The sequence below is a fragment of the Rutidosis leptorrhynchoides genome, chromosome 11 (genome assembly GCF_046630445.1).
Source record: "Rutidosis leptorrhynchoides isolate AG116_Rl617_1_P2 chromosome 11, CSIRO_AGI_Rlap_v1, whole genome shotgun sequence".
NCBI classification, from domain to species: Eukaryota; Viridiplantae; Streptophyta; class Magnoliopsida; order Asterales; family Asteraceae; genus Rutidosis; species Rutidosis leptorrhynchoides.
Genome location: NC_092343.1, coordinates 165984870 through 166129048, shown reverse-complemented (window position 1 = coordinate 166129048; position 144179 = coordinate 165984870). Strand labels below are relative to the sequence as shown.

General features: G+C 35.8%; 2 protein-coding genes across 2 annotated transcripts; one reads left to right on the top strand and one right to left on the bottom strand.

The window, feature by feature from the left end:
• The first annotated feature begins 95976 nt into the window (after positions 1-95976).
• Positions 95977-96954, top strand: LOC139877779 (protein DOG1-like 4). Its single transcript, XM_071865202.1, has one exon. The coding sequence runs from the start codon at positions 95991-95993 to the stop codon at positions 96768-96770; it is 780 nt and encodes a 259-aa protein (XP_071721303.1). The 5' UTR covers positions 95977-95990; the 3' UTR covers positions 96771-96954.
• A 484-nt stretch (positions 96955-97438) lies between these two features.
• On the bottom strand, positions 97439-100033 carry LOC139875225 (secreted RxLR effector protein 161-like). The gene is made up of 3 exons (XM_071862566.1): positions 99742-100033; positions 99450-99693; positions 97439-97589 (listed from the first exon to the last, which is right to left on the bottom strand). The coding sequence occupies exons 1-3, from the start codon at positions 100031-100033 to the stop codon at positions 97439-97441; spliced, it is 687 nt and encodes a 228-aa protein (XP_071718667.1).
• Between the last annotated feature and the right edge of the window lie 44146 nt (positions 100034-144179).

Here is a 144179-nt window from a genome sequence, read left to right as displayed (position 1 = left end):
ATTTAAGGAATCATTTAATTTTGTGAGCTATTTATTATTTCAATTAAAAACGTTTTGAGTAACCAAAGTATAAAAGACCTTGTTGTACTGAGTGTTTTACATGTAGGCAGTAAGTTAACAAAAATGACTTACTGGTTTGCCCTACATGTTGTAGAGCCAGCACACCAACAAAAATTGTCTTTTATTTAAAGTTCAAGCATACTCAGCTCAGAGATGAGATAGTTAAAACGTTTCTCATCTAAGGGTTTTGTGAATAGATCTGCTAACTGCTGGTCTGTTGAAATAAAATGTAGCTCCACATCTCCTTTTTGAACATGATCCCTTATGAAATGATATTGAACGTCAATGTGCTTTGTTCTTGAATGCATCACAGGATTGTTGGTGATAGCAATTGCACTTGTGTTGTCACAGTAGATTGGAGTCTTTGTAACATGAACACCATAGTCTTTCAGCTGGCTTTGCATCCACAGTACTTGAGCAGTACAACTACCAGCAGAAATGTATTATGCCTCAGTAGTAGATGTGGACACAGTATTTTGCTTTTTGCTCGTCCAGCTGACTAGCCTACCACCCAGTAACTGGCAACCACCAGTAGTACTTTTTCTGTCTATTTTACACCCTGCAAAATCAGCATCTGAATACCCAATTAGCTCAAAATCCTGGTCTTTGGGGTACCAAAGACCACGTTTAGCAGTAGCTTTCAGATACCTAAATATCCTTTTGACTGCTAGCAAGTGTGACTCTTTAGGATCAGCTTGATATCTGGCACAGAGACATGTGGCAAACATAATATCTGGTCTGCTGGCTGTGAGATAAAGTAGGGATCCAATCATACCTCTATATTCAGTGATATTGACTGGTTCACCATTGGGATCAACATCTATTTTAATAGATGCTGCCATTGGGGTCCCTCTATCTTTTAAACAGGTCAGACCAAATTTCTTTAACATATCCTTGATATATTTATCCTGACCTATAAAAATTCTATCATCAAGTTGTTTAATTTGCAATCCCAACAAGTATTGCAAATCTCTTTGTAAGCTCATTTCATATGTCTTTGACATAAGTTTTGAAAAATCTTGACAATGTTTCTCATTTTTAGATCCATAAATAATATCATCCACATATATCTGTACCAGCAAGAGATCACCATCTGTCTCTTTTGAGAACAGAGTGGTATCAATTGTTCAAACTTTAAAACCTATACCAGTGAGATACACATAAAGTGTCTCATACCATGCTCTTGGAGCCTGTTTAAGGCCATAAAGAGCTTTGTCTAGCTTGTAGACATGGTCTGGATATTTACTGCTTACAAAACCAAGAGGTTGTTTGACATAAACTTCTTCTTGCAGCTTTTCATTTAGAAATGCAGATTTAACATCCATCTGGAATACCGTAAAGTTCATCTTAGCAGCATATGCCAAGAATAATCTGATAGCTTCCATCATAGCCACTGGAGCATAAGTCTCTCCATAATCCAATCCTTCTTCCTGTTTGAACCCTTGAGCTACCAACCTAGCTTTGTTTCTGATCACAATCCCATCTTCATCCATCTTGTTCTTGAAAACCCACTTGGTACCAATGATTTTCTTAGTTTCATCATCAGGTTTAGGTACCAATGTCCAAACCTTATTCCTATCAAACTGGGAGATCTCTTTTTGCATAGCTCCTACCCAGCTTAGATCTTTGATTGCTTCATCAGGACATTTAGGTTCAATGGTAGACACAAAATTTACATGCATACAAAAATTGCTGGTTGCATGCCTTCTTGTTTTAACACCACTAGCCAGATTACCAATAACTTGCTTAATTGGATGCTCTTTTGTCCATCTAGTGTTATGAACATGTGAGCTTGTCGTGGAACACACAGCATCTTAATCATCAGCTGGTTCAAAGGTATAAGCAGCAGTTGGAGACAGCTGTTCAGTATTAATGTAACCAGTACCAGCTTGTGATCCTTCAGAACCAGTAGACCTATGCTCAAGTTGTAGGACTTCGGTAGAGCCAGTAGGTCTACTTGGTTTAGACACAGATGGAACAGAGTATTCCATCACATCATCAGAGAACCCAGCAACATGGATTGGTGAGGGATTTGCAGCTGATTCTTCTTCATCATCAAGAGCTTGTTGAGTAGGCTCTTCAAACAATAACTCTTCATCTTCTTGACTGGAAGATGAGACTGGGGCAGTTTCATCAAATGTTACATTAATTGATTCTTCAAAACAACCCCTTCTTTTATTGAAAATCCTATATGCCTTTGGCATGTTGGAATATCCCAAGAATATACCTTCATCAGCCTTAGCATCAAACTTGCCTAGCTGATCCCTATTGTTTAGAATGAAACAGGGAGTGCCAAATACATGAAGAAATGAGATTGAGGGTCTTCTTCCTTTGAGAACTTCATAAGCAGTTTTCTGATGTCTTTTTACTATTAAAGATCTATTCTGGGTAAAACATGCAGTGTTCACAGCTTCTGCCCAATATGAATTTTTTAGCCCAGACTCAGCTAACATAGATCTTGCTGCTTTAATGAGAGTTCTGTTTCTTCTTTTTGCAACACCATTTTGTTGAGGTGTTCTCACAGCAGAAAAGTTCTGTGAAATACCTTTATTAGCACAAAATTCTTCTGATGTAGCATTTCTGAATTCTGTACCATGATCACTTCTTAGCTATTTCACCAGTTGCCCATTTAAAAGCTCCATTCTTTTGATAAATTTGATAATTTCATCAGCAGCTTCACTCTTTTGCTTCAAAAAGAATACCCAGGTGTATCTGGAATATTCATCAACAATAACCAATGTATACTTCTTTCCACTACAGCTGGCCACATTAACAGGACCAAAAAGATCTATATGAAGTAAATGAAATGGTTTCTCAATAGATGAGATTTGCTCTGATTTGAATGAGGCATGGTGATGTTTTCCTTTTTTCACAACCAGGACACAATCTGTCCTTTACATAAGACATGGTGGGTAGCCCAGACACCAAACTTCTACTGGATAATTTGTGAATATCTTTGAAGTTGAGATGTGAGAGTCTCTTGTGCCATAACCACTTCAGGTTGTCTGCTGCCTTTGAATAGAAACAAGTATCAGTTGTTGTGACTGTTGTGTTCATGTCAATTTGATACATGTTTTCATGACGTTTTGCTGTCAGCAGTGGCTTCCCTGTCTTATCAAAAATAGTGCCAATTTTCCTTCTGAATTGGACTATCTTATTCTTACTTGTCAGTTGGCTTATGCTGAGTAAATTATGTTTGAGCCCAAAGACATATGCAACATTTGAGAACGTGACATTCCCATTAGTCAAAGTACCAAAACTCTTTGTGTAACCCAACGAATTATCTCCATACGAAACAACTGGACCATCTTTTACTTGATAGTCCATCAGCAGGGACTTACATCTGGTCATATGTCTCGAACAACCACTATCGAGATGCCAGATTTGCTTGTTTTGAATGCCCTGCACAGTAGCTAAGAGATTAGTTCTTTTTGAGAACCCATCCAAGGATGGGTTCTGGAAGGGTCATCTTTGATGATCTCTTCCTGTCTGCTGGTTTGCTTGAAGAAGCAGCAGCAGATGAGGTTGGGGTAAAAGGACACCGGTTGGCTAAGTGAAACTTGCTGCCACATTTGTAGCATTTTCTCACGTTTGGTATCAGTGACTGGTCATACACTGAGTAAAGGGGTGCAGTAAGATCGGGTCGATTTTTGGTTACTGCCTCAATTAGCTGGTCAAGTTTGACTGTCATAATCTCAGTGATAGACAGCTCATCATTCGAGTCCACTTTTGCTTTTCCCTTAAGGGCAGCTTTCTTCTTGGAACCAGTACCATAGTCATGACGTATTACTTTGCTTTTATCATTTGACGAGCCAGCGTGGGAAGTTACTGGCTTATCTACTGAAGCTGATGAGCTAGAACAAGTTTTTCTTGCTGCCTTGGACTTGCCAGTATTACATTTAACTGGCTTGTCTACAGCTACTGGTTGACCAGTAAGTTTGTCATCAGCTGGCTCAGCACAATTGGAACTCGAACACGAAGGGGAATCAGTTGGTTTAATTTTTCTAAGATTATTTTCAGTGATTTCCCTTTTGATACGTCTTTCTTTTGGAGTCATGTAGTAGATGCTTGAGTGGTCAGTAGTCTCATTAATTAAGGTACTGGCTTCTCTTGCTCTAACTTCATCCTCCAAAATCTCTTTCATGGCAGGTGGTGGGGACACAATAGGTTTAACAAACTTATTTGTCAAGACTTTTTTACCCTTAACTATCTTGGCAAAAGTATTTGGCAAGACAGCTTCAGGATCAGTTTCAATAATTGGGTCCATGAAAGTAACTTCTGCAATAGCAGCAGCAGCAGCATAGTCACCAGCAAAGAAAGCTTCAACTTGGGCAGGCACCTGCTCGTTAACACACTTTGCTGTGCGTTGAGCAGATGTACACCATGAAGCGATAACCTTTTTAAGATTATCCAGCTGGTTCTTGACTTATGCTGCCTCAGCGTGAAGCAAAGTTTTGTTTTTAAAGTTTGGAAATATCATCTTTTAAGATTTTAATTTCATCATTTTTGCATTTAAGTTTCTCATTTAAAGATTTGTTGTCAGTTTTCAAAATATCTTCACGTTTGCTGCCTCTACATAAGTCAACTCTTAGGTAGTCAAACATTTCGGCTTTTTCATCATCAGTATAAGTTAGAAAATTATCAACCTTATACATCAATTCAATTTTCCATTGAGGTGAGTCTCTTTTCTGATCAGCTTCCCTCATATCAGCCAAAAACTTACTACCACTATCATCCTCATCAGACTCCTTGACCTCCTTGGCCATTAAATACAGCTTCTTTTCTGGAGCATAACCAGCACCATCATCATCAGTATCACTGGTTTCATCCCAATCATGATGCTCAGCAACTAGAACCTTTTCTGGCTTTTTACCCTTCTTATCAGTCTTAGCACTTTCCTTCATCTGAGCTTTCATAGCTTTGTACTTGTTCTTGTACTTGTCATCTTTTGAGAAAGAGTTAGCATGTGAAGTTGAAGGTTTCCTGGACATGCATTCAGCAGCAAAATGTCCAACCTTCCCACAATTATAACACTCAGATTTAGGACCCTTGACTGACTTGCTGCTATACCTAGCACTCGGTTTCTTACTCCCTTTGTATGACTTGCTGGTTCTATTACAATTGAACCTTTTGAACAGCCTAGCCAGTAGATCCATTCCTTCAGCAAACCCTACTGCATCACTTTCACCATCACTGCTTCTTCAGACCCATTACCACTATCCACATCACTCTCAGCTGTCTCTTCTTCTGCCAACAACTTTTGAACCAGTAAAGCCTTTTGAGCTTTCTTTTTAGCAGCAGTAATAAGAGCAGTATCATCTGTCTTAGAAGATTTTGAAGTGGTGGGGGCAGACCTAAAGTTTTCTTTCAAGTTAAGTTCAAATTTAGCCTCTGCCTTCTCATGGTTCCAAAGTGAACTGTAGAGAGAAGACATGTTAAAGTTCTTTAGGGTCTGAGTGGTTCTTAACGGGTCAGTAACAGATTTCCATTTAGTAGGCAGTGAATCTATGAATTTGTTTACTTGTTCAAATTCAGTATAGGTGACATTCAAAGTAATCAGGTCAGCAATCAAGGAGTTAAACCTAATGAAGGTTTGCTTAAGGGTTTCATTCTTGTAGGCAAAGAAAATTTCATATTCTCTTTTTAAAGCAATCATTCTGTTCTGCCTTACTTCTCCCATACCCTCATAGGTAACATCTAGATAGTCCAACATAAGCTTGGCATTTTCTTTTCCCTTAATCAGTTTGAATAGTGGGTTAGGCAAAGTTATAGCTAACAAGGTTCTGATTTTAGGGTCAAGTCTAACACGACGTTTATCCTCAGCATCCCATCTAGAAGGGGTGAGAATAACCTCTCTGCCAGGAACAGCAGGAGTGTCAGCTGTAGCTGGAGCACTACCAATAGTCTCAGTAGGTACAAATGGACTATCTGTGGCAATACCAGGCATGAGTGGGTCAATAGACTCAAGGTGAAGCATGAATCTTGCCTTCCAAGTTTCATACTCATCTTCATCAAATTTGGGTGGTCTATTGGATGATCTATTTTCAAGGTAAGCTGTATTAGAATATGCAGCCATGAGAGAATTCAGATCTAAGATATTAATTATCAAGACTGATGCTCTGATACCAGTTGTTGGTCCCTTGATAACAACGGGAGTATTGTAGAGGGGGTGAATACAATTTCTTTTAAAATAACTTAACAGTTAAACACGATTAGTATTCAAGCATGCAAATAAATAGAGTCACAGGTAATTTTCAACAGTTATTCTATATTGATTGAATCACAAAGAATCACAACTATCCTTGGCGGAATGATAGTTGGTTGATACAGATTACCTAGATTATAGCTAAGAGGTAAACTAACAGCTATTACACGTTTTGACTCTATAAAAATAAATCCACACCACTAGTTGTTACAATAGTGGATACAACAATTTATAGTTGTCCTATTAACCGTGTAATGGTTCTATTGTCCACTGGTACATAGGATGTCTGTACTTGTGGGGACAACTACATCAGAGAGCATGCTCTCCTCTTTCCTCTTTGGTAGCTATTTGCAGGAACACCCCAATTCGGTTTGGCACCACTATTTGATAAAACAAATAGAATGTTGTGTTCCCTAGGTGTTGATAAAGTATAACTCATGTCTGCACATGCGTTAAACTTCTGCATTCCCACGTGGTCTTGTAAGGTCACTTGTCAGCCGCCGACGCGTGTCCTTTTCTGTTCAACTTTGTCTTTGACTTCTGTTGAATAGTACCATTGATATTCGACTCTTCATTATTATTAGGTGAGTCGATGGGATTTGTACTAGTGGTAGACATCTATCACACAATATCAAACATATTAAGAGGTTAATATATCACATAATAATTACATGTTAATAATATATAGTTTCCAACAAAAGTGTTAAGCAATCGTTTTTAAAGAAAACACGGTCGAAGTCCAGACTCACTAATGTATCCTAACAAACTCGATAAGACACACTAATGCAAATTTCTGGTTCTCTAAGACCAACGCTCAGATACCAACTGAAATGTCCCATTCATATTGATTATAAACGTTCCATATTAATTAATTTCGTTGCGAGGTTTTGACCTCTATATGAGACGTTTTTCAAAGACTGCATTCGTTTTTAAAAAAAACCATAACCTTTATTTTATCGACAAGATTAAAAGAACACCACCTAGATTATCAGAAATGATAATCTAAAAATATCACACTTACACACTACCAATACATATTGGTTTACAATATTAATATGTTACAACAAAGTAAATCTCGAATGCAGTTTTAAACAATATTATACAAGCATGCTGACACCAAATCTTGTCCATATATTAGCATGCAACAGCGGAAGCTCTTAATAATCACCTGAGAATAAACATGCTTTAAACGTCAACAAAAATGTTGGTGAGTTATAGGTTTAACCTATATATCAAATTGTAATAATAGACCACAAGATTTCATCTTTCAATAACATGCAATCTGCATAAAAAATCATTTGTATGGTTGAACACCTGGTAACCGACATTAATAAATGCATCTAGAATATGCCCATAAATAAATATCGAAGTACTAAAGCAGTTCAAATTCTCTGACTGGGGCTTGTCAATGGCCCATAGATCTATCTTTAGGATTCGCGTCAATTGGTGGCAATTATAATAAACACCAATTCTTAGGTTACCAAGTTCAACAAGGGCGATATCCTGTATAACGATTCAACATAGAATGTAGTTTCAATACTTGTGTCTATTTTGTAAATCATTTTCAAAACTGCATGTATTCTCATCCCAAAATATTAGATTTTTAAAAGTGGGACTATAACTCACTTTCACAGATTTTTACTTCGTCGGGAAGTAAGACTTGGCCATTGGTCGATTCACGAACCTATAACAAATATGTACATATATATCAAAGTATGTTCAAAATATATTTACAACATTTTTAATACATTTTAATGTTTTAAGTTTATTAAGTCAGCTGTCCTTGTTAGTAACCTACAACTAGTTGTCCACAGTTAGATGTACGGAAATAAAGCAATATATATATTATCTCGAATCAATCCACGACCTCGTGTATACAAGCCTCAGGTTAAATCACAACTCAAAGTATATATAATATTTTGGAATCAACCTCAACCCCGTATAGCTAACTCCAACATTACTGTATATAGAGTGTCTATGATTGTTCCGAAATATATATAGATGGGTCGATATGATATGACAAAATATTGTATTCGTGTCTATGGTATCTCAAGATTACATAATATATTAGAATACATGTATAATACAATATGAGTTAGCTAGGATATGATTAATATAGATTTGTTACCAATTTTCACGTAGCTACAACAAGATAAATTACCCAATCTTGTTTTACCCATAACTTCTTCGTTTTAAATCCGTTTTGAGTGATTCAAGTTGCTATGGTTTCATATTGAACTTAAGTTTATGAATCTAAATAGAAAAAGTATAAGTTTATAGTCAGAAATACAGATTACAAGTCATTTTTGTAAAGGTAGTCATTTCAGTCGAAAGAACGACGTCTAGATGACCATTTTGGAAAACATACTTCCACTTTGAGTTTAACTATGATTTTTGGATATAGTTTCATGTTCATAAGAAAAATCATTTTCCCATAAGTACAACTTTTAATTCAAAGTTTATCATAGTTTTTAATTAACTAACCCAAAACAGCATGCGGTGTTATTACGACGGCGTATATCCGGTTTTACGGTGTTTTTCGTGTTTTCAGGTTTTAAATTATTAAGTTAGTATATCATATAGATATAGAACATGTGTCTAGTTGATTTTAAAAGTCAAGTTAGAACGATTAACTTTTGTTTGCGAACAAGTTTAGAATTAACTAAACTATGTTCTAGTGATTTCAAGTTTAAACCTTCGAATAAGGTAGTTTTATATATTGAATCGAATGATGTTATGAACATCATTACTACCTCAGGTTTTGTGGATAAACTTACTGGAAATGATAAAAATAGATCTAGCTTCAAAGGATCCTTGGATGGCTTGAAAGTTCTTGAAGCAAAATCATGACACGAAAACAAGTTCAAGTAAGATTTCCACTCGAAATAAGATTGTTATAGTTATAGAAATTGAATCAAAGTTTGAATATGAGTATTACCTTATATTAGAAAGATATCTTACTGTAAATAAGAAAGATTTCTTGAGGTTGGATGATCACTCAAAGTGGATTTGCAAGATTGGAAGTAAGCTAGCAAACTTGGAAGTGTTGTTGGTGTGTTCTTGAGTAGTTGTTTTATAACTTAGTTTATGTATGGATTTATGAACTAGATTGAGCTAGATTTTGTTGAAGATGATGAAGAACACTTAGAACAAATGAAGAACATTTGAGAGAGAGTAATTTGATTCAATAAAATTGCAAAATGAAAGTGTTTGTGAGCTCCATCTTCGCGTGAATTAGGGGTGGCAATATAGTCTTCATTAGTTTGTAATCTTGTGAGATATTTCATGCTAGATGTTAAATGATGGTTCCCACATGGTTAGGTGACTCACATGGGCTGCTAAGAGCTGATCATTAGAGTGTATATACCAATAGTAAATACATTTAGTAGCTGTGTATTGTACGAGTACAAATACGAGTGCATACGAGTAGAATTGTTGATGAAAATGAATGAGGATGTAATTGTAAGCATTTTTGTTAAGTAGAAGTACTTTGATTAGTGTCTTGAATTCTTTCAAAAGTGTATGAATACATATTAAAACACTACATGTATATACATTTTAACTGAGTCGTTAAGTTATCGTTAGTCGTTACATGTAAGTGTTGTTTTGAAACCTTTAGGTTAATGATCTTGTTAAATGTTGTTAACCCATTGTTTATTATATTAAATGAGATGTTAAATATTACATTATCATGATATCATGATGTATTAATATATCTTAATATGATATATATACATTAAATGTCGTTATAACGATAATCGTTACATATATGCCTTGTTTCGAAAAACTTAAGTTAGTAGTCTTGTTTTTACATATGTAGTTTATTGTTAATATACTTAATGATATTTTTACTTATCATAATAACATGTTAACTATATATATATATATATATATATATATATATATATATATATATATATATATATATATATATATATATATATATATATATCCATATATATTATATCATATAGTTTTTACAAGTTTTAACGTTCGTGAATCACCGGTCAACTTGGGTGGTCAATTGTCTGTATGAAACCTATTTCAATTAATCAAGTCTTAACAAGTTTGATTGCTTAACATGTTGGAAACACTTAATCATGTAAATATCAATTTCATTTAATATATATAAACATGGAAAAGTTCGGGTCACTACAGTATCAATATCGGTAAAGTATGAAGTCGGTCAAAGTTGTTCAATTAGTCCTATGGCTCATTATGACTTGATTATATATAGCATGTGAGTCAAGTTGTCAAGTTTCATGCAAGAATCAAGTATAAGGAAAAGGCTATAACGATTAAACAAAGTATTGGTTAAGTTTGAATAAAAGTCAACTTTGGTCAAGTCAAAGTCAACGAAAAAGTCAACACGTTCGGGTCGGGTCTCAGACAATTTTTCTGAGCTAATTATTCATATATGAGCGTGTTAGGACAAGTTACATGTCAATCTAAGGTGCGTAGCATAGTTAGAATTAAAAGTGAAAACGCAAAGTTGAACAACCCCCAAACCATGCAAATGCCGCGTCGCGCCAAAGGTGGGCCGCGCCGCGGCAATACACGTGGGCTGATCCCTGGGCTGTTTCAAGTGTTCAAGTCTCGAACCAAACTTCATTTTAACACAAATAATGAACCGTAAACACTTAAAATGCATGCCATACATCATTGGAAAGGTATTTTAATGAGGAATACAACTAAACACATATCATCAAACAATTACATCATTTAAAATGACCAAATCCTCGTCAAATGATCATTAAAAGTTCATCATTAAAGTTTCAAGTTCGTAAAACGCATTTCATGATTCGGGAACTTACTACACACATATATTATGCCGTTTCGTAGGTAATTATGCATACAATACAACTAAACACTTACCAACAACGTCTCATAGCATTCAATGCATCAAAAGTTCTTATTAAATGCTATCAAACCCTAACCAAGAATCATGAATTCAACATTTATGTTAATGAAGTTTTTCCAAGTCAATCTACATACCAAAATGAAGCTAATGATGCTAGTAACACATTTAACACAATATCATTAACATCTAACAACATTAAATCTCCCAAAACTCAAGATTAAACACACCCATTTTCAAGTTCATGCTAGTTTATGCAAAATAATAAGATCAAGCAAATAAATCACATATTCATGTTAGACTCGAGCCATAGACACTAACTAACACACTTTTAAGTTTAAAGGTCTAATTTATGAAAATTAGAGACTTTGAAAAGCTTATCACAATCTATGAAATTGGTACCAAAACATAGAGGATGGAGAGAGGATTCCAAAAGTACAATTTGTTTTTATGTTAGCCTCCTAGATCGGATTTAGATGATGAATCTTTGATTTGGGTGTTTGAGAGCAAAAAGTGGAAGTATCAAGTTAGGGAGGTGAATGAGTGGAGGAGGATGGGGCTTGACTAGTTGACCTAGTCAACTAGTTTGGTCCCTTGGCAAGTTTAGTCCCTCGAGTTTTAAAGCTGGTGCGTGAATTAACCAAACGAATTACCTTAAATGCGCTAGAGTAAACAAGAGATGTTATAATTAATAATGGATTTTTAAATAAATAAACGGAAAGTAAACGGAAAAAGACGGGTTGTTACAACTACGTTACTCATAAATCTGGATTTCGTTGATCAAACTTTGGTAGCATCGAGCTCAGATTCAAAAACTTCATCCACTAGGTCGGATGCTCGGAATCATGCTCGTCGTTACTAGTGTTTCGTTACTAAGTTTTCCTACTAGTTCAAATACTTGTCATTATTAGTACGATTTAATTTCAATAACTTTGTATGACACTACCAGAATATCCGTCATTTTGCCACGAAGAGGTTTGTGGCGACACAAATGGCGCCGCAATAAGAACGCTAAACGACAAAAATGAAGCACTTTTTGACTTTTTTAGTCAATTTTGCATTTTGTGGCGACATGTCGCCACAACTGTCGCCGCAAACTATATTATTCATTTACTTTTTGTTTTACTTGATAAAAGAAACGGTCAAAGTTTGAAAATTTCCGATGTGGCAAGCTGTCGCCGCAAAATATTGCCACAATTGGTATTTATTATATACTTTCCAATTAAATTTTTCCATAAATTTTTCCCTCCAAACCAAAAAGTGTACGACTTTCCCGCTAAGTTTGTTTTGGTGACATGTCGCCACAAAATGTCGCCACAAATAGTTTTTATGATATACTTTCCAATTAAATTTTTCCATAATTTTTTCCCTCCAAACTACAAAAGTGTACGACTTTCCCGCTAAGTTTTTTTTGGCGATATGTCGCCACAAAATGTCGCCACAAATGGTTTTTTTTATTACTTTTCATTTTAATTTTCCCCTCTAACCATAAAAGTTGACTACGTTGCAAGAAAGTTTTATGCCAGACGTATTGTGCTGATCTAAGACACTTGAATGAGACGATGATGCAAGATGGTAGATGTGTTGGTGATTCAAGATAACGAAAGTGACGATGATGTAACACGGTGGAATGTAGTGGTGATGTAAGTCGGTGTAATGAGTCGGTGATGTAAGATGACTTAATGTGACGATGATGTAAGATGATGGAATCGGGTGGTGAAATAATTCGATGTTTTAAGACGATGATGTAATATGATGGAATGAGACAATGATGTAAAATGAATGTGTGACGGTGGAATGTGGTTGTTATATATGCCGATGGAATGTGGTAATTATATAAGGTGGTGTAATGTGGTTGTTATATATCACGATGGAATGTGGTAATTATGTATGACAACATAATGTGGTTGTATGACTGTAGAATGAGGTGCTTATGTATAACGATGGAATGTGGCATTTATGTATGACAATAGAATTATGTGGTTAAGTAAGACGAGGGAATATGGTGGTTATGAATGACGGTTGTATGATGTGGTAATCTAAAACTGTGGAATGTGGTGGTGATATAAGATGATGAAATGTGGTGGTGATGTACAACGGTGGAATGAGGTTGCGATGTAAGAAATGTAATGTGGTGGAGATGTAAGACGGTGAAATGTAGTGGTGATGTATGACGGTGGAATGTTGTCATGATGTATGAAGGTGGAATGTGGCGGTGATGTATGACGGTAGAATGTAGTGGCGATGTATGACGGTGGAGTTTAGTGGAGATATAAGGCGATGGAATGTGGTTGTTGTATATGACGATGAAATGTGGGGGAATGTATGACGATAAAATGTGGTGGTGTATGACGGTGGAATGAGGTGATGGTGAAATGAGTTGATTATGTATGAAGATGGAATGTGGTGTTTATAAGTGACAATATGATGAGGTGGTGATCAACTTAAAAACGAGGTAGTGATCAACCGCAAAGGGTTTTGACAAATATGCGATTTTCTTGTTGCGTTTAAACATTTCTCTAAGTGTTTGTAGTTTATAGTCGAGAATTTTTTTCGATTAGTTTTGGTAAAGTAAGAATGGCAACCCAAACCACCATCTTTGCCATAGATACTTTTAATGACTCAACAAAGTATCCTTTTCTGAAAGGAAACGCCACCACCATTTTGATAAAAGTGAGAGGTTTTTAAAGTTTAAAGAAGTAACTTTTAAACCGCCCAATTCATAAGGTAGTGTAATTTGGTTCCAATTAACCCAATCTATTTTTTTCTCGTCACGAGACCCTCCCCAAAAGAAAGTGCGTCACGTACCTTCGAGCTTTTTTATGACACTTAAAGGAGCTTTGAAAAGGGAAAAGTAGTATAGTGGGAGACTACTTAAAACCGATTTAATTAAAGTAAGCCTACCTCATATGAAATGGTTTTGGCCTTCCAATCATCAAGTCTTTTATTAAAATTTTCAAAAATAGGTGTCAATTACAAATTTTTTTAAAATTTGTACCAATCGATAGACCAAGATATGTGAATGGAAAAGTGCCTTATTTACATCCAAACCAAGAAGCTAGATTATATGACTCGATAAAGCTATATGCTTTTTAGTAGTTTTAAAATATTTGTTTACTAATATAACTACATTTAGAGGATTAAATTTTTATCATTATAGTAAAAGTAAACAAAATTTATAAATAAAAATGTTTTAGTTTTTTGAAATATTTTATAAATAAAAATGTTATCATTGGTAAACTAGTGGATTCTAAAAAATTTGCTACGAGTATTGTTTTTTTCACATTTACTAATTTAGGCGGGGTCTTTCCCTCCTTTATTTGGGCTAAATGTTTTAATTTTTCATTTTAAAACATTTCAATTTCAATAGACTGGTACACTACACAACTTCTTTCTCATTTGGGTGAAAAACTTTTTTTTTTTTTCAGAACCCTTCACGCACCAATATGTTCTTCAATATCAGGTTTCTTTTCCATCTCTTTTCAATCTCGTAGTTGATCGATATTGTATTATTCTCTATAATTGATTGTTGATTTGAGTAAATTATTGTTGATTTGGGTAAATTTTTAATTTGAATGAAGGCTAGGGTTTTATCCTTCTTAGATAAAGACTCGGGGTTTTTTTTTGTTCTGGAACCTGAGAGTTATCGTTTGATTATATTCAAAATCCTTTGCGGTTTTTAACTTAAAACGTGAATCTAACCAAGATTTCACCACACAATCTTGTATAAAGTAAACATCTAACCTCCAATTTCTTAAAACTTCCAATTTTTTTTAGAGATTATTGCTAAAAAATCGAATTTGAGCAAAACCATATGAAATTTTTTATTTTCATTTTTAGGTGTATGATTTAGGATATTATTTTTGTAGTTAGATGTTACCCATGATATACATATGATAAAGTTTCATTCGTTTGCAATTCTGTTGATTTATGAACTTAGAAATTATTATATTTGGTAATTATTGGATTAATGTGCACTACTTAAAACCAACTGCACAAGGCAAACAAGAACAGACTTATATATTTACTATATTAACCAACTGCCCATGCCAATCTATATATCTATATTATATGACGTTTAATTAACTGAAACCGAACTGATAAGTTTTATATATCTTTATTATTATTTTCTGTTTGTAAACAAACTTTAATGCTCGTTTTGGGATATTTTCGTATATCTGTAATTTTTTTACAGATGGCTGATGCAGCACGTTTTTACAGCGGTGGTAGCGGTGATTCTTCTGAGGGTGGTGGTGGTCTGCGTCTACCTTCTAACTGTCAGGACAAACGTATAAATAAATTATGTTATTTTAATTTAATTCAATTCATTTGTGTGTATTTACGATGTGTATGTAAATTTGTAGCACCGAGACAACCTCGGGGTAAAAACCGCAACTTACATTTGAGGGAGTTACTGGAGGCCCGAGATGGTGTGCCTTTGCCCATCGATTTTGAGTCGAGCTGTGGTGCCACTTTTATAGCCGTTGGTGAATATGGAAATCAATGGAGCTCCAAACTTGGCACTTTAGTTGAGGCGATTCCAACTTACTACGAATCTTGGGAAAAAGTTGACCCAATATATAAGACTACCCTGCTCCACGATTTGGAGGTTATATAAATTCATTATAATATATATATATATATATATATATATATATATATATATATATATATATATATATATATATATATATATATATATATATATATATATATATATATATATATATATATATATATATATATATATATAGTGTGTGTGTGTGTGTGTGTGTGTGTGTGTGTGTGTGCATATGTATATATCTGTGTATATATATACCAACAAATAATCTAAAGTTGTGGTATGATTTGCAGCAATATTTCGATTTGGAACATCATATTCAGGGACCACATGGTAAACAGATTTTGAAGGCGATTGATCTTATGTTCGCAAACAGCTACCGCCACAAAAAAAACAAGCTTAAAGCAAAATATTGGTATGCTAGGGGGGGGAGAAAGCAGCTGAACTTCGACAGTATTCCGGAGGGTTCAAATTTGGATTTAAACGAATGGAGAAAGTATTTTGAGTTTTATATGGACAAAAAGAATCTTGCACGTTCAAAGACCAACAAAAAGTGTCGTGAAAAACAAACTCTCAAGACACGTACGGGAAGAAAGTCGTTGGCCCAGAATCGTTACGAACATGTAAGTTGATAACGTTACTTATATATAGACGTACAAATGATTTGGATTACCATGTAAAGTTATTTGGCTACAAATTTGCTACTGTACATATTAATTTGATATACATATTATATTATTTATTTATCTACAGCGTAATAAAGAAACCAATGTGTATGAAAGTCCGATGGCAACGTATAGACGTGTAAACCATTTTAAGAATGGGGAATGGCGTCAAACGCAGTTCGGAGTATTTTATGTAAGTAATTATTTGTACTTAAACATTAAATATGTGTGTGTGTGTGTGTGTGTGTGTGTGTGTAGAGACCCTATGTGTGTATATATGTGTGTTTATATATAAATATGTCACAAAAATAGATATGTAATATCTATTGTTGTCTTGTAATTATGTAGGATGATATGATACGCCTTCAGAGAGAAAAGCCTCATTTGAGTGAAATAGCAACTATGGTGAAGGTTTTGGGTGCAAGACGTGGTTGGAGGAAAGGTATTGGGGTGACATTACCCTCATCGTCTACATCCACGACACCCTCAACCCAAACGGGCAAAAGATATTACACTTTGGATGAGGTTGAGGCTTTACGGGCCGCGGATGCGGAGAAGATAACGAAGAGGGTAGAAAAGAAATTTCGAAAGGAGATGAAGGACCAATTCAAGCACTACCATGACAATTACACCTCAAAACTCTATGACGCGTTAGGTAAAGGTAAAGAGCCATATGTGTATGTTGATTCCGATGTAACATCCCGCATTTTTCCGTTAAATTATTTTAACGCCCTTCTTTTTATTTTAAATAGTATCCTTCGTAACTAGATTCGTATCCCCCGTTAGCTAACATTCTTAATAATTTCGTTATTGGATTATAACGTCTCCCGTACTCGTAAAATTAAAAATAATTCGTTCGGTTAATTCCCGCACCCGACTACAAACTTGAGGGACTAAACTTGCCAAAATGCCAAAATGGTGACTAGGTCAAAGGAGTCAAACTCCATCCTCATCCATTCATTTTTCTATTTCCTTTTTCCTTTTTCTTTCATACTTCCACATTTTCTCTCAATCTTCAATCCAAAGATTCATCATCCAAATCAAATCGAGCAAGCATCAATCCAAATAAATTACATTTTTGGAATCCTTGCAACTTCCTCTTCGATTCCATACCGATTTCATTACATTTGAGTAACTTTCTAAAATCACTAGATTTTGTGTTCCTGATGTTTTTAACTTATAAAGTTGATTAATTAGTGTCTATGGCTCAAGTCTAACATGAATATATGATTTAAATGCTCGATCTCGTTGTTTTAGTGTAACTAGCATGAACATGAAAAGTGTGTGTTTGATTTTGAGTTTTGGATGATTTAATGTTGTTGTTATGATAAAGTGCAAGTATTAAATGTGTTCCTAGTATCACTAGCTTCAATTTGATGTGTAGGTTGCTTTAGAAAACTTCATGAACTTGATTATTGATTTTGGTGAATTTGGGTTAGGGTTTGATGAACTTGAAATGGACTTTTGATGCTTGAAATGACATGAGATGTTATTAGTAAGTGTTAGGTTGTATTGTATGCTTGATTACCTTCGAAATAGCATATCATTCATGTAAATTGGTTGCCGAATCATTGATTTGCATTTATGAACTTGAATGCATTAAATGATGAGCTTTGAATGTGATTTTGGTTGTTGTAAAGGTAAATGTGATTGATGAAATGTGTTTAGATGTTTTCCTCGTCAAAATACCTTTCCGGTGATATAAGATACTTGTCTTGATTGTTTGCGGGTCATAAATTAGGATTGTTTGAGTTTTGGTTCGTGCACTTGTGTGTTTTCAGCAAAATGTTTTCTGCCCAAATGTTTGGACGCCGTCTAGCCTTTTAGACGCCGTCCAGGCTTTCAAACTTGGACGTCGTCCAGGCCTTTTGGACGCCGTCCAATTTGCATGTTCTGTGCTGTCTTGATTTGCCATTTTACGGAAAATGTTTGCTATGCTACGCACCTCCGATTCACATGTAACTTGTTCTAACATGCTCATATATGATTAAAAACCTCAGAAAAATAGTTCGTGACCCGACCCGAACGTGTTGACTTTTTCGTTGACTTTGACCCGACCAAAGTTGACTTTTAATCAAATTTAACCAAATGTTTGTGCAATCATTCTAACATGCTTTTATACTTGTATCTTGCATGAAACGTGACAACTTGACTTACATGTTTTAGTAATCGAGTCGTAACGAGCCATAGGACTAATTGAACACTTTGACCGACCGTGTTTACCGATATTGATACAAACCTATTTGTTTAGGTCAAGACTAGCATTCGTTCTTGCACACGTTTACTTGTTGAAGTACTTTTACATACGTGCACTCAAGGTGAGATCATAGTCCCACTTTTACTCTTTTGAACTTACATTTGGGATGAGAAAACATAAACGTTTCTTTTTACTAAGTGAACACAAGTACAGGAAAACAAACATTCTACATACGAGTTTAGAACAAAATCCTCAATTCGATTATCATTAGTTACACTTGCCGGGTGTAAGGGTGAACTTATGTTATGTGAATCCATATGGGTTTGACAAACCCTCATTCGGACAGTTCGCCACCGTCATATCGGATGAAATATATTTTCGAGAATCAGTGTATGTTCTAACACTATTGTGATGGGGTTCTATGGATGGAAAGTTAAGCATTAATAATTGGGTGCTCGTGACAACAATTTTTGGAATGGTTAACTATTATTGAAATGTTATAAATCTTGTGGTTCATTTGTATTTACTCACTTACTTACTTAAACCTATGATTTCACCAACGTTTTCGTTGACAGATTTCTATGTTTTTCTCAGGTCTTTGAACGATTTGTGATACATGCTTCCGCTCATTATTTTGATACTTGCATTGGATGTCGTGTATATGTGCATACATGGAGAGTCTTTTGACTTTATTTAAAACTGTGTCGCATAGGTTTCATTTGTACTTATAACTTTGTAACGTAACTTTTGGTTGAACCATTCTTGTAAACTTGGAAACAATCTTTACTTTTGAAATGAAGGCGACGCATTTTGGTCAAACGTTATTTTAAAGACTTATGACCACGTAACGGGACCTAAGTAGTCGGCGCCGTCAATGATGATTTTGTCGGGTCGCTACATCCGAGAACGACAAGGAAGTACATGACAATAGTGATGAAAATGATCTTGTTGAGGGAAATGATAATAATGATGAAGAGGACGATTTGGAAAATGATGACCATGGTGCATCGGGTTCATGTGCGTGACTTTATTATTTGGACTTTGGTTTGTAATTCATATGTTTAAGCAATATCATATTTTAAACTATTTTAATTTGTAACTTGGATGTTAAACGTTTGTAATTCGTTTGTTTTTAGAAAACGTTTAGTTTGTAGTTGATTTGATTGTTGATTTATATGTTAGAAAACATGTTATAACAGGTTTTGTATTCACGAAGCGAGCCTGACAATTTTGGGAGGGAAGCAAAAAAAAAAAAAAAAAACAATTTGGGAATAAATAAAAAAGAAATAAATTTTCTTTTGACACGATATTTGTCGCCACAAAATGTCGCTGCAAATAACGATGACATCATAATTAATATTAATTTATCTTTTTTGTTTGAATTATACGTGTCGCCACAAATTGGCGTCACAAACAGAATTTTGATTTTCATTTTCCTTTTCTTTAAAAAGATGGTCGGTCCCACTGACATCGTCGCAAAAGTCGTCACAAACTATCAAATTTGACGCACCTAATGCAGCGACATGTTTGCAACGCATTTGTCGCCGCAAATGATCTATTGTGGCGACATAGGGGTCTTATGTGGCGACATTCTGTCGCCATATTAGAGCTGATTAGTTGTAGTGTGATCTTCAATTAATGCTCGTTGTTCAAATGTGTTTTAATTCCGATAACTTTGTACTTTGTATAATCTTCAATTAATGCTCGTAATTAGAATGTGTTTTAATTTCAGTAACTTTTGTTAAAAATCGAAAATAACTGAAAATTTCCATTAATCAAATAGAAAATAGAACATTAATCTCACATAACTAGAAACATAAAATAACTCATTCAAATTAAATCAATTAACGCAATAAAGAAAAACAACAAAAATACGACTCAACTACTAATTAACATAAGTTTCATGTTTTAGCTCGATGTTTTTCAATTTGAATTCATCTTCAAGTTTATTCTTCGTCCTTAACAATCTAGATTTAATCAGCACGACCCTATCATACATGCGCGAACGATACCAGTCTATCCACTCGCAACGGGAGAACTATATATGAACAAAAAATGAAATCAACTTAAGCTATAATATTTAGTTACCGTGCACAATATTAAGCAGATAAATTCTAGTATACCGAAAAATTTGGACAACCATAGATCGAATAGTCGACCTCCATTCCGATCTGACCAAAACGTGCGGATAAAAGCAACTTCACCACACTCGCAGTATCTCATCATTTCGAATTCACTACAACAATGATAATGGTGAGGTTGGGGTTAGAAAAATGTTAATGATGATGTTTAAATAGGTAGAAAAAGTTAGGAAAAAAATACCTATTGACTCTTTCGGGACGACATGTCGTCTAAAAAAGTTACACGCGAATTTTTACTTTTCGGAGCTAAAAATAATTTTCACGGGGGAAAATAGAAAAGAAAATGTACAGTATTTTTTTCAGACAACTTTTTAGGACTACATGTCGTCCAAAAAAGTAGCGTGGGAAAGTTTTTGCTTTTTGGATGCAACTCTTTTCCTCCAAAAGAAAAATGCAAATATTTTTGGGATGATATAATGTCGTCCGTAAAATTCGTGTGGTCAAACTTTTCAGAAGCTGATCCCAAAAAGCAGATTGATGATTTTTTTTAAATATAATGTTAAATAAATTAAATCGAATCCAAAATAAAACTCTCGAGAGCAGAAAATCAGAATCGGAAATCTGGAATTGTGCATGAATATGAAACATTGTCACACCTAAAATTGTCAGGTTCACTGACGCAAATTGACAAAATGGAGGTAAACAAATACAGTGACACTTCTAGACGAAGATAGATATACAGTCATCAATAATTTAGTGCCGTTTTCAAGGGTGTTTGGGACCCTGCCCAATTTGTTACACTCTTTCTTGAAAAGATAAAATTTAAGTCCATCACTTTCTCACAAACATATATCATGTCATGCACCCTCTATCATATACAACCCCGCATCCTTACATTACACCGGATGATAAATTTAATTAATACAGTATATAAAATTATGTCGACAATTCTTGTGGTATGTTCAAAATTGTTTAACCCAGTAAAAAATTATCCTTCTGTCTCATTACAAGTGTCTACTTACTTTTTGCACACAGTTTTAGAAAATCTCAATAACTTTATTCTTCACTAGTCAGAAATCTTCTCTCTCCATAATAACCTCTTCTTATTGGTTGATACACAAAATGGATACTTAAAATGGGACATCACAAAATGAAAATGTGAACACTTGTGGTGAAACGGAGGTAGTATTTACTTAGGCAGTCCCTAAGTTGCCTAGAGTCTAGATTAATTATTAATTGATCTTATCTTTTTAGTAAAATTTCATCACATGTTGTGCACGTGAAGGTAATAATGTGTTTGTTCAAGATGCCACATATGAAACCGTTTGGTGGCATGCATGAGAGACGTTTGTTAATATTATAATATGCAATTGTAGTTGAAGGGTTTTGTAAGTCTAAATGAGGAGAATGATTTATAGATTTTAAGATTCAAAAAGTTGATGCGTCTTTGTAGTCCAAGAAGAAAGAAGAAAGGAGAAAGAAGAAAAGGAAGATTTTTTTTTTTTTTAAAGGGAAACTCATACACCTACCTAAATTTAACTCGAATATATACATCACGAATTGTCCTAAGCACGACTCGAACCCTCAACCTCAAAGTTGTAAGGGTGACATCGATATCGCCAAGCCATTGACTCTTTGATAGATGAAATGGCTGTTTTATGATCACGAGTATGTAACTAAATTTTTGACGATCCTTAGTGACACAAAAATTTTCACACAACTTTGATAAACTACAATGGACTCTCCAAGTATTTTTTTTTTTTTTTATTTTAGATTTTCTTTTAACAGAAGTATCAGCATCATCTATGGATGACATCGGGTCGGGTTTTGGTCAGGTTTAGGTAATCCCGGACCCGAACCCGATTAAGAAACCCCGCTCCAAACCCGGCCTGAAACCCGTCGGGTCCCCATTTACTTACATACTATCGGGTTTCGGGTTTCCCCACGGGTAAACGGGTATACCCGATTAGTCATTCTGCATCTATTTTTTCAATAAGTTACCAAATCAATATCGAAAAATAACTTAACTACTTCATGTTTAAAGTATTATAAAATATCACATACAAAAAGTTAATTGAAAAGTTCTAAAACATTTTTTCAATAAGTTACCAAATCAAAATATCGAAAAATAACTTAACTACTTTATGTTTAAAGTATTATAAAATATCACATACAAAAAGTTAATTGAAAAGTTCTAAAATACTCAAATACACAAAGTATATAAAATATCAAATCTCGAAAACTTGTTGTATATGATTATATTAAATAAAATTATGCTCGTTTTCAAAACAAATAAGAGAAATCTTTCATACATTAACAATATAATACTAATACTAAAATTTTAGATAAAAATTATTATTAAAATTTCTCGAGCCGTGTATACGAGTATGCGGGTCGGGTATACGGGTCGGGTAAACGGGTATGTATCTAAAACCATACCCGAACTCGATCCCGGAATTTTTTTGTAACCATCCCCATACCCGGCCCATGACCCGATGGACTCGGGTCAGACCCGTCCCAATTATAACGGATTTCGGGTTTCCCCATCGGGTACGAGTCATTTTGCCATCCCTAGCATCATCCATAGAGGACCTTAACCACATTTGCGATCATTTGTCACACACGCGTTGTGAAGAAACTCCTCGCATTCATCGCGCAAAGCATACCCGAAATTCTTTAGGTTTACTGTTTGGCTATCACAGAGTCAGTGGTGATTCAAGGATTATAACACAATGAGGTCTCCTAATTTTTTTTTCCAGTATCAATTATTTCAATGTTATTTTAGTGGTAATTTACTTTCAAAAACATATTCAATATATATATATATATATATATATATATATATATATATATATATATATATATATATATATATATATATATATATATATATATATATATATATATATATATATATATTGTGAAGATCTAGCGCTAAGTGGGTATAAGTGGGATAAGGGGATAAGTGATTTTGTGATTTTTATATCTAGAGTTCTACAGCTCCGATTTAAAAAAAAAAAAATTGCTGGTATCTATTTCCAGTGTGCAGATTCAGAAAATTTTTTTTTTTTCTTCAACTGGAGCATTAAGATGCATCTGATGCATGTTATCCGCTGTTTTGATGCTGTTTGATGCATGTTAACTGCCTTTCATGCAGCAGATGCATCTTAACAAAAACAAAGAAAAAATGACTTTTATTAAAAAAACAGTGTTTAGGGTTTAGAAATTAGGGTTTAGAAATTAGGATTTTAGAACGAGTTTTTAAACGAACAGTTTAGAGTTTTGGGTTGAGGGTTTACGGAGTAAACCCGAAAACCCTAAACCCTAAACTCTAAATCGGGCTAAATCCTAAAAAAACTCAAAAAAACCTCAAAAAATGTTAACATGCATTAGGTGCATTTTAAGCTCCTGTTGAAAAAAAAAATAAAAAAATTTATGAATCTACACAATGTCAGTAGATTACGATTTTTTTTTTTAAATTTGAGCTATAATGTAAAAGATATAAAAATCTCACTTTACTTATCCCCTTATCCCAAAAATACCACTTATCCCTTGATCTCCCCAATATATATATATATATATATATATATATATATATATATATATATATATATATATATATATATGGTCCAAGTAATTAAATTTAGTGGTGTTCTATATAATTTAAAAGAAAAAACTATAAATCTGAAAAATATATGGGGTCCTACATTTAAATTTAGTGGTGTCTTATACAATTTAAAGAATAGTTTTTACTAAAAAATTTAATCTAGTGGTGTCCCGTGACCAGTGTTGTAAATCTCTTTATTTCTCTTCGAGATATCTCCGAGACCTCGTTTTTAGAAGGCAACCGAGACGAGATGCACATCTCCCGAGATTTCCCTGTCAACATGGTTAAACTTGGTCAAAGCCACAATTTCTCGATTTTTCTTGCTCGTTTCTCGTAATTTCTCGGATTTTCTAACTCATTTCTCGAACTTTTTGTTTTATAAAATCTCATAAAAATTGTATATAAATACACATATATTTATCTATTAATATAAATTTATACCAAAAAACTAAAAAGTCAATGTAAGTCAACATCCGAGATCTCCCCGAGATTGTTTCGAGATGCCGAGATCTCCTCATGTGACGCCTCGTACAAAACCATCGTGTACGATTCGTCAACAACAGAATCTTTACACGGTCAAGTACTACATGTTGTTTGAAAACCAGTTTGCATTCATAAAAAGATAGCGTTTACAAAAGATAACGTGACACAAAGGTCGTTACAAAGTCATTATTTGAAAATAACATAAGTTACAAATGCAAGATAAAAGTTCCATGATTGAGACATCTCTAAATAATGCAGCGGAAATCTAACACAGAGGTCCATAACAGCAAGTCTAAAATACCAAGATAGCAAGTCTAACAGCGGAAGCAACATCGTCTAAGCACCTGAGAAATACACGCTTAAAAGTCAACACGAATGTTGGTGAGCTATAGTTTGTAATCAGTAAAGTAATGTAGACCACGAGTTATCATATTCAAAACAGTATGAAAAGTATATGTTTATCCGTGGGCACCCGGTAACTAACTTAACGTAATAGTAATACCCCCTAAAAGTACACTTGGCGAGTGCGTATGTCCTCGAAGTATCAAACACCCGTTAAATGCTAGCGCGACTAGCCCGAATGGGGATGTCAAACCCTATGGATCCATATCTAATATTCGCGTTCACCGGTTCAAAAACCAATGATTAAACGTTACCGTGCTAAGGGGAATGTTTATGCCGTTATATAACCCACACATATGTAAAGTTTAAGTACTCGTGTCAAGTAAGTTAAACGTAAAAAGCGCATGTATTCTCAGTCCCAAAAATAGTATAAGTAAAAAGGGAAGCTATAACTCACAGTGAATAAGTAGTAAAAGTCGATATGAAACGTATGCAGGTAGTAATCGGTCCGAAAGGTCGTCAACCTAAGTCAAAGGTCACTAGGTCAGTATGTTATCCCAATAAGTTTAAAAGTGAATAAATTAAGTTTAAGTGTCATCATCATCATCATTCATCATCATAAAAGCTAAGTAAGTTTGACAAGAATAGAGATCGAAACAATAGGTTGACTTCGGTCAGCTGCTATGACCTCTATACAAAACGAAAAGATGCGTAGTCAGTGGCTATGGCTCCGTATACGAGTCCTCTAACTGCTGACCAATTTTCAGAACCTAACTCGTCTTCCTTTGACCGTGGCGACGGTTTAAGTGCGAGTAGGTCAAAAATTTCAGCACAACGTTACAACGGCGTAGTGACTTTCGGAATCTGATCAGATCCCGAAAAACAGTAAACAAGTTCTCCGGTGGGGTTCTTGGTGCTTGATGCTCATCACGGTTCTCATCCTCGATGCTTGTAGCTTCAAGTGTACAACTCATTGATGGACTAGCATCACCTTGACCAAGATTCAACCATCAACACACAATATGTTAAGACCAAGTAAGAACACAACTCATTTATGAGTCTTAGATGGATGATGAACCAAGGTTACATCATATCCTTAGTCTTAACACAAATACAAGTTCTATTTACAACTAAAGCTACAAACTTTACTTCAATCAAACAAATATAAACATAATCTAAATCAAATAAAGTGATGGAACCCTAAGCTAGAGAGCTTGGATCCTTTTCACACAAGTTATAAGATTACAAAGCTAGAAAGCTTGAATCTTTACAAGATTAATGAGACCATAAGCTATAAAGCTAAGATCTTTAACAAAATAATGAAAGTAATGAGACCATAAGCTAAAAAGCTAAGATCTTTAACATAATAATGAGACCCTAAGCTAAAAAGCTTGGATCTTTAGTGTTCTTGAAGATCTTGAGGCGTAAAGCTTGGATCTTTAAGATACATGAAGATTACAAACACAAGTTTGAATCTTTATAACAAAATAAAAAGATTAAAGCTAAAAGATTTAGATCTACAAAGTAGGTGAAGATTCAAAGCTAGAAAGCTTGAATCTTCCATGTTCTTGAAGGATTCAAATTCATGTTTGAATCTACAAGATGTAATCAAGATCAAAAGCTAAAAAGCTTGATCTTCTAATGATGATGATGAACTCGTGATGATGAGAAGGAGAAGAAGAAAAGAAATTCAAAATACTTACAAGCTTTAGACTAGAGAGAAAATAAATGAACAAGTGTGTGTAAATTGTGAATGGAAATCAAGTGTGAATGGTGAGGAAATGGCTTAGTATTTATAGGAGGTGAGGTGAGGGTGGTGGTGGTTAGGCCGTGGGTTTCCAAGGGGGACACCTTTTTGCTTTTTGATTAATGGTTGTCTAAAGTTGGTGTTTATGTTAGGATCTCATGCAACATTAAAGATAATACTTGATAAAAATGCTAACATGTTCCCTCTAATAAATGGGCATTTGTCTTACTTATTAATGGGTCACTAGTTACTTATAATTGGGCTAATTAAATAGTCCACTAACTAGTGCAGGGTGGGCTAATGTCCAACAAGATAGAAAGTACAACAAGACTAACTAGTGTGCTCTAGTAAATTACTAAGCGTAATTAAGCATCCAAAAACCCACGTAATTGTTATTATAAAATAACAATTAGTATTTCATAGTCATATTATTCCGATTACGACAAAAGTTAAACGTGTACGCAGTACGCAGTTCGTTAAAAAAAGGTCAAGTGACACTAACGGTAATAAAGGTTTCCGAGGATTAAGTTAAGTATCCTACGTACTTAATGATACGCTTTAACATATAAATGAAAGTAGTCAACATGCAGGGAGTTCCCAGAGTATAATATAGCTCGGTACGCACAAATACGCAGTTTCATGAAAACACAAAGCATAAAAGCAAGTCGAAAAATTCGGGTCGTTACACCTCAAAAATGTCTAAAAGAGACCTCCCCGAGATCCGAGTTCTCTAACCTTGCCCGTGATCCCACGAGCACCTTACTAGACTCGCCTCTGCACAGAGTGAATGATACTAGAGGCACAACCTTGGAGAAAACTTCCGCAGGGTTCGAACTCACACCTATTATTTCAAGGATACGGGTCCATGACCAAATGAGGCTTTTTACCACTCAACCAAAAGTTCGGTGGTGTCTTTTTTTTTATGTTAGGCTTATTATCGTGAAAACATTTTAATTGAAAACATATACTAATACAACAACAACAAAATTCAATACCACATGAGTGGTGTAGAGGGAGGTGAGATGTGTAACGACCCGACCAAAACCGTTATTGACGGCGCCGTTAACTTAGGTCCCGTTGCGTGGTCGTAGTCCCTATATGAGACTCGTTTGACCAAAATTATGTCGCATTCATTTGAAAGGTACAAGACTTGCAAGTTTAGTTTACAAAACCGTTCGACAACAAGTCTAAGTTTACAAAAGTCATAAAGTATAAATGAAATAACTTGCGACATAATTAGTTTAAAAACACAGTTGCTATAAATAGCGTAAGTATGTAAACAAAAGTTTGAATCCAAAGGTGCTATCACTAGCGTATGTATGTATGTATCTTGACTCCAAGCAATTAATCAGAGTGTATGCATGTATGCTTGACCCCAAGCAAGTATGAGTGTACGCGGAAGCATGTATCAAATAGCCAAGTATGAACCTGAGAAACATATAGAAAACTGTCAACGAAAAACGTTGGTGAAATCATAGGTTTAGTAAGTATTAAACGTTGTTTTTGAACCACAAGATTTAGTATCAAGGCGTATACATCTCTAAAGATGTGTTTGTAAACCATAAGATTTAGTATAAAGTGAATATCAAGCGTATACATCCCAAAAGATGTTGTCTGTATCACGAGCACCCAATTACCAAAACTTAACTGAATCTTCCCTCTGAATTTTGAATATAGTGTTAGAACATACACTATGCACGTTGAAATTATATTTCATCCACTAACGGTAGCGAACCGTCTGAATGAGGGTTCGTTAAACCCGTATGGCCACACAACATAATCACTCGCTTACACTTACACCCTGCAAGTGGAACTAATGATAATTGGATTGAGGACTTTTGTTCTAACTCGTCTGTATCTTTGCTCTTGTATTCGCATTTGTATCCAAAGTATGAAAGTATAAACCGTATAAATGCATATAAAGTATATGTTTCTCAGCCCACGATTTAAAAGTATAAAAGTATTTGCAAAGGTGGGACTATGATCTCACCTCGAGTGCACGAGTATAAAGGTACTTCAACAAGTAAACGTGTGCATGAAAGTTGCTTAGCCTTGACCTAAACAAGTAAGTTGTATCAATTAACCGGTTACGATACAAGGTCGGGTGAAATGTGTTCAATTAGTCCTATGGCTCGTTACGACTCGAATAGTATAGCATGTGAATCACGTTGTCAAGTTTCATGCAAGAATCACGTATAAAAGCATGTTAGAACGTTTGCATAAAAGTTTGGTTAAGTTTGACTAAAAGTCAAACTTGGTCAAAGTCAACGAAAAAATCAACACGTTCGGGTTCGGTCCCGAACTATTTTTCTGAGGTTTTTATTCATATATAAGCATATTAGAACAAGTTTCATGTGAATCGGAGGTCGATAGCTAGTCAAACATTTCGCGTGAAATGCGCCAAAGTGAGCAGAATCTGGCCAGGCCAATCCGCGCGCCGCGCGGGGATGGGGCGCGCCGCGCCACCATCTGGCCAGAGAATTCTGGTCAGTTTTCAAAGTGTGCACGAACCAAAACACAAACAATCACATTTTATGATCCGCAAACAATTAGAACATGTATTTTATATCATCGGAAAGCTATTTCGACAAGGAATACAACTAACCACATATCATTAATCAAAAACATCATTTACAATAACCGAAAACTCGTCAATTGATCAAGAAAGGTTTATTTTCAAGTTTCAAGTTCGTAAAACGTATTTTATGATTCGGGAATCCAATTTACACATACGATATGCCGTTTTGAAGGTAATGAAGCATACATTACTACTATACACTAACAATTAACATTTCATGGCATTTGAGCATCCAAAAGTTCATGTCAAGAACTATCAAACCCTAGTCAAACATCACAAAATCATTAATCGGGTTTTTGAAGTTTCCCTAATCAACCTACACATCTAAATGTGGCTAATGATACTAGTAACACAATTAAAACATGCACTTTAACAATCTAACAACATTAACTCATCCAAAATCAAGGATTAAGCATCCACTTTTCATTTTCAAGCTAGTTACACCAAAACATCAAGATCGAGCATACAAATCATATAATCATGCTAGACACGAGCCATAGACACTAACTAACAACATTTCAAGTCAAAAACACGAATTTAAAGAAATCTAGAGTTTTAGAAATGTTACCCAAAATGGATGAAATTGGTACCAAATCGAAGAGGATGATGAGAGGATCACGAATATGTAATTTGTTTTGAAGTTTGCTTCCCGATCCGAATTTAGATGATGAATTATGTTTGTGTTCTTGAGAGAAAAAAAGAAAGAAAGAGAGAGAGATGGAGGGATTGAATGGATGAGAAATGGTGGGTTGACTAGTTGACCTAGTCAACTAGTTTGCCCACTTGACAACTTCGGTCCCTCAAGTTTCAAAGCGGGTGCGGGAATTAACCAAACGAATTATTTTAAAAACGCTCGAGTAACCGAGTGATGTTATAATTAAATAGCGGGAATATAATGAACGTTACTCACGGAAACTATTAATTTAAATACGAAAGATTATGTTTTAAAAAAAAAAAGACGGTGTTAAAATTAAATTTAACGGAAAAACGCGGGATGTTACATTATCCACACCTCAAAAGAAATTTCGTCCCGAAATTTAGTTGGAAGTAGTAGTTGTTGAATCTTCCCCGAGATCTTGCGTTGTAAATTCTACGGATAAGTGAAGGTACGTCCTTGGGCTTTTCAACGAACTTCGACGGTCGGGATTTTTACGTTGGATTGAAGTTTGGTTTCACGATTCATAATTTCAACCGGTTCTCCTAGGAAGTGGAGTGTACCATCGATAGCAAGCTCATCGAAGGGAATAGCAAGTTACGTCTTCAGGTTCTATGTAGGATGAACGGAGACTCGAAATGAGCCGGAAAATCTAAACGGCTAGCAACGGGTCTAAAACGCCCCAAGATTTCAAAAGGATTAAAATATCACGGATTTAGCTTCCTACGTTTTTCCGAAACGGATTGCACCTTTCCAAGGTGCGACTCTTAACGTGACGCGGTTTCCCACGTGGAATTTGAAACGTTTACGTCTAAATCGGCGTAGCTCATTTGGCGACAACGAGTCGTGTTGGGTCTTTCTTGGATATGGATAAGTTTTCTCGGTCGCTCATGCATAATCCCGGTCCCGGTGAATTGGTCATCGTTTACTTGGTTCGACAAAAGGAGAATGACGTTTCCGGTCATATAAGGTTTCGAAGGCGTGGCGTCAATACTCGAATGAAAATTTTGTAGTAAGAGAGTTTGATTAAAGGCAAAGACGTTTCTCAAGAAAATTTGAAGTTGGTAATACAAATTCGTATTATGGTTTTCAAGACTTAAATCGTATGTTTGTTCGGTCCGTCGGGTTTTGGATGGTACGCGGTACTCATGTCTAAACGCGGTCCCGAGACTTTTTGTGAGGCACTCCAAAATCTAGAAGTGAAACGAGGATCTCGATCCGAAACGGAGTACATTCCGTAAGGTATATTTGAACAAGTTTGTTAGGACAAGTTTCTCAAGAAAATTCGCGTCGCGAAAGATTTATCAGTTTCCAAAAACGTTCGTCGGGGCAAGTTCTCATCGGTTTCTGAAAAAAAAACGTTCGTCGGGACTATTCACCCTCGAGGTGAATACTAGTATAACGTGGAGAGTCTCTCCCTCCATTGAGAGTTTAGAGTAAAGATTTCCTGAACCGGAAGTACGAGTGTGATGAGAGAGAAGTTTCCGCCTCGGTGCGAGCATAACGAGTAAATCGTAATTAGTCAATAAGACTGTGCGAGGACGAGATAGTATACACGTGTAACATACGGTTGAAGTCGAGAGGAATCGGTAATTCATTCGGAAGCATAAGTACAGTTCGACAAAAGTCGAAGGGGTGTCCCCGGTATGGTTGTTATCAATATTCTCGGAGTTTTCGGATGTCCAAACATGAAAAGATGAAGTCATGTACATGGCACATGGTGGTGTTTAGGTTGATCGAGTCTAACCACCATCACGCGTCACTAGAACTTTGGTATGTCTTACCGTAATATAACCACGTTGATCGAGTGTCGTTATATTACGCTAACTCATACTTCCATTCCCACATCACTCTATAGATTCAAGTTCGTGTAATCGCGAAAATCTAAAATGAACAAAATGTAACGACGTCTCAAACGTGACTCGTATTAAATCGAAAGAATCAGTGCAACTCTAAAGATGCGTTTCCCCGAGGGAAGTGTATAAATGATTGTTCACGTCAAATCGGTTCGAGTCAAACAATAATGTAATTAGGTATGAAAAGAGCAACGAGTCATGATAATGAGTAGTACGCAATCGTAGTGATTAATAGTGATGACGATACTCATCTAGAGTGGTGGTGGTAACTTTACAACACTTGTGGATAGTAAGCTGAGACGGGGTGGATAACAACCAAGGAGTCAGAATTCCCGAACTAGAGTGACTAACGAAGTCGTGGTCATCCGTACGCGTATAAACCTTGAATTCGCGTGTATTACCAAAAAGTGGCGGAATACGAGTTCGTATGATGAAGGTTGGGTACCATTAAAAAAGTTTGCCTAAGAATGATTCAAGTATAATGCACAAGTAGTCAAGTAAGTGCTATCTATAGCAAATGTATGTCAGAATGCAAATGCTAACTATCCGGTTGTAGTCTAGACTCACTAATGCGTCCTAACGACTCTGTTAGACACACTAATGCAAGTCCTAGTTCCCTACAACCAACGCTCTGATACCACTTGTAACGACCCGACCAAAACCGTTATTGACGGCGCCGTTAACTTAGGTCCCGTTGCGTGGTCGTAGTCCCTATATGAGACTCGTTTGACCAAAATTATGTCGCATTCATTTGAAAGGTACAAGACTTGCAAGTTTAGTTTACAAAACCGTTCGACAACAAGTCTAAGTTTACAAAAGTCATAAAGTATAAATGAAATAACTTGCGACATAATTAGTTTAAAAACACAGTTGCTATAAATAGCGTAAGTATGTAAACAAAAGTTTGAATCCAAAGGTGCTATCACTAGCGTATGTATGTATGTATCTTGACTCCAAGCAATTAATCAGAGTGTATGCATGTATGCTTGACCCCAAGCAAGTATGAGTGTACGCGGAAGCATGTATCAAATAGCCAAGTATGAACCTGAGAAACATATAGAAAACTGTCAACGAAAAACGTTGGTGAAATCATAGGTTTAGTAAGTATTAAACGTTGTTTTTGAACCACAAGATTTAGTATCAAGGCGTATACATCTCTAAAGATGTGTTTGTAAACCATAAGATTTAGTATAAAGTGAATATCAAGCGTATACATCCCAAAAGATGTTGTCTGTATCACGAGCACCCAATTACCAAAACTTAACTGAATCTTCCCTCTGAATTTTGAATATAGTGTTAGAACATACACTATGCACGTTGAAATTATATTTCATCCACTAACGGTAGCGAACCGTCTGAATGAGGGTTCGTTAAACCCGTATGGCCACACAACATAATCACTCGCTTACACTTACACCCTGCAAGTGGAACTAATGATAATTGGATTGAGGACTTTTGTTCTAACTCGTCTGTATCTTTGCTCTTGTATTCGTATTTGTATCCAAAGTATGAAAGTATAAACCGTATAAATGCATATAAAGTATATGTTTCTCAGCCCACGATTTAAAAGTATAAAAGTATTTGCAAAGGTGGGACTATGATCTCACCTCGAGTGCACGAGTATAAAGGTACTTCAACAAGTAAACGTGTGCATGAAAGTTGCTTAGCCTTGACCTAAACAAGTAAGTTGTATCAATTAACCGGTTACGATACAAGGTCGGGTGAAATGTGTTCAATTAGTCCTATGGCTCGTTACGACTCGAATAGTATAGCATGTGAATCACGTTGTCAAGTTTCATGCAAGAATCACGTATAAAAGCATGTTAGAACGTTTGCATAAAAGTTTGGTTAAGTTTGACTAAAAGTCAAACTTGGTCAAAGTCAACGAAAAAATCAACACGTTCGGGTTCGGTCCCGAACTATTTTTCTGAGGTTTTTATTCATATATAAGCATATTAGAACAAGTTTCATGTGAATCGGAGGTCGATAGCTAGTCAAACATTTCGCGTGAAATGCGCCAAAGTGAGCAGAATCTGGCCAGGCCAATCCGCGCGCCGCGCGGGGATGGGGCGCGCCGCGCCACCATCTGGCCAGAGAATTCTGGTCAGTTTTCAAAGTGTGCACGAACCAAAACACAAACAATCACATTTTATGATCCGCAAACAATTAGAACATGTATTTTATATCATCGGAAAGCTATTTCGACAAGGAATACAACTAACCACATATCATTAATCAAAAACATCATTTACAATAACCGAAAACTCGTCAATTGATCAAGAAAGGTTTATTTTCAAGTTTCAAGTTCGTAAAACGTATTTTATGATTCGGGAATCCAATTTACACATACGATATGCCGTTTTGAAGGTAATGAAGCATACATTACTACTATACACTAACAATTAACATTTCATGGCATTTGAGCATCCAAAAGTTCATGTCAAGAACTATCAAACCCTAGTCAAACATCACAAAATCATTAATCGGGTTTTTGAAGTTTCCCTAATCAACCTACACATCCAAATGTGGCTAATGATACTAGTAACACAATTAAAACATGCACTTTAACAATCTAACAACATTAACTCATCTAAAATCAAGGATTAAGCATCCACTTTTCATTTTCAAGCTAGTTACACCAAAACATCAAGATCGAGCATACAAATCATATAATCATGCTAGACACGAGCCATAGACACTAACTAACAACATTTCAAGTCAAAAACACGAATTTAAAGAAATCTAGAGTTTTAGAAATGTTACCCAAAATGGATGAAATTGGTACCAAATCGAAGAGGATGATGAGAGGATCACGAATATGTAATTTGTTTTAAAGTTTGCTTCCCGATCCGAATTTAGATGATGAATTATGTTTGTGTTCTTGAGAGAAAAAAAGAAAGAAAGAGAGAGAGATGGAGGGATTGAATGGATGAGAAATGGTGGGTTGACTAGTTGACCTAGTCAACTAGTTTGCCCACTTGACAACTTCGGTCCCTCAAGTTTCAAAGCGGGTGCGGGAATTAACCAAACGAATTATTTTAAAAACGCTCGAGTAACCGAGTGATGTTATAATTAAATAGCGGGAATATAATGAACGTTACTCACGGAAACTATTAATTTAAATACGAAAGATTATGTTTTAAAAAAAAAAGACGGTGTTAAAATTAAATTTAACGGAAAAACGCGGGATGTTACAAGATGTAGGGAATCCTTCCCCTATTCAATTCCACGAAATAAAGTTTGTCATCAATCGTAAGCTCCTCAAGTGGTATGATGAGTTCTGGTTTCGCAAGACACATCTTCAGATTTGATACATGGAAGTTAGGATGAACGGAGCTCAATTGAGTCGGAAGATCCAAACGGTAAGCAACGGGTCTAACACGCTCCAAGACTTCAAAATGAACAATGTATCGCGGGTTCAACTTTCCACATTTTCCGAAACGGATTACACCTTTCCAAGGTGTGACTTTCAACATAATGCGGTCGCCGATTTGAAATTCGCGATCTCCACATTTAAGGTTGGCTTAGCACTTCTGACGATCACGGGCCGTCTTGAGCCTCCCTTGAATTTAAACAATCTTCTCCATTGTCTCATGGACTAACCCGGGTCTGGTGATTTGCTTCTCACCTACTTCGGCCCAACAAATAGGAGAATGGCACTTGCGACCATACAATGCTCGAAAGGTGCGGCATTAATACTCGAATGATAGTTGTTGTTGTAAGAAAATTCGGCTAGCGGCAAATGCTTTTCCCAAGCTTTTCCGAAATCAATAACGCAAGCACGCAACATGTCCTCCAAAGTCTGAATCGTTCGTTCGCTTTGTCCGTCAGTTTGCAGGTGATATGCGGTACTCATGTCGAGACGTGTTCCCAAGGCTTCTTGCAAAGAACGCCAAAATCTAGAAGCAAAACGGGTATCGCGATCTGAGATAATCGATAAGGGTACACCGTGGCGAGATACAACTTCCTTTATGTATAGCTGCGCCAGTCCTTCCATCGCATCGGTTTCCTTCATGGCTAGGAAGTGAGCAGATTTGGTAAGACGGTCAACGATAACCCAGGTGGTATCATAACCTCCTACCGTCTTCGGTATCTTCGTGATGAAATCCATTGTTATTCCTTCCCACTTCCATTGCAGGATTTCGGGTTGTTGGAGTAGTCCAGACTGCTTCTGATGTTCGGCTTTGATCTTGGAACAAGTCAAACACTTTCCAACATTAGCTGCAACATCCCTTTTGAGGTTCGGCCACTAATATTGAACCTTGAGGTCGTGGTACATCTTACCAGCTCCTGGATGAATTGAATGCCTTGACTTGTGGGCTTCGTCTAGAATAAGGCTCCGTAAATACCCATAACTAGGCACCCAGATTCTTCCGGCAAAGTATCGGAGTCCAGTCTCCTTAACCTCGAATCGAGAACGAGAATGTTCAAGTGCTCTTGAGAAATATTCTCCTCCTTGAGAGCTTCCTCTTGGGCTACACGGATCTGGTTATTGAGATTCGTCTGAATGGTGATGTTCAAGGCACGGACATGAAGAGGTACTATTCTCTCCTTTCGGCTCAAGGCATCAACTACAACATTTGCCCTTCCGGGATGATAACGTAGTTCACAATTATAGTCGTTCAATGTTTCGATCCATTGTTGCTGTCTCATATTCAGCTGCTTCTGGTCGAATATGTGTTGAAGGCTTTTGTGATCGGTGAAGATGGTACTCTTGGTTCCATAAAGGTAGTGTCTCCACAGTTTTAGTGTAAAGACAACGGCCCCAAGCTCAAGATCGTGCGTTGTGTAATTTTGCTCGTGAATCTTCAGTTGTCGAGAGGCGTAAGCAATAACCTTCGTTCTTTGCATCAATACGTAACTAAAACCATTTTTTGAGGCATCACAGTACACAACAAAATCATCACTGCCTTCGGGAAGAGATAGGATAGGTGCGGTGGTTAACTTCTGCTTCAAGGTTTGAAATGCCGACTCTTGCTCGGCTTCCCAAACGAACTTCTTCCCCTTATGAGTTAATGCAGTCAAAGGACGTGCAATCAGAGAGAAACCTTCAATGAATCTTCAGTAATAACCGGCAAGGCCTAAAAATTGACGGATATGAGTAGGAGTAGTGGGAGTTTCCCACTTGCTGATAGCTTTGATCTTTCCGGGATCAACTTTGATACCCTGGTTGCTCACAATATGACCGAGAAATTGGACTTCCTTCAACCAAAACTCGCACTTGGAGAATTTGGCATAAAGTTGCTCTTGTCTCAAAAGTTCCAACACTAGTCGAAGATGTTGTTCATGTTCTTCTTCACTTCTGGAATAGATGAGGATATCATCTATGAAGACGATAAAGAACTTGTCCAGGTATGATTTGCATACTCAATTCATGAGATCCATGAATACAGCAGGTGTGTTGGTTAAACTGAATGACATCACAAGAAACTCATAATGACCATAACGGGTTCTGAACGCAATCTTCATCACATCGCTCTCCTTCACCCTCAACTGGTGATATCCTAATCGTAAATCGATCTTAGAGTAAACGCTGGATCCTTGCAGCTGATCAAAAAGATCGTCAATCCTGGGAAGGGGATATCGATTCTTGATCGTCAACTTGTTCAGCTCACGATAAGTTATACACATGCGGAAAGATCCGTCCTTCTTCTTCACAAACAAAACAGGTGCGCCCCAAGGCGATGAACTCGGTTGGATAAATCCACGGTCTAGCAATTCCTGCAGTTGACTCTGCAACTCTTGCAGTTCCGAAGGTGCTAGTCGATAAGGTGCGCGGGCTACAGGTGCGGCTCCTGGTACTAGATCAATCCGGAATTCCACTGATCGCGGCGGCGGTAATCCAGGCAATTCTTTCGGAAATACGTCGGGAAATTCGTTCACAATCCGCACATCATCAACAATCTTCTCCTCGGTTTCTAACTTCTTCACATGTGCCAGAAGAGCAAAACGCCCTTTCCTCATGACTTTCTGTGCCTTCATGCAACTAATGAGGTTCAACTTTGGGTTACCTTTCTCTCCGTGTACGATCAATGGCACAACGTCTTCGCGAGGTATACGTATAATCTTCTCTCCACAAACAACTTCTGCTCTTACTTTGGACAACCGGTCCATACCAACTATCACATCGAAGCTTCCCAACTTGATGGGTATCAAATCAATCTCAAAGTCCACACCGGCTAGGTTTATTATGCCTCCGCGGCCAATTTGGTCAACTTTCTCAAGTTTCTCATTGGCTACTTTAACCAGAATACTATCGTCTAAAGGTACTAACGACCAGTCTATCTTAGAACAAAAACGTCTACATACATAACTCCTATCGGCACCCGTATCAAATAAGACAGAAGCAAGTAGATTATTGACAGTGAATATACTTGTGACCAAATCAGGATCCTCACGGGCATCTCGAGCGTTCATGTTGAAAACTCTCCCACGTACTGGTCCGGCATCCTTCTTCTTGTTCGGGCACTCATTCTTGAAGTGGCCCTATTGACCGCACTCAAAACACTTTCTTGGTCCAGTAGGGTTTGTCTTCACAGCTGGGGTGGTAATCTTGCAGTCCATGCCAATGTGCCCAGTCCTTTTACACTTCTCACAGACCACGTTGCCGTACCCTGTATGATGCTTGTAGCATCTCTTGCACTGCAGAAGACTACCCTTGTAGTTAGGGTTCGAGCTAGGGTTTGGGTTGGGGTTCCTCCAGTCGTTGTTTCCCTTGAAACCCTCATGCCTCTTTGCTGAGTTCTGATCAAAGACCTTCCCTTTGTTGCTTTCCCACTTACGCTTCTCATAACTAGCTCCTGATTCTGATTTCGCTTTCTCTGGTTCCTTGCGGATGATCTGGTTCATCAGGGTGTGCGCCATGCGCATAGCTTCCGGGACATCTGCTGGTTTCGAAGAAGTGACATTTCCCTGAATGGTCTTGGGAAGTCCCCACAAGTATCGTTCCATTCGCTTAAATTCAGGGGTAACCATCGTGAGGCACATCAAAGCTAACTCCAAATACCTTCGGTTATAGCCATCAAGGTCAGTTCCCACAACCTTCAGCTCACAAAACTCAGCTTCCATTTTCTGAATTTTGGTTCTGGGGCAGTACTCCTCGATCACAGCACTCTTAAACTCCTCCCATGGTGTAGCATAAGCCTCGTCAATTCCTTTAGCCTGAGCAAGCGTGTTCCACCAGGTTAAAGCGCCGTCTGACAGAGTACATGAGGCGTACTTAGTTTTGTTCACTTCCGAGCAGTTGCTCACACGGAACACAGCTTCCAACTTCTCAAACCATCTCGTCAGTCCAACTAGCCCTTCTGTACCACTGAAATTGTGGGGCTTGCAGCTTTGGAATTCCTTATATGTACACCCGTTCTGAACAGCTAGGTTGGCCGGTGGAGGTGGAGCAGGGTTGGCATTCGCCATAGCTGCGGCTATTCGAGCAGCAATCATTTCCTCGACCTGTACCGCTGTGGGCGTTTCCCTTGGAACTCTTCCGTTTGCCATTGTTCCTCTGAACAAAAGTTTTGACTTAAGTCAAAATTCCGCATTCAATAATATTATAGCATAAGGCACCCAGTATGGAATCAACACCACACACAATTAAGTAAAGCAACCAGATACAGATACCACCAAATCATCATACAGTAGCGTAAATAGAACACCGTACAAAATTTAAACAACATTAAGTTCTATTCATTAATAAGAAAGTTTCATACATCCGCATAAGGTTCGTACAACACATGAGTAAAACATGAAACTACTAACATAGTTACATAAGGAAATCTAATACAATAATCCTACGGTGATGGTGGGTAAATGATGTCCATCAGGTGGGACATCTAATTCTCAAGCTCAGTTACCCGAGCACGGAGGATATGCATTTCCCTCGTCAGTTCCTCGACGACGGGGGATGCTGGTGGGGCAGGTGGTGCAGATGGTGCGAATGGCAGGTGGTGCAGATGTAGATGGCATAGTTGTAGTGACCCGAACTTTTCCATGTTTATATATATTAATTGAGATTGATATTTACATGATTAAATGTTTCCAACATGTTAAGCAATCAAACTTGTTAAGACTTGATTAATTGAAATATGTTTCATTTAGACAATTGACCACCCAAGTTGATCGGTGATTCACGAACGTTAAAACTTGTAAAAACTATATGATGACATATATATGGATATATATATATAGTTAACATGATACTATGATAAGAAAACATATCATAAAGTATATTAACAATGAACTACATGTGTAAAAACAAGACTACTAACTTAATGATTTTTAAACGAGACATATATGTAACGATTATCATTGTAAAGACATTTAATGTATATATATCATATTAAGAGATATTCATACATGATAATATCATGATAATATAATAATTTAAAATCTCATTTGATATTATAAACATTGAGTTAACAACATTTAACAAGATCGTTAACCTAAAGGTTTCAAAACAACACTTACATGTAACGACTAACGATGACTTAACGACTCAGTTAAAATGTATATACATGTAGTGTTTTAATATGTATTTATACACTTTTGAAAGACTTCAATACACTTATCAAAATACTTCTACTTAACAAAAATGCTTACAATTACATCCTCGTTCAGTTTCATCAACAATTCTACTCGTATGCACCCGTATTCGTACTCGTACAATACACAGCTTTTAGATGTATGTACTATTGGTATATACACTCCAATGATCAGCTCTTAGCAGCCCATGTGAGTCACCTAACACATGTGGGAACCATCATTTGGCAACTAGCATGAAATATCTCATAAAATTACAAAAATATGAGTAATCATTCATGACTTATTTACATGAAAACAAATTACATATCCTTTATATCTAATCCATACACCAACGACCAAAAACACCTACAAACACTTTCATTCTTCAATTTTCTTCATCTAATTGATCTCTCTCAAGTTCTATCTTCAAGTTCTAAGTGTTCTTCATAAATTCCAAAAGTTCTAGTTTCATAAAATCAAGAATACTTTCAAGTTTGCTAGCTCACTTCCAATCTTGTAAGGTGATCATCCAACCTCAAGAAATCTTTGTTTCTTACAGTAGGTTATCATTCTAATACAAGGTAATAATCATATTCAAACTTTGGTTCAATTTCTATAACTATAACAATCTTATTTCAAGTGATGATCTTACTTGAACTTGTTTTCGTGTCATGATTCTGCTTCAAGAACTTCGAGCCATCCAAGGATCCATTGAAGCTAGATCCATTTTTCTCTTTTCCAGTAGGTTTATCCAAGGAAATTAAGGTAGTAATGATGTTCATAACATCATTCGATTCATACATATAAAGCTATCTTATTCGAAGGTTTAAACTTGTAATCACTAAAACATAGTTTAGTTAATTCTAAACTTGTTCGCAAACAAAAGTTAATCCTTCTAACTTGACTTTTAAAATCAACTAAACACATGTTCTATATCTATATGATATGCTAACTTAATGATTTAAAACCTGGAAACACGAAAAACACCGTAAAACCGGATTTACGCCGTCGTAGTAACACCGCGGGCTGTTTTGGGTTAGCTAATTAAAAACTATGATAAACTTTGATTTAAAAGTTGTTATTCTGAGAAAATGATTTTTATTATGAACATGAAACTATATCCAAAAATTATGATTAAACTCAAAGTGGAAGTATGTTTTCTAAAATGGTCATCTAGACGTCGTTCTTTCGACTGAAATGACTACCTTTACAAAAACGACTTGTAACTTATTTTTCCGACTATAAACCTATACTTTTCTGTTTAGATTCATAAAATAGAGTTCAATATGAAACCATAGCAATTTGATTCACTCAAAACGGATTTAAAATGAAGAAGTTATGGGTAAAACAAGATTAGATAATTTTTCTCATTTTAGCTACGTGAAAATTGGTAACAAATCTATTCCAACCATAACTTAATCAACTTGTATTGTATATTATGTAATCTTGAGATACCATAGACACGTATACAATGTTTCGACCTATCATGTCGACACATCTATATATATTTCGGAACAACCATAGACACTCTATATGTGAATGTTGGAGTTAGCTATACAGGGTTGAGGTTGATTCCAAAATATATATAGTTTGAGTTGTGATCAATACTGAGATACGTATACACTGGGTCGTGGATTGATTCAAGATAATATTTATCGATTTATTTCTGTACATCTAACTGTGGACAACTAGTTATAGGTTACTAACGAGGACAGCTGACTTAATAAACTTAAAACATCAAAATATATTAAAAGTGTTGTAAATATATTTTGAACATACTTTAATATATATGTATATATTGTTATAGGTTCGTGAATCAACAGTGGCCAAGTCTTACTTCCCGACGAAGTAAAAATCTGTGAAAGTGAGTTATAGTCCCACTTTTAAAATCTAATATTTTTGGGATGAGAATACATGCAGGTTTTATAAATGATTTACAAAATAGACACAAGTACGTGAAACTACATTCTATGGTTGAATTATCGAAATCAAATATGCCCCTTTTTATTAAGTCTGGTAATCTAAGAATTAGGGAACAGACACCCTAATTGACGCGAATCCTAAAGATAGATCTATTGGGCCTAACAAACCCCATCCAAAGTACCGGATGCTTTAGTACTTCGAAATTTATATCATATCCGAAGGGTGTCCCGGAATGATGGGGATATTCTTATATATGCATCTTGTTATTGTCGGTTACCAGGTGTTCACCATATGAATGATTTTTATCTCTATGTATGGGATGTGTATTGAAATATGAAATCTTGTGGTCTATTGTTACGATTTGATATATATAGGTTAAACCTATAACTCACCAACATTTTTGTTGACGTTTAAAGCATGTTTATTCTCAGGTGAATATTAAGAGCTTCCGCTGTTGCATACTAAAATAAGAACAAGATTTGGAGTCCATGTTTGTATGATATTGTGTAAAAACTGCATTCAAGAAACTGATTTCGATGTAACATATTTGTATTGTAAACCATTATGTAATGGTCGTGTGTAAACAGGATATTTTAGATTATCATTATTTGATAATCTACGTAAAGCTTTTTAAACCTTTATTTATGAAATAAAGGTTATGGTTTGTTTTAAAAATGAATGCAGTCTTTGAAAAACGTCTCATATAGAGGTCAAAACCTCGCAACGAAATCAATTAATATGGAACGTTTTTAATCAATAAGAACGGGACATTTCAGTTGGTATCCGAGCGTTGGTCTTAGAGAACCAGAATTTTTCATTAGTGTGTCTTATCGAGTTTGTTAGGATGCATTAGTGAGTCTGGACTTCGACCGTGTTTACTTGAAAAATGATTGCTTAACAAATTTTGTTGGAAACTATATATTTTTAACATGTGAATATTATGTGATATATTAATCTCTTAACGCGTTTGATATTATGTGATAGATGTCTACCTCTAGAACAAGTCCCATTGACTCACCTAATAATAATGAAGAGTCAAATGTAAATTGGAATGATTCGTGGACTGATTCACAAGTTCCCGAAGAGGAACCGGAAGAAGAGTCGGAACCGGAAGAAGAATCGGAACCGGAAGAAGAATCGGAACCGGATGAAGAAGTAGAACCGGTGGGGGAAATAATAAAATGGTTAAGTAAAAGAAAATCCTCAACCAACCGACCAAGGTTAATTATGGTCAATGGTGTTTCCGCCAAGGAAGCAAAATATTGGGAGGATTACAAATTCTCCGATGAATCGGATTCCGACGAGAATTTCGATGATGTTATAGAAATTACCCCAACTGAATTTAAAAAGGCAAAAGAAAATAATAAGGGAAAGGGCATAAAAATAGAGAAATCTAATTCCAACCCCGATGATCTTTATATGTATCGTCAACGCCCGAAGTCCTTAAGTTATAACAATGACCCGGGAACCTCTAAACCACCAGGTTTTTCTAAACCAATGTGGACAACGACGGCTCGTATTAGGGAAACATCATATATCCCTAGAAACTTGGCAAAACGAACCAAAACCGAAGAAGAAGAAACGAGCGAGTCGGAATAAGATAGTTGTATTCGTGTGGTGTAATATATGTAATATATTGTTCTTATGCTTTATGATATATGTAAAAATTGCTTGTATTAATAAGTATTTTTTTTATGAATCTAACTCTTGTCTATTTTACAGTTTAAAAACACAAAATGGATAGACAACCCAATATTTTAAGAGACCTACCCGGAGACATGATTGATGAAATCTTGTCTAGAGTCGGCCAGAATTCCTCGGCACAACTATTTAAGGCGAGATCAGTTTGTAAGACATTCGAAGAACGTTCCAAGAATGTCTTGGTTTATAAGAGACTTTCGTTTGAAAGATGGGGGATATCACATTGGGAAACCCATAAGTTACGATGTGTTTACTTTGACGCATATATTGCGGGGAACCCAAATGCTATTTTACGCAACGGGTTAAGAAATTATTTTGACTCAATATATCCGAATATTGGACTTCGTGATTTAGAAAAAGCGGCTAACATGCAACATAAAGAAGCATGTTATGCTTACGGATTAGTAATGTTCGCTTCTCACCAAAGTGAGAACAAGAACATCGGGCTACAACTATTAAACAAAACGTTTCCACAAGTGACGGAGTCGGTAATTGGGGTAAGAAATGAGGTTTTTAGATTATTACGGGACTGTTGGACATTACGTAACCCTCGTCCCTTTGATGACGTTACAACACGCTGTCTTATCAACGGCCATAACGGTTATGTTGCACAAGACCAAGGATGGGAAGTAGTCCTAGTAAAACCAGAATGCATGACTTGTTTCTGGACGTATGAATTACGTGTCTTTATTGCCTTTGCCGAACGACTTGTGTACTAGCTAGAATTGTCTTCACAACTATTTTGTATCAAAGTTATTGTGTGCTATATTTCATGCTTTATGTAAAATAAGCGGTATTGTAAGTTTGTAAAATATTGTATAAAAGTTTGAACGCGAAATATTATTACAATCAGTTTTTCATATAGAATTGTAGTAGTTGAATTGTATATTAGCTACTAAGTATGAACTTAACGGGTAGGTACTACCCGAATTTAAACTTATAAAACGCTAATATGAAGAAAAAGCTTTTATAAATGAGTTCATATTATGCTACGAAATACTATTAACTACTCTTAATATTCTGTATGATTAACTTGTTCCATTTAACTATTTTGAAGGAAATGGCACCGACTACTCGACACACCGTGAATATGAATGAAGAGGAATTCCGTACTTTTCTAGCTTCAAACATAGCCGCAGTACAGGCTGCGCTACATACCAACAATAACCTTGGATCTAGCAGTACAGGAAATCGTGTAGGATGCACCTACAAAGAATTCACTGCCTGCAAACCTTTGGAATTTGATGGAACCGAAGGACCGATCGGATTGAAACGGTGGACCGAGAAGGTTGAATCGGTGTTTGCCATAAGTAAGTGTACTGAAGAGGACAAAGTGAAGTACGCTACGCATACCTTCACAGGTTCTGCGTTAACATGGTGGAATACCTATCTAGAGCAAGTGGGACAAGATGATGCGTACGCACTACCGTGGTCAGCATTCAAGCACTTGATGAACGAGAAGTACCGTCCCAGAACCGAGGTCAATAAGCTCAAGACAGAACTTAGAGGGTTACGAACCCAAGGATTTGATATTACCACGTACGAAAGACGATTCACAGAATTGTGCCTATTGTGTCCGGGAGCATTCGAAGATGAGGAAGAGAAGATCGACGCGTTTGTGAAAGGATTACCGGAAAGAATCCAAGAAGATATAAGTTCACACGAGCCCGCCTCCATACAACAGGCATGTAGAATGGCTCACAAACTAGTGAACCAGATTGAAGAAAGAATTAAAGAACAGACTGCTGAAGAGGCCAATGTGAAGCAAGTCAAAAGAAAGTGGGAGGAAAACGGTGATAAGAATCACCAATACAACAACAACAGTAATTACAACAATAATCGCAACAATTATCCCAACAATCGCAACATCAATCGCAACTACAACAAACGGCCCAACAACAACAACAACAACAACAACAACAACAGCAACTACAACAATCATCCCAACAACAATAATAACCGCAACAACAACAACAATCAGAAGCAGCTATGCCAAAGGTGTGAAAAGAATCACTCGGGGTTCTGCACCAAATTTTGCAACAAGTGTAAAAGAAATGGTCATAGCGCGGCGAAGTGTGAGGTCTACGGACCAGGGGCTAATAGAACGAAAGGAACAAATGGTGTCGGAACGAGTAATGGCGGAGCAAGTAGTGTCGGAGCAAGTTATGCCAATGTAGTTTGTTATAAATGTGGAAAACCAGGCCACATTATTAGAAATTGCCCGAACCAGGAGAACACGAATGGACAAGGCCGTGGAAGAGTTTTCAATATTAATGCGATAGAGGCACAGGAAGACCCGGAGCTTGTTACGGGTACGTTTCTTATTGACAATAAATCTGCTTACGTTTTATTTGATTCGGGTGCGGATAGAAGCTATATGAGTAGAGATTTTTGTGCTAAATTAAGTTGTCCATTGACGCCTTTGGATAGTAAATTTTTACTCGAATTAGCAAATGGTAAATTAATTTCAGCAGATAATATATGTCGGAATCGAGAAATTAAACTGGTTAGCGAAACATTTAAGATTGATTTGATACCAGTAGAGTTAGGGAGTTTTGATGTGATAATCGGTATGGACTGGTTGAAAGAAGTGAAAGCGGAGATCGTTTGTTACAAAAATGCAATTCGCATTATACGAGAAAAAGGAAAACCCTTAATGGTGTACGGAGAAAAGGGCAACACGAAGCTACATCTTATTAGTAATTTGAAGGCACAAAAACTAATAAGAAAAGGTTGCTATGCTGTTCTAGCACACGTCGAGAAAGTACAAACTGAAGAAAAGAGCATCAATGATGTTCCCATTGCAAAAGAATTTCCCGATGTATTTCCGAAAGAATTACCGGGATTACCCCCACATCGATCCGTTGAATTTCAAATAGATCTTGTACCAGGAGCTGCACCAATAGCTCGTGCTCCTTACAGACTCGCACCCAGCGAGATGAAAGAACTGCAAAGCCAATTACAAGAACTTTTAGAGCGTGGTTTCATTCGACCAAGCACATCACCGTGGGGAGCTCCTGTTTTGTTTGTCAAGAAGAAAGATGGTGCATTCAGGTTGTGTATCGACTACCGAGAGTTGAACAAACTTACCATCAAGAACCGCTACCCACTACCGAGAATCGACGACTTATTTGATCAACTACAAGGCTCGTCTGTTTATTCAAAGATTGACTTACGTTCCGGGTATCATCAAATGCGGGTGAAAGAAGATGATATTCCAAAGACTGCTTTCAGAACACGTTACGGTCATTACGAGTTTATGGTCATGCCGTTTGGTTTAACTAATGCACCAGCTGTGTTCATGGACCTTATGAACCGAGTGTGTGGACCATACCTTGACAAGTTTGTCATTGTTTTCATTGATGACATACTTATTTACTCAAAGAATGACCAAGAACACGGTGAACATTTGAGAAAGGTGTTAGAAGTATTGAGGAAGGAAGAATTGTACGCTAAGTTTTCAAAGTGTGCATTTTGGTTGGAAGAAGTTCAATTCCTCGGTCACATAGTGAACAAAGAAGGTATTAAGGTGGATCCGGCAAAGATAGAAACTGTTGAAAAGTGGGAAACCCCGAAAACTCCGAAACACATACGCCAGTTTTTAGGACTAGCTGGTTACTACAGAAGGTTCATCCAAGACTTTTCCAGAATAGCAAAACCCTTGACTGCATTAACGCATAAAGGGAAGAAATTTGAATGGAATGATGAACAAGAGAAAGCGTTTCAGTTATTGAAGAAAAAGCTAACTACGGCACCTATATTGTCATTGCCTGAAGGGAATGATAATTTTGTGATTTATTGTGATGCATCAAAGCAAGGTCTCGGTTGTGTATTAATGCAACGAACGAAGGTGATTGCTTATGCTTCTAGACAATTGAAGATTCACGAACAAAATTATACGACGCATGATTTGGAATTAGGCGCGGTTGTTTTTGCATTAAAGACTTGGAGGCACTACTTATATGGGGTCAAAAGTATTATATATACCGACCACAAAAGTCTTCAACACATATTTAATCAGAAACAACTGAATATGAGGCAGCGTAGGTGGATTGAATTATTGAATGATTACGACTTTGAGATTCGTTACCACCCGGGGAAGGCAAATGTGGTAGCCGATGCCTTGAGCAGGAAGGACAGAGAACCCATTCGAGTAAAATCTATGAATATAATGATTCATAATAACATTACTACTCAAATAAAGGAGGCGCAACAAGGAGTTTTAAAAGAGGGAAATTTAAAGGATGAAATACCCAAAGGATCGGAGAAGCATCTTAATATTCGGGAAGACGGAACCCGGTATAGGGCTGAAAGGATTTGGGTACCAAAATTTGGAGATATGAGAGAAATGGTACTTAGAGAAGCTCATAAAACCAGATACTCAATACATCCTGGAACGGGGAAGATGTATAAGGATCTCAAGAAACATTTTTGGTGGCCGGGTATGAAAGCCAATGTTGCTAAATACGTAGGAGAATGTTTGACGTGTTCTAAGGTCAAAGCTGAGCATCAGAAACCATCAGGTCTACTTCAACAACCCGAAATCCCGGAATGGAAATGGGAAAACATTACCATGGATTTCATCACTAAATTGCCAAGGACTGCAAGTGGTTTTGATACTATTTGGGTAATAGTTGATCGTCTCACCAAATCAGCACACTTCCTACCAATAAGAGAAGATGACAAGATGGAGAAGTTAGCACGACTGTATTTGAAGGAAGTCGTCTCCAGACATGGAATACCAATCTCTATTATCTCTGATAGGGATGGCAGATTTATTTCAAGATTCTGGCAGACATTACAGCAAGCATTAGGAACTCGTCTAGACATGAGTACTGCCTATCATCCACAAACTGATGGGCAGAGCGAAAGGACGATACAAACGCTTGAAGACATGCTACGAGCATGTGTTATTGATTTCGGAAACAGTTGGGATCGACATCTACCGTTAGCAGAATTTTCCTACAACAACAGCTACCATTCAAGCATTGAGATGGCGCCGTTTGAAGCACTTTATGGTAGAAAGTGCAGGTCTCCGATTTGTTGGAGTGAAGTGGGGGATAGACAGATTACGGGTCCGGAGATTATACAAGAAACTACCGAGAAGATCATCCAAATTCAACAACGGTTGAAAACCGCCCAAAGTCGACAAAAGAGCTACGCTGACATTAAAAGAAAAGATATAGAATTTGAAATTGGAGAGATGGTCATGCTTAAAGTTGCACCTTGGAAAGGCGTTGTTCGATTTGGTAAACGAGGGAAATTAAATCCAAGGTATATTGGACCATTCAAGATTATTGATCGTGTCGGACCAGTAGCTTACCGACTAGAGTTACCTCAACAACTCGCGGCTGTACATAACACTTTCCACGTCTCGAATTTAAAGAAATGTTTTGCTAAAGAAGATCTCACTATTCCGTTAGATGAAATCCAAATCAACGAAAAACTTCAATTCATCGAAGAACCCGTCGAAATAATGGATCGTGAGGTTAAAAGACTTAAGCAAAACAAGATACCAATTGTTAAGGTTCGATGGAATGCTCATAGAGGACCCGAGTTCACCTGGGAGCGTGAAGATCAGATGAAGAAGAAATACCCGCATCTATTTCCAGAAGATTCGTCAACACCTTCAACAACTTAAAATTTCGGGACGAAATTTATTTAACGGGTAGGTACTGTAGTGACCCGAACTTTTCCATGTTTATATATATTAATTGAGATTGATATTTACATGATTAAATGTTTCCAACATGTTAAGCAATCAAACTTGTTAAGACTTGATTAATTGAAATATGTTTCATTTAGACAATTGACCACCCAAGTTGATCGGTGATTCACGAACGTTAAAACTTGTAAAAACTATATGATGACATATATATGGATATATATATATAGTTAACATGATACTATGATAAGAAAACATATCATAAAGTATATTAACAATGAACTACATGTGTAAAAACAAGACTACTAACTTAATGATTTTTAAACGAGACATATATGTAACGATTATCATTGTAAAGACATTTAATGTATATATATCATATTAAGAGATATTCATACATGATAATATCATGATAATATAATAATTTAAAATCTCATTTGATATTATAAACATTGAGTTAACAACATTTAACAAGATCGTTAACCTAAAGGTTTCAAAACAACACTTACATGTAACGACTAACGATGACTTAACGACTCAGTTAAAATGTATATACATGTAGTGTTTTAATATGTATTTATACACTTTTGAAAGACTTCAATACACTTATCAAAATACTTCTACTTAACAAAAATGCTTACAATTACATCCTCGTTCAGTTTCATCAACAATTCTACTCGTATGCACCCGTATTCGTACTCGTACAATACACAGCTTTTAGATGTATGTACTATTGGTATATACACTCCAATGATCAGCTCTTAGCAGCCCATGTGAGTCACCTAACACATGTGGGAACCATCATTTGGCAACTAGCATGAAATATCTCATAAAATTACAAAAATATGAGTAATCATTCATGACTTATTTACATGAAAACAAATTACATATCCTTTATATCTAATCCATACACCAACGACCAAAAACACCTACAAACACTTTCATTCTTCAATTTTCTTCATCTAATTGATCTCTCTCAAGTTCTATCTTCAAGTTCTAAGTGTTCTTCATAAATTCCAAAAGTTCTAGTTTCATAAAATCAAGAATACTTTCAAGTTTGCTAGCTCACTTCCAATCTTGTAAGGTGATCATCCAACCTCAAGAAATCTTTGTTTCTTACAGTAGGTTATCATTCTAATACAAGGTAATAATCATATTCAAACTTTGGTTCAATTTCTATAACTATAACAATCTTATTTCAAGTGATGATCTTACTTGAACTTGTTTTCGTGTCATGATTCTGCTTCAAGAACTTCGAGCCATCCAAGGATCCATTGAAGCTAGATCCATTTTTCTCTTTTCCAGTAGGTTTATCCAAGGAAATTAAGGTAGTAATGATGTTCATAACATCATTCGATTCATACATATAAAGCTATCTTATTCGAAGGTTTAAACTTGTAATCACTAAAACATAGTTTAGTTAATTCTAAACTTGTTCGCAAACAAAAGTTAATCCTTCTAACTTGACTTTTAAAATCAACTAAACACATGTTCTATATCTATATGATATGCTAACTTAATGATTTAAAACCTGGAAACACGAAAAACACCGTAAAACCGGATTTACGCCGTCGTAGTAACACCGCGGGCTGTTTTGGGTTAGCTAATTAAAAACTATGATAAACTTTGATTTAAAAGTTGTTATTCTGAGAAAATGATTTTTATTATGAACATGAAACTATATCCAAAAATTATGATTAAACTCAAAGTGGAAGTATGTTTTCTAAAATGGTCATCTAGACGTCGTTCTTTCGACTGAAATGACTACCTTTACAAAAACGACTTGTAACTTATTTTTCCGACTATAAACCTATACTTTTCTGTTTAGATTCATAAAATAGAGTTCAATATGAAACCATAGCAATTTGATTCACTCAAAACGGATTTAAAATGAAGAAGTTATGGGTAAAACAAGATTGGATAATTTTTCTCATTTTAGCTACGTGAAAATTGGTAACAAATCTATTCCAACCATAACTTAATCAACTTGTATTGTATATTATGTAATCTTGAGATACCATAGACACGTATACAATGTTTCGACCTATCATGTCGACACATCTATATATATTTCGGAACAACCATAGACACTCTATATGTGAATGTTGGAGTTAGCTATACAGGGTTGAGGTTGATTCCAAAATATATATAGTTTGAGTTGTGATCAATACTGAGATACGTATACACTGGGTCGTGGATTGATTCAAGATAATATTTATCGATTTATTTCTGTACATCTAACTGTGGACAACTAGTTATAGGTTACTAACGAGGACAGCTGACTTAATAAACTTAAAACATCAAAATATATTAAAAGTGTTGTAAATATATTTTGAACATACTTTAATATATATGTATATATTGTTATAGGTTCGTGAATCAACAGTGGCCAAGTCTTACTTCCCGACGAAGTAAAAATCTGTGAAAGTGAGTTATAGTCCCACTTTTAAAATCTAATATTTTTGGGATGAGAATACATGCAGGTTTTATAAATGATTTACAAAATAGACACAAGTACGTGAAACTACATTCTATGGTTGAATTATCGAAATCAAATATGCCCCTTTTTATTAAGTCTGGTAATCTAAGAATTAGGGAACAGACACCCTAATTGACGCGAATCCTAAAGATAGATCTATTGGGCCTAACAAACCCCATCCAAAGTACCGGATGCTTTAGTACTTCAAAATTTATATCATATCCGAAGGGTGTCCCGGAATGATGGGGATATTCTTATATATGCATCTTGTTATTGTCGGTTACCAGGTGTTCACCATATGAATGATTTTTATCTCTATGTATGGGATGTGTATTGAAATATGAAATCTTGTGGTCTATTGTTACGATTTGATATATATAGGTTAAACCTATAACTCACCAACATTTTTGTTGACGTTTAAAGCATGTTTATTCTCAGGTGAATATTAAGAGCTTCCGCTGTTGCATACTAAAATAAGAACAAGATTTGGAGTCCATGTTTGTATGATATTGTGTAAAAACTGCATTCAAGAAACTGATTTCGATGTAACATATTTGTATTGTAAACCATTATGTAATGGTCGTGTGTAAACAGGATATTTTAGATTATCATTATTTGATAATCTACGTAAAGCTTTTTAAACCTTTATTTATGAAATAAAGGTTATGGTTTGTTTTAAAAATGAATGCAGTCTTTGAAAAACGTCTCATATAGAGGTCAAAACCTCGCAACGAAATCAATTAATATGGAACGTTTTTAATCAATAAGAACGGGACATTTCAATAGTGTGGGTGGTCTTACGCACGAATGGATCGGCGGGATACGGTACGACCCTCTTACGGGCTGTGACGCTAACCAACTGTCCATGTGCATCCACGAACGGTCTTTCTCCGTTAATCCCTGGGATAACGGTACCATCGAAACGATACCGCTTCTTCGGCGGGATAGAGGGCGGCTGCACGGGCTCCTCCTCAGGGTCCTCCTCGAAATCATCCTCGGGACCCTCTTCGGAATCCTCCTCGCTGGAGTCATCGGATGATGAATCGTCTGAATCATATGAAGGTGGATCTGCTCGGCCGGTGGTCAAAAGTCGATATCTTCATGGTGGAATCGGCACAACACGTCCATCAACGGTGCGTCTAGCCCAATGTCCATGCTCGTTACGGAAAGGACCGTCCTCATTTCCCCCAGGAATCACAGTACCACCGGGATGGTTCTGTGGCCCCGGGAGTCTAGGGCTAGGTGGAGCTGGAATCTCCTCTGGATCCTCGTCTCCGTCTGAGACGTCCATAAGGTCAAGCACGAGTCCACTGGAAGGTGAATCGCCAGAGTCGTCGACGGGTAGCGGTGAGTCAGCAACAATGGTATGCTATGCAACAGTCGTCTCTAAGTCACTCTCGAAGTCAAAGGTCATGGGCAGCATGTCTGACATCTGGACAAGGAAAAATAACTTTTTCCATGTCAGTAAGACATATAGCAAGCACGTAATTAGGCACTACAACATCCTAGCAGTACATATCATGGCAATATTAACAAAATCCTACAAAAGTATCATGCAATCGAAAACAGATAGTAGCATGCAGTAGCGAGAATATGCAGTAGCATACAGCAAGTACACATAGTAGTAAATGTAAGCAGTATCATGCAGTAAGTTCCGCAGAAACAGTTAAACAAGCAAGTTGTAGATTAGTCCTATTAGCGAATCCTACACGGCTCGTTAAGACTCACTAATGCAACCTAATTCCCTACAACCGATGCTCTGATACCAAATGTGACGCCCCGTACAAAACCATTGTGTACGATTCGTCAACAATAGGATCTTTACACGGTCAAGTACTGTAACATCCTCAAGTGGGCCTAGATGTAAGATTACTAATGTGCCCTTAAGTTAGTATTGTGTTACTATGTGCTTTTATTTTTATTTAATATTTATTATTAAATAATAATGTGGTTAGGACCAGTTTGTGACAAGGGTCACAGAACAAGTTTGTTTATTTAATTTGGACTTCGTTTGGGTTGCCAAATGATGTACGAAAGATATCAGATAACTGGTAAATACCCATGTGTCACACAGTGTGGGATTTTAACCCACTTTTGATGACTTGTGCAGTGCATTTCTTGCACTTTCCAGATCCTTCCCAAAATAATACCCCGTACCTAATTCTTTCTCCTTTGAAACCCTAATCATCAAAACTTGTTCTTGAGCTCAAATTGATCTTGGAATCTTGTTCCTTGTTGTCTACTGATTCTAACAAGGTAAGAAACATGTGTTTTTGTGTTCAATTCATGGTTAAATTCATAGTTTTGTGTAAGTTTTGTGTAAGTTTTGTAAAAAGCTTGATTTTGTGTCAAAATCCATGGATTTGATGTTGTTATGGTAAAAACTTTGTGGGTTTATAGTCTATAACATGTAGTAATTGAGTTGTGGCAAGTTTTGGTGTCGAAAACGAGCTCTAGATCAAGATTTGGTGAATTTAGCTTGAAGTCCGTAGCCTTTGTTCAGTTTCTGATGAAGATGAACACAGTCGGCCGACTGTCGGTCGACAGTCGACCGACTGAGGGTTGAACCGGCTGATTAACGAAGACAACCGACCGACTGAGATTTACATTAGGCCGATTGATGTAATACCAAGTGAGTCGACCGACTGAGAAGGTCAGTCGACCGGTTGTGTCGACAGTCGACCGACTGTAAGAGTCAGTCGACCGACTGAGTGTCCAGGGCAGAATATTTTACCAAAGTGTTGAGTTTTAGCCGTTATGCTGCCCGTTTGTATTTTGATGATTTTGATGTAAATTTTGAAAGTGACGTAAATTTTGAAAGTGCATAAGTGTTAAGGAGAAAAATTTTAGCGGACAGTTTTTCTGACAAAAATTTTTATATTATGTTATTTGGTGTTAACGGACAGAAACTAACTTGTGTATATGTTTTCTCAGGAGAAAAGGAGAAAGAGAAGGTTCAGTGATTAGATAGCTGAATACCTTCTCGTTTGCTGGTATTTGGTGAGTGGGACTAACTGGAGTATATAGTATATAGTAGCATGTTATATTATGACTGCCATGCTTGTTAGATATACTTATTGTTGTGGATAGTTGGTACATTGTGATGACTGCATGTTGGTTGAAGCTTGTCTGCTGGAGCCCAGTGCGTCCCTATTGTGTGGTGGCCTCGGTAGGAGAGATCAACCTGCGGGTTGGGTTCTTCATGTGGTGGCCTAGACAGCCGTGGTGTATATATATGTGAATGACGCGTCCGTCGCGTGTGGATTATGTATATACATACGGTGGTGGAGGAACTTCTGGTAAGCCCCAGTCCGATCAGCTGGTGGTTAATGGTTTGGTCGAGCCGCCAGAGTCTCTGTAGACGGCACTTGGGTGATGTTTGTGTGTTAGACTAAGTGACATGATTAGTATAACACTTATGTATACTATGGCCTGTAGTTAGTCGTACTCACTTAGCTTCGTGCTAATTCCCCTCCATCTCCTCCCTGCAGGTTGTTAGCTTTTGTAGATAGTGCTTTTGGGAGAAGACGGGCATGATGATGTTATGTTTGACAGGGTTAACTCTGATGTGGTCTTTTAGAATATGAACCGTGTACCTTTGAAAACAGAATGTATTTACGTCTCTTCCTATTAATATGTAAATTGTTTTAATGACACGTGACATCGGTTTGTACAAATGTTGATATCGTAATTAATTAATATTATGCTTCCGCCACGTATAAAAAAAAATAGCGGTGTCTCAAGTTGGTATCAGAGCTGAGTTTGGCAGCATGTGCATTGTGATCTACATGTCATGTTCCCAAACTTAGAAGAGTCATGTCAAACATAACATGCTGGGGATGGGTTAAGTGAGTATTAGGACAGGTTATGTGTTAGTTGTTAGTACTAACAGAGTTTATACTAAGCTTTGGTGTGAGTGTTGTGGTAGTGCAGTAATGGCAGATAACGAAGCTAACGCTACTGGCCCCACTGTCCCTGGAACTGGTACTTTTAGAGCCCCTGACGAAGATGGACATGTGTCTTCAGAAGAAGAAACTTCTCAAGAAGTAATAGAACTTCAAAGTCGGTTACTAGAAGCTCAGGAGAAAATTAAGGAATTAGAACAAGAACGGGCGCAATGGAACCCAAATACCACTGCGTTGAAAACAACCTTTCCTCCTAATTTTTATAATCAAGCCGGTGGCAGTTCTCAATCACAATTTCCACAAAATACCTATCAAAACTATCAAATGCCATTTCCGTTTAACCAGACTTTTCCTAATCAAATGATGAACCCATTTCAAGTCCCTGAGACAAGAAGGAAATGTACCTATAAACAGTTTATGGACTGCAAACCTCCTGAGTACAGTGGTCACACAAACCCTACAATGACCCTTAATTGGTTAAGAGAAGTAGAACGAGCATTAGAAGCATGTTTTTGTGAGCCTGAATCTATGGTACTTTTTGCTAGTAGACTTCTCAAAGGTGAAGCAATGGAGTGGTGGGATTCTATTACTGTATATTTACCCAAAGAACAGATCAGTCAGATAACTTGGGAACAGTTCGCTGCTAAGGTTCGGGAGCAGTATTGTTCTAAGTATGAGATGGAAAGATTGAAAACTGAGTTTCTGAGTATGAAAATGACCGAAAACATGACGATTGATGAGGTTTTCAGAGATTTTACATCGAAGTTAAGGTTTGTTCAACAGTGGGTACCAACTGAGAAAGATAAGATTCAGCATTTTATGCGGGTGATTAAGCCAGAATATAGAACAGTTGCGAGATTTTCAACCACGTTGGCACAGGCTCATGAGATGGCGAAGATTACTGAAGGTGATATCGTGGCAGTGGAAAGAGAAATTTCAAAAAGGGGATCTTTTGGGGGAAAATCAGAAAGTCAAACTGGTGGTCAGTCTGGTCAGCAATCAAGTAAGCAATCAGGATTTCGTGGGAAGAAGTCAAGTGGGTTTAAACAGAAGAGTAAGTCCGGTATAAGCGGATCGAGTTCAAGTCAGCCTGATTGGTGTAATGTTTGTAAGTCGACTCATGCCGGACCGTGTTCTCCAATGACCCGAAGATGTTTGAAATGTGGAGTGAAAGGTCATGAATCAATAGCTTGTTCTTTTAAGTCAAATGTTTGTTGGAGTTGCCATAAGGAAGGTCATAGATCGGCGGATTGTCCATCTGCGTCAAGAGCTGTAAGACCCGAATATTTATCTTGCTTGTTTGTGTATTAAGACGTTCGAGATTGGGTTTCGCGGATTATTTATATAAAGTTTAAAATGCAAAAGAATCTGTTTCAGTTATGTCGCGCGCCGCGCGGGGATTCGGCGCGCCGCGCCGTTTGCTGCTGACAGAATCCCTTGTTTTTAATTGGTTTAAATGAAGGGCAAATGGGTAATTTCACTTGAGGCCGGATTTGTGAGGCTTATGAGCTAGTTTGGATCAGTTTTGGATCCCATTCACATCCACTCATCATCTTCATCCATTTTTAGAGAGAGAGTAAGAGTTTAGAGAGAGATTGGAGGTTTTGGTGAGGAAGAAGCTCGAATCGTTCAAAGTCTCGGGTTTTAAAGTTGTTCCTTTCGTTCTCGGCTACACGGTGATAGTATTGGTAAGCTCAAACTCCGAATTTCAATTATCTAATTTGATATTCAAGTTAGGGTTTTGAGTTAATTAGTTGTAAAACCCTTTTATGTGATGAAATGGGTTTAGTGAAGCTAGTAATCGGGTTTGTTGTTAATTGTTGGTGGATTTTGGGTTTGGTGAACTAATTGGCCATGTTTAGAACTTTAATTTGAGTTTAACCACTTAAGTTAGTGATTATGGAAGTGTTGAAACCCATTTAGGGTATTTGGTTGACTAATTGTGACTTCGGGTCAAATTAGGGTTTGGTGGTGATTATGACCCATTTGGTGACTTAATGAGGTTTATGAACTTAAAATGGATTAAGTTGGAATATTAAACCGAGTTAAATGTGTTTTGGTGTCAAAACTTATAAAGGACGAGATTTTGACCTTTATGGGTCAAAATTAGGGTTTAAGTGTCTAAATGGGTATGACACGTGTTTGACACTTGAGTTCGGGTTTAATTGGCTTATTAGGACCATTCTCACTTGTGTTAGTGACTATTGGTTAGTTCGGGCACGGTTTGTGCTTGGAAGTGCAATTGGGTCGAAATTGCACTAAGTGTTGAATTGGGTTGGTTTGTAAATCCATCCTAATTGTATTGTTGTAATTGTGATAATGGAATAGGTATTTTCCATTGGCGAGTTGCGGATTACTTGGAAGCTTTCTTCAAGACTTCAAGGTGAGTGATATTATCCTATGTACATATGTATGTGTAGGATGGGTGCGGGTCGGGTGAAGTGATTCTCGGCTAGAGAGCTCACTTCACATGTAGGTGGACTTGATGGACTTTAGTATGAGTCCAATTGGCACGGTTGTGCGTTTTGGTTGACCATCTTTGGCGAAGTATTCGTTCGTGTGTACGTTATCACACATGGTTGTGATTTGGGTGTTGTAGCCCCGATGTGGTGGATTTTATAATCCCGTGACCGTGGGTTTGAGTTGGAGAAGTGAATCGCGTGTGGTTTCGGATTCACGATGACGCGTGTAGTTTCGGTCATCTTATCAAATGAATCTCGTGTAGTTCGGATTCATGGTGACTCGTGTAGTTCGGTCATCTTATTGAGGTAGTAATCTCGTGTGGTTTCGGATTACTAAGGCTCGTGTAGTTCGGCCAACCTCGATGTTGTGAAGATAGTAATCTCGTGTGGTTTCGGATTACTAAGGCTCGTGTAGTTCGGCCAATCTTCATTGTGGTATTTAGTTCTCGGTATTGGGTTAAGGTGTTAACCTTGTTCGTTTATATTGTTATATATATTAATGTATCGTTGTGTTGTAGCTAACCCTCCGGGTGTAGCTATTTGGCGATGTTCACTTTGTCGTTGGTGGACTCATGTTTGTGTTGTATCTTTAGCTCGTTGCTTAGATCGTACGGTATGCTTAGTGTAGATGCTTTATACTTGGATGCTTCGGTATGCGGTATTTGTTTTGCGTGGCGTATTCATTTTATACATATATATGTATGTAGTATATTATCATTCACTAAGCGTTAGCTTACCCTCTCGTTGTTGACTCTTTTTATAGATTGCATGCGGATGGTGGCTCGGGTAGGCGCGAGGATTAGAGGACTTGCATAGTTTGCGTAGAAGGCTTGCTTTTGGATTTATTAGGATTGGGTAGCGTATCCCCAATCGCCATGCTCGGCTTTGTTGTATTAAAAGTCTTTTGGTCAAATATTGTATTTTTATACTTAAAGGGTAATTTGGGCACGTGTGGGCCCCACTTTGTGAAACTCGCTCAAACCTTAGTTATGTGCTAGTTTTACATATATTAATGTACGGTTAAAAGCGTTTTGGCTAAATGTGTCGGGAACTAGTCAAACATTTTCGTTAAATTGACTTCCGGGGACAGCGGGCTGTCCAGGCGATTCGGCGCGCCGCGCGCCCACCTGGCGCGCCGCGCAAATGATCTGCACCAGAAATTTTTTTTTTGTGTTGTGAAATTTAACGGGAATTGTCGTGGTTTGGTTTGGGTTGTTACAAGTGGTATCAGAGCATGGTCTAAGGGATTTAGGTGACTTGAGATAGGTGCCTAGACTTAGACTTGTGTGTGCTTAAATTGTTGCGGGACTTGTAGGATTACGGGTCGGAATGGGTTTGGTTAGTGCCTTGGCTATAGGTTGACTAACGTTTATATTAGTAATGCGGATATTATTAATATGTTGTTGTGTTGTGATAATAATTCTCGCGTGTGTTTGTACCGCGTAGAATTTTGGTTGTGTTTGTGTATGTCATCGAGCGAGACGGTCGTTGTACTAACGAGTCGATGCGGCGTGTGTGCGTAATAAGAACTTGCAGACCTTATTACGGGTGCAAATCGTGTCTAACGAGTGATGTACGACGAGTGCTTAGCAAGATGGGTCGGGGTTGTGCGTGTTTACTTATACGTTCGTGATCTAATCGTTTTGCATTCCTTAGAATGGCAACGGGAAGTGGGATCGATACGAACGACGCGGAGTTTAACGCTAGAGTTGCGGCCGCCGTTGCGGAGCAAATGCGTGGGTTGGAAGAAAGAATGGAAAGGAAGTATTCCGAACTTCAAAGTAGTAGTGAAATGGAGCGTTATCTTAAAAGCTTCATGAGGACTAAACCCCCGATGTACGACGGAAAACCGGATCCTTTGGTAAGCACAACTTGGATTTCGGATGTCGAAGGGTGTTTTCGTACTATTGATTGCCCTCCCGAGAGGAAGACGAGACTCGCTACGAGTTTGTTGCGTGGTAGGGCAAGGGATTGGTTGGATGGTAAGATTGATCTTGTCGGTGGCGAGACGTTTATGGCCTTATCGTGGGACGAGTTTAAGGAGGAATTCTTTGAGGAGTTCCGGACTTCGGCCGATTTGTGGGAATTGCGTAATGAGTTGCGAAATTTGCGACAAGGATCTATGGAATTGAGTACTCTTAAGACGACCTTTATGGCGAAGGCTCGTTTTTGTCCGGAGTATTTGGGGAATGATCGTTTGTTGATGGGGGATTTCTATCGGACCTTGAATGATGACTTGAAAAGTAAGATTAGTCGGGGTCAAGCGAAATCGTTTTCGGAATTATTCGACTTGGCTAGAGGTTTCGAGTCGTATTCACGATCGAAGAGGGGTGAATCTTCAAGTGAGAGAAGAGTTGTTTCTTATGGTGCTCCGAGTAAGAGGACTAAGGGTCCGAGTGTGAGCACGGGTGGTACGCGAACGGGTATATCGGATTCTAGTGCGGCTAGATGTTACAATTGTGGCGTAAGGGGTCACAAGTCTTGGGAATGTTCGGTACCAAAGGGTGGTAGTATGGTGTGCTTCAATTGCCAAAAGGAAGGACATCGTAAGTCGGAATGTCCCAAGTTAGCGGGGACGGGTGCGGCGAGGAGACGTTAAGGTACGTTTCATTTTAATAAATAGGTCTTTTGATTATTTATAAAATGCCGGTTGAGTTTGAGTTGTATGCCTTTGTTGTGCATGTTATGCTATGGGTGACGTTCCTAATGGAAGTACCCTAAGGTGATGTTTGATTGTCGGGCGAAGGGCGTAAGACTTGGTGCAACCAAGCATTCCTTAGTATTTGAGATATGTTTCTACCAAGCCATGGAAATGGTTTTGGTGTTCGATTGTTAAGCGCGTGTTCGCTTGTGTGTTGAAGTTGATGAACCACGAGGTTCGTCGGGTGATTGGAACCTTTGAGATCGAGTGTTTAAAATCTCGATGTGTGTTGGTAATGGAGTCTTTATGACGCGACAATAGGTGCCTCTTTTATACCTACTAGCGTGGTGTCGACTCCGATTGTGTTGTAGTTACATTGTACTTAGGGTACCGGGAGGAACCCTTAAGTACACGAGTGACTCGGTGAAATTGACAACTATAGTAATTGGATGATTGCGAGGGTGTAGTTTGTGTAATGCGTGGTACACTTTTCGTTCGAAATGTTTAAGGATTGTTTGAAATCCTTCGTATGCTCAAGGTTGGAGCAAGGTGTAGTGATGGGTCGTGTGTAGCCAATCCTTGGTAAAGCCTACCTTTGGTAGCATTGTACGGTTCTACGAATTGTGATATAAGAACGTGGTTCCAAGTGGGGGAGTCGCACTCCCGCATGAGGAAGTTTTAGTGTGATATTTCGGATGATGCTTTTGGTAGATCCGGAAATTTTGTGGAGACCTAGTTTTGGTCGATTTGTGGTAGAGTACGATTTCGGATAAATTGTACTTATGGTTTGGATTGGAATTACCACCGAGGTGGTAATGTGGTAAAATCTCGTTGAGAGATAATGGACGTGTTTGGCGAGCAAGGTGAAATCCTTCGGTTAAGGGAGGTGTGTGTCGGATTCTCTTTTGGAGAATTATTGTTTGGTACCTATGTTTGATGTAGGTGGTTCTTGCTCGATTGTGGGGATGGTTAGTGATATCCGTTAGGATTCACTATAGTGTAGCAGAGCGCGATGTTGCACTACTCGTTGTTTGAGGCCGAAAGTGCGTATGTGATTGATGAAGCATGACTTTCGGAGTCCGCTGACTTCATCATGGGATTGACGATTAATGAAGCATGATCTTTAGGGTCCGCTGACTTCATTATGGTATGGTTGATTGATGGAGCATGATCTTTAGGGTCCGCTGACTTCATCATGGGAGTACGGGATTGGTGGAGCATGATCTTTAGGGTCCGCTGACTTCATCATGAGCGTGGTGTTGATATCGGTGAAGCATGATCTTCGGGTCCGCTGACTTCATCCGGTGTTGAGATTGGTGAAGCATGATCTTCGGGTCCGCTGACTTCATCATGGTTGTGAATCGCGTGTGGTTTCGGATTCACGATGACGCGTGTGGTTTCGGTCATCTTATCAAATGAATCTCGTGTGGTTCGGATTCATGGTGACTCGTGTAGTTCGGTCATCTTGTTGAGGTAGTAATCTCGTGTGGTTTCGGATTACTAAGGCTCGTGTAGTTCGGCCAACCTCGATGTTGTGGAAGTGAATCTCGTGTAGTTCGGATTCACAAATGACTCGTGTGGTTTCGGTCATTGTATTGAGGAGTGAGTCTCGTGTAGTTCGGATTCACAAATGACTCGTGTAGTTCGGTCATTCCTCCGGGATAGTGACTCTCGTGTAGTTCGGATTCACTATGGCGCGTGTAGTTCGGCCATTCCCGATTGTTGTTGTGGTGAAGGTAGTGAGTCGCGTGTAGTTCGGATTCACTAAGGCGCGTGTGTTTTCGGCCAGCCTTCGTGTGTTGTGTGATCCATTGGTTGTTTTATACGCCGATGGTGGGGTCGTAAGGACCGTGTTGTTTGATCTATCGGTTGTTTGATACACCGATGGTGGGGTCGTAAGGACCGTGTTGTTTGATCTATCGGTTGTTTGATACACCGATGGTGGGGTCGTAAGGACCGTGTTGTTTGATCTATCGGTTGTTTGATACACCGATGGTGGGGTCGTGAGGACCATGTTGTGAGATTAGTGATGCGATAGCCGTGTTTCGCTCACATGTTGTTACGGGTGTGACGAAAGTCGATTTTGTACACCTTGGTTTAGCGTTGCCATCATCGTTTTGGACGCTATCGGTTTTAGCCGTTTGTTATGATGTTACGGTAGTTGCGCTTTGGTTGTATTGCGCACTACAAGGGATGTTAGTGGATGGTGTTGTCCGTAAGGATTCGTTTGGTTCGGTCTTCATCGTTTCGGGTTGTTGACCTTAGGTTGAGACTTGGTTGCTTTTAGCGTTGTACTCGGTAATAGTACGCTAAGGGATTTATATCTCGGTACGAGATTGGTTGAGTTTTCTTGATGTTAGGGAATGAGCATGGTTTTAGTGCTCGGATGGTGATTTGAATAAATCGTGGGTGACGATTTAGTTGTGGAAGGCGATTCGTTGGGAAGGAATTGCTTAGGAAAGGCGGATTGGGACTTATGTCGAGGACCGTAGGGTGAGGTCCACTTGGCTAAGTGATGAGGATCACGAGGACGTGATCGAGTTTAAGTGGGGGAGAGTTGTAAGACCCGAATATTTATCTTGCTTGTTTGTGTATTAAGACGTTCGAGATTGGGTTTCGCGGATTATTTATATAAAGTTTAAAATGCAAAAGAATCTGTTTCAGTTATGTCGCGCGCCGCGCGGGGATTCGGCGCGCCGCGCCGTTTGCTGCTGACAGAATCCCTTGTTTTTAATTGGTTTAAATGAAGGGCAAATGGGTAATTTCACTTGAGGCCGGATTTGTGAGGCTTATGAGCTAGTTTGGATCAGTTTTGGATCCCATTCACATCCACTCATCATCTTCATCCATTTTTAGAGAGAGAGTAAGAGTTTAGAGAGAGATTGGAGGTTTTGGTGAGGAAGAAGCTCGAATCGTTCAAAGTCTCGGGTTTTAAAGTTGTTCCTTTCGTTCTCGGCTACACGGTGATAGTATTGGTAAGCTCAAACTCCGAATTTCAATTATCTAATTTGATATTCAAGTTAGGGTTTTGAGTTAATTAGTTGTAAAACCCTTTTATGTGATGAAATGGGTTTAGTGAAGCTAGTAATCGGGTTTGTTGTTAATTGTTGGTGGATTTTGGGTTTGGTGAACTAATTGGCCATGTTTAGAACTTTAATTTGAGTTTAACCACTTAAGTTAGTGATTATGGAAGTGTTGAAACCCATTTAGGGTATTTGGTTGACTAATTGTGACTTCGGGTCAAATTAGGGTTTGGTGGTGATTATGACCCATTTGGTGACTTAATGAGGTTTATGAACTTAAAATGGATTAAGTTGGAATATTAAACCGAGTTAAATGTGTTTTGGTGTCAAAACTTATAAAGGACGAGATTTTGACCTTTATGGGTCAAAATTAGGGTTTAAGTGTCTAAATGGGTATGACACGTGTTTGACACTTGAGTTCGGGTTTAATTGGCTTATTAGGACCATTCTCACTTGTGTTAGTGACTATTGGTTAGTTCGGGCACGGTTTGTGCTTGGAAGTGCAATTGGGTCGAAATTGCACTAAGTGTTGAATTGGGTTGGTTTGTAAATCCATCCTAATTGTATTGTTGTAATTGTGATAATGGAATAGGTATTTTCCATTGGCGAGTTGCGGATTACTTGGAAGCTTTCTTCAAGACTTCAAGGTGAGTGATATTATCCTATGTACATATGTATGTGTAGGATGGGTGCGGGTCGGGTGAAGTGATTCTCGGCTAGAGAGCTCACTTCACATGTAGGTGGACTTGATGGACTTTAGTATGAGTCCAATTGGCACGGTTGTGCGTTTTGGTTGACCATCTTTGGCGAAGTATTCGTTCGTGTGTACGTTATCACACATGGTTGTGATTTGGGTGTTGTAGCCCCGATGTGGTGGATTTTATAATCCCGTGACCGTGGGTTTGAGTTGGAGAAGTGAATCGCGTGTGGTTTCGGATTCACGATGACGCGTGTAGTTTCGGTCATCTTATCAAATGAATCTCGTGTAGTTCGGATTCATGGTGACTCGTGTAGTTCGGTCATCTTATTGAGGTAGTAATCTCGTGTGGTTTCGGATTACTAAGGCTCGTGTAGTTCGGCCAACCTCGATGTTGTGAAGATAGTAATCTCGTGTGGTTTCGGATTACTAAGGCTCGTGTAGTTCGGCCAATCTTCATTGTGGTATTTAGTTCTCGGTATTGGGTTAAGGTGTTAACCTTGTTCGTTTATATTGTTATATATATTAATGTATCGTTGTGTTGTAGCTAACCCTCCGGGTGTAGCTATTTGGCGATGTTCACTTTGTCGTTGGTGGACTCATGTTTGTGTTGTATCTTTAGCTCGTTGCTTAGATCGTACGGTATGCTTAGTGTAGATGCTTTATACTTGGATGCTTCGGTATGCGGTATTTGTTTTGCGTGGCGTATTCATTTTATACATATATATGTATGTAGTATATTATCATTCACTAAGCGTTAGCTTACCCTCTCGTTGTTGACTCTTTTTATAGATTGCATGCGGATGGTGGCTCGGGTAGGCGCGAGGATTAGAGGACTTGCATAGTTTGCGTAGAAGGCTTGCTTTTGGATTTATTAGGATTGGGTAGCGTATCCCCAATCGCCATGCTCGGCTTTGTTGTATTAAAAGTCTTTTGGTCAAATATTGTATTTTTATACTTAAAGGGTAATTTGGGCACGTGTGGGCCCCACTTTGTGAAACTCGCTCAAACCTTAGTTATGTGCTAGTTTTACATATATTAATGTACGGTTAAAAGCGTTTTGGCTAAATGTGTCGGGAACTAGTCAAACATTTTCGTTAAATTGACTTCCGGGGACAGCGGGCTGTCCAGGCGATTCGGCGCGCCGCGCGCCCACCTGGCGCGCCGCGCAAATGATCTGCACCAGAAATTTTTTTTTTGTGTTGTGAAATTTAACGGGAATTGTCGTGGTTTGGTTTGGGTTGTTACAAGAGCCGGTTCTGGGGCAGGTTCAGGGGCGAGGTCAGTTACTTCCGGGGGATCTTCTGCTTTTTCTGCCAGGCAGAAGAGGAAGAATCCTCCAACCGCAGAGGCAAGGGCGTTTCAGATGATGGTATGAAATGTCCCGTTCTTATTGATTAAAAACGTTCCATATTAATTGATTTCGTTGCGAGGTTTTGACCTCTATATGAGACGTTTTTCAAAGACTGCATTCATTTTTAAAACAAACCATAACCTTTATTTCATAAATAAAGGTTTAAAAAGCTTTACGTAGATTATCAAATAATGATAATCTAAAATATCCTGTTTACACATGACCATTACATAATGGTTTACAATACAAATATGTTACATCGAAATCAGTTTCTTGAATGCAGTTTTTACACAATATCATACAAACATGGACTCCAAATCTTGTCCTTATTTTAGTATGCAACAGCGGAAGCTCTTAATATTCACCTGAGAATAAACATGCTTTAAACATCAACAAAAATGTTGGTGAGTTATAGGTTTAACCTATATATATCAAATCGTAACAATAGACCACAAGATTTCATATTTCAATACACATCCCATACATAGAGATAAAAATCATTCATATGGTGAACACCTGGTAACCGACATTAACAAGATGCATATATAAGAATATCCCCATCATTCCGGGACACCCTTCGGATATGATATAAATTTCGAAGTACTAAAGCATCCGGTACTTTGGATGGGGTTTGTTAAGCCCAATAGATCTATCTTTAGGATTCGCGTCAATTAGGGTGTCTGTTCCCTAATTCTTAGATTACCAGACTTAATAAAAAGGGGCATATTCGATTTCGATAATTCAACCACAGAATGTAGTTTCACGTACTTGTGTCTATTTTGTAAATCATTTATAAAACCTGCATGTATTCTCATCCCAAAAATATTAGATTTTAAAAGTGGGACTATAACTCACTTTCACAGATTTTTACTTCGTCGGGAAGTAAGATTTGGCCACTGGTTGATTCACGAACCTATAACAATATATACATATATATCAAAGTATGTTCAAAATATATTTACAACACTTTTAATACATTTTGATGTTTTTAAGTTTATTAAGTCAGCTGTCCTCGTTAGTAACCTACAACTAGTTGTCCACAGTTAGATGTACAGAAATAAATCGATAAATATTATCTTGAATCAATCCACGACCCAGTGTATACGTATCTCAGTATTGATCACAACTCAAACTATATATATTTTGGAATCAACCTCAACCCTGTATAGCTAACTCCAACATTCACATATAGAGTGTCTATGGTTGTTCCGAAATATATATAGATGTGTCGACATGATAGGTCGAAACATTGTATACGTGTCTATGGTATCTCAAGATTACATAATATACAATACAAGTTGATTAAGTTATGGTTGGAATAGATTTGTTACCAATTTTCACGTAGCTAAAATGAGAAAAATTATCCAATCTTGTTTTACCCATAACTTCTTCATTTTAAATCCGTTTTGAATGAATCAAATTGCTATGGTTTCATATTGAACTGTATTTTATGAATCTAAACAGAAAAAGTATAGGTTTATTGTCGGAAAAATAAGTTACAAGTCGTTTTTGTAAAGGTAGTCATTTCAGTCGAAAGAACGACGTCTAGATGACCATTTTAGAAAACATACTTCCACTTTGAGTTTAACCATAATTTTTGGATATAGTTTCATGTTCATAATAAAAATCATTTTCTCAGAATAACAACTTTTAAATCAAAGTTTATCATAGTTTTTAATTAACTAACCCAAAACAGCCCGCGGTGTTACTACGACGGCGTAAATCCGGTTTTACGGTGTTTTTCGTGTTTCCAGGTTTTAAATCATTAAGTTAGCATATTATATAGATATAGAACATGTGTTTAGTTAATTTTAAAAGTCAAGTTAGAAGGATTAACTTTTGTTTGCGAACAAGTTTAGAATTAACTAAACTATGTTCTAGTGATTACGAGTTTAAACCTTCGAATAAGATAGTTTTATATATATGAATCGAATGATGTTATGAACATCATTACTACCTCAAGTTTAGTAGGTAAACCTACTGGAAGTGACAAGAAATGATCTAGCTTCAAAGGATCTTGGATGGCTTGAAAGTTCTTGAAGTAGGATCATGACACAAAAACAAGTTCAAGTAAGATTTTTGCTCGAATTAAGATAGTTTATAGTTATAGAAATTGAATCAAAGTTTGAATATGAATATTACCTTGAATAAGAAAGATAACCTACTGTATATAACAAAGGTTTCTTGATCTTAGATGATTACTTGGAATGGATTAGAAAGCTTGGAAGTAAATTAGTAAACTTGAAGGGATTTTTGAAGTATTCTTGAAGTGTTCTTCCTATGATGATTATAGCTTGATTCTTGAAGTGATTTTTGATGAAGATGATGATTAACTACTGGAAAAATACGTTCATAATAGTGTGGGTGTGTTGAGAGAGAATTAGAAAGAGATTTGGAAGTGAAATGGAGTGAATGATGAGTGTTAATTGGTGAGTGGTGAGTGGGGTTAAAAGGAGTTCTAGTTAGTTGACTAGCTCATGGTAGAAGTTAAAATTGATTAGTCATACATGACATAATCAAGAGTGGAATCCCATGATAGTTACTATTGGTATATACCCATAGTAAGTACGTTTTGAAGCTGTGTATAATACGGGTAAGAATACGACTAGAATTCTTGATGAAAGAAAAGAATGGGAAAGTAACTGTAACCATTTTCGTTAAGTATGAGTGTTTTGATATATGTCTTGAAGTCTTCCAAAAGTATTTTAATACATATAAATACACTACATGTATATACATTTTAACGGAGTCGTTAAGTCATCGTTAGTCGTTACATGTAAGTGTTGTTTTGAAACCTTTAAGTTAACGATCTCAATTAATGTTGTTAACCCATTGTTTATTATATCTAATGAGATGTTAAATTATTATATTATCATAATATTATGATATATTAATATATCTTAATATGATATATATACATTTAAATGTCGTTACAACGATAATCGTTACATATATGTCTCGTTTCGAAATCCTTAAGTTAGTAGTCTTGTTTATATGTATATAACTCATTGTTAATATACTTATGGAGATACTTACTTATCATAATCTCATGTTAACCATATGTATATCCATATATATATCGTCAAGTCGTTTTTACAAGTTTTAACGTTCGTGAATCGCCGGTCAACTTGGGTGGTCAATTGTCTATATGAAACATATTTCAATTAATCAAGTCTTAACAAGTTTGATTGCTTAACATGTTGGAAACATTTAATCATGTAAATATCAATCTCAATTAATATATATAAACATGGAAAAATTCGGGTCACTACAGTACCTACCCGTTAAATAAATTTCGTCCCGAAATTTTAAGCTGTTGAAGGTGTTGACGAATCTTCTGGAAATAGATGCGGGTATTTCTTCTTCATCTGATCTTCACGCTCCCAGGTGAACTCGGGTCCTCTACGAGCATTCCATCGAACCTTAACAATTGGTATCTTGTTTTGCTTAAGTCTTTTAACCTCACGATCCATTATTTCGACGGGTTCTTCGATGAATTGGAGTTTTTCATTGATTTGGATTTCATCTAACGGAATAGTGAGATCTTCTTTAGCAAAACATTTCTTCAAATTCGAGACGTGGAAAGTGTTATGTACAGCCGCGAGTTGTTGAGGTAACTCAAGTCGGTAAGCTACTGGTCCGACACGATCAATAATCTTGAATGGTCCAATATACCTTGGATTTAATTTCCCTCGTTTACCAAATCGAACAACGCCTTTCCAAGGTGCAACTTTAAGCATGACCATCTCTCCAATTTCAAATTCTATATCTTTTCTTTTAATGTCAGCGTAGCTCTTTTGTCGACTTTGGGCGGTTTTCAACCGTTGTTGAATTTGGATGATCTTCTCGGTAGTTTCTTGTATAATCTCCGGACCCGTAATCTGTCTATCCCCCACTTCACTCCAACAAATCGGAGACCTGCACTTTCTACCATAAAGTGCTTCAAACGGCGCCATCTCAATGCTTGAATGGTAGCTGTTGTTGTAGGAAAATTCTGCTAACGGTAGATGTCGATCCCAACTGTTTCCGAAATCAATAACACATGCTCGTAGCATGTCTTCAAGCGTTTGTATCGTCCTTTCACTCTGCCCATCAGTTTGTGGATGATAGGCAGTACTCATGTCTAAACGAGTTCCTAATGCTTGCTGTAATGTCTGCCAGAATCTTGAAATAAATCTGCCATCCCTATCAGAGATAATAGAGATTGGTATTCCATGTCTGGAGACGACTTCCTTCAAATACAGTCGTGCTAACTTCTCCATCTTGTCATCTTCTCTTATTGGTAGGAAGTGTGCTGATTTGGTGAGACGATCAACTATTACCCAAATAGTATCAAAACCACTTGCAGTCCTTGGCAATTTAGTGATGAAATCCATGGTAATGTTTTCCCATTTCCATTCCGGGATTTCGGGTTGTTGAAGTAGACCTGATGGTTTCTGATGCTCAGCTTTGACCTTAGAACACGTCAAACATTCTCCTACATATTTAGCAACATCGGCTTTCATACCCGGCCACCAAAAATGTTTCTTGAGATCCTTGTACATCTTCCCCGTTCCAGGATGTATTGAGTATCTGGTTTTATGAGCTTCTCTAAGTACCATTTCTCTCATATCTCCAAATCTTGGTACCCAAATCCTTTCAGCCCTATACCGGGTTCCGTCTTCCCGAATATTAAGATGCTTCTCCGATCCTTTGGGTATTTCATCCTTTAAATTTCCTTCTTTTAAAACTCCTTGTTGCGCCTCCTTTATTTGAGTAGTAAGGTTATTATGAATCATTATATTCATAGATTTTACTCGAATGGGTTCTCTGTCCTTCCTGCTCAAGGCATCGGCTACCACATTTGCCTTTCCCGGGTGGTAACGAATCTCAAAGTCGTAATCATTCAATAATTCAATCCACCTACGCTGCCTCATATTCAGTTGTTTCTGATTAAATATGTGTTGAAGACTTTTGTGGTCGGTATATATAATACTTTTGACCCCATATAAGTAGTGCCTCCAAGTCTTTAATGCAAAAACAACCGCGCCTAATTCCAAATCATGCGTCGTATAATTTTGTTCGTGAATCTTCAATTGTCTAGACGCATAAGCAATCACCTTCGTTCGTTGCATTAATACACAACCGAGACCTTGCTTTGATGCGTCACAATAAATCACAAAATCATCATTCCCTTCAGGCAATGACAATATAGGTGCCGTAGTTAGCTTTTTCTTCAATAACTGAAACGCTTTCTCTTGTTCATCATTCCATTCAAATTTCTTCCCTTTATGCGTTAATGCAGTCAAGGGTTTTGCTATTCTGGAAAAGTCTTGGATGAACCTTCTGTAGTAACCAGCTAGTCCTAAAAACTGGCGTATGTGTTTCGGAGTTTTCGGGGTTTCCCACTTTTCAACAGTTTCTATCTTTGCCGGATCCACCTTAATACCTTCTTTGTTCACTATGTGACCGAGGAATTCTGACCGACTCTAGACAAGATTTCATCAATCATGTCTCCGGGTAGGTCTCTTAAAATATTGGGTTGTCTATCCATTTTGTGTTTTTATACTGTAAAATAGACAAGAGTTAGATTCATAAAAAAATACTTATTAATACAAGCAATTTTTACATATATCATAAAGCATAAGCACACTATATTACATATATTACACCACACGAATACAACTATCTTATTCCGACTCGCTTGTTTCTTCTTCTTTGGTTTTGGTTCGTTTTCCCAAGTTTCTAGGGATATATGATGTTCCCCTAATACGAGCCGTTATTTTCCACATTGGTTTAGAAAAACCTGGTGGTTTAGAGGTTCCCGGGTCATTGTTACAACTTAAGGACTTCGGGGGTTGACGATACATATAAAGTTCATCGGGGTTGGAATTAGATTTCTCTATTTTTATGCCCTTTCCCTTATTATTTTCTTTTGCCTTTTTAAATTCAGTTGGGGTAATTTCTATAACATCATCGGAATTCTCGTCGGAATCCGATTCATCGGAGAATTGGTAGTCCTCCCAATATTTTGCTTCCTTAGCGGAAACACCATTGACCATAATTAACCTTGGTCGGTTGGTTGAGGATTTTCTTTTACTTAACCGTTTTATTATTTCCCCCACCGGTTCTATTTCTTCATCCGGTTCCGATTCTTCTTCCGGTTCCGATTCTTCTTCTGGTTCCGACTCTTCTTCCGGTTCCTCTTCGGGAACTTGTGAATCAGTCCACGAATCATTCCAATTTACATTTGACTCTTCATTATTATTAGGTGAGTCAATGGGACTTGTTCTAGAGGTAGACATCTATCACATAATATCAAACGCGTTAAGAGATTAATATATCACATAATATTCACATGTTAAAAATATATAGTTTCCAACAAAATTTGTTAGGCAATCATTTTTCAAGTAAACACGGTCGAAGTCCAGACTCACTAATGCATCCTAACAAACTCGATAAGACACACTAATGCAAATTTTCTGGTTCTCTAAGACCAACGCTCTGATACCAACTGAAATGTCCCGTTCTTATTGATTAAAAACGTTCCATATTAATTGATTTCGTTGCGAGGTTTTGACCTCTATATGAGACGTTTTTCAAAGACTGCATTCATTTTTAAAACAAACCATAACCTTTATTTCATAAATAAAGGTTTAAAAAGCTTTACGTAGATTATCAAATAATGATAATCTAAAATATCCTGTTTACACATGACCATTACATAATGGTTTACAATACAAATATGTTACATCGAAATCAGTTTCTTGAATGCAGTTTTTACACAATATCATACAAACATGGACTCCAAATCTTGTCCTTATTTTAGTATGCAACAGCGGAAGCTCTTAATATTCACCTGAGAATAAACATGCTTTAAACATCAACAAAAATGTTGGTGAGTTATAGGTTTAACCTATATATATCAAATCGTAACAATAGACCACAAGATTTCATATTTCAATACACATCCCATACATAGAGATAAAAATCATTCATATGGTGAACACCTGGTAACCGACATTAACAAGATGCATATATAAGAATATCCCCATCATTCCGGGACACCCTTCGGATATGATATAAATTTCGAAGTACTAAAGCATCCGGTACTTTGGATGGGGTTTGTTAAGCCCAATAGATCTATCTTTAGGATTCGCGTCAATTAGGGTGTCTGTTCCCTAATTCTTAGATTACCAGACTTAATAAAAAGGGGCATATTCGATTTCGATAATTCAACCACAGAATGTAGTTTCACGTACTTGTGTCTATTTTGTAAATCATTTATAAAACCTGCATGTATTCTCATCCCAAAAATATTAGATTTTAAAAGTGGGACTATAACTCACTTTCACAGATTTTTACTTCGTCGGGAAGTAAGATTTGGCCACTGGTTGATTCACGAACCTATAACAATATATACATATATATCAAAGTATGTTCAAAATATATTTACAACACTTTTAATACATTTTGATGTTTTTAAGTTTATTAAGTCAGCTGTCCTCGTTAGTAACCTACAACTAGTTGTCCACAGTTAGATGTACAGAAATAAATCGATAAATATTATCTTGAATCAATCCACGACCCAGTGTATACGTATCTCAGTATTGATCACAACTCAAACTATATATATTTTGGAATCAACCTCAACCCTGTATAGCTAACTCCAACATTCACATATAGAGTGTCTATGGTTGTTCCGAAATATATATAGATGTGTCGACATGATAGGTCGAAACATTGTATACGTGTCTATGGTATCTCAAGATTACATAATATACAATACAAGTTGATTAAGTTATGGTTGGAATAGATTTGTTACCAATTTTCACGTAGCTAAAATGAGAAAAATTATCCAATCTTGTTTTACCCATAACTTCTTCATTTTAAATCCGTTTTGAATGAATCAAATTGCTATGGTTTCATATTGAACTGTATTTTATGAATCTAAACAGAAAAAGTATAGGTTTATTGTCGGAAAAATAAGTTACAAGTCGTTTTTGTAAAGGTAGTCATTTCAGTCGAAAGAACGACGTCTAGATGACCATTTTAGAAAACATACTTCCACTTTGAGTTTAACCATAATTTTTGGATATAGTTTCATGTTCATAATAAAAATCATTTTCTCAGAATAACAACTTTTAAATCAAAGTTTATCATAGTTTTTAATTAACTAACCCAAAACAGCCCGCGGTGTTACTACGACGGCGTAAATCCGGTTTTACGGTGTTTTTCGTGTTTCCAGGTTTTAAATCATTAAGTTAGCATATTATATAGATATAGAACATGTGTTTAGTTAATTTTAAAAGTCAAGTTAGAAGGATTAACTTTTGTTTGCGAACAAGTTTAGAATTAACTAAACTATGTTCTAGTGATTACGAGTTTAAACCTTCGAATAAGATAGTTTTATATATATGAATCGAATGATGTTATGAACATCATTACTACCTCAAGTTTAGTAGGTAAACCTACTGGAAGTGACAAGAAATGATCTAGCTTCAAAGGATCTTGGATGGCTTGAAAGTTCTTGAAGTAGGATCATGACACAAAAACAAGTTCAAGTAAGATTTTTGCTCGAATTAAGATAGTTTATAGTTATAGAAATTGAATCAAAGTTTGAATATGAATATTACCTTGAATAAGAAAGATAACCTACTGTATATAACAAAGGTTTCTTGATCTTAGATGATTACTTGGAATGGATTAGAAAGCTTGGAAGTAAATTAGTAAACTTGAAGGGATTTTTGAAGTATTCTTGAAGTGTTCTTCCTATGATGATTATAGCTTGATTCTTGAAGTGATTTTTGATGAAGATGATGATTAACTACTGGAAAAATACGTTCATAATAGTGTGGGTGTGTTGAGAGAGAATTAGAAAGAGATTTGGAAGTGAAATGGAGTGAATGATGAGTGTTAATTGGTGAGTGGTGAGTGGGGTTAAAAGGAGTTCTAGTTAGTTGACTAGCTCATGGTAGAAGTTAAAATTGATTAGTCATACATGACATAATCAAGAGTGGAATCCCATGATAGTTACTATTGGTATATACCCATAGTAAGTACGTTTTGAAGCTGTGTATAATACGGGTAAGAATACGACTAGAATTCTTGATGAAAGAAAAGAATGGGAAAGTAACTGTAACCATTTTCGTTAAGTATGAGTGTTTTGATATATGTCTTGAAGTCTTCCAAAAGTATTTTAATACATATAAATACACTACATGTATATACATTTTAACGGAGTCGTTAAGTCATCGTTAGTCGTTACATGTAAGTGTTGTTTTGAAACCTTTAAGTTAACGATCTCAATTAATGTTGTTAACCCATTGTTTATTATATCTAATGAGATGTTAAATTATTATATTATCATAATATTATGATATATTAATATATCTTAATATGATATATATACATTTAAATGTCGTTACAACGATAATCGTTACATATATGTCTCGTTTCGAAATCCTTAAGTTAGTAGTCTTGTTTATATGTATATAACTCATTGTTAATATACTTATGGAGATACTTACTTATCATAATCTCATGTTAACCATATGTATATCCATATATATATCGTCAAGTCGTTTTTACAAGTTTTAACGTTCGTGAATCGCCGGTCAACTTGGGTGGTCAATTGTCTATATGAAACATATTTCAATTAATCAAGTCTTAACAAGTTTGATTGCTTAACATGTTGGAAACATTTAATCATGTAAATATCAATCTCAATTAATATATATAAACATGGAAAAATTCGGGTCACTACATGGTAGACGCTGCAACCGCTACCGATGATGTCATTACCGGTATGTTCTTGGTTAATTCCTTGCCAGCTCGTGTGTTATTTGATTCAGGAGCGAATCGATCTTTTATGTCCTTAGGCTTCTGTGATAAGTTGAAGTTGCCTGTTAGAATGTTAGATGCGCCTTTGGGAATAGAAGTAGCTGATGGTAAAATGGTTCCATGCACATCATCTGTGTCTGGAATTACCATCGAAATTGACGGCCATTCCTTTCCTTTAACATGTTTGTTGATGCCTATACCTAGCTTTGATGTAGTCATAGGCATGAATTGGTTAAGAGCTAATAGGGCTAATATTAAGTGTTATAAGAAGATGATTTCTTTCTGTTTGGCCGACGGATCCCGAGTGATAGCTAGGGGAGAGCGCAGTGGATTTAACTTCCCTATGGTTTCCCTAATGAAAGCTCATAAGTCGATAACGAAAGGGTGTGATTCATTCTTAGCCTACGTGATTGGTGTTAAGAAAGAGAAGAAGCAGGTGACCGATATTCCCGTTGTGTCAGAATTTCCAGAAGTATTTCCAGATGATTTACCAGGATTACCTCCAGTACGTGAAGTAGATAGTAAAATTGATTTGGTTCCAGGTGCTACGCCAGTGGCAAAAGCTCCTTACAGATTAGCTCCGTCAAAAATCCGAGAAATGATGTCTCAGATTCAGGAACTGTTAGATAAGGGGTTTATCCGACCAAGTTCTTCACCGTGGGGTGCTCCTGTGTTGTTTGTGAAAAAGAAAGCTGGGTCGCTTCGTATGTGTATAGATTATCGTGATTTAAACAAGAGAACAATCAAGAATAAGTATCCGTTACCAAGAATAGATGACTTATTTGATCAGTTACAGGGTGCTTCCTACTTTTCAAAGATTGATTTACGTTCAGGGTATCACCAGGTACGTGTTGCAGAGAGTGATATACCGAAAACAGCGTTTAGAACTAGATATGGTCATTGAAAAATTTTTAGTTATGCCATTCGGGTTAACAAACGCGCCAGCAGTGTTTATGGATTTAATGAATAGGGTGTGTCGTCAGTATCTTGACAAGTTTGTGATTATCTTCATAGATGATATCTTGATATATTCGAAAACCGAGAAAGATCATGGTACGCATCTGAGGTTGATGTTAGAACTTTTGAAACAGGAACAATTGTACGCTAAGTTCTCCAAATGTGAATTTTGGTTGCGGGAAGTACAGTTTTTGGGTCATGTGATTTGTGAACAGGGTATTAAAGTAGATCAGTCTAAGATAGAGGCCGTAATGAATTGGAACTCACCGAAAACGCCGACAGAAATTAAGAGTTTTCTGGGTTTAGCAGGTTATTACCGCCGATTTATCAAAGGCTTCTCTAAAATAGCAGGTCCATTGAATAAGTTAACTAGAAAAGATGTAGCCTTTCGATGGACTGATGAACAAGAAAAGGCTTTTCAGACTCTCAAACAGTTGTTATGTCAAGCGCCGGTTTTAGCTTTACCAGAGGGAACAGAAGATTTTGTGGTCTACTGCGATGCGTCATGTGCAGGTCTGGGTTGTGTTTTGATGCAGATAAATAAAGTTATAGCGTATGCTTCATGACAGTTGAAGAATCATGAACGAAACTACCCTACTCACGATTTAGAGTTAACTGCAGTTGTGTTTGCTTTGAAGCTTTGGAGACATTATTTGTATGGTACACATTGTGAAATCTATACAGATCATAAGAGTCTTCAATATATCTTTTCGCAGAAAGAATTAAATATGCGTCAACGTCGATGTTTAGAATTGATTAAAGACTATGATTGTGAGATTAAGTACCATCCGGGTAAAGCAAATGTGGTCGCAGATGCTCTGAGTCGCATGAAAACCATCGAAAACGTTAGATTTATGAGAATTGAAATAGTTTTAGACTTGATTGATCGATTGAAAACCGTTCAGTTAGTAGCTTTGAATGACGAAAACCTAAAGACTGAACAAATGACTAAAAGAAAATTTGACCTATGCAATGATTCTAGAGGATTAAAGACCTATAAAGACCGAATTTGGGTGCCTATGCTTGGGGATTTGAGAGATTTAATCCTTACTGAAGCGCATAAATCGAGATTATCAGTGCATCCAGGTAGTACAAAGATGTATAGAGACTTGAAAACATTGTATTGGTGGCCGACAATGAAGACAGATGTTGCAAATTTTGTCGAAAAATGTCATATTTGTGCGCAAGTTAAGGCAGAACATCAGAAACCGTATGGATCTCTAAGACAGTTAGAAATTCCTCAGTGGAAATGGGATCATATAACGATGGATTTTGTAACCAAGTTACCCCGAACCCAGAAAGGACACGACATGATCTGGGTGATTGTGGATCGTTTAACAAAGAGTGCTCACTTTTTAGCTACTCGTGAAACAGCCTCGTTGAGTGATTTTGCAGAATTGTACTTGAAAGAGATCGTTAGTCGACATGGTGTACCGTTGTCTATAGTTTCCGACAGAGATACTAGGTTTGTATCGAACTTCTGGAACAGTTTACAACAGAATCTGGGTACGCGCATAAATCTGAGTACAGCATATCATCCACAGACAGACGGTCAGAGTGAACAGACAATTCAGACATTAGAAGATATGTTAAGAGCATGTGTCTTAGAATATGGTGGTTCTTGGGATTCACATCTTCCATTGATAGAGTTTGCTTACAATAATTCATATCATTCGAGTATCGGAATGCCACCGTATGAAATGTTATATGGTCGAAAATGCAGAACTCCTACGTGTTGGTTAGAAGCAGGCGAGAAACAATTTGCAGGTCCCGAGATTGTTCAGATAACTGCAGAAAAAGTTGAAATTGCACGTGAGAAATTAAAGGCAGCTAGAGATCGACAAAAGGTATATGCTGATCCGCGCAGACGTCCGGTGACATTTAATGTAGGTGATCGTGTTTATCTGAAAGTTTCACCGTGGAAGGGAGTGATCAGATTTGGTAAACGTGGTAAACTAGCTCCGAGGTTTATTGGGCCATTTCCAATCAAAAAAATTTTGAATGATCAGACTGTTGTTTTAGATCTTCCATCGGAGTTAGCAGGAATTCACAACACATTCAATGTGTGCTATCTGAGAAAGTGCAAAGTATACGATGAAAGTCAGATTCTTCCATTGAAAGACTTGAAAGTTGATTTGACTAAGAAATTAGTGGAAGAGCCGATTAAGATAGTAGATAAGAAAGTCACCAAGTTAAGAAGGAAGCTGATTCCAATGGTGTTAGTAGAGTGGCGACATAGTTTAGGTTCCAACCTGACGTGGGAAACCGAGGAGTTAATGAGAACGCGCTATCCCCATTTGTTTGACCTTGACCAGATTCCGAGGACGGAATCTTCTTAAGGGGGTAAGATTTGTAACATCCTCAAGTGGGCCTAGATGTAAGATTACTAATGTGCCCTTAAGTTAGTATTGTGTTACTATGTACTTTTATTTTTATTTAATATTTATTATTAAATAATAATGTGGTTAGGACGAGTTTGTGATAAGGGTCACAGAACAGGTTTGTTTATTTAATTTGGACTTCGTTTGGGTTGCCAAATGATGTACGAAAGATATCAGATAACTGGTAAATACCCGTGTGTCACACAGTGTGGGATTTTAACCCACTTTTGATGACTTGTGCAGTGCATTTCTTGCACTTTCCAGATCCTTCCCAAAATAATACCCCGTACCTAATTCTTTCTCCTTTGAAACCCTAATCATCAAACCTTGTTCTTGAGCTCAAATTGATCTTGGAATCTTGTTCCTTGTTGTCTACTGATTCTAACAAGGTAAGAAACATGTGTTTTTGTGTTCAATTCATGGTTAAATTCATAGTTTTGTGTAAGTTTTGTAAAAAGCTTGATTTTGTGTCAAAATCCATGGATTTGATGTTATTATGGTCAAAACTTTGTGGGTTTATAGTCTATAACATGTAGTAATTGAGTTGTGGCAAGTTTTGGTGTCGAAAACGAGCTCTAGATCAAGATTTGGTGAATTTAGCTTGAAGTCCGTAGCCTTTGTTCAGTTTCTGATGAAGATGAACACAGTCGGCCGACTGTCGGTCGACAGTCGACCGACTGAGGGTTGAACCGGCCGATTAACGAAGACAACCGACTGACTGAGATTTACATTAGGCCGATTGATGTAATACCAAGTGAGTCGACCGACTGAGAAGGTCAGTCGACCGGTTGTGTCGACAGTCGACCGACTGTAAGAGTCAGTCGACCGAATGAGTGTCCAGGGCAGAATATTTTACCAAAGTGTTGAGTTTTAGCCGTAAGGAGAAAAATTTTAGCGGACAGTTTTTCTGACAAAAATTTTTATATTATGTTATTTGGTGTTAACGGACAGAAACTAACTTGTGTATATGTTTTCTCAGGAGAAAAGGAGAAAGAGAAGGTTCAGTGATTAGATAGCTGAATACCTTCTCGTTTGCTGGTATTTGGTGAGTGGGACTAACTGGAGTATATAGTATATAGTAGCATGTTATATTATGACTGCCATGCTTGTTAGATATACTTATTGTTGTGGATAGTTGGTACATTGTGATGACTGCATGTTGGTTGATGCTTGTCTGCTGGAGCCCAGTGCGTCCCTATTGTGTGGTGGCCTCGGTAGGAGAGATCAACCTGCGGGTTGGGTTCCTCATGTGGTGGCCTAGACAGCCGTGGTGTATATATATGTGAATGACGCGTTCGTCGCGTGTGGATTATGTATATACATACGGTGGTGGAGGAACTTCTGGTAAGCCCCAGTCCGATCAGCTGGTGGTTAATGGTTTGGCCGAGCCGCCAGAGTCTCTGTAGACGGCACTTGGGTGATGTTTGTGTGTTAGACTAAGTGACATGATTAGTATAACACTTATGTATACTATGGCCTGTAGTTAGTCGTACTCACTTAGCTTCGTGCTAATTCCCCTCCATCTCCTCCCTGCAGGTTGTTAGCTTTTGTAGATAGTGCTTTTGGGAGAAGACGGGCATGATGATGTTATGTTTGACAGGGTTAACTCTGATGTGGTCTTTTAGAATATGAACCGTGTACCTTTGAAAACAGAATGTATTTACGTCTCTTCCTATTAATATGTAAATTGTTTTAATGACACGTGACATCGGTTTGTACAAATGCTGATATCGTAATTAATTAATATTATGCTTCCGCCACGTATAAAAAAAAAATAGCGGTGTCTCAAGTACTACATGCTGTTTGAAAACCAGTTTGCATTCATAAAAAGATAGCGTTTACAAAATATAACGTGACACAAAGGTCGTTACAAAGTCATTATTTTAAATAAAATAAGTTACGAATGCAAGATAAAAGTTTCATGATTGAGACATCTCTAAGTAATGCAGCGGAAATCTAACACAGCAGGTCCATAACAACAAGACTAAAACACCAAGATAGCAAGTCTAACAGCGGAAGCAACATCGTCTAAGCACCTGAGAAATACTGTGATGACCCGGAAATTTCTGACTAAATTTAAACTTAATCTTTGTATGATTAACATTTTCGACACGATAAGCAAAGTCTGTAAAACTGAATCTCAAAATTTTTGAACTACTTTTATATATTTAAATACCCTTCGGTTATTTTCGACGATTCGCGAACAATTATATGTAAATAGATACATATATACTATAACATGAAAAGGTAACAATGTATTAATTGTTTGATACCGTACATTAAACTTATTGGTTTAAATATCTATTCGAATATATATGATAAGTTGAAATATTTATTATTAAAATTTATTTATAAATAACTTCCAATGTGTATTTAAAAAAACTGATTTATATATATTAAAAAGATATATACATATATATAATTTCAAGTTATTTAGTAAACGATAGTAACATTTCAAATTGCTACAGTACCCAAAATGCTACAGTGTTTTTGAAAATCACTATTTGCTACAGTGAAATTGACTTTGCTACAGTGAATTGCTACAGTAAAAATTGACTTTGCTACAGTAACTTTGCTACAGTGGTATATTTTATGGATGATTTAAGACTATATTTTGACAAAGGTACGATTCACGAAACGTAAAGTACAAGTTTTCTCAGCGTACGAAAGGGCGTTCGAAAAACTGAAACCGGGACATAAGTCGAGTGACAACGTACGACTTATCGGAACAAAAATTACAAGTCAACTATGCACGTGAATTTAATATAATATATAATTAATTTAAACCATTCTTATCTGAAATCATTACCTCTTCGCGCTATCTGTGTTACATCATAAAAGAAACTATTTTAATTTCTAAAATCTAAAAAAAAATTCGAAAAAAAATGGATGTTTTGAAGTAATGTTGGGAACTGAAGCATGAGTAGTATAATATAATGACACTTGATCAACGTGATTATATTACAGTAAGTCATGTTGAGTTTCTAATGGAACGTGACAAAGGTTCACAGATCACACCCTCATCATAAACCATGTTACATAACTCTTTCATTCTATATAATCTCTAAATATATCAAGAAAATATATTTCTTGATGATTCGGTCTTTTCCGGATATTCTGGTAATTTGACAAGTCAGATTGTGCCATTACCGTTTCTTTCGTAGAACATTAATTATGTTTATTCTGAAATTCATACCTACGAATTCTGGACCACTATTCGCTAGACTTAAGGTCGGGAAGAGAAAACGAAAGCTTGAAGCTCCGAAATATAATGGAAAATATAAAGCCCGAAAACAACTCCGGAATTACAAACCGTGTATATCAATGCGTATAGCAATATAAAGACACGGGAGAATGAAAAACACTATAACCCCAAGGTAATAGTAGAAGAAAATAACTTCCTCTGGTGGCAGATGAAAAAGAAGAATGAAGGATACGATAGCCAGGAAAATATCAAGAATCAGAACTGGATTAAGCATTTTCACAATCTATTGGGATGTATGAAATAATAAAGAAAATTATAGGAGTGTTGAAAATAAATGAAACGGAAGAGGTCAATTTATAGCAAAAGATCGGACGCAGTAATAGAGTCAGATTACGCATTTAATCAAAGAAAATCCTAATTTCCGCAAATTCCGAAAAATCAAATCTTATTTAAATTATGAAGATTTTCTATTCCTAAAAATCCGGAAATCAATCGTTACTACATCAAGAGATAAGACGCATCTCTATTCTCCATTTCACTTGATTACGATAACTTCTCTCATACGCTTCGAGTAATTGGATTATTTTATCCATATTATTCAAACATAGATAAAACTCTATTATCAACTCATATTCATCATTAAAACATTTTTATTGTTAGCCATGACGACCTCACTCAAATTTCGGGACGAAATTTCTTTAACGGGTAGGTACTGTGATGACCCGGAAATTTCTGACCAAATTTAAACTTAATCTTTGTATGATCAACATTTTCGACACGATAAGCAAAGTCTGTAAAACTGAATCTCAAAATTTTTGAACTACTTTTATATATTTAAATACCCTTCGGTTATTTTCGACGATTCGCGAACAATTATATGTAAATAGATACATATATACTATAACATGAAAAGGTAACAATGTATTAATTGTTTGATACCGTACATTAAACTTATTGGTTTAAATATCTATTCGAATATATATGATAAGTTGAAATATTTATTATTAAAATTTATTTATAAATAACTTCCAATGTGTATTTAAAAAAACTGATTTATATATATTAAAAAGATATATACATATATATAATTTCAAGTTATTTAGTAAACGATAGTAACATTTCAAATTGCTACAGTACCCAAAATGCTACAGTGTTTTTGAAAATCACTATTTGCTACAGTGAAATTGACTTTGCTACAGTGAATTGCTACAGTAAAAATTGACTTTGCTACAGTAACTTTGCTACAGTGGTATATTTTATGGATGATTTAAGACTATATTTTGACAAAGGTACGATTCACGAAACGTAAAGTACAAGTTTTCTCAGCGTACGAAAGGGCGTTCGAAAAACTGAAACCGGGACATAAGTCGAGTGACAACGTACGACTTATCGGAACAAAAATTACAAGTCAACTATGCACGTGAATTTAATATAATATATAATTAATTAATTTAAATTATATATATTATATTTATATTTATTTTATATTATGTCGACAAACTAGGAGCCAAAACAATGTGAGCTGTCCCTGGTCCTCATGCGAGTCGCATGGCCAGAAGGCCATTTCCATGCGAGTCGCATGACTCCAGATTTCAGGCCACATCTATAAATTTCAGTGTTTTCGCTCGATTTAAATCACACATATATATTATTTTTACTCCGTATTTATTTATTTTATTATTATTATTATTATTAATAATAAGATTATTATTAATCTTATTATTTTTATTATTAGTGTTATTATTTTTGCGATACAAAAATAATAATGTACATAAAATATTACGACGGAGTGCTGTCCAAGTAATTTTTTCAAAACAAGTTTCCGAGAAAGCTAGAGCTAAGGAAAATATGGGTTATTGCCAAGGAGTTTATGGGTAATATTCGGGGGTATTTTTGTGAATCAAACCTCGTGCTTATTATCTCCAATGCGTCTACGTGCTTTCCTGCAATATTGTATATCAATATTAAACTGTGAGTTTCATAAAATCCCTTTTACTCTCTACATTTTTGGGCTGAGAATACATGCAAATGTTTTATTAACCGATATACAATATTTATATGTGTGAGTTTCATTGACCCCTTTTATACATATTTTTGGGCTGAGAATACATGCGCTGTTTTATAAAATGAATACAAAAACTAAAACTGATTTTTCGTGAGTTTCATTACTCCCTTTTTATATATATTTTTGGGACTGAGAATACATGCAAATGCTTTATTAACCGATATACAATATTTATATGCGTGAGTTTCATATGATCCCTTTTACTCTCTACATTTTTGGGCTGAGAATACATGCAAATGCTTTATTAACCGATATACAATATTTATATGCGTGAGTTTCATTTGCTCCCTTTTTAATTGCTTTTGCAATCTATATTTTTGGGCTGAGAATACATGCACTTTATTTTAAACACAATGGATACAAGTACATACTAAATTCTACACCGAGTTTGAACCGAAAATCCCTTAGCTTTGGTAACTAGTAACTGCCGGTTATAAGAACTGGTGGGCGCGAGTAGTAGTATATGGATCCATAGGGCTTGATATCCCCGTCCGAGCTAGAGCACTAGCCTTTTAACGGACGTATGCTATTTGAGAAGCGTACACGTTGGTTTGCGTGTATTATTAAGATGATTATACAAAGGGTACAAATAATATAAGCATTAAAGTTTAGTTACCAGGGTGCTCAATTTTGTAGAACCGATTGATAAACGTTTCGGATGAAACAACTGAAATCTTGTGATCCACCTTTTATGTAAAACCTATTGATAACGTTTTAAATAAAACAACTGAACTTTTGTAATCCACATTGATATACGGATTATGTGTAATATTAAAACTATGAACTCACCAACCTTTGTGTTGACACTTGAAGCATGTTTATTCTCAGGATTCTAGAAGTCTTCCGCTGTTTGCTTATACGTGATACAAGATATGTGCTTGGAGTCATACATGCTATATACAAGAAACTTGCATTCACCAAACCATTACCATGTATCTTATTTTAACTGTATTGTCAACAGATGTATTATTGTAAACCATTAAATGGTGATTGTCTATACGTAGAAATCATCAGATGTTAAAAACCTGGAATTTATATATTCATTTATGAAATACCTTTTCAAACGAATACAATGTTACAAAATGTATCACATAGAGGTCAAATACCTCGCAATGAAATCAATGAATGACGTGTTCGTCCATATGGATTTGGAGCGATCGTCACAGTTGGTATCAGAGCGTTGGTCTTAGCGAACCAGAATTTGCATTAGTGTGTCTAACCGGTTATTGTTAGGATACATTAGTGAGTCTGGACTTCGACCATGTCTGCATGATAAAAGTTGTTGCTTATAATTTTTTTGTTAGAAATTACCTGCTTATCATTCCTTGTGTGGAAAATTACCTGCTTATCATTTGTAGTCTAGACACACCTTATTGCATGGATTGCATGACTAGTGTATAGACAAAATGAATATCTTAGCGTATCTGTTACTGTTACCTTTACTTGACAGTTTCCGAAAGTTTCTCCATAATTTAAGGATCCTTTGTACTATATAAAGGTATTCTATGTAATTAAAATATCATCCGATATCCGAAAATCATTTCACATCGAAAATTATTTATCTAACCGTGTAAGATGAATTCTGCAAGTAATTCGAGTTCTTCGGATTCCGATATGAATTTCCACCTGAGTTCCGAAAGCAGTGTAACCGGAATGAATCAACCAATCAGTCATCACCAATTCTGGATGAATTGGGGATGGGTTCGTAATCAACTTAATCAATGGAGACAAGAGGAAGGCGATCCTTTCCACCAACCGAATTCACCTCTTGGTGAGGAACCTGAGGCACTTACCGGCGAACCCGTTCGAAACACTATCTTTACCCTAATTTCCAGGATATTTCGCAACGATTATATGATAACCAGAATTTTAAAATTTATTCATCCTCTCGTACCAACCGCCAATCATCCCGGAATAATAGAAGAAGTTAACGAGCTTCGCGCTCGAGTTGTGGCTTTGGAGAATATGATGCACAATTTGCAGGCATCACAGGCAGCACCGGTAGCACCACCAGAACCAGCAGCACAACCAACAACGGTACCAGTACCGACAACAACAACATCCGCAACGTAAACCTTAACCTCACAATCTGTCCCACGAGTATCAACCTCATACGCACCGTAGACACCGAAGAATACTAATAACCATAAACGATGAAGTATTAATTCATAACTTCATTGGAGAAATATCATGCGACGATTATGTAATCTTTAATATAGAAGAGATTATTCGTTTCTAGTTCCAACCGAAAATCAAATGAGTTTAATAACTCATTAAATTTATATTACATCTGAAGGAAATATACATACATATATTTTCATAAAGATTGTAATTGAAAATCCTTTTGTACAAACTGTTAATGATGAGAATATTTTAACGGGTAGGTAATACCCTAGAAATATATAAATTCCACATTAATATGTTACACTATACATTCTTCAATTTTGATTCAACAATCATTAACTATACTGCTCAAACCTATAGATATACGTATCTGTTCATCGCAGAATAACCATTTTCATTCAATTTCATATTCTAATTTCGATAGATCAGAATCCAAGTCAAGATTAAACGAAAAACATCACTCTTAGATTCCTACATCTTTCAAAACCATGCTTCGAAACCCATGCTTTGAATTCAGAACAGTACTAGAACATCATATGATTATATTTTGCGTTCAAACCCATCGAAATTCTTGGAAACACTTCAACTAATGAACAAACGAGAAGACAAACCAACTACACGATATCTACGAGAAGAAAGATTTGTACTTATAATCATATATCTGGAAAGCTCTCGAAACCTAAGTAAAACTTTAACACGTATCTGTGATAAATCCTTCGGCATTATCATTACTGAAAATAACCTTGCAATTCCTTTTTAAAAGTATCCAGTATTATCACCCATTCAACTAGTCAACGACGACCTTTCAGACTTATAACTTTGGCATATACGTTTTTGTTACTGGGGAACCTTTTATGTTCCACCATATTAGCAGTAAATGTACCAGCGACTCCGTCACTCTGCTATTTGAAACTCTCCGGAAATCACTATATATACATTGAAACCCTATCATGTACTCATCCACATCTTGTAACAATAGTTGCCATTCCAACTATCGGGAATTTGCAATCAGTATTTTGAAATCTTGCAGCACGTCTACGCCAACAGTTATATGTGTACATATAACGTCTACCTCCTCGAATTACATACTTCGAATGTGAAGTTTTTGAAAAACACCCCAAACTATGAAACTAGTTCTCTGAAATTGGAACAATGCTGATGAAGCAGCAAAAACTGTAAACGACCTTAACAGTCAAAAGTTTGATGATAAAGAATAGTATGGTGGTAAAGCAGAGAAAAAGAGAAGGTTTGGAATTGAAAAACGGATTGAGCAGACCATGAAGGAGGCTGTGGACAAATCACAAAGACTAAATCTACCTTCAAAGAATCCAAATGATTCAGAGTCTGCTGAAATCATTAAAGAATACCTTGCTCCTTACACTAAAACCTTTGCGGACAATATTCTTCATCATCATCTTATCTTAAATATTCTAAGATATCATCGTATCTCCCATTATAAATATCCTCCATATTTCTGAAGATATTTTTTTTAAACCATTCTTATCTGAAATCATTACCTCTTCGCGCTATCTGTGTTACATCATAAAAGAAACTATTTTAATTTCTAAAATCTAAAAAAAAATTCGAAAAAAAATGGATGTTTTGAAGTAATGTTGGGAACTGAAGCATGAGTAGTATAATATAATGACACTTGATCAACGTGATTATATTACAGTAAGTCATGTTGAGTTTCTAATGGAACGTGACAAAGGTTCACAGATCACACCCTCATCATAAACCATGTTACATAACTCTTTCATTCTATATAATCTCTAAATATATCAAGAAAATATATTTCTTGATGATTCGGTCTTTTCCGGATATTCTGGTAATTTGACAAGTCAGATTGTGCCATTACCGTTTCTTTCGTAGAACATTAATTATGTTTATTCTGAAATTCATACCTACGAATTCTGGACCACTATTCGCTAGACTTAAGGTCGGGAAGAGAAAACGAAAGCTTGAAGCTCCGAAATATAATGGAAAATATAAAGCCCGAAAACAACTCCGGAATTACAAACCGTGTATATCAATGCGTATAGCAATATAAAGACACGGGAGAATGAAAAACACTATAACCCCAAGGTAATAGTAGAAGAAAATAACTTCCTCTGGTGGCAGATGAAAAAGAAGAATGAAGGATACGATAGCCAGGAAAATATCAAGAATCAGAACTGGATTAAGCATTTTCACAATCTATTGGGATGTATGAAATAATAAAGAAAATTATAGGAGTGTTGAAAATAAATGAAACGGAAGAGGTCAATTTATAGCAAAAGATCGGACGCAGTAATAGAGTCAGATTACGCATTTAATCAAAGAAAATCCTAATTTCCGCAAATTCCGAAAAATCAAATCTTATTTAAATTATGAAGATTTTCTATTCCTAAAAATCCGGAAATCAATCGTTACTACATCAAGAGATAAGACGCATCTCTATTCTCCATTTCACTTGATTACGATAACTTCTCTCATACGCTTCGAGTAATTGGATTATTTTATCCATATTATTCAAACATAGATAAAACTCTATTATCAACTCATATTCATCATTAAAACATTTTTATTGTTAGCCATGACGACCTCACTCAAATTTCGGGACGAAATTTCTTTAACGGGTAGGTACTGTGATGACCCGGAAATTTCTGACCAAATTTAAACTTAATCTTTGTATGATCAACATTTTCGACACGATAAGCAAAGTCTGTAAAACTGAATCTCAAAATTTTTGAACTACTTTTATATATTTAAATACCCTTCGGTTATTTTCGACGATTCGCGAACAATTATATGTAAATAGATACATATATACTATAACATGAAAAGGTAACAATGTATTAATTGTTTGATACCGTACATTAAACTTATTGGTTTAAATATCTATTCGAATATATATGATAAGTTGAAATATTTATTATTAAAATTTATTTATAAATAACTTCCAATGTGTATTTAAAAAAACTGATTTATATATATTAAAAAGATATATACATATATATAATTTCAAGTTATTTAGTAAACGATAGTAACATTTCAAATTGCTACAGTACCCAAAATGCTACAGTGTTTTTGAAAATCACTATTTGCTACAGTGAAATTGACTTTGCTACAGTGAATTGCTACAGTAAAAATTGACTTTGCTACAGTAACTTTGCTACAGTGGTATATTTTATGGATGATTTAAGACTATATTTTGACAAAGGTACGATTCACGAAACGTAAAGTACAAGTTTTCTCAGCGTACGAAAGGGCGTTCGAAAAACTGAAACCGGGACATAAGTCGAGTGACAACGTACGACTTATCGGAACAAAAATTACAAGTCAACTATGCACGTGAATTTAATATAATATATAATTAATTAATTTAAATTATATATATTATATTTATATTTATTTTATATTATGTCGACAAACTAGGAGCCAAAACAATGTGAGCTGTCCCTGGTCCTCATGCGAGTCGCATGGCCAGAAGGCCATTTCCATGCGAGTCGCATGACTCCAGATTTCAGGCCACATCTATAAATTTCAGTGTTTTCGCTCGATTTAAATCACACATATATATTATTTTTACTCCGTATTTATTTATTTTATTATTATTATTATTATTAATAATAAGATTATTATTAATCTTATTATTTTTATTATTAGTGTTATTATTTTTGCGATACAAAAATAATAATGTACATAAAATATTACGACGGAGTGCTGTCCAAGTAATTTTTTCAAAACAAGTTTCCGAGAAAGCTAGAGCTAAGGAAAATATGGGTTATTGCCAAGGAGTTTATGGGTAATATTCGGGGGTATTTTTGTGAATCAAACCTCGTGCTTATTATCTCCAATGCGTCTACGTGCTTTCCTGCAATATTGTATATCAATATTAAACTGTGAGTTTCATAAAATCCCTTTTACTCTCTACATTTTTGGGCTGAGAATACATGCAAATGTTTTATTAACCGATATACAATATTTATATGTGTGAGTTTCATTGACCCCTTTTATACATATTTTTGGGCTGAGAATACATGCGCTGTTTTATAAAATGAATACAAAAACTAAAACTGATTTTTCGTGAGTTTCATTACTCCCTTTTTATATATATTTTTGGGACTGAGAATACATGCAAATGCTTTATTAACCGATATACAATATTTATATGCGTGAGTTTCATATGATCCCTTTTACTCTCTACATTTTTGGGCTGAGAATACATGCAAATGCTTTATTAACCGATATACAATATTTATATGCGTGAGTTTCATTTGCTCCCTTTTTAATTGCTTTTGCAATCTATATTTTTGGGCTGAGAATACATGCACTTTATTTTAAACACAATGGATACAAGTACATACTAAATTCTACACCGAGTTTGAACCGAAAATCCCTTAGCTTTGGTAACTAGTAACTGCCGGTTATAAGAACTGGTGGGCGCGAGTAGTAGTATATGGATCCATAGGGCTTGATATCCCCGTCCGAGCTAGAGCACTAGCCTTTTAACGGACGTATGCTATTTGAGAAGCGTACACGTTGGTTTGCGTGTATTATTAAGATGATTATACAAAGGGTACAAATAATATAAGCATTAAAGTTTAGTTACCAGGGTGCTCAATTTTGTAGAACCGATTGATAAACGTTTCGGATGAAACAACTGAAATCTTGTGATCCACCTTTTATGTAAAACCTATTGATAACGTTTTAAATAAAACAACTGAACTTTTGTAATCCACATTGATATACGGATTATGTGTAATATTAAAACTATGAACTCACCAACCTTTGTGTTGACACTTGAAGCATGTTTATTCTCAGGATTCTAGAAGTCTTCCGCTGTTTGCTTATACGTGATACAAGATATGTGCTTGGAGTCATACATGCTATATACAAGAAACTTGCATTCACCAAACCATTACCATGTATCTTATTTTGACTTTATTGTCAACAGATGTATTATTGTAAACCATTAAATGGTGATTGTCTATACGTAGAAATCATCAGATGTTAAAAACCTGGAATTTATATATTCATTTATGAAATACCTTTTCAAACGAATACAATGTTACAAAATGTATCACATAGAGGTCAAATACCTCGCAATGAAATCAATGAATGACGTGTTCGTCCATATGGATTTGGAGCGATCGTCACAAATACACGCTTAAAAGTCAACACGAATGTTTGTGTGCTATAGTTTGTAATCAGTAAAGTAATGTAGACCACGAGTTATCGTATTCAAAACAGTATGAAAAGTATATGCTTATCCGTGGGCACCCGGTAACTAACTTAACGTAATAGTAATACCCCCTAAAAGTACACTTGGCGAGTGTGTATGTCCTCGAAGTATCAAACACCCGTTAAATGCTAGCGCGACTAGCCCGAGTGGGGATGTCAAACCCTATGGATCCATATCTAATATTCGCGTTCACCGGTTCAAAAACCAATGATTAAACGTTACCTTACTAAGGGGAATGTTTATGCCGTTATATAACCCACACATATGTACAGTTTAAGTACTCGTGTCAAGTAAGTAAAACGTAAAAAGCGCATGTATTCTCAGTCCCAAAAATAGTATAAGTAAAAAGGGAAGCTATAACTCACAGTGAATAAATAGTAAAAGTCTATATGAAACGTATGCAGGTAGTAAGTCGGTCCGAAAGGTCGTCAACCTAAGTCAAAGGTCACTAGGTCAGTATGTTGTCCCAATAAGTTTAAAAGTGAATAAATTAAGTTTAAGTGTCATCATCATCATCATTCATCATCATAAAAGCTAAGCAAGTTTGACAAGAATAGAGATTGAAACAATAGGATAACTTCGGTCAGCTGCTACGACCTCTATACAAAATGAAAAGACATGTAGTCAGTGGCTATGGCTCCGTATATGAGTCCTATAACCGCTGACCAATTTTCAGAACCTAAATCGTCTTCGTTTGACCGTGGCGACGGTTTAAGTGCGAGTAGGTCAGAAATTTCAGCACAACGTTACAACGGCGTAGTGACTTTCGGAGGGCTATAAATCCTAAACCGTATGTCGGATTAAGTCGAGGCCTAAACGAAAAGTCATCTATTAGAAACGAACTAACTGAAAATCTATTTTACAGAAGTCCAGGAATCTGATCATATCCCAAAAAATAGTAAACAAGTGCTCCGGTGGGGTTCTTGGTGCTTGATGCTCATCACGGTTCTCATCCTTGATGCTTGTAGCTTCAGGTGTACAACTCATTGATGGGTTAGCATCACCTTGACCAAGATTCAACCATCAACACAAAATATGTTAAGGCCAAGTAAGAACACAACTCATTTAAGAGTCTTAGATGGATGATGAACCAAGGTTACATCATATCCTTAGTGTTAACACAAATACAAGTTCTATTTACAACTAAAGCTACAAACTTTACTTCAATCAAACAAATATGAATATAAAGTAAATCAAATAAAGTGATGGAACCCTAAGCTAGAGAGCTTGGATCCTTTTCACACAAGTTATAAGATTACAAAGCTAGAAAGCTTGAATCTTTACAAGATTAATGAGACCATAAGCTATAAAGCTAAGATCTTTAACAAAATAATGAAAGTAATGAGACCATAAGCTAAAAATCTAAGATCTTTAACATAATAATGAGACCCTAAGCTAAAAAGCTTGGATCTTTAGTGTTCTTAAAGATCTTGAAGCGTAAAGCTTGGATCTTTAAGATACATGAAGATTACAAACACAAGTTTGAATCTTTATAACAAAATAACAAGATTAAAGCTAAAAGATTTAGATCTACAAAGTAGGTGAAGATTCAAAGCTAGAAAGCTTGAATCTTCCATGTTCTTGAAGGATTCAAATCCATGTTTGAATCTACAAGATGTAATCAAGATCAAAAGCTAAAAAGCTTGATCTTCTAATGATGATGATGAACTCGTGATGATGAGAAGGAGAAGAAGAAAAGAAATTCAAAATACTTACAAGCTTTAGACTAGAGAGAAAATAAATGAACAAGTGTGTGTAAATTGTGAATGGAAATCAAGTGTGAATGGTGAGGAAATGGCTTAGTATTTATAGGAGGTGAGGTGAGGGTGGTGGTGGTTAGGCCGTGGGTTTCCAAGGGGGACAAGGGGGACACCTTTTTGCTTTTTGGTTAATGGTTGTCTAAAGTTGGTGCTTATGTTAGGATCTCATGCAACATTAAGGATAATACTTGACAAAAATGCTAACATGTTCCCTCTAATAAATGGGCATTTGTCTTACTTATTAATGGGTCACTAGTTACTTATAATTGGGCTAATTAAATAGTCCACTAACTAGTGTAGGGTGGGCTAAGGTCCAACAAGGTAGAAAGTCCAACAAGACTAACTAGTGTGCTCTAGTAAATTACTAAGCGTAATTAAACATCCAAAAACTCAAGTAATTGTTATTATAAAATAACAATTAGTATTTCGTAGTCATAATATTCCGATTACGACAAAAGTTAAACGTGTACACAGTACACAGTACACAGTTCGTTAAAAAAAGGTCAAGTGACATTAACGGTCATAAAGGTTTCCGAGGATTAAGTTAAGTATCCTACGTACTTAATGATACGCTTTAACATATAAATGAAAGTAGTCAACATGCAGGGAGTTCCCAGAGTATAATATAGCTCGGTACGCACAAATACGCAGTTTCGTGAAAACACAAGGCACAAAAGCAAGTCGAAAAGTCGGGTCGTTACACCTCAAAAATGTCTAAAAGAGACCTCCCCGAGATCCGAGTTCTCCAACCTTGCCCGTGATCCCACGAGCACCTTACTAGACTCGCCTCTGCACAGAGTGAATGATACTAGAGGCACAACCTTGGAGAAAACTTCCGCAGGGTTCGTACTCACACCTATTATTTCAAGGATACGGGTCCATGACCAAATGAGGCTTTTTACCACTCAACCAAAAGTTCGGTGGTGTCTTTTTTTTATGTTAGGCTTATTATCGTGAAAACATTTTAATTGAAAACATATACTAATACAACAACAACAAAATTCAATATCACATGAGTGGTGTAGGGGGAGGTGAGATGTAGGGAATCCTTCCCCTATCCTAGAATAAAAACAATTCATTTCTTCGCCCAGAGTGAAACACTCTCAAAAGTAGAGAAAGTCATCCCTCTCTTTATTCAATGGATAAAGAGATTGCTTCCGAGTGGACATCCGACCAATAAGTAGGATTTTTTTCCTAAATAGTAAGATAAAATTAAAAATAAAATTGAGACGCCATGAAAATAGTAGAATCAAATTTTTATGGATTTTAAATCCAGTCTAAAATTTAATTTAGGCTTTAAACGACAGTCAAGATGCAAATAAATCGACAATTGCTGACTCAAAAATAGAGCCGATGAAAACATTACTTATGTACAATAAAAAGCTTCTCACTAAATTGTTCACCACCTACCTTGTTTGCTATCAATCAATAAAGTCTTTAGTCAAGTTTCTCGCTATAAAACAATTGGCGGAAGTATGATTTTTTTTCACTGGGGCAACAAAAAATTTAAAAGTGTAACAATTTTTTTGGGCAAAATATGGAGATTTTGGGGTGAAAATTTGAGATTTTTAGGCAAATTATGGAGGTTTTTGGTCAAAATTTGAAGATTTTTTTTGGCAAATTTTGAAGGTTTTGAAGTAAAAATTGGAGAATTTTGGGCAAAATTTGAAGATTTTGAATCAAAATATATTATGTAGGTTTTGGACAAAAAAAATTCATCGGGAGCAAAGTCGAAAAACCCAAAATGTTTACATTAAAAATTGCAAATCCACCGATGGCGGACGCCCCACCCTGCCTCAAATAGTTTCGCCATAGAACCCCGTGCCGCTCGAGCCTTTCACCCACACGGTAGATTTGTTGATAGCTAATTAAGACTGAAAACATGCTTACGTCCTTGGTCAAGTTTATTACTCGCTATAAAATTACTTGATAACTAACACTGAAAACTGTTTGGATAGTACAAAACTACAAACATGCTTACGTCCTATTACAGACTCAAACTTGAGGACTAAAACTTCCAATGACATAGTCTAGGGACCAATTTTATCAATAACTACAAAAATAAACTTAGTACTCCTTCCAAGTTCCAACATGAATCATGAACACAAAACACTACAAATATCACCACCACCTGAGTTCAAATATTTCATGTCATTTCATGAGTCTTAAACACCACCGCTAGATCTCATGATCGAACACCAAAACACTCTCCAAAATCAAACCTTCCACGAGTTCTTCGATTGGTGGCTAGGTGAACTCAAAACCAACCTCGAACATCTCGTGTCAGCTGCAAACCACCATCAAAACAATTTCGAAGACGATTCACTTTTACTCCCACTCATTGATAAAGTTGTTGGTCATTATGAAGATTACTATAAAGTCAAATCAAATGGAGCAAAAGGTGATGTTCTTTCAATGTTTAGTCCAACTTGGTTAACCTCACTTGAAGATTCACTTTTGTGGATTGCTGGTTGGAGGCCAACAACTGCAATCCATTTATTGTACTCGAAATCGGGGATTCAGCTTGAGGCTAGATTAGCTGACCTTGTCCCGGTTTTGACCGATGATTTAGGCGATTTAAGTATCCATCAAATCAATCGAATTGATGAATTGCAGAGGAAAACAATTCATGAAGAGAGGAGTATTAGTGAGAAAATGGCGCTTTTGCAAGAATCGGCGGCGTATACGCCTATGGTGGATTTATCAAATTCAATGTCTGAGAATATGAGGAGTGAAAACAACAACGATGATGGAGAAAGGGAGAGTTATCTTAAAGTCGAATCGTTGCTGAAATCGAAGAAGGATGAGTTGGAAGAGGTGTTACACATGGCGGACGGTTTAAGAGTCAAGACATTGAAGGGTGTGGTTGAGATTTTGACACCTATACAAGCGGTGTACTTTTTAATCGCTGCGGCTGAACTACATCTTAGGATACACGATTGGGGGAAGAGGGACGACGCCACTTAATTGTGGTAGACGATATATCGTTCTAGCTACGAAGAAATATGTTTACGTTAGGGCATGTCTACGTTTTTTTCCACTGCTTCGTTTATGGATATGAATGGCAGTATGGATGGAATGATCATGCATGTAACGTTGTTTTCATGTAGTAATTGTCTTAATTGTTCTTGGTTAGTTGTAACTTTATATGGGTCGAGTACCAAGTATATGTACGAATAAACAATTTGAAACCTTTAAATGTAAGTTGCTTTCCCTTTAAGTTTAATGCATGTTCCAAGTTCTTCAAAGGATGTTGTCGTTTGAGTTCTCCAAAGGATGTCTCTGTACGTACGTATGATTCCCCTTTTTTTAACAACTTCTTGACCGACAATGATATTCAAAAAATAAGATAAACCGATTAAGACTACTACTACTCTCAACGGTTGTCATAGAGCAATTTTCACGGAGCTTTCTTCTATGCCACCGTTGGCACACCCTTAACTCCAAAACGTGTAGATCGGCAGAAACACGTTGACCCTTGTGTTGTCTTTGGCAATCCAACAACCCACCTTCGAAGAGCTTGTGTGAGGCGCGCTATTACCTCCATTGGAAAACCAACCATGTGAACAGGCTCGAACCTGCGCCAATCTCCAAATAGCTTCCACATAGTGGGCCCTAACTACCTCCGCATTCTTTCACACGCATGCTTGGTCAATTCTATCTTCCATTCTGCATTCAAGGCACTTGCATTGCTTATCTCTACCAACACAACCCATCTTCTCTCTCTCAGCCTTTTCTTTTTCAACTTCTTCCTCAGAACAGGAATAAAGTCTAGCTATGTTACTCCTGCACCGCAAAGTGTTCTTTATCAAGTCACTTCAAGCAAAGATGCGAATACCGAGGTCTTGAGAACTGAAAACATTCAGGCTATCTTTAAAATTTTCCTTTAATAAAAACTAAAACGTGTTAAAGTTTGAGTTTTACGAAAAGTAATTTATAAGAAAATATAAATATTTTTTCCTCTTTATAAATAAAATGTAAAGCCAAAGATTTGGGATATTTTTACTACTATAGCCAACTTCATTCGTTACATTTAAATGAGCTCTCCAGTCTCCAGTTTTTCATTAGTTTTTTAGATACATAAAACGTACATTTTTCAATCTATTGAAAACACAAACCAAAAAAGAAAAGAAAAAAAAAGAGTTACTGTAGAAAATGTACCCATAACTTTTTGTCCCGAATGGAACTAGATATAGTATATTACTTTTCGACTGCATCAGGCACAATAAACTACGGGAGTTTTCCAAATATGTTTTTGATAAATTCACACAGATTTACTAAACTGCCCTTAATGAGATGTTCACAAGTTTTTTTGTTATAATTTATTGAAGGGGCATTATTGAAAAGTATTACCAAACTTCTGTGAATCTATCAAAAATTATTTGGAAATATCACTTTCCATAAACTACAATTATAGATATTTTAATCCTATATATTATTATATATAAAATAAATATTATAATTTTGATGGATTCGATTTTCAGAGATATTAATTCCAGTTCTGCTATATATATGACACGTCTGATAAAATTTGAGCCGCAGTACTATGAAAGTTGTCAGATTAAACCATGAATGTTGTTGATATATGAAAGGGAGGTAGGTACCCACGTAGACATACATAACTTATCCTTTTGGCTATATATGGAGGGAATATCATAGTATGATCGAAGAGAGTTTTAGATGTTAGGAATTTATGGACCAACAACGATTACCAAGATTGTGATTCCACAAACGACAAACGAACAGAATAAATGCAAGAAAAGTAAAAGACACAAGAATTTACGTAGTTATATGCAATCGGTATGATTGCTTTAGTCCACGGGCAACTAGAGAGCTTTTTTATTGATTTTTCGTACATGGGGTTACAGAATACAAAGGGTATATTTATAGTGCTAATCAAAATTAGGAAACAAATCAAATAACTTGCTGGTCACGAACACTGTCGCGTTTCGCGACAACCCATCGCGTTTCGCGATAAACCCCACTCAAACGCGGCAACTAAGACCAAAACGCGATGAACATCGAGCCCCAATCACTGCCATATTTGTCGCGTTCCAGACACATATGTCGCGTTCCAATGTGTCGCGTATCGCGACAAACCATACCCGAACGCGACCTGGTACCTGTTTCTTCGTTTTGATCTTCTTTGCACATCCAACAATCTCCCACTCAAATGAGACCAAAACCCAGAAATCTCGTCAACCCCAAAACCAACCATTTCAACTAAGAACGTCGAACCCCCTTTCATATCGCCAATTAAACATGGGACACGCAAACTCAACATCGCTGGAAGAGCAGACTTTCGATACAAGGTCTTCAACACTACTTGTCGAAATCAATACCAATAACCCTTAGAGCTCTCTAGTTGTCGTCTTCTTTCATCAAGTAACAAGAAGACCAGTTGAAGCTATGCAAAGCTTCAACTTTCCGATCGTAACCACCTTAGTACACATATCAGCAGGATTCTCCGTACCAGGAATTTTCTTGACAACTAAAGTACCATCTTCAATAAGTTCGCGAATTTTATGATACCTTAACTTTATGTGTTTCGTACGACCATGAAACACCGGGTTCTTCACCAAATGAATAGCACTTTGATTATCACAGTGCAAGACATAATCTTGTTGAACTCGTCCCAACTCAAACATAAAATTCTTTAGCCATACAAGTTCTTTGCATGCTTCTGCTGCTGCCATATACTCAGCCTCCGTTGTTGACAGCGCAACACAACTTTGAAGTTTGGACATCCAACTAACAACCGTCTTACCAACCGTGAAAACATACCCCGTAGTGCTTCTACCCGAATCGTCACAACCACTCAAATCAGCATCAACGTACCCTCTCAAAATGGAATCACCTTTAGTGAATTGCAACCCCATTTTAGAAGTACCTTTCAAGTAGCGCAAAAGCCACTTTATATCTTTCCAATGCTCTTTACCCGGATTCGACATAAACCGACTCACAACTCCCACTGCATAAGCTATGTCAGGTCTTGAACAAATCATTGCATACATAATACTACCTACTGCTGACGCATACGGAATTTGAGCCATCTCCTCTTTCTCTACTTTCGTTGTAGGTGCTTGACTTTTCGTTAACTTTAAGGTACCGCCTAAAGACACGGATCTTGCCTTAGAATCACCCATGTTGAACCGCTCTAACACTTTCTCGATATACTTGGTTTGAGACAAAGTTAAAGTACCTTCAACCTGATTCCTTTCAATACTCATTCCGAGTATCCGTTTAGCAGCCCCTTGTAACACCCCGTTTTCCCCGTATATGATTTATAGGTGTATTGGGTATGTACGATAGGAGTTTGAAGGATTTGAGACGTGTTCGAGTGTTAAAGTCTTGTACGCGGGAGAAGGGCTCAGGTCGAGCTTTGGGTCGCGGCGCGACAAACGAGGCCGCGGCGCGGCATTCTACTGAAACAAAGATCAGAAGTTAGGTTTAAAATGATCCCAGACTTAGTCAAATGTCGCGGCGCGACATTTAAGGCCGCGGCGCGGCAAACTGCACGAACTGGCACCAGATTCTTGTAATATTAAATGAAGTTCAAGGGCAATTTGGTCATTTCACGATTGAGCCAGATTTGAGGCTTTAACCTCATCCACTCATTCATTTTCCTAATTTCATTTTCCTTTTCTTTTCATTTTTCTCTCAAAACTCAAACACCCATTTAATTTCAAAGGGATTTTTGGAAAGGAAGAAGCGGGATTTGATCTTTGGCGTAGTTGACAAGTTTGTTCTCCTCGTTCTTAGCTACACGGTGATACTAGTGGTAAGCTCTAACTCCGAATTTCATTTTCGTGTTCATCATTCAAATTTGGGGCTTTTGATTGTATGATTCATAGATGGAACCCATTTAGTTGTTAATTGAAGATTAACACCAAGATTCGGGTTTATAAGTGTTAAAGGCGAGTTTTGGGTTGGTTAATGATTTAACCATGTTTAAGACTTGAGAATGGTGTATAATCACTAGTATTAGTGATTATTGGTGCTTTGGAGACCTTTAGGGTTCTTGTGGTTGACTAACTTTGACTAGAGTCGAAATTAGGGTTTGTTGAGGATTATAACCCGAATGTCGATTCGTTGAGGTTTATAAACTTGAAATGGATTAAGTTGATGTATGAAATCGAGTTAAACATGTTTTGGTGTCAAAACTTGTAAATGGTGAGATTTTGACCTTATGGGTCAAAATTAGGGTTTATGGGCGATTTTGAGAACGATGACGCGTGTAGTTCGGTCATCTTATTGGAAGTGAGTCTCGTGTAGTTCGGACTCATGAGGTAGTGATCTCGTGTGTTTTCGGATTCACTAAGGCTCGTGTAGTTCGGCCAACCTCGATGTTGTGAAGATAGTAATCTCGTGTGGTTTCGGATTACTAAGGCTCGTGTAGTTCGGCCAATCTTCATTGTGGCGTTTGGTATTCGGTAATGGGTTAAGGGGTTAACCTTATTCGTTTTATATTGTTATATATATTAATGTAATGTTGTGTTGTAGCTAACCCTCCAGGTGTAGCTTATTGGCGTTGTTCACATCGTCGTTGGTGAACTTATACTTTGTTGATATCTTTAGCTTGTTGCTTAGAGATCGTACGGTATGCTTAGTGTAGTTGCCTTATACATGGATGCTTCGGTATGCGGTATTTAATATTTGTGTGGCGTGTCCATTTTATACATATATATGTATGTAGTATATTATCATTCACTAAGCGTTAGCTTACCCTCTCGTTGTTGATATTTTTATAGGTTCGTATGCTTGGCTGCTCGGGTAAGCTTGGGGATTAGAGATCTTGGCTAGGTTGCTAAGAAGATCTTGCTTTTGTATTCGATTAGGATTTGGGTAGCGTAGTCCCAAATCACCAAGCTCGGTTTTGGTTGGAAACTAAACTAGTCGGGTCGTGTATGTCCGTTTGGACAATTAATCAATGTATTAAATGTTTTAAGGTTTATTAAAGCTCCTATTGTATTAAAGATGTTTATGGAAAAACAATTGGGACCTAAAGTATTATTTAACGCGTATTAAAAGGAAAAAATTTTAGGGGCCGGTTTTAATACGGGTTGGGTCGTTACAAGTGGTATCAGAGCATGGTCTAAGGGATTTAGGTGACTTGAGATAAGTGCCTAGACTTAGACTTTTGTGTGTGCTTATTTGTTGCGGGACTTGTAGGATTACGAGTCGGAATAGGTTATAGTTATTGCCTTGTTTGTAGGTAGACTAACGTTTATATTAGTAATGCGGATATTATTAATATATTAATTGTGTTGTGATAATAATTCTCGCGTATGTGCATATCGCGTAGAATTTTGTTTGTGTTTGTTTATATCATCGAGCGAGGCGGTCGTTGTACTAACGAGTTGATACGGCGTGTGTGCGTAATAAGGACTTGCAAACCTTATTACGGGTGCAAATCGTGTCTAGCAAGTGATGTACGACGAGTGTTGAGCAAGATAGGGCGGTGTTATGCGTGTTGCTTTATACGTTCGTGATCTAATCGTTTTGCATTCTTTAGAATGACGACGCGAAACGAGATCGAGACGAATGACGAGGAGTTTAACTCTAGAGTTGCGGCCGCCGTTGCGGAGAAAATGAGTGCGTTTCGAGAAGAAATGGATAGGAAGTATTCCGAATTTCGGGGTAGTAGTGACATGGAGCGTTGCCTTAAGAGCTTTATGAGGACTAAACCCCCGATGTATAACGGGAAACCGGATCCTTTGGTAAGCACAACTTGATCTCGGATGTCGAAGGGTGTTTTCGTACTATTGAATGCCCTCCTGAGAAGAAGACGAGACTCGCTACTAGTTTGTTGCGGGGTAGGGCAAAGGATTGGTTGGATGGTAAGATTGATCTTGTCGGTGGTGAACCGTTTATGGCGTTATCATGGGATGGGTTTAAGAAGGAATTCTTCGAGGAATTCCGGACTTCAGCCGATTTGTCAGAAATGCGTAATGAGTTGCGAAATTTGCAACAGGGTTCTATGGATTTGAATACTCTCAAGACGACCTTTATGGCGAAGGCTCGTTTTTGCCTAGAGTATTTGGGGAATGATAATTTGTTGATGCAAGATTTCTATCGAACCTTGAATGATGACTTGAAGAATAAGATTAGCCGGGGTCACGCGAAATCGTTTGCGGAATTATTCGCCGTGGCTAGAGGTTTCGAGTCGTATACGTGATCAAAGATTGGTGAACCTTCAAGTGAGAGAAGGGTTGTTTCGTATGGTGCTCCGAGTAAGAGGACTAAGGGTCCGAGTGTGAGCACGGGTGGTACGCGGACGGGTATACCGGATTCTAGTGCATCAAGATGTTACAATTGTGGCATGAGGGGTCACAAGTCTTTGGAATGTTCGGTACCAAAGGGTGATGGTATGGTGTGTTTTAATTGCCAAGAAGAAGGACATCGTAAGTCGGAATGTCCCAAGTTAGCGGGGACGGATGCGGCAAGGAGATGTTAAGGTACGTTTCATTTTAATAAATATGCCCTTTGATTATTTATTAAGTGCCGTTGAATTTGAGTTTGTAAAATGCCTTGTGTTGTGCATATTATTGTTATGGGTGACGTTCCTAATGGAAGTACCCAATGGTGACGTTGATTGTCGGGCGAAGGGCGTAAGACTTGGTGCCACCAAGCATTCCTTAGTATTTGGAAATATTTCTACCAAGCCATGGAAATGGGTTTTGGTGTTCGGTTGTTAAGCGCGTGTTCGCTTTTGTGTGGAGGTCGATGAACCGTGAGGTTCTACGAGTGGCTGAAAACCTTGAGATCGAGTGTTTTGAATCTCGATGTATGTTGGTAATGGAGTATATAAGACGCGACATTAGGTGCCTCTTTTATACCTACTAGCGTGGTGTTCGACTCCGATTATGTTGTGGTTACATTGTACTTAGGGTACCGAAGTGAAACCCTTAGGTACATGAGTGACAAGGTGGAAGTTGACAAACTAAAGCAATTGGATGATTGCGAGGGTATGGTTTGTGAAATCGTGGTACACTTTTCGTTCGAAGTGTTTAAGGATTGATTGAAATCCTCCGTGTGCTCAAGGCTGGAGCAAGATATGGTGATGGGTCGTGTGAGCCCAATCGTTTGTAAAGTCTACCTTTGGTAGCATTGTACGGTTGTACGAGTTGTGGAGATGGAAAGTAGTTCCAAGTGGGGGAGTTACACTCCAGCATGAGGAGGCCTTAGGGTGAGATTTCGGATGACGTTTTAGTAGGTCCGAAAATTGTGTTGGGACCTAGTTTTGGTCGGTTTGTGGTAGAGTACAATTTCGGTTAAATTATACTTATGATTTTGGATTTGAATTATCACCGATGTGGTAATGTGGTAAATCTCGTTGAGAGATAATGGACGTGTTTGACGAGCAAGGTGAAATCCCTCGGTTAAGGGATGTGCGTATCGGATTCTTTTTAGAGAACTTTTGTTTTGTGCCTATGTTTGATATAGGTGGTTCTTGCTCGATTGTGTGGATGGTTAGTGGTATCCGTTAGGGTTCACTATAGTGTAGCAGAGCGAGATGTTACGCTACTCGTTGTTCGAGGCCAAAAGGGCGTTGATTGGTGAAGCATGACCTTCGGGGTCCGCTGACTTCATCATGGTTATTGATTGGTGGAGTATGACTTTCGAGTCCGCTGACTTCATCATGGTTATTGATTGGTGGAGCATAACTTTCGAGTCCGCTGACTTCATCATGGGAGTATGCGATTGGTGGAGCATGACCTTCGGGGTCCGCTGACTTCATCCTGAGCGAGGTGTTATATCGGTGAAGCATGACCGTTGACGGGGTCCGATGACTTCATCCGGTGTTGAGATTGGTGAAGCATGATCTTCGGGTCCGCTGACTTCATCATGGTAGTGGATCGCATGTGGTTTCGGATTCACGATGACGCGTGTGGTTTCGGTCATCTTATTGTGGAAGTGCGTCGCGTGTAGTTCGGATTCACAAATGACTCGTGGGGTTTCGGTCATTGTATTGAGGAGTGAGTCTCGTGTAGTTCGGATTCACAAATGACTCGTGTAGTTCGGTCATTCATCCGGGATAGTGACTCTCGTGTAGTTCGGATTCACTAAGGCGCGTGTAGTTCGAACAATCCTGATTGTTGTTGTGGTGAAGGTAGTGAGTCACGTGTAGTTCGGATTCACTAAGGCGTGTGTGTTTTCGGCCAGCCTTCGTGTTGTGTGATATGTCGGTTATTTTATACACCGATGGTGGGGTCGTAAGGACCGTGATGTTTGAACTATTGGTTGTTTTATACGTCGATGGTGGGGTCGTGAGGACCATGTTGTATGATTAGTGAGGCGATAGCCGTGTTTCGCTCACGTGTTGTTACAGGTGTGACGATAGTCGATTTTGTATACCTTGGGATTAGCGTTGCCATAGTCGTTTGGATCGGTCTTCGTCGGTTTAGATGGTTGACTTTATTCTGATGTGCGGTTGTTACTAGCGATGTACTTGGTATGGTACGCTAGGGATTGGTATCTCGATACGAGATTGGTTGAGTTTTCCCGATGTGAGGGATTGAGTTAGTGCTAGTGCTCGGATTGTGGAATTGATAAATCGCGGGTGACGATTTAGTTGTCGAAGGCAATTCATTGGGAAGAATTGCTTAGGAAAGTCGGTTGGGACTTATGTTTGAGGACCGTGAAGTGTGGTCCGTTTGGTTAAGTGATGAGGATCACGAGGACGTGATCGAATATAAGTGGGGGAGAGTTGTAACACCCCGTTTTCCCCGTATATGATTTATAGGTGTATTGGGTATGTACGATAGGAGTTTGAAGGATTTGAGACGTGTTCGGGTGTTAAAGTCTTGTACGCGGGAGAAGGGCTCAGGTCGAGCTTTGGGTCGCGGCGCGACAAACGAGGCCGCGGCGCGGCATTCTACTGAAACAATGATCAGAAGTTAGGTTTAAAATGATCCCAGCTTAGTCAAATGTCGCGGCGCGACATTTAAGGCCGCGGCGCGGCAAACTGCACGAACTGGCACCAGATTCTTGTAATATTAAATGAAGTTCAAGGGCAATTTGGTCATTTCACGATTGAGCCAGATTTGAGGCTTTAACCTCATCCACTCATTCATTTTCCTAATTTCATTTTCCTTTTCTTTTCATTTTTCTCTCAAAACTCAAACACCCATTTGATTTCAAAGGGATTTTTGGAAAGGAAGAAGCGGGATTTGATCTTTGGCATAGTTGACAAGTTTGTTCTCCTCGTTCTTAGCTACACGGTGATACTAGTGGTAAGCTCCAACTCCGAATTTCATTTTCGTGTTCATCATTCAAATTTGGGGCTTTTGATTGTATGATTCATAGATGGAACCCATTTAGTTGTTAATTGAAGATTAACACCAAGATTCGGGTTTATTAGTGTTAAAGGCGGGTTTTAGGTTAGTTAATGATTTAACCATGTTTAAGACTTGAGAATGGTGTATAATCACTAGTATTAGTGATTATTGGTGCTTTGGAGACCTTTAGGGTTCTTGTGGTTGACTAACTTTGACTAGAGTCGAAATTAGGGTTTGTTGAGGATTATAACCCGAATGTCGATTCGTTGAGGTTTATAAACTTGAAATGGATTAAGTTGATGTATGAAATCGAGTTAAACATGTTTTGGTGTCAAAACTTGTAAATGGTGAGATTTTGACCTTATGGGTCAAAATTAGGGTTTATGGGCTATTTTGAGAACGATAAGTGTTTAACACTCGTGTTCGGGTTTAATTGGCATATTAGGACCATTATCACTTGTGTTAGTGATTATTGGTTAGTTTGGGCGCGGTTTGTCCTTGGAAGTGCATTTGGGTCGAAATTGCACTAAGTGTCGAATTGGGTTGGTTTGTAGATACAATCTTAGTGTGTTGTTGAATTTATGATAATGGAATAGGTACTTTCCATTGACGAGTTGCGAATTACTTGGAAGCATTCTTCAAGGCGACAGGTGAGTGTTAATATCCTATATGCATATGTATGTGTAGGATGGGTGCGGGTCGGGTGAAGTGGTTCTCGGTTATAGAGCTCACTTCACATATAGGTGGATTTGATGGACTTTTGTATGAGTCCAATTGGCACGGTTGTGCGTTTTGGTTGACCACCTTTGGCGAGGTACACGCTTGTGTGTACGTTATCACATGTGGTTGTGATTTGGATGTTATAACCCCAATGGCGAAGGGTTGATATTGTTGTGAAGTGGATGACCCCGATGTGGTGGATTTTATAATCCTGTGACCGTGGGTTTTGTGTTGAGAAGTGAATCGCGTGTAGTTCGGATTCACGATGATGCGTGTAGTTCGGTCATCTTATTGGAAGTGAGTCTCGTGTAGTTCGGACTCATGATGACGCGTGTAGTTCGGTCATCTTATTGAGGTAGTGATCTCGTGTGTTTTCGGATTCACTAAGGCTCGTGTAGTTCGGCCAACCTCGATGTTGTGAAGATAGTAATCTCGTGCGGTTTCGGATTACTAAGGCTCGTGTAGTTCGGCCAATCTTCATTGTGGCGTTTGATATTCGGTAATGGGTTAAGGGGTTAACCTTATTCGTTTTATATTGTTATATATATTAATGTAATGTTGTGTTGTGTTGTAGCTAACCCTCCGGGTGTAGCTTATTGGCGTTGTTCACATCGTTGTTGGTGAACTTATACTTTGTTGATATCTTTAGCTTGTTGCTTAGAGATTGTACGGTATGCTTAGTGTAGTTGCCTTATACATGGATGCTTCGGTATGCGGTATTTGATATTTGTGTGGCGTGTCCATTTTATACAAATATATGTATGTAGTATATTATCATTTACTAAGCGTTAGCTTACCTGTGATGACCCGGAAATTTCTGACCAAATTTAAACTTAATCTTTGTATGATTAACATTTCCGACACGATAAGCAAAGTCTGTAATATTGAGTCACGACAGTTTTGGAACTATATTCATATAATCAATTATTCTTTGACTGTTCTCTATGATTCACGAACAATATATATATAACTTAATGTGCATATATATATATATATATATATATATATATATATATATATATATATATATATATATATATATATATATATATATATATATATATATATATATATATATATATATATATATATATATATATATATATATATATATATATATATATATGATTTCAAGTTATTTAGTAAACGATAGTAACATTCGTTTGTTAATTCGATTGATATTTAGATAAGTGAACTAAAACGTTTAAAATAAACAAATAAAACACTAATTTGCTACAGTATTTTCGAATTGCTACAGTACCCAAAATGCTACAGTGTTTTCGAAAATCACTATTTGCTACAGTAAAAATTGACCTTGCTTCGTACCTTGCGAAGTTAGCAAGAGTTTCATGAGCACCAACATGATTCACTGAGAAAATATCAATAAAACCGATTATTGATTACATTAGTGAAATACTCCGTAAAGATTATTAAATCTTTAATGTTTTAGAGATTATTCATTTCTAATTCAAGTCAAAAATCAAATGAGCTTAATATGATATTAACTCATCAAATCTGTATTACATCTGAAGAAAATATACATACATATATTTTCATAAAGACGGTAATAAAAATTCTTTTGTACAAAATATTACTTGTGAAATCTTTAACGGGTAGGTAATTCCCGGGAAATATATAAGTGCGCAATTAATATGTTATACTGCACATTCTTCAACTTTGATTCAAAAATTATTAACTATGCTCACAGCGATATACAATCATTTCCATACAAATTCAATTACATATTCTGATATTGACGGATCAGAATCCAAGTCAAGATTTAACGGGTGACATCATTCTTAGATCTCTACATCTTTCAAAGCTATACTTTGACTTCAAAAATGTGAAAGATCCTTTAGCATTGTTATTACTGAAAATAACCTTACAATTTCTTTTCAAAGTATCCAGTATTATCAACCGTTCAACCAGTCAAAGACGACCTTTCAGACTTGTAACTTTGGCATATACATTTTTGTTATCGGGGAATCTTTCATGTTCCACCACATTAGCAGTAAATTTACCAACAACTTCGTTGATCTTTGACCTTCCGAAAAATCCTTATACTCATTGAAACCGTATCATGTACTCATCCACATCTTGTAACAGCAATTGCCATACCAACTATCGGGAATTAGCAAGCAGTATTTTGAAATCTTGCAGCACGTCTACGCCAACAGTTATATGTGTTCATATAACGTCTACCTCCTGGACTTACATACTTCGAATGTGAAATTTCTGAAAAACACCCCAAACTACGAAACTAGTTCTCCAAATTTCAGAAAAATGTTGATGAAGTAGCAAAAACTGTAAACGACCTTAACAGTCAAAAGTTTGATGATAAAGAATAGTATGGTGGTAAAGCTGAGAAAAATAGAAGGTTTGGAACTGGAAAACGGATTGAGCAAAGTATGAAGGAGGCTGTGGATAAATCACAAAGAATAAACCTGCCTTCAAAGAATCCAAATGATTCAGTATCTGCTGAAGCCATTAACGAATACCTTGCCTCCGAATCTAAACCCTTGCGGACAATATTCTTCATCATCCTCTGATATTAGAAATTCTAAGATATCATCGTATCTTTCATTATAAATATCGTCCATATTTCTGGAGATAATTCCATAGTCATTCTTATCGGAAATCAATTTTCTCCTTGCGATATCTGTGTAACATCATAAAAGAAACTATTTTAGTTTCTAAATTTTGAAACCTTCGAGTTTAAAATATGAATATTTTTGAAGTGGTGTTGGGAGCTGAAGCATGAGTTAGTATAATATAATGACACTTGATCAACGTGATTATATTGCAGTAAGTCATGCTGAGTTTCTAACGGAACTTGATAAATGTTCACAGATCACACCCTCATCATGACCCATGTTACATAACTCTTTTATTCTATTTAACCTCTAAACATATCAAGAAAATATTTTTCTTAATGATTCAGTCTTTTCCGGATATTCTGGTAATTTGACAAATCAAGATCGTGCCATTACGATTACCTTCTCAGAATATTAACTATGTTCATCCAAAACTCCATACCTACGAATTCTGAACCATTACAAGAGATGTCTAATCGCAAGAAGAAGAAACGAAGGGACAAAGCTCCGAAATAGAAATTGGAGTATAAATCGCAGCAAATAGGAGGGAGCATTAACTGTGGATGTCAATGATTATAAAAAGACAGAAGCAGGGACTCTGAAAAATAAGGAAAGATATAAAGTCCGATGACAACACATAAATTACAAACCGTGTATATCAATGCGTATAGCAATATAAAGACACGGGAGAATGAAAAACACTATAACCCCAAGTTAATGGTAGAAGAAAATAACTTCCTCTGGTGGTAGATGAAAAAGAAGAATGACAGATATGAAAGTTAGGAGTATATCAAGAATCAGAACTGGATGAAGCATTTCACAATCTTTTGAAAGTATGAAATAAGGAAGAAGATATAGGAGTAGTGAAAATAATGAAACGGAAGAGGTCAATTTATAGCAAAATATCGGACGCAGCAATAGAGGCAGATTACGCATTTAATCAAAGAAAATCCTAATTTCCGCAAATTCTGAAAAATCAAATCTTATTTAAATTATGAAGATTTTCTATTTCTTAAAATCCAAAAATCAATCGTTACTACATCAAGAGATAAGACGCATCTCTATTCTCCATTTCACTTGATTACGATAACTTCTCTCATACGCTTCGAGTAATTGGATTATTTTATCCATATTATTCAAACATAGATAAAACTCTATTATCAACTCATATTCATCATTAAAACATTTTTATTGTTAGCCATGACGACCTCACTCAAATTTCGGGACGAAATTTCTTTAACGGGTAGGTACTGTGATGACCCGGAAATTTCTGACCAAATTTAAACTTAATCTTTGTATGATTAACATTTCCGACACGATAAGCAAAGTCTGTAATATTGAGTCACGACAGTTTTGAAACTATATTCATATAATCAATTATTCTTTGACTGTTCTCTATGATTCACGAACAATATATATATAACTTAATGTGCATATACATATATATGATTTCAAGTTATTTAGTAAACGATAGTAACATTCGTTTGTTAATTCGATTGATATTTAGATAAGTGAACTAAAACGTTTAAAATAAACAAGTAAAACCCCAATTTGCTACAGTATTTTTGAATTGCTACAGTACCCAAAATGCTACAGTGTTTTCGAAAATCACTATTTGCTACAGTAAAAATTGACCTTGCTACAGTAAAAATTGACTTTACTACAGTAACTTTGCTACAGGAAACACTATTTCAAAATATAAAAAAATGTATATATGTATATGTGTATACTACGAGACGATGATTTATAGAAGTAAATGACCAAAACACTCGAAAGTTTAAGATACACTTTGAGTGATATAATTTAGGGATAATTTAAGGCTATATTTTGACAAATGTAGGAGTCACGAAAGGTAAAGTGCCAGTTTTCTCAGTGTACAAAAGGACGTTCGAAAAACCGGAACCGGGACATAAGTCGAGTAATGACGTACGACTTATCGGAACAAAAATTTCAAGTCAACTATGCACGTGAATTTAATATAATATATAATTAATTATATAAATTATATATTATATATTAATATAAAATTATGTCGACAAACGTTGAGACAAAAGTTTTGTGAGCTGGAAAAGGACCCCATGCGATCGCATGGGAATCCTTCTACCCAGCCATGCGATCGCATGGAAGTGGGAACCAGGCCAGGTCTATAAAGCTCGCAGTTTTGTTCAGATTTATTTACTTTTTCTTCTCAAATCTCTCTGTCTCTCAAATATATATATATATATATATATATATATATATATATATATATATATATATATATATATTAAGATTAATATTATTATTATTAATCTTATTATTTTTATTAGTAATATTATTAGTATTATACATAAAATACTACGACGAGTTTATGTCCAAACGATTTCAAAACGAGTTTACGAGCAAGCTAGAGTTAAGGAAATTATGGGTTATTGCCAAGGAGGTTATGGGTAATGTTTGGGGGTATATTTGTGAATCAAACCTAGTGTTTATCATCTCCGTTACGTCTACGTACTTTTCTACAATATTGAATCTCAATATTGATACGTTGAGATCTACGGTTATTCGATACTCTGAGTTTCGATCACATTACGATGAATGACTTGATATGCTGATAAGGTGAGTTTCATTGCTCCCTTTTTAATTGCTTTTGCAATCTATATTTTTGGGCTGAGAATACATGCACTTTATTTTAAACGCAATGGATACAAGTACATACTAAATTCTACACCGAGTTTGAACCGAAAATCCCTTAGCTTTGGTAACTAGTAACTATCGGTTATAAGAACTGGTGGGCGCGAGTAGTAGTATATGGATCCATAGGGTTTGACATCCCCGTCTGTTCCAAGTATAGAGACCCTAGCCTGAACTAGAATACAGACGTATGCTATTTGAGTTTAGTACATGTTGGATTACGTGTATTGTACATGTTGGTTGCATGTATGTTAAAACAGGGGTACTTATTATAACGTTAAAGCTTAGTTACCAGGGTGCTCAATCTTGTAGAATATTTTGATAAACGTTTCTGGATGAAACAACTGAAATCTTGTGATCCACCTTTACATACAGATTATACGAAACATTAAAACTATGAACTCACCAACCTTTGTGTTGACACTTGTTAGCATGTTTATTCTCAAGTTTCCTAGAAGTCTTCCGCTGTTTGCTTAGATGTTAGACAAGCTATGTGCATGAAGTCTTACATGACATATTTTTCAAGGAAACGTTGCATTCACCAAATCATCACCATGTATCTTATTTTGACTACATTGTCAACGAAAGTACTGTTGTAAACTATTATTTATGGTGATTGTCTATATGTAGAAATCGTCAGATGTCGAAAACCTTTGATTTAAATATTCATTTATGGTGTGCCTTTTCAAAAGAATGCAATGTTTACAAAACGTATCATATAGAGGTCAAATACCTTGTAATGAAATCAATGAATGACGTGTTCGTCCATATGGATTTGGAGCGATCGTCACATTACCCTCTCGTTGTTGATATTTTTATAGGTTCGCATGCTTGGATGCTCGGGTAAGCTTGGGGATTAGAGATCTTGGCTAGGTTGCTAAGAAGATCTTGCTTTTGTATTCGATTTGGATTTGGGTAGCGTAGTCCCAAATCACCATGCTCGGTTTTGGTTGGAAACTAAACTAGTCGGGTCGTGTATGTCCGTATGGACAATTAATCAATGTATTAAATGTTTTAAGGTTTATTAAACCTCCTATTGTATTAAAGATGTTTATGGTAAAACAATTGGGACCTAAAGTATTATTTAACGCGTATTAAAAGGAAAAAATTTTATGGGCCGGTTTTAATACGGGTTGGGTCGTTACACCCCTAAGTCTTTCATCTCGAATGCGTGAGACAACTTTCTCTTTAACCTGTTGATCTCTAACATGTCCGAACCTGCAATCAACATGTCATCAACATAAAGTAACAATATAACATAGGAGGACTTGAATTTCTTCAAGTAGCAACAATGATCCGATCGCTTCTTATAAAGCCACTCCTTGTCATAAATTCATCAAACTTCAAGTACCATTGTCGTGGTGCTTGTTTTAACCCATACAGACTTTTCTTCAATTTGCAAACCCATCTCTCTTTACCAACTACCTCGAAGCCCTTTGGTTGCACCATATAAATCTCCTTTTTAAGATCCCCATGTAAAAATGCGGTCTTTACATCCAACTGTTCTAGATGTAAGTCATTAGCAGCAACAATACTCAAAACCAAGCGAATAGTAGTCATCTTCACAATCGGAGAAAAGATCTCATTATAATCAACTCCTTCTCTTTGTTGAAACCCCTTAACTACCAACCGAACTTTGTACCGCTTTTTCCCGTTTAACTCATCTTTGACCCGAAAGACTCATTTACTGTGCAACACCTTTTTCGTTGGAGGTAATTTCACTAAAGACCATGTCTTATTCTTGATAAGTGACCCCATCTCTTCTTTCATAGCAAGCTCCCACTGTATGGATACTTTAGATTGTCTTGCTTCAAAATAACTCTCGGGTTCACCATTTTCGTTATAGAGCAAATAGTTTGATGATGGAGAAAACCTAACAGTAGGTTCGGGCATTCTACTAGAGCGTCTCAATGGTGGAGTAATGGGTGATGGTGATCGAGTTAAGTCACCTTCATCCCCACCAATAGAGCTCTCATCATTTTCAGAGCTAGCACCACTCTCTGAATCATCTCCATCACTTTGATCCTCACCGTCAATTGGCAATTCAATAGTTCCCGAACTCCACTAGAACCTGTATTCACATCAACAAACTTATCAAGCATAACCGGACTATGATTAGAATTAACCGTTACCTTGGTGCCATACAACGAGCTTTCATCAAAAGTAACATCTCTACTACGAATCACCTTCCTCGCCTCATTGTCCCAACACCTATAACCCATGTCATCCAATCCATACCCGATAAAAGTACACTTTCTTGATTTAGCTTCAAGATTGTCTTTGTCAATGTCTTTGGTTTTCACATACACATTACAACCGAAAACCCTTAAGTGAGCCAAACTCACCTTTTTACCGGTCCACTCTTCCTCTGGAATTCGAAACTCTAACGATGTTGAGGGTCCCTTGTTAATCAAATTAGCTGTCGTATTCACAGCATCTGCCCAAAACATCTTGGGTAGACCCGCATGTAACCACATACTCCTAGCCCGCTCGTTGAGCGTTCGGTTCATGCGTTCGGCAACCCCATTGTGTTGTGGTGTTTCTGGAACTGTTTTCAACATACGAATACCATGTTTCGCACAATAGTCTTTAAATTCTTTACTGCTGTATTCTCCTCCATTGTCAGATTTCAAGCACTTAACTTTCAAGTTAGTCTCGTTTTCAACAGCAGCTCTCCACACTTTAAAAGTAGAAAACACATCAGATTTAACTTTGAGAAAGTAAACCCATACCTTTCTTGTGGAGTCATCAATGAAGGTGACATAGTAGCGGGAACCACCATGCAACTCAACCGTTGTAGGTCCATAGACATCAGAATGAACAAGTTCAAGCTTCTCCTTCTTTGGCGCAATTCCCGATTTCCCGAATGATACCTTCTTTTGCTTCCCCATAGTACATGGCTCACAAAACCCGATATCCACCTTCTTCAAACTCGGAATCTTCCCATTAGAAACTAGCAACTTCATCCCCTTCTCACTCATATGCCCTAATCTTCGGTGCCATAGAGTAGAATCGGCCTCTACATTACTCGTCACATTAACCTCATCATCATCGAATACCTCGACTGTGACGACCCAAAAATTTTCGACCAAATTTAAACTTAATCTTTATATAATTTCGACAAGATAAGAAAAGTTGTAATGTTGAGTCTAAAAAATTTTGAACTGTTTCATATATTCATTTGACCTTTGACTATTTCCGACGATTCACGAACCACTATCTGTAAATAAATACATATATATATATATATATATATATATATATATATATATATATATATATATATATATATATATATATATATATATATGAAAGAGAAACTTATGTGATTTAATTCATTTGTGTAAAAAAATAATAATAATATATGAGATTACTATATATATATATATATATATATATATATATATATATATATATATATATATATATATATATATATATATATATGTATATATATATATATATATATGAAATGTATATTGAATATATATATATATATATATATATATATATATATATATATATATATATATATATATATATATATATATATGATTTAGAATTTATTTAATAAACGCTCGTAGCACTCGTTTGTCATCTTGATAGTTATTAATCAAGTTAAAAACGAACTTATGTGATTTTAAAATAAACGGTGATCCGAAAATGAGTTCTATAAATTTTAGACTTACTAAAATGTATTTAGGATTTATTTATTAAATTTTAACACTATTCACGAACCACTATCTGTAAATAAATACATATATATATATATATATATATATATATATATATATATATATATATATATATATATATATGAAAGAGAAACTTATGTGATTTAATTCATTTGTGTAAAAAAATAATAATAATATATGAGATTACTATATATATATATATATATATATATGTATATATATATATATATATATATATATATATGAAATGTATATTGAATATATATATATATATATATATATATATATATATATATATATATATATATATATATATATATATGATTTAGAATTTATTTAATAAACGCTCGTAGCACTCGTTTGTCATCTTGATAGTTATTAATCAAGTTAAAAACGAACTTATGTGATTTTAAAATAAACGGTGATCCGAAAATGAGTTCTATAAATTTTAGACTTACTAAAATGTATTTAGGATTTATTTATTAAATTTTAACACTATTTATATTTTACCCAGAATTGAGAGGGACAGTTAATGTAATTTTTATTTAATAAATTAAAGATCGAATTTTATACCATAATGACCAAAATAAATAAATATAGTTAATTTAAAAATATGGAATTTTTCTGAACACTTTTATTCACCACTGAGTAACAACGGAGTACGATATTCTATCTGAGCTAAACTGTCGGTAGAAATATAGGCTGCAATCTATTACTAGTGCACGTTTTTAGTTTCATGAAACATAATTATTATTATTATATGATTTACTATTTTTATTTGAAATCACAATCTAATTAATATACATATGCATTATGCATATGCAAGTGAAAGATATATTCTTTTCACTACTTCTTGTTCTGTTAACCAAAGCTACAGCCGCCATCACCCTAGACCAATCGATCACCAGGAACAACCATGATCAACACACGTACACCACTTCATGCTCTATTCTATCTCAACTACAATTATTCCATCTCTTTTCCGTTCTGTTTCAACAAACCCAAAAAACCTTTACTCGATCACAGGTTCACGTTCTATAATCGACAACCCATTTATTGATGTTGAACCAAGATCAAGAACCAAACACCATCTGGCCACCTTTCATCTTCATCAACCACCATACGCAAACCACAACCATCATAACCACTGTATGTTCCTGTTTCTATTTCTAGTAAGCGTGATAACCACCATCGTGAGCTGTTAATTCCTTTGTGTTATCGTCACCTAAACAAACTTACTTGTCTCTTGGTTACGATAGCTTGATAAACCTTTACCATATTTGGCTCCTTCTACATTGGCAACCTTCATAAACCACCACCAACTATTGTTAAACGCCATCACCTTCATTTGAACCATTCACACCATCGCCGTCATTTTTTTTATCGTAAGCCAACCAACCACCCACGAGTTTATTGCAGTCCACCATCGGCCACCCATCAAACACCCTTCAAACACGAACGACCACCACCAAGAATTTTTTTTGTTGGCTACCGTAAAAACGAACAAGAACCCACAAAGCTTTGCTGTTTTTTTTTTCTTTGCTCGTAAATCCATCATCACTGCAGTCGTGAGATTCTATTTAAAAGGTGACGAAAGTGATACTGTAGATGATAATAATTGAGGGTAACATGATTGAGATGATAAAAGTTATGTTAAAAGTGCTCATATACTTTGTTTTAGTCGACAAGTTTTAAGCAAAAACCCCACTTATTCTTATATTCATTAGTGGGGGAAATTTTAGTTCAATAAAGAGAGGTGCAATAATTAAAAACAAGTGGGAAGAAAAACTGCCAAAAGCTTATCACGACCAAATTACTCACTTTCGTTATCTTGATGGGCCAAGATAATATATAGTGATGATTCAATGGTGATTAGGATATTAGGATAGTGATATCACATAATTAAAGATGATGATATCGACTAGTATTGGTGTTGGTAACAAAACAGTAGAACAAAGTGATGTTCATGATAACGAGTTAATTGATATGATGATGATGATAAGAATTATCCAGATGATCATGATACTAAGGGTGATGAAAAGATAATGGAAAGATGATGATGAATGGGTTTATTATGATGATGAAATACGGTTAGATTGAGGATGATAAATGATATATGTAAACGGTATTACAATGAAGGTTTGATCCGAGAATCTTCAAGATTACAAAGGTTAGAGAAAAGTGATGATGATAGTTAAGATAATGTTGATGGCGAGTTAAATAATGATGCTATAATAATATCGATATAATGATGATGATGTTAGAAATTATGTCATGAGTTTAGTGATCAAGTTGGTTATAGTTTAAGTTAATGATGAAGTCAGTTCGCATAATTAAATATTTAAACAAAAGGGATATTACAAGAAAGTAACATGGCAGCTCAATTGTTAGGTGTGTTTGCATTATTCGAGAGGTCATAGGTTCGAGTCCGGTCTCGGGCATATTTTTTTTAAAGAAGAAGAAGGATGCAGAAGTAAAGGTTAAAAACAATTTAAGTTGGGTGTTATTTCAGAAAGGAAGCATATAGAGTAATGGTTAAGGATGTTATTGGGTTAGCGGGACATCGCGGGTTCAAACCCGTACTTGGGCATTTTTTTAGAACTACTTCTTTGAGGTAGTTTACTTATTACTCATTATTATTATTATTATTTAATCTGTTTTGGGCCAGATTAAAAGTTTTCCCCGGGGCACTTCATGTGGTAGGGATGGTTTACGTGCACAACACCTTATGGATTGCTTGAGTGGTACTGCTGTGGCAGTCTCGGATGAGTTGGTTGGCTCTATTACCGGGGTCGTTAATCTCTTTCTAGCTGGAAGGTGCCCTATGGAATTAGGAGAGTATATTGCTAGTGCTCCCCTCACACCGCTTGTCAAGCCCGGCGGTGGTCTTCGTCCTATAGCTGTGGGTACTATTTGGCGACGTCTTGTTTCAAAGGTTGGCGCTGCTATGGTTGGCCAGTCTTTGGGAAGTTACTTTGATGGTCTTCAATTTGGTGTTGGTGTTTCTTCAGGTGGTGAGGCAATTCTTCATGCTGTGAATCGGTTGATTGAGGATCGTGGCTCTGATGTTGGCCTCTCTATGTTATTAGTTGATTTTCAAAATGCCTTCAATCTAGTTGATCGTACGGTCATGTTACGTGAAGTTCGCCGCCTTTGTCCGAGCATTTCTCGGTGGGTTGAATTTTGCTACTCTAATCCAGCCAGAGTGTATTATGGGAACCACACATTATGGTCTTCTCAGGGGGTGTGATGTGGTAGCGGAGTGGTATAAAATAGTTATTAAATTTTTGCAGGAAATACTATTAAATATGATACAATTTTACACAAGATATTTATTTATTTATAGAATGGATATACTTAAACCTTGCTACAACACTTATAGGCAGTGTACCTAATCGTACAGTAGTGTAGTTTTTAGTAAGTCCGGTTCGATCCACAGGGAATCTTTTTTAAACAAAGCTCAACGCTATATTAGTTTACTTTTATAAAAATACAAACAAATATATAAGTAATATTATTATTATAAAGGGGGTTTTTACCGTTTAATGACCGGTTTGTCGATTTTAAAACTTTAGTCGCAGTTAAAACCAAATGTAAAATAATAAATAAATACAAGACTTAATTTTAAGCGTAAAGTAAATAACGATAATGAAATTGCGAATAATAAAAGTGCGATAAAATAAACTTGCAATAATTAAAAAGGACGATAATTAAAAGTGCAATTAAATAACAATAAAAATGCGATAATTAGAAGTGCAATTAAATATAAAATAAAGGAAATTAAATATGAAATAAAACAATTATGCTTATTTAAACTTCCGTAATCATGATGTTTGACGTGTTGATTTTAGTTTTATGCCCATGGGTTAATTGTCCTTTGTCCTGGATTATTTAATATGTCCATACGGATTTGTCCATAATAGTCCATCAGTCATAAATATAAAGAGCGAAAGCCTTCGTCAAATTATTCTTATTTCCGAAGTCAAATATTCCAACTAATTGGGGATTCGAATTGTAACAAGGTTTTAATACTTTGTTTAATGAATACACCAGGTTATCGACTGCGTGTAAACCAAGGTTTTACTACTTTGTTAACAATTACACCAATTACCCTTGAATGTAATTCACCCCTGTTTCAATAAGTCTATTAACTATTAATCCAATTCCGTATCCGGTAAAATGAATAATTATTGGTATTTATAGATATCCCGCCCACCGTACCCAGTCAAGCGTATGTGGTTATATATAAATATGTCGAATTATAAGTTTGTATATTAAATTAACAAGGTATTGTTTAGTTAATATAAAACCCATTAATAGCCCATAGTCCAATTTCTACAAGTGTCGTTCTTTTATCCAAACCCCAATTATGGTACAAAGTTCAATTACCCAATTTTAGTAATTAGCCCAACATCATGATTACTTCGGATTAAATAAGCATAATAATAACTTAGCTACGAGACATTAATATAAAAAGGTTGAACATAACTTACAATGATTAAAAATAGCGTAGCGTTAGACGGACAGAATTTCGACTTACACCCTTACAACATTCGCTAACATACCCTTATTATTAGAATTATAATTAAAATTAAAATATAAATTATAAATATATATATATATATATATATTTTACGTATGAGGAGAAGAAGAAAAAGATGATGATTTGCGATCAGAATTCGGTTGCTTTTATAGGGATTTTTGACTTTTGGGGCTCCGCGACTCGCGGTATTTTCCCCTTCAAACTCCGCGAGTCGCGGAGTTTGAAATTACAGCTCACATCTTGCCGACGGTTTTTATTATTTATTATAATATATAAATAATTATAAGAATTATTTAAATATTATATTATATTTATGTGCATAGTTGACTTGTAATTTTTAGTCCGTTGCGTCGAGCGTTGAGAGTTGACTCTGGTCCCGGTTCCGGATTTTCGAACGTCCTTGCGTACAATTTAATATCTTGTACTTTGCGTTTTGAATCTTGTACTCTTGTAATTTCGAGACGTTTCTTATCAATAATTGGAACCTCTTTGATTGTCTTTTGTACTTTTGAGCTTTTTGGTCGTTTGCGTCTTCAATTCGTCGAATCTGTCTTTTGTCTTCACCTTTTATTATTTAAACGAATATTACTTGTAAATAGAACAATTGCAACTAAAAGCTTGTCTTTCTTGAGGAATAATGCTATGAAATATATGTTCGTTTTTAGCATTATCAAATATTCCCACACTTGAGCGTTGCTTGTCCTCAAGCAATATCGTCTTGAAATACTAGAATCACTTCTTTATTCTTCACACTTTGTACATCAGTGATTTCTATACGGCAGTATAAACAATGGTAGTAACGATATGGTTTACAGTCCCACATGACTATAAAAATTTAGATCCATTAAGGAAATTGGATCTTTATGAAAATATTTGATCTTTTGAAAATTAAATCTAGTTTTACCCTAGATAAGTTTTCCGGAATAACCCTTTACCGGTGTTTGCAAAATATTTTTGTGGGTTTGGTGGGTTTCAGATTTGAAAATTTTAGCTCAAAACTTGCGGTTTTGTGTCACCCACTTGCTAACCTTGTATTTGGAAAGCAACACGTCCAGTTCACTTGTCCCGTATATCACCTTTCGGTAAACTACTGTCCGGTTGTAAAGGAAAGCGTTGAACAAGCAACTGTTAAGGCAATGTCCTCTGACATGCTTTTAATTATGGTCTATAACGTGTCGGACGCAATTACTATCCTTGGTAGGAGCAATAGTAAAGCTCACCCTTATGATTTTTCGGTATGGCACAAGGTCCTGTCTTTGACCACTATGCAACCACCGTTCTTACGGTTGACACCCGATTTAGTTCAGGTGACCTAATGAATTCCAGGTGAATTCCTAGGATTTTACGTTCAATGGTAATGAACGCATTGAAAATAGGGTTTTCAGAAAACAAATCGGTTTGTAATTTTGATCAAAATATTTTCTCGTTCAAGCTCGAGTTTAGATATCATTGAATTCCATGAGTTTGTAATTCTCAATCTTTAAGGTCAATCTCAAGGATTGAGTAATATCAGGCTTAAAAGCTGATTTTTGATCTTTTAAGGAGATTATCCTTTCTGGGGATCTGATTCATTAGTCTTATCCAGCTAATTTGCATAGTGCCCCCCCATTGTACAAGATAAATCCTTCTCATGGTTAGGATAAATCTGACCACTTGGCGACCCTGTTTAATGTTGAGGTCCGTGGATTTCTTGCTGATTTTAGTGATGACTTTTCTAGATTTTTCGTCAACCTACAGCTGGTCTGGACGACAACTTCATGACCTAAATCAAGAAGCGCGTGTCTTTTTCGGAAGACTTTACTTCCTTTTAATGATGGAATTGATTCATCGTGTAGATTCATCTTTTCTTTTCTTTCATCGGGTAAAACAGTTTAGTTTAGTCCAAAGCAAAAGTATTTTCAGTTATTTGTTACAGATATATGTGACATATGTTTAAGATAACTTGGTAAATTTTCCCACACTTAGCTTTTATTTTCCTTTTTATCGTCCTCTATTCCATTTTAAATGAATTTTAACATTTTAGTTTGTTTCTCAACTTATGTCCTTTCCGAGGTAACAATAATTTCGGTGTTAAAACCTAGTTTTATTGTTCATAAATATGTATAAACATGATTTTGAGTTCATTTAATTGAAAATTTTGAAAAATTTTACTAGAATTGGGTAGTTAGTATATAAGACTAGGGCTGTTCTTTTTTTATCAGAGAGCACTAGATTCTAATACAACTACTGCTTTACTAGTATTTTTAATGGTAACCAAGTGTATAAAGAAAAAAATTTTAAAATCCGAAAGAATTTAACCCCTTCCCACACTTAAGATCTTGCAATGCCCTCATTTGCAAGAATTCAGAAATAATTTAAATTATTGAGGGTGATTTGTGTGAAAATGATTAAATTTTTACCAAAGTTTCCAAATATATTGGCGTTTGTTTGCTGAATGATAAATGGTGCACATCATTTGTTCATTCCGTCTTGTTGTTATTTCACATATATTTTGCATCTTGTCGTCAAAATTAGTTGCTTTTGCTGAACTTAATGCCAGTCTTTGGAAATGCGTTGTTTTACCCTGTTGTGTACATAAGATAAACTGCAAACATATATACATATTTTTGAAGTTTGGTATATTACCCCACATTCAAAAATTATTAAAATCTAAGAATAAAATTTAGATAATTATAAAAATGATTACAATATTAACAAAAGTATTAAACGTATCAATAATTACAAATTACAAAATAAAAAAAATTAAGTATACTAGGGATGATACTGGTACCAATAGGGGTTCCAGGCATAACCATAGGTGCTATAGAATGCTTCGGCAGGGTTATACGTAGGATATGGTGGCTGCATCTCTATAGACCAGGGAGGGAAGATGGGTTTCGGTGTAGGAATATAGTTTCTACCTATATGTTGGCAATGAGCTATGATTTGGTTCTGATGAACTTGCCAATCTTCAAATGCTCTCTGTCTAGCATTTTTGTATTCCTGAGAAGCTATAAACCTTTGCATTTCTTGCATCTCATTCCCCCCTCCTACATTACCTTGCTGTTGGTTTCTCTCAACCTGTGGATGTCTACCATGGTATTATACTGCGGCGTTATTTCGCCTCTTCAAAACTTTCACACCATGGTATACATTTAAACCTATAGTATCGCAGGGTTCTGGTTCTTCTACTAATAATCCCCCCCGACTTATATCCACACCGAGATATTCACCAATCAAAGTAATAAAAATACCACCTCCTATTATGCTATGCGGTCGCATCCCCCGAACCATAGCTGATAAATAATAACCCACACAATATGGTATACTTACAGCGCTTTGTGGGTCTCGAATACACATATGGTAAAACAAATCCTGTTCATTTACTTTTTCCTTGTTCTTACCCCTTTGTGTAATCGAATTAGCTAAAAACCTATGAATCACTCTTAATTCGGCTCTATCTATATCCAAATAAGAGTAATTTCCCCCTTTGAAACGGTGATGGCTTGTCATTTGACTCCACACACCGTGTGTATCAAAATTTTCATCTATCTTTCTACCGTTTAGTATCAACCCTCTACAATCGGCAGATGCTAACTCCTCAGGCGTATATATACGTAAAGCCTGAGCCATGTCCAGTAAAGACATGTGGCGCATCGAACCGCCTAATAAAAATCTAATAAAAGAACGATCGGTTAAACTAGCTACCCGATCATTCAACTCTATACTACACAATAATTCTTCACACCATACTTTATATACAGGTCTACGCATGGTGAATAAACGTACCCAGTCATTAAAAGTAGAATTACCATACCTCTGTACAAGTAATTCCCTAATTGGCCCGGCCAATTCTACAGCTTCTAAGGGTCCCCATTCTATGACCCTCGGTACCTCAACAACCTTAGAATGAAGAGTATGCAAACCCCTTTGATATTTTGGATAATCTATCCAAAGTCTGTCAAATCTCAGGTTCGGGTGCAACTCTTCCAAGTGCATATCAGAAAAGGTCATGACTGGATGAGGTATATCCTGCTTGTAGTAGTTATCCACCTCCTGTTGTTCCGCGTTCTCAGCAGGAGCATTGCGGGCTTGGGATGAAGATTCACCCCTTTCAGTCTGCAAAACACATCAAACATAATTTTTGTGCATCCAAATATGCATTAGTGTCAGCAAAATCATCAATCAAAATAATCACAATGACATGATCAATTTATATCAAACTTAAGCTCATTTTCACATTTTCATCAAATCTACACTTTTTCAAATAAGCATATACGAAAATGTTTGCCAAGTTCATAAGCATTCAACTCAAATAACATTTCAAAATAATCATTACTAGCAATTAAACAAGTCTTAAATGGCATTATCTTTTAAAAATCAAGTTCATGAATTTTAGACTTGAAAAAGTCAACTTTAATTCTCAAAATCATGTTTAGGCTCAAAGTTTGGATCATTTAACTACCTAGACATGTTACACTACTCAATTTAGCAACAATTCATGACAAAAATCGGCCATAACCTGTTTATATCAAAAAGCCCCAAATTTGCTCAAGAACACAAACCCTAGATTACTCAAAATTTGAAGTTTAAGGCTTTTAATCATGTTAAACAGCATCAATCTAGGTTATACAAGCATAATACATAAACAATTTAAGCTTAATTACACTAAAAAGCATCAAAATCAAACTGGGGAAAAAATGGCTCAAGAACACTAATTTCGGATTAAATGGTGTTTAGGTGTAGAAATTTACCGTTTTTCTTGAGTAATTCCTAGATAGCATCCTTCTCAACATGATTTTAGTAAAAGATTTGGTGATTAACGGTTAAAAATTGTGATTTTGGGGGTGTTTTTGGGTGTTTTTTCGGAGTATTTCGCAGTGTTTTCGGTTTTGGGGGTGTGGACTGATCAGTTTGCAGCTCTTTATTTTTTTTTCTGATTTCCGGTCCTCCCGCGACTCGCGGTGAATAACCCTTCAAACTCCGCGAGTCGCGGAGTTTGATATATATATATATATATATATATATATATATATATATATATATATATATATATATATATATATATATATATTTTTTTTTTTTTTTTATATAATCATTAATTTATAAAACAATTAAGTACTTAATTTTAAAATTTTGTTTCCTTTGTTATTTAGGACGAGGTCGTTTCGGATCGATGTCCTAGTCCGTCCCTCGACAAAATTTTAAAATTTGTCTTTTTGTAGCGATTGTTTTAAAAGCTTAGATTTTTGGGTTTTTTAATGTTTTTGGCATACTTTAATTCAATAAGATTAAAAACAATGATAATAAAAGTTCTCGTCCCTCCCTCGGGTAAAGCAATTTCGGTTCAAAGACCTAGTCTTCAACTTACAACGAATTTTAAAAATCATATTTTTAACTTAATGAGATAAAGTAAATTTTTGTTTTTAAATTCACACAACTTAAATATAAAATTCAAAATTAATATTAAAAATTCACACCAAACTTAAAATTTGAAATGCATAAAATTAAAAATTCGTATTATAAATTCACACCAACTTATATTAATTTTTCAAATATTTACAATTTTAAATATATTGTTTTTACAAAGTTTACAATATTAATTTAAGATTTAAATATTAATTTTAAAAACATGGTAAAAATAAAATTAAAAATCTTTTTGTCTTTTTATCCCACTTTAATCAATCAAATATTATCAAAAATATCCGCCCCTCTTTTCGGTAAAGTAATTTCGGTTCCAAAACCTAATTTAACTCATGACGAATTTTTGAAATATTTTGGGTTGATTGTTTAAAGATATTTATACCTTAAGAATAAACGTTAAATTTCACAGTGATGTATTAAATTTTTGAATGATATCAATAATTTCGGTCACCAAACCTAATTTTATTCAATACCAATTTAATACTTTTTAGCGAACAAATTAGCGTTTATTATCAAAAGGTTAAAAATAAAAATAAAAATAAAAACTGTACAGACATACCTGTGAAATAGATTTCTTAGTTATATGATCTATCCCATTCATAAGATAGTCGGTTTAATTGGTTTTCCATGGCTACATAGGCGTAACCTCGAGCATTCAGTGTCTTTTCTTCTAAACATATGAACGGTCCGTCTCTGCATAAAGTAACAAATTCGGTATTTGAATAGGTTTGATTATTTGAACATTTACCTCCATGTGACCATTTTCCGCATTTGTGACATCGTTCTAGGTGTCGTGCTCTTCTTTTCGCTGCGGATTTTGATTTTCCTTTACCAAATTGTAACTTATTATCTTCGCATCTGGATTCTTTTCTAACTCCGTCCATTCTTTCTCTGATTACTGATACTAGTTCACTCGGTAGTATGTCATTATTACGTTTAGTGATCAAAGCGTGTAGCATTAGACCATGGTTTAGTTCACAGGCAGTCTTCATTTTGTAAAAACCTAAAAAAATAAAAATTCAGAATGGGGGGAGAAGACTAGTTCTTTAGGGTCTGTTAGGGAAAGACCATTCGGGTTCCATTTTCGAGAACTACACGAAAACAGACAATCTAACTCTAACAGAAATACATATTATCCTTTAAAGACTTGATTCTCCCCACACTTAGTTAGCTGTGGTGTCGAAATTGTGATTAACTTCGTTGTCGACTTCCATCGGACCATGTATGTAATGTTTAACTCTGTGACCATTAACTTTAAATTCAATCCCATTTGAATTTATCAATTCTATCGTTCCGTATGGGAAAACTCTTTTGACTATGAATGGTCCAGACCATCTTGATTTCAATTTTCCAGGAAATAGCTTGAATCGTGAATTGAAAAGAAGAACTCTGTCTCCTTCTTTAAATTCTTTTGAACTTCTGATTCTTTTATCATGCCATTTCTTTGTTCTTTCTTTATAGATTAACGAATTTTCGTATGCTTCATGTCTTAATTCTTCTAATTCGTTTAGTTGACTTAATCGTAGACGTCCAGCTTCATGTAAATCAAGATTACATGATTTCAAAGCCCAAAATGCTTTGTGTTCAATTTCTACTGGAAGATGACATGCTTTTCCATAAACAAGTCTAAAAGGTGTGGTTCCAATTGGAGTTTTGTAGGCTGTTCTAAAAGCCCAGAGTGCATCCTCCAATTTAATGGACCATTCCTTCGGATTTGATCCTACGGTTTTCTCTAGAATACGTTTTAAAGCTCGGTTGGTATTTTCAACTTGTCCACTTGTTTGTGGATGATATGCGGTGGAGATTTTATGAGTTACTCCATATCTTTTAAGAACTTTCTCAAGTTGATTATTACAGAAATGAGTACCCCGATCACTTATTAAAGCTTTCGGTGTTCCAAACCTTGCAAAAAGACGTTTTAAAAAGTTGACTACAACTCGTGCATCGTTAGTTGGGAGAGCTTGTGCTTCCGCCCATTTAGATACATAATCAATGGCTACGAGTATATATAGATTATTATGAGATTTTGGAAATGGACCCATAAAGTCAATACCCCAAATGTCAAATACTTCACATACTTGGATGACATTTTGTGGCATTTCATCACGTTGACTTATTTTTCCGGCCCTTTGACATGCATCACAGGATTTGCAAAGAAGGTGTGCGTCTTTGTAAATTGTAGGCCAATAGAATCCAGCTTCATAAACTTTTCTTGCTGTTAGTTGAGGCCCATAATGCCCTCCTGTTGGTCCTGTGTGACAATGGTTTAATATTTTACTAGCTTCATCTCCAAATACACATCGGCGTATTATTCCATCGGGACAACTTTTAAACAGATGTGGATCTTCCCAGAAATAGTGTTTTATATCACTGAAGAATTTCTTTCGTCTTTGGTACGATAATCCTTTTTCAAGGAATCCACAAACTAAATAATTTGCATAGTCTGCAAACCATGGGATTTCTTTATAATCTATCTTCAATAGATATTCATCAGGAAAGTTGTCTTGTATGGCTGATTCATTTAGAACTTCTAATTCGGGATTTTCAAGACGAGAAAGATGATCAGCGGCGAGATTTTCTGCTCCTCTTTTATCTCGGATTTCAATATCAAACTCTTGTAAGAGTAAAATCCAACGGATTAATCTTGGTTTAGCATCTTGTTTTGAAAATAGGTATCTAAGAGCAGAATGGTCGGTATAGACCACCGTTTTTGCTAGAACGAGATATGATCGAAATTTGTCAAAAGCAAAGACAATAGCAAGGAGTTCTTTTTCAGTAGTTGTATAGTTTGTTTGTGCTCCTTGTAACGTCTTACTAGCATAATATATAGGTTGAAATCGTTTTTCAATCCTTTGTCCTAAAACGGCTCCCATTGCAAAATCACTTGCATCGCACATTAGTTCAAATGGTAGATTCCAATTTGGTGTTATCATGATCGGCGCATTAGTGAGTTTCTCTTTAAGAATATTAAAAGATTTGATACACTCATCTGAAAAGATGAATGGAGCATCCTTTTCTAGGAGTTTATTCATAGGAGTGGCAATTTTAGAAAAATCTTTTATGAAACGTCGGTAAAAACCGGCATGCCCTAGAAAACTCCTAACTCCTCTAACATTGGTGGGATGTGGAAGTTTAGCAATTACATCTACTTTAGCTCTATCCACTTCAATTCCTTCTTTTGAAATTTTATGTCCAAGAACGATGCCTTCTTTAACCATGAAATGGCATTTCTCCCAATTAAGAACTAGATTTGATTGTTCGCATCAAGTATTTGTGTTCTTGAGCAAATTTGGGGCTTTTTGATATAAACAGGTTATGGCCGATTTTTGTCATGAATTGTTGCTAAATTGAGTAGTGTAACATGTCTAGGTAGTTAAATGATCCAAACTTTGAGCCTAAACATGATTTTGAGAATTAAAGTGGACTTTTTCAAGTCTAAAATTCATGAACTTGATTTTTGAAAGATAATGTCATTTGAGACTTGTTTAATTGCTAGTAATGATTATTTTGACATGTTATTTGAGTTGAATGCTTATGAACTTGGCAAACATTTTCGTATATGCTTATTTGAAAAAGTGTAGATTTGATGAAAATGTGAAAATGAGCTTAAGTTTGATATAAATTGATCATGTCATTGTGATTATTTTGATTGATGATTTTGCTGACACTAATGCATATTTGGATGCACAAAAATTGTGTTTGATGTGTTTTGCAGACTGAAAGGGGTGAATCTTCATCCCAAGCCCGCAATGCTCCTGCTGAGAACGCGGAACAACAGGAGGTGGATAACTACTACAAGCAGGATATACCTCATCCAGTCATGACCTTTTCTGATATGCACTAGGAAGAGTTGCACCCGAACCTGAGATTTGACAGACTTTGGATAGATTATCCAAAATATCAAAGGGGTTTGCATACTCTTCATTCTAAGGTTGTTGAGGTACCGAGGGTCATAGAATGGGGACCCTTAGAAGCTGTAGAATTGGCCGGGCCAATTAGGGAATTACTTGTACAGAGGTATGGTAATTCTACTTTTAATGACTGGGTACGTTTATTCACCATGCGTAGACCTGTATATAAAGTATGGTGTGAAGAATTATTGTGTAGTATAGAGTTGAATGATCGGGTAGCTAGTTTAACCGATCGTTCTTTTATTAGATTTTTGTTAGGCGGTTCGATGCGCCACATGTCTTTACTGGACATGGCTCAGGCTTTACGTATATATACGCCTGAGGAGTTAGCATCTGCCGATTGTAGAGGGTTGATACTAAACGGTAGAAAGATAGATGAAAATTTTGATACACACGGTGTGTGGAGTCAAATGACAAGCCATCACCGTTTCAAAGGGGGAAATTACTCTTATTTGGATATAGATAGAGCCGAATTAAGAGTGATTCATAGGTTTTTAGCTAATTCGATTACACAAAGGGGTAAGAACAAGGAAAAAGTAAATGAACAGGATTTGTTTTACCATATGTGTATTCGAGACCCACAAAGCGCTGTAAGTATACCATATTGTGTGGGTTATTATTTATCAGCTATGTTTCGGGGGATGCGACCGCATAGCATAATAGGAGGTGGTATTTTTATTACTTTGATTGGTGAATATCTCGGTGTGGATATAAGTCGGGGGGGATTATTAGTAGAAGAACCAGAACCCCGCGATACTATAGGTTTAAATGTATACCATGGTGCGAAAGTTTTGAAGAGGCGAAATAACGCCGCAGTACAATACCATGGTAGACATCCACAGGTTGAGAGAAACCAACAGCAAGGTAATGTAGGAGGGGGGAATGAGATGCAAGAAATGCAAAGGTTTATAGCTTCTCAGGAATACGAAAATGCTAGACAGAGAGCATTTGAAGATTGGCAAGTTCATCAGAACCAAATCATAGCTCATTGCCAACATATAGGTAGAAACTATATTCCTACACCGAAACCCATCTTCCCTCCCTGGTCTATAGAGATGCAGCCACCATATCCTACGTATAACCCTGCCGAAGCATTCTATAGCACCTATGGTTATGCCTGGAACCCCTATTGGTACCAGTATCATCCCTAGCATACTTAATTTTTTTTTATTTTGTAATTTGTAATTATTGATACGTTTAATACTTTTGTTAATATTGTAATCATTTTTATAATTATCTAAATTTTATTCTTAGATTTTAATAATTTTTGAATGTGGGGTAATATACCAAACTTCAAAAATATGTATATATGTTTGCAGTTTATCTTATGTACACAACAGGGTAAAACAACGCATTTCCAAAGACTGGCATTAAGTTCAGCAAAAGCAACTAATTTTGACGACAAGATGCAAAATATATGTGAAATAACAACAAGACGGAATGAACAAATGATGTGCACCATTTATCATTCAGCAAACAAACGCCAATATATTTGGAAACTTTGGTAAAAATTTAATCATTTTCACACAAATCACCCTCAATAATTTAAATTATTCCTGATTTCTTGCAAATGAGGGCATTGCAAGATCTTAAGTGTGGGAAGGGGTTAAATTCTTTCGGATTTTAAAATTTTTTTCTTTATACACTTGGTTACCATTAAAAATACTAGTAAAGCAGTAGTTGTATTAGAATCTAGTGCTCTCTGATAAAAAAAGAACAGCCCTAGTCTTATATACTAACTACCCAATTCTAGTAAAAATTTTCAAAATTTTCAATTAAATGAACTCAAAATCATGTTTATACATATTTATGAACAATAAAACTAGGTTTTAACACCGAAATTATTGTTACCTCGGAAAGGACATAAGTTGAGAAACAAACTAAAATGTTAAAATTCATTTAAAATGGAATAGAGGACGATAAAAAGGAAAATAAAAGCCAAGTGTGGGAAAATTTACCAAGTTATCTTAAACATATGTCACATATATCTGTAACAAATAACTGAAAATACTTTTGCTTTGGACTAAACTAAACTGTTTTACCCGATGAAAGAAAAGAAAAGATGGATCTACACGATGAATCAATTCCATCATTAAAAGGAAGTAAAGTATTCCGAAAAAGACACGCGCTTCTTGATTTAGGTCATGAAGTTGTCGTCCAGACCAGCTGTAGGTTGACGAAAAATCTAGAAAAGTCATCACTAAAATCAGCAAGAAATCCACGGACCTCAGCATTAAACAGGGTCGCCAAGTGGTCAGATTTATCCTAACCATGAGAAGGATTTATCTTGTACAATGGGGGGGCACTATGCAAATTAGCTGGATAAGACTAATGAATCAGATCCCCAGAAAGGATAATCTCCTTAAAAGATCAAAAATCAGCTTTTAAGCCTGATATTACTCAATCCTTGAGATTGACCTTAAAGATTGAGAATTACAAACTCATGGAATTCAATGATATCTAAACTCGAGCTTGAACGAGAAAATATTTTGATCAAAATTACAAACCGATTTGTTTTCTGAAAACCCTATTTTCAATGCGTTCATTACCATTGAACGTAAAATCCTAGGAATTCACTTGGAATTCATTAGGTCACCTGAACTAAATCGGGTGTCAACCGTAAGAACGGTGGTTGCATAGTGGTCAAAGACAGGACCTTGTGCCATACCGAAAAATCATAAGGGTGAGCTTTACTATTGCTCCTACCAAGGATAGTAATTGCGTCCGACACGTTATAGACCATAATTAAAAGCATGTCAGAGGACATTGCCTTAACAGTTGCTTGTTCAACGCTTTCCTTTACAACCGGACGGTAGTTTACCGAAAGGTGATATACGGGACAAGTGAACTGGACGTGTTGCTTTCCAAATACAAGGTTAGCAAGTGGGTGACACAAAACCATAAGTTTTGAGCTAAAATTTTCAAATCTGAAACCCACCAAACCCACAAAAATATTTTGCAAACACCGGTAAAGGGTTATTCCGGAAAACTTATCTAGGGTAAAAACTAGATTTAATTTTCAAAAGATCAAATGTTTTCATAAAGATCCAATTTCCTTAATGGATCTAAATTTTTATAGTCATGTGGGACTGTAAACCATATCGTTACTACCATTGTTTATACCGCCGTATAGAAATCACTGATGTACAAAGTGTGAAGAATAAAGAAGTGATTCTAGTATTTCAAGACGATATTGCTTGAGGACAATCAACGCTCAAGTGTGGGAATATTTGATAATGCTAAAAACGAACATATATTTCATAGCATTATTCCTCAAGAAAGACAAGCTTTTAGTTGCAATTGTTCTATTTACAAGTAATATTCGTTTAAATAATAAAAGGTGAAGACAAAAGACAGATTCGACGAATTGAAGACGCAAACGACCAAAAAGCTCAAAAGTACAAAAGACAATCAAAGAGGTTCCAATTATTGATAAGAAACGTCTCGAAATTACAAGAGTACAAGATTCAAAACGCAAAGTACAAGATATTAAATTGTACGCAAGGACGTTCGAAAATCCGGAACCGGGACCAGAGTCAACTCTCAACGCTCGACGCAACGGACTAAAAATTACAAGTCAACTATGCACATAAATATAATATAATATTTAAATAATTCTTATAATTATTTATATATTATAATAAATAATAAAAACCGTCGGCAAAAAAAACTCCAAACTGATGTGAGCTGTAATTTCAAACTCCGCGACTCGCGGAGTTTGAAGGGGAAAATACCGCGAGTCGCGGAGCCCCAAAAGTCGAAAATCCCTATAAAAGCAACCGAATTCTGATCGCAAATCATCATCTTTTTCTTCTTCTCCTCATACGTAAAATATATATATATATTTATAATTTATATTTTAATTTTAATTATAATTCTAATAATAAGGGTATGTTAGCGAATGTTGTAAGGGTGTAAGTCGAAATTCTGTCCGTGTAACGCTACGCTATTTTTAATCATTGTAAGTTATGTTCAACCTTTTTATATTAATGTCTCGTAGCTAAGTTATTATTATGCTTATTTAATCCGAAGTAATCATGATGTTGGGCTAATTACTAAAATTGGGTAATTGGACTTTGTACCATAATTGGGGTTTGGATAAAAGAACGACACTTGTAGAAATTGGACTATGGGCTATTAATGGGTTTTATATTAACTAAACAATACCTTGTTAATTTAATATACAAACTTATAATTAGACATATTTATATATAACCACATACGCTTGACTGGGTACGGTGGGCGGGATATCTATAAATACCAATAATTATTCATTTTACCGGATACGGAATTGGATTAATAGTTAATAGACTTATTGAAACAGGGGTGAATTACATTCAAGGGTAATTGGTGTAATTGTTAACAAAGTAGTAAAACCTTGGTTTACACGCAGTCGATAACCTGGTGTATTCATTAAACAAAGTATTAAAACCTTGTTACAATTCGAATCCCCAATTAGTTGGAATATTTGACTTCGGAAATAAGAATAATTTGACGAAGGCTTTCGCTCTTTATATTTATGACTGATGGACTATTATGGACAAATCCGTATGGACATATTAAATAATCCAGGACAAAGGACAATTAACCCATGGGCATAAAACTAAAATCAACACGTCAAACATCATGATTACGGAAGTTTAAATAAGCATAATTATTTTATTTCATATTTAATTTCCTTTATTTTATATTTAATTGCACTTCTAATTATCGCATTTTTATTGTTATTTAATTGCACTTTTAATTATCGTCCTTTTTAATTATCGCAAGTTTATTTTATCGCACTTTTATTATTCGCAATTTCATTATCGTTATTTACTTTACGCTTAAAATTAAGTCTTGTATTTATTTATTATTTTACATTTGGTTTTAACTGCGACTAAAGTTTTAAAATCGACAAACCGGTCATTAAACGGTAAAAACCCCCCTTTATAATAATAATATTACTTATATATTTGTTTGTATTTTTATAAAAGTAAACTAATACAGCGTTGAGCTTTGTTTAAAAAAGATTCCCTGTAGAACGAACCGGACTTACTAAAAACTACACTACTGTACGATTAGGTACACTGCCTATAAGTGTTGTAGCAAGGTTTAAGTATATCCATTCTATAAATAAATAAATATCTTGTGTAAAATTGTATCATATTTAATAGTATTTCCTGCAAAAATTTAATAACTATTTTATACCACTCCGCTACCACATCGCAGTATACTTAATTTTTTTTTTATTTTGTAATTTGTAATTATTGATACGTTTAATACTTTTGTTAATATTGTAATCATTTTTTAATTATCTAAATTTTATTCTTAGATTTTAATAATTTTTGAATGTGGGGTAATATACCAAACTTCAAAAATATGTATATATGTTTGCAGTTTATCTTATGTACACAACAGGGTAAAACAACGCATTTCCAAAGACTGACATTAAGTTCAGCAAAAGCAACTAATTTTGACGACAAGATGCAAAATATATGTGAAATAACAACAAGACGGAATGAACAAATGATGTGCACCATTTATCATTCAGCAAACAAACGCCAATATATTTGGAAACTTTGGTAAAAATTTAATCATTTTCACACAAATCACCCTCAATAATTTAAATTATTCCTGATTTCTTGCAAATGAGGGCATTGCAAGATCTTAAGTGTGGGAAGGGGTTAAATTCTTTCGGATTTTAAATTTTTTTTCTTTATACACTTGGTTACCATTAAAAATACTAGTAAAGCAGTAGTTGTATTAGAATCTAGTGCTCTCTGATAAAAAAAGAACAGCCCTAGTCTTATATACTAACTACCCAATTCTAGTAAAATTTTTCAAAATTTTCAATTAAATGAACTCAAAATCATGTTTATACATATTTATGAACGATAAAACTAGGTTTTAACACCGAAATTATTGTTACCTCGGAAAGGACATAAATTGAGAAACAAACTAAAATGTTAAAATTCATTTAAAATGGTATAGAGGACGATAAAAAGGAAAATAAAAGCCAAGTGTGGGAAAATTTACCAAGTTATCTTAAACATATGTCACATATATCTGTAACAAATAACTGAAAATACTTTTGGTTTGGACTAAACTAAACTGTTTTACCCGATGAAAGAAAAGAAAAGATGGATCTACACGATGAATCAATTACATCATTAAAAGGAAGTAAAGTCTTCCGAAAAAGACACGCGCTTCTTGATTTAGGTCATGAAGTTGTCGTCCAGACCAGCTGTAGGTTGACGAAAAATCTAGAAAAGTCATCACTAAAATCAGCAGGAAATCCACGGACCTCAGCATTAAACAGGGTCGCCAAGTGGTCAGATTTATCCTAACCATGAGAAGGATTTATCTCGTACAATGGGGGGCACCATGCAAATTAGCTGGATAAGACTAATGAATCAGATCCCCAGAAAGGATAATCTCCTTAAAAAAATTAAAAATCGGCTTTTAAGACTGATATCACTCAATCCTTGAGATTGACCTTAAAGATTGAGAATTACAAACTCATGGAATTCAATGATATCTAAACTCGAGCTTGAACGAGAAAATATTTTGATCAAAATTACAAACCGATTTGTTTTCTGAAAACTCTATTTTCAATGCGTTCATTACCATTGAACGTAAAATCCTAGGAATTCACCTGGAATTCATTAGGTCACCTGAACCAAATCGGGTGTCAACCGTAAGAACGGTGGTTGCATAGTGGTCAAAGACAGGACCTTGTGCCATACCGAAAAATTATAAAGTTGAGCTTTACTATTGCTCCTACCAAGGATAGTAATTGCGTCCGACACGTTATAGACCATAATTAAAAGCATGTCAGGGGACATTGCCTTAACAGTTGCTTGTTCAACGCTTTCCTTTCAACCGGACGGTAGTTTACCGAAAGGTAATATACGGGACAAGTAAGCTGGACGTGTTGCTTTCCAAATACAAGGTTAGCAAGTGGGTGACACAAAACCGTAAGTTTTGAGCTAAAATTTTCAAATCTGAAACCCACCAAACCCACAAAAATATTTTGCAAACACCGGTAAAGGGTTATCCCGGAAAACTTATCTAGGGTAAAAACTAGATTTAATTTTCAAAAGATCAAATGTTTTCATAAAGATCCAATTTCCTTAATGGATCTAAATTTTTATAGTCATGTGGGACTGTAAACCATATCGTTACTACCATTGTTTATACCGCCGTATAGAAAATCACTGATGTACAAAGTGTGAAGAATAAAGAAGTGATTCTAGTATTTCAAGACGATATTGCTTGAGGACAAGCAACGCTCAAGTGTGGGAATATTTGATAATGCTAAAAACGAACATATATTTCATAGCATTATTCCTCAAGAAAGACAAGCTTTTAGTTGCAATTGTTCTATTTACAAGTGATATTCGTTTAAATAATAAAAGGTGAAGACAAAAGACAGATTCGACGAATTGAAGACGCAAACGACCAAAAAGCTCAAAAGTACAAAAGACAATCAAAGAGGTTCCAATTATTGATAAGAAATGTCTCGAAATTACAAGAGTACAAGATTCAAAACGCAAAGTACAAGATATTAAATTGTACGCAAGGACGTTCGAAAATCCGGAACCGGGACCAGAGTCAACTCTCAACGCTCGACGCAACGGACTAAAAATTACAAGTCAACTATGCACATAAATATAATATAATATTTAAATAATTCTTATAATTATTTATATATTATAATAAATAATAAAAACCGTCGGCAAGAAAGACTCCAAACTGATTTGAGCTGTAATTTCAAAATCTGCGACTCGCGGAGTTTGAAGGGTATTTCACCGCGAGTCGCGGAGCCCCAAAATGAAAAACTGCCTATAAAGCCAACCGAATTCTGATCATTTTAATCATCTTTTTCTTCTTTTCCTCATACGTAAAAAATATATATATATTTATAATTTATATTTTAATTTTAATTATAATTCTAATAATAAGGGTATGTTAGCGAATGTTGTAAGGGTGTAAGTCGGAATTCTGTCCGTGTAACGCTACGCTATTTTTAATCATTGTAAGTTATGTTCAATCTTTTTATATTAATGTCTCGTAGCTAAGTTATTATTATGCTTATTTAATCCGAAGTAATCATGATGTTGGGCTAATTACTAAAATTGGGTAATTGGACTTTGTACCATAATTGGGGTTTGGATAAAAGAACGACACTTGTAGAAATTGGACTATGGGCTATTAATGGGTTTTATATTAACTAAACAATACCTTGTTAATTTAATATACAAACTTATAATTCGACATATTTATATATAACCACATACGCTTGACTGGGTACGGTGGGCGGGATATCTATAAATACCAATAATTATTCATTTTACCGGATACGGAATTGGATTAATAGTTAATAGACTTATTGAAACAGGGGTGAATTACATTCAAGGGTAATTGGTGTAATTGTTAACAAAGTAGTAAAACCTTGGTTTACACGCAGTCGATAACCTGGTGTATTCATTAAACAAAGTATTAAAACCTTGTTACAATTCGAATCCCCAATTAGTTGGAATATTTGACTTCGGAAATAAGAATAATTTGACGAAGGCTTTCGCTCTTTATATTTATGACTGATGGACTATTATGGACAAATCCGTATGGACATATTAAATAATCCAGGACAAAGGACAATTAACCCATGTGCATAAAACTAAAATCAACACGTCAAACATCATGATTACGGAAGTTTAAATAAGTATAATTATTTTATTTCATATTTAATTTCCTTTATTTTATATTTAATTGCACTTCTAATTATCGCATTTTTATTGTTATTTAATTGCACTTTTAATTATCGTCATTTTTAATTATCGCAAGTTTATTTTATCGCACTTTTATTATTCGCAATTTCATTATCGTTATTTACTTTACGCTTAAAATTAAGTCTTGTATTTATTTATTATTTTACATTTGGTTTTAACTGCGACTAAAGTTTTAAAATCGACAAACCGGTCATTAAACGGTAAAAACCCCCCTTTATAATAATAATATTACTTATATATTTGTTTGTATTTTTATAAAAGTAAACTAATATAGCGTTGAGCTTTGTTTAAAAAAGATTCCCTGTGGAACGAATCGGACTTACTAAAAACTACTGTACGATTATGTACACTGCCTATAAGTGTTGTAGCAAGGTTTAAGTATATCCATTCTATAAATAAATAAATATCTTGTGTAAAATTGTATCGTATTTAATAGTATTTCCTGCTAAAATTTAATAACTATTTTATACCACTCTGCTAAAACATCAAGTATTTTTGGCGCCGCTGCCGGGGACTCTCTTAAAAGCCGGAAGCGCAACGATAATATAAAAAAAAAAGATTTTTAGTTAACTTTTATTAAAATTCGTTTTTGTAAAAATACGTTTTAATTATTCAAAAATATAAAAAGAAAAACAAAAATATAAGTATTTTTAAGATTTTGTTAAATATTTAAGTTTTATAAGTTTCTTTATTTTTATTTTAGTTTATAAAAATATAAGTTTTATTTAAATATCTTTTATTTATATAAAAACAGAAAACAGAAAAAAATAAAATAAATAAATAAATAAATAAAGAAAAACGCGTTGAAGATTAAACCTGTCATTTGAAATTCTGAACCCCGCGACTCGCGGGGTTTGATGCATTAAATACCGCAACTCGCGGAGATAACCTGACACACTGAGAGAAGCCCTAATCAGGCATTAATTACGTAATTATTATTATTTTTAATTAAAACCCTAATTAGTTTTTAGTTTTTAATTAGTTTTTAGTGTTTATTATTATTTTGTATATTTAGTTAAATTAGTTTTATTAAATTATAAAATTAGTAGTTTTATTAAATAAATAATATAAAAATAATATTTTTATAAAAATTGTAATTTTTACAACTTTTTGTATATTTTTATATTTTGTCCCTTTTTAATTGTTTTAGCGTAATATTTGTATTTTTAGCTCATATTTAGTTTTAAACTTAGTTTTTGCCATAGTTATTTTTACTCCTAGATTTTTAGGCTTTGCCGTAGAATTCCTTAAGTGCTTTTTCTTTAGACTAAGATTTAGGTGCTTTAGAATTTTGCGACGCCTTTTTAAGTTTTAGTTTCTTTTTAAGTTATTTCCATTTGGGATATAGTTTTTCCTATAAGCTTTAATATTTTAGACACCTTTTACTATGTACCAATTATCATTCCAATTAGTAATTTCAATTTGCGATTATAATTTTAAGTTAGTTGTAGTAATAAGGTTAGGTTAGTCAAGTATTTTTAAGTTTTTATAAGTTTCTTTTAATTTTTCCGTCACCTTTTATTTTTCAACCATTTTTCTTTTTCGACCTTTTTCCGACGAACTCTTTTTCTTTCTTATTTCTCACTATTCTAGTTTTAGGACATAGATTTTTATTCTACTTCTATTCTAAATTTCTTAAAATTACGAAAATTTATTTTAAGTGGTTAAATTAATAGACATCAAAATTTTCTGGTTCGTAGTAATAGTTGGATTTGTACGTGGACCGGGTTATTGGAGCCAAACAGTCCTCAATTATATTGAGACCAAACGAATCCTGCCCCTCTGCTGCATCTTTTGGCTATTCGAAACGTGGGCAAAATCAGAAAAGTCTATTGGTTGGATAACTTATTATAATTTTTCTTTCCTTTTAAAAACTAATAGGATATTCAGTGAATGCACCGAGCAAGATGTTCACCACCTTTTGTACGTTCACCACCTGTAACTAGATCAAGACATTTAGCAAATATAACCGCCGTTGATTTTTCTTTAGAATCGTCATCCAGTCAACCAAGTACTTCAGTTCAAATTTCCGATAATCCATTTTTTGAACCTGACCTCACAATTGAGAATCCGGAGAATATTCAGGAACGGTTCGTAGATCCTGAACCATTTAACTTTCCTCCGGAACCACCAATCATTCAAACAGAGATTGTTGAGGAACGAACCATTAAATCAGAATCCTCTAGTGATTCCGATTCAACAAATTCAATTATGGAGAATCTGGAACCTTTAAGTATGGAGGACCGAATGAGAGCTAAACGCACTGGCCAAAAATACTTGATGTGGTAGCGGAGTGGTATAAAATAGTTATTAAATTTTTGCAGGAAATACTATTAAATATGATACAATTTTACACAAGATATTTATTTATTTATAGAATGGATATACTTAAACCTTGCTACAACACTTATAGGCAGTGTACCTAATCGTATAGTAGTGTAGTTTTTAGTAAGTCCGGTTCGTCCACAGGGAATCTTTTTTAAACAAAGCTCAACGCTATATTAGTTTACTTTTATAAAAATACAAACAAATATATAAGTAATATTATTATTATAAAGGGGGGTTTTTACCGTTTAATGACCGGTTTGTCGATTTTAAAACTTTAGTCACAGTTAAAACCAAATGTAAAATAATAAATAAATACAAGACTTAATTTTAAGCGTAAAGTAAATAACGATAATGAAATTGCGAATAATAAAAGTGCGATAAAATAAACTTGCGATAATTAAAAAGGACGATAATTAAAAGTGCAATTAAATAACAATAAAAATGCGATAATTAGAAGTGCAATTAAATATAAAATAAAGGAAATTAAATATGAAATAAAATAATTATGCTTATTTAAACTTCCGTAATCATGATGTTTGACGTGTTGATTTTAGTTTTATGCCCATGGGTTAATTGTCCTTTGTCCTGGATTATTTAATATGTCCATACGGATTTGTCCATAATAGTCCATCAGTCATAAATATAAAGAGCGAAAGCCTTCGTCAAATTATTCTTATTTCCGAAGTCAAATATTCCAACTAATTGGGGATTCGAATTGTAACAAGGTTTTAATACTTTGTTTAATGAATACACCAGGTTATCGACTGCGTGTAAACCAAGGTTTTACTACTTTGTTAACAATTACACCAATTACCCTTGAATGTAATTCACCCCTGTTTCAATAAGTATATTAACTATTAATCCAATTCCGTATCCGGTAAAATGAATAATTATTGGTATTTATAGATATCCCGCCCACCGTACCCAGTCAAGCGTATGTGGTTATATATAAATATGTCGAATTATAAGTTTGTATATTAAATTAACAAGGTATTGTTTAGTTAATATAAAACCCATTAATAGCCCATAGTCCAATTTCTACAAGTGTCGTTCTTTTATCCAAACCCCAATTATGGTACAAAGTCCAATTACCCAATTTTAGTAATTAGCCCAACATCATGATTACTTCGGATTAAATAAGCATAATAATAACTTAGCTACGAGACATTAATATAAAAAGGTTGAACATAACTTACAATGATTAAAAATAGCGTAGCGTTACACGGACAGAATTTCGACTTACACCCTTGCAACATTCGCTAACATACCCTTATTATTAGAATTATAATTAAAATTAAAATATAAATTATAAATATATATATATATATTTTACGTATGAGGAGAAGAAGAAAAAGATGATGATTTGCGATCAGAATTCGGTTGCTTTTATGGGGATTTTATACTTTTGGGGCTCCGCGACTCGCGGTATTTTCCCCTGCAAACTCCGCGAGTCGCGGAGCCCCAAAAGTCGAAAATCCCTATAAAAGCAATCGAATTCTGATCGCAAATCATCATCTTTTTCTTCTTCTCCTCATACGTAAAATATATATATATATATATTTATAATTTATATTTTAATTTTAATTATAATTCTAATAATAAGGGTATGTTAGCGAATGTTGTAAGGGTGTAAGTCGAAATTCTGTCCGTGTAACGCAACGCTATTTTTAATCATTGTAAGTTATGTTCAACCTTTTTATATTAATGTCTCGTAGCTAAGTTATTATTGTGCTTATTTAATCCGAAGTAATCATGATGTTGGGCTAATTACTAAAATTGGGTAATTGGACTTTGTACCATAATTGGGGTTTGGATAAAAGAACGACACTTGTAGAAATTGGACTATGGGCTATTAATGGGTTTTATATTAACTAAACAATACCTTGTTAATTTAATATACAAACTTATAATTCGACATATTTATATATAACCACATACGCTTGACTGGGTACGGTGGGCGGGATATCTATAAATACCAATAATTATTCATTTTACCGGATACGGAATTGGATTAATAGTTAATAGACTTATTGAAACAGGGGTGAATTACATTCAAGGGTAATTGGTGTAATTGTTAACAAAGTAGTAAAACCTTGGTTTACACGCAGTCGATAACCTGGTGTATTCATTAAACAAAGTATTAAAACCTTGTTACAATTCGAATCCCCAATTAGTTGGAATATTTGACTTCGGAAATAAGAATAATTTGACGAAGGCTTTCGCTCTTTATATTTATGACTGATGGACTATTATGGACAAATCCGTATGGACATATTAAATAATCCAGGACAAAGGACAATTAACCCATGGGCATAAAACTAAAATCAACACGTCAAACATCATGATTACGGAAGTTTAAATAAGCATAATTATTTTATTTCATATTTAATTTCCTTTATTTTATATTTAATTGCACTTCTAATTATCGCATTTTTATTGTTATTTAATTGCACTTTTAATTATCGTCCTTTTTAATTATCGCAAGTTTATTTTATCGCACTTTTATTATTCGCAATTTCATTATCGTTATTTACTTTACGCTTAAAATTAAGTCTTGTATTTATTTATTATTTTACATTTGGTTTTAACTGCGACTAAAGTTTTAAAATCGACAAACCGGTCATTAAACGGTAAAAACCCCCCTTTATAATAATAATATTACTTATATATTTGTTTGTATTTTTATAAAAGTAAACTAATATAGCGTTGAGCTTTGTTTAAAAAAAATTCCCTGTGGAACGAACCGGACTTACTAAAAACTACACTACTGTACGATTAGGTACACTGCCTATAAGTGTTGTAGCAAGGTTTAAGTATATCCATTCTATAAATAAATAAATATCTTGTGTAAAATTGTATCATATTTAATAGTATTTCCTGCAAAAATTTAATAACTATTTTATACCACTCCGCTACCACATCAAGTATTTTTGGCGCCGCTGCCGGGGACTCTCTTAAAAGCCGGAAGCGCAACGCTAATATATAAAAAAAAGATTTTTAGTTAACTTTTATTAAAATTCGTTTTTGTAAAAATACGTTTTAATTATTCAAAAATATAAAAAGAAAAACAAAAATATAAGTATTTTTAAGATTTTGTTAAATATTTAAGTTTTATAAGTTTCTTTATTTTTATTTTAGTTTATAAAAATATAAGTTTTATTTAAATATCTTTTATTTATATAAAAACAGAAAACAGAAAAAAAAATAAATAAATAAATAAAGAAAAACGCGTTGAAGATTAAACCTGTCATTTGAAATTCTGAACCCCGCGACTCGCGGGGTTTGATGCATTAAATACCGCAACTCGCGGAGATAACTTGACGCCGAGAGAAGCCCTAATCAGGCATTAATTACGTAATTATTATTATTTTTAATTAAAACCCTAATTAGTTTTTAGTTTTTAATTAGTTTTTAGTGTTTATTATTATTTTGTATATTTAGTTAAATTAGTTTT

What these genes read in the sequence shown, in the direction of transcription:
- LOC139877779 (XM_071865202.1), top strand. Translation starts at nt 95,991, where the DNA reads ATGATCGAACACCAAAACACTCTCCAAAATCAAACCTTCCACGAGTTC.
- LOC139875225 (XM_071862566.1), bottom strand. Translation starts at nt 100,033, where the DNA reads ATGAGTATTGAAAGGAATCAGGTTGAAGGTACTTTAACTTTGTCTCAA. An exon ending in TCGGTTTATGTCGAATCCGG is followed by an intron (nt 99,694 to 99,741) that starts GTAAAGAGCATT and finishes GCTACTTGAAAG; the next exon opens with GTACTTCTAAAATGGGGTTG. An exon ending in GTATGGCTAAAGAATTTTAT is followed by an intron (nt 97,590 to 99,449) that starts GTTTGAGTTGGG and finishes TTTGCGGTGCAG; the next exon opens with GAGTAACATAGCTAGACTTT.